The 142,803-nt window shown below is 51.5% G+C and overlaps 2 protein-coding genes across 2 annotated transcripts in view; one reads left to right on the forward strand and one right to left on the reverse strand.

Moving 5' to 3' along the window:
- Positions 1-24,554: 24,554 nt before the first annotated feature.
- Positions 24,555-95,056, reverse strand: EPHB1 (EPH receptor B1). Its single transcript, XM_058812239.1, has 16 exons — positions 94,831-95,056; positions 69,763-69,827; positions 65,693-66,374; positions 46,399-46,554; positions 42,093-42,428; positions 39,276-39,457; positions 37,477-37,639; positions 34,928-35,036; positions 34,656-34,720; positions 30,743-30,865; positions 29,419-29,666; positions 28,895-29,110; positions 26,642-26,791; positions 25,929-26,122; positions 25,304-25,459; positions 24,555-24,676 (listed from the first exon to the last, which is right to left on the reverse strand). Exons 1-16 carry the CDS (start codon positions 94,886-94,888, stop codon positions 24,568-24,570), a joined length of 3,012 nt encoding a protein of 1,003 aa, XP_058668222.1. The 5' UTR covers positions 94,889-95,056; the 3' UTR covers positions 24,555-24,567.
- Positions 95,057-126,330: 31,274 nt separating this feature from the next.
- The window catches only part of KY (kyphoscoliosis peptidase), an 18,582-nt gene continuing 2,109 nt past the window's right edge, over positions 126,331-142,803 (forward strand). Inside the window, exons 1-11 of the mRNA XM_058812324.1 lie at positions 126,331-126,472; positions 127,413-127,475; positions 129,382-129,444; positions 131,407-131,481; positions 131,613-131,645; positions 132,228-132,278; positions 133,405-133,487; positions 133,834-133,942; positions 136,542-136,659; positions 140,855-141,043; positions 141,956-142,146. Of these exons, the coding sequence (XP_058668307.1) occupies positions 126,340-126,472; positions 127,413-127,475; positions 129,382-129,444; positions 131,407-131,481; positions 131,613-131,645; positions 132,228-132,278; positions 133,405-133,487; positions 133,834-133,942; positions 136,542-136,659; positions 140,855-141,043; positions 141,956-142,146 (1,108 nt within the window). The 5' untranslated portion in view covers positions 126,331-126,339. The remainder of the gene's footprint in view (positions 126,473-127,412; positions 127,476-129,381; positions 129,445-131,406; positions 131,482-131,612; positions 131,646-132,227; positions 132,279-133,404; positions 133,488-133,833; positions 133,943-136,541; positions 136,660-140,854; positions 141,044-141,955; positions 142,147-142,803) is intronic.

Here is a 142,803-nt window from a genome sequence, read left to right on the forward strand (position 1 = left end):
GTGGGGGTGTTCACACAGAACTTCAACATATTTTAGCTAATCCTCTTTCCGAGTAAATTTCCCTTAAACTCTCTAAGTGTCCCATATTACAGTTTCTCCTGCAGGGGAGTTGCTGAGTTTTACCATTGAAAACTTCATCATCTTTGTCCTTGTTGTATTAGATTGGAAATAAGAGTCTTTCCAAAAGGCAGAAATTCCTCATTTCTCTTTTAGCAGGGCCTGGAGCCAAGGCAGTTCTCAGACCATTACAGAACTGGGAAAATTGTCCCAAGAGCAGGCAAAGCCCATCCTTAGTGCAAGACCTCCCTGCCCACGGCTCAGGGGCTGGAACTGGATGATCTCTCAGGTCCTTCCAACCCAAACCACCCTGTGATTCTTTGTGTGGACCCCTGACACCTCTCCAAACCCCACACATCTCCAGCGATGACCCTCGCGTGACACCGCGGGCATTGATGCCGCTCCCAAGTTTGCAAATACTGGATGAAAGGCGCCATGGAAATGGTGGGGGTTATTTTTTTCTTTCTTTTGATTTTTTTTTTTTTTTAATACAAAGCGTCGTTTGAGATGTTAATTGGGACGCAGTTTAATGAGAGGCTGTGCGGTGAATGGGCCGGGAGCCGCTCGCTCGGCGCGGTGAGGCGCGCTCGGAGCCGGCCGTGCGCTGCGCCGCGCTCATTATGCGCCGAGTCACACCGGGCAGCTCCCGGCAGAACGCCGAGACAGAGGTAAACCACTGTTTGGAAACAAAGGAGGGCTCTCTCCATCCTAATTAGCGGCAGGTTGCAGGGAGCAGCGGCGGAAGGCGAAGGTCACTTCCCACAAGGCTCGGCTCGGGATGCCAAAACACCCACTTAATTCAGGCGGCTCAGCGGGCACAGTCAGACCAGAGCAATTACACTGCCTGGATTTCCCCACGGAAGGGTTTAACAATGCAACTCTTGGAAAGAAAGGTGACTGCAGGAGCTCTTTATTCTGCCACCTCGGAGCAGGGGGAAGCGCAGCCCACCGCGCTGCCGCTCCGGCACCGGCACGGCTGTGGCTTTGTGCCGCTGCACCGGGAGCCGAGCTGGGAGGGCCGCCTTTCTCTCCGTTTGCTTTCTCTCTATTTTTAACTTGAGACATGAATAAGAACAGATTTTAACATTTAAAAACCAAAGCCAAAAAGAACCACAAACGTGAAGACCCTTTGGAGTGGGTTGAGTTCCCTCTGAGTACTCCCAGTTTTCTTCCAGATGCTGCCAGTGAGAATTAACCTTTAAAGGAACCATCTGAGCATGAGCCCTGGGAGCCTTTTTGGGAGCAGCAGCTCCTCTGCCGGGGTAGTCCTTGCGTGGCTCAGCCCAGGGATTCAGCTGCTCTGTTAAATGGCTCACTGCACCCCAGCCACCTCGCACAGACAGCTCTTCCAAAAGGTCAGAGTGCCTTTTTTGCCCTCAGCTGATAGTTCCTCCCTGCACACACCGCGGGTGATGTGTGACCACATCTGCACCTCTCACAGCTCCCTCACACAGCAGCTCCCTCTCAAAGCATCTGCACCGCCCTTGGCACCTTCTGCTGATGGCAGGAGCATCTCCCGGGGGCTGTGCAGGAACAAAACCACCTCCATCCCTTCCAAAGGCTCCAGAACAGGGAATTTTCAGTGGGAAAGGAAGATTGAGATTTTTCTAAAGTTTTTATTTTTAGCCTGATAAACAAGGGATGCAGACACCATCTGGAAACCCCCTCAAAGGCTTCAGATCCAACATGTTGTCCAGACCCCTGTTCCCTGTTCCAGCTAACCAGCACATACTGGATAGGATCCACCCCAATCTTGGGTGGGAAACAGCTCCAGCCAGCAGCTCAGCAGGAGGCAGAGCAGCCATGGGGTTCGTGCAGCTTTCTTTGACTCGTTTGTGAAATACATTTCAGATCACAACCTAGAATCCTAGCTCTTCTTTCCCTCCAACATGCTCCACGTTGTTCACAATCATCCCCCAGCATGGAGGAGTCCAGCAGACCTGCTTCCCACTGCTGAGCCACAGCTGCCTTGTGCTCCACAATCCCACCCCTGATGTTGGACCAGAGATGCCCAAAACATCTTTGAGAGCTGCAATTCCCCTTATTTCCTCTCCCAGCTGCATCAGCAGTAACTAATACTGAGCACTAGCATTACAGGGCTTTCCAGCTGTTTCCAAGCAGCCCATAAAACAGCTGGCAGTGCTTGAGAGAGCTCTGTGTCTGTGTGTCACAGCCATGCCCACTGTTCCCAGCACAAGGAGCAAGCTGGCACAGGGCTGGGGACACACTGGGTGGATCTCAACAATGTGCCAGTCCTGCTCGGTCACAGGCTGGCACTTTTCCTGGCACATCTCTTGGCATCAGGCTGACTTTGCAGATCTGGGTGGCTGGAGATGAAAGCTGGAGTTTTCTTGCTCAGGAGATGTTTCCAGGTTCTTTCAGAGAGTGCTGAGAGACTGTTTTAGGTGCAGGTCTGCCAGGAACAGAGATGCTTAGTGGGGAAGGGAGGTTTTCCAGCAGGGGTGTGTGGCTCTCCACCAAGCCGGAGATCCCATCGTGCCTCCCCCATTCCTGTTAAATGCTGTTTGTCCTCTGGCCGCACTCCCAGTGCCCCCTGGCCACAGCACTGGCCACTGCTCCCACAGGGATCCCATGGGGATGTCAGCAGCTGCCTCTATTTCTGGAGGTCAGGTTTTCTCCTCAAACCTCTCCCAAGTGATAAAACCCTCAGTCAGGTGAAAGCACATCAGTACCACCACCATCCCCACCCCCAGCACACAGGGAAAGACACACCTTTGCTTCCAGGTCTCCCTGAGTCCAGGTGAGATTTGGTTATGGCAAATCAACCAACACTCGCAACAACCAAACTGCAGCCAGGGCCCCCTGTTTGCCTCTTCTCCCTGTTAAAAGCTAACTCAAAAAGTCACCAAGTACCTCACAACCAGCAATTCACAAAATTGGCCCCCTGCAGCTTGGTTCCCCTTGACATTCATTGCCTGCAGAGCCTGATGAAGAGCTGTTTATCTCTCCTCCTCCGCCTCCTAAACACCTCCAGAGCCTCTGCTCCAAGAAGTTTGAGCTGCTCCCTTTTTCTGGGCAGCACTGGTGTTTCTTCACCCATGTTCTCCCCAGCCCCACACGTTGCTGGGAGATCATTCAGGAGACAAGAAGCTGCTCTGCTCACCAAACCTCCTCCAAGCACTGCACAGGGCATCTGCTGAGCACAGCAGTCCCTCCCAGCTCATGTCATGCTCATTTTTTAGTGCATTTCTTGCCCCTACCTGGCTTGAGAAGAGGGGACAATTGCAGCCCAGCTCCCTCCCTTTGCAGAGCACCAGAGCCAGGGAAGGCCCTGGTGGATTTTTCCAAGGACAGAGCTGGTAGGACACGAGCACCATCAAGGAGCATCCCACACTGGGCCAGCACTTCCAGGGATGTTCCTACACACCTGATCCACAGCTGCTGGAAACCACCTGGGACTTCCACCTGCTCTCCTTATGGAAAACACTCTGCCTGCTGTTTCCAGCCCTGCAGGTGGGAGGAGATGCCCATGCTCAGTGCTCTGCTGGCCAGCACAACCCTCCATGCTGAGGGACCTCAGAAACGCCCCTTCTCCACCACCCACTCCTGCTCCTGAGCACTTAAACCCTGTCTGCCAGGGCTGGGCAAGATAAATGGTGTTTATTGGGATGGCTTTCCTCTGTGCCAAACATAAAACAAAATGCCAATCAATAGAGCTGCCTCACCTGATGGTTTTATTTCTCTTCTCCTCCCGCCCCCACTTTTAACTTTGCTCTGGAGCTCTCGGCGGGGTTTGCACCGTGGTGATAAACCAACAGATCCTCATTAACCCGCGGGCAAGAGCAAGAATTTGCCTTTTCTCTCTCTTTCCCTTTTCCCTTTTTTTAATTTTTTTTTTTTTTAAACTCTCCCTCTATCAATATTTGATGAGGGTAATTTCAAAGACTTGTTTAGTATGATCTCCACATAAGGAGTCCTTGGGAGTGTTTATCACGTTCGAGGTATAATTACATTCAAATGCTGAGACACAGTTGCCAGGGTTACAGCTGCTGGTGGTTCCTCCAGCTTTTGTGTGTCTGGGGCTTCTCACCGCCCCCCATGCACTCCCACACCCCACGCGCTCCCCTCCTCTGGGGAAGCAGGGGAGGGGGATGGATGGAAGGATGGATGAATGGATGGGAAGCTCAAGGGGTGGCCAGAGCAGGTCACACCAGCACTCCCAGCCTGAAGGAAAGCCAGCATTCCCTTCAGGGTGTACCCAGTGCAGGGGTTTGGGGTCAGGGATGGGGTAGAGTTGAGCAGGGAGTTCAATGTTGCTGACAGAAATATTGCAGTAAATCCCTCCAGCCATTCCCTTGGGTCTTGTCAGTGAGGGAGGAGGGAGGTTTAGCTTGGATATCAGGAAAAAGTTCTTCTTCCACAGGGTGCTGGGGCACTGCCCAGGCTCCCCAGGGAATGGGCACAGCCCCAAGGCTGCCAGAGCTCCAGGACAGTTTGGACAATGCTCTCAGGGATGCCCAGAGTGGGATTGTTGGGGAGTCTGTGCAGGGCCAGGAGCTGGATTGATGAACCCTGTGGGTCCCTTCCAGCTCAGAATGTTCTATTGAACCTCAATGGCTGCAAAAGCTCAATGGAAGGGGAGGCAGCTATGCCTTTCCTTCATCCCTGGAATCCCCAGGTGAACTCAAAAGAGCCAAGGCATCAATTTCCAGTGGCAGAGGCCTGCAGAATCCCAAAGGAGAGGTCCAATGGTGCCAGCACTGGGACCTCCTTGCACTCTCAGCTTTCTCCACCCTGCCGCAAGCTCCTCTGCTCTCACCAGCCCAGGAGAATCTTCACAAGAGGTTCATGGTGCTCGAGGACACCAACTCTGTGTGTGCTAAAATGGGGACACAAACTCCAGCTAAGACAACATTGCAGGCATTAACCTGGCTTAAAGCAGGTACATACAGAGATAGGGATGGATGGAGAGAGGGATGGATGGATGGATGGATGGATAGAGGGATGATCTAGGCTGTCTGCTGGAGATCTGGTCTCACACTGCTGGCCATGCAGAGAGGGAAGGAGCTGCCAGCTCAAGCTCTTTGCTGTCACTTGACCAAAGGCCAGTGCTGTGTGTGTGACCTGACCACCAGAGCTGGGAGCAGCCCCTGCCCCAGTCCCTGCTGCCTGTGTGGACCTACTGGAGTGCCCCCAAGACTCTGTTGTACTGGGAAAAAAATAAAACCTGAGCATTTCCACCCCGACACCAGATCCCATCCCTGCTGCAGCAGCGGCTTGGAGATCTCCAGGCCAAGGGCAGTGCTCAAGGAGGCACTAACACCAACCTCAGGGAACGGGCACCCAAGGATGAGCCATTCCCTGCTCCTGGCCAGGCTCTGAGGCTGAACTCAGCCTGCCCAGACAGATTCACCTCCCTTCCCCAGCCTACACCCAGGCAGAGGCTCAGCTCCTACCTGGCACTTCCTGGACAGCGTCAGTAAATGGCAGCAAGGAACTGGGATTGAATTGCCTTTGTTCTAGTTCCAATTTTAAATAATATGAACCTTCTTACAATAGGCAGTGTTATCACTAATCCCCACAGCTGAGCCTGAAATAAGCTTACAAACCATGCAGTAGCACTGTGGGAAGAACAATTATTCCAACAAAGGATGGAGAGGGGAGGAAATAACCATGAGCTCCTTGGATTAGATGGAGGGTGAACACAATTGTTGTCAATTCACAATAAATAAATAATTATTTTTTTTAAAGCCACCAAAACACAAAACAAACAAACAAACACTAAGAACAAATGCAGCGTGAAGGCCCGGTAAAATATTCACAATTATTTCAATGGGAAAAAAAGGTACCTGCTACAGTCAATAGGTTGTAAAACAAATTCAGATGGAAGCTATTGCTTACCCCTAAATCAGCTCTAATGCACTGGCAAATGTGATTATCAGCATTCTGCAGGGAGCAGCAGCATCAGCATTCATTCCAGGTGTGCTCAGTGAAGGCTCTCTTGGCCACAGGTTCATTTGTAATTATTAAAATGCACCTTGTTAGCCATGCAGCAAGTCCCAAATTTCTGGGCAGCGGCACATGCAGTGTTTGCTTTAATTTATTCTGTGCAATTTCTGCATTATTTTACTGTGTCAATGCCACAGTGCAAATGAGAAACTCTATCTCAAAGGCTCCAAAGGGAAGAGAGCTGAGCACTCCCTGTTTCTGGTGACTTGGAGCTGGCACGTCCTTTGTTCCTGGGGAAAGCTTTTCATCAAGGACAAACAGCCAGAGAGCTGGCAGCCACCGTGGCTGTTCCCACTGCCACGGGTGGGAAAGGGACCAGCTCAGTGCCTGGGTGCACACCAGGGAGAAGGCAGTAATGTAGGGAAGGGAAAGACTGGGTATCACCCCAAGGACTCCCAGCAGTGTGCTGCTGGGCCACCCTGCTACCCAAAATTACAGCAGAAAAATGGGAAGAGAAGACTTAAGATACCTTGAAGCATGAGATGTGAGAGATAAAAAAATGGTTTGGGTCAGAAGGGACCTTAAAACTCACCCAGTTCCACCCCATGCCATGGGCAGGGACACCTTCCACTATCCCAGGTTGCTCCAAATCCACAGCCACAGCTGCTCTGGGCAGTCTGTACCAGGACCTCACCACCCTCACAGGGTAAAATATCTTCCTAATATCCCATCTAAACCTTCCTCTGGCAGTTTAAAGCCTTTCCCTCTTGTCCAGCAACACCCCTGAGCCCTTTTCCTCCGGGCTGCCCTCCATCCTGTCCCCACCCAGCCTGTGTTTGTGCCTGGGAGCGCCCCAGCCCAGGTGCAGGACCTTGCACTTGGCCTTGTTGAACTTCACCAGAGGAATGGAGGATGCCTCACCTCATTTGCCCAAGAGGAGAGCAATGGCAAATCCAGGTGAGAAACCCTGGAGCAGGTCTGCCTCAGCTGGAACCAGGAACTTTTGAGGAGAGAAGCACCTGGGCACAGCTGCAAGGGAAGATTGGCTCTTGTTAAAGGGTTCAGCATGGGGAGATAGAGTCAGGGGATTCCCTAACTCTCTAAAATCCCCCAAAATGCCCATTACCATTCCCAAAGAGAGGGCCAGGTGGAAATCTGATCCTAAGGGTTTTTAAATATGAGGTAGGAAGGATGAAGACATTGGCATGAGGGTCCAGAGTGGTGCAGAGAGCACTGCTTGGTGGCCTCGCCTCCCAAGGCTGTGGCACCAGGCATGCCACTTATCAGGGGAAGGGAAGGGGATTGAGGTGAGCACGGAGCATGTCTGAGCATTCAAATTACAAGCAGGGCTTGTAAGGGACAGGATCTGACATTTAATGCCTCTGTTTGCAAAGTGCTTGACATTCACGATAACAGGAGCGGCACAGGCAGGCAGGGAGGGCTCTGCATTCCCGGGAAAGGGAGTGAAAAACAGCCTGGCTTTCCCTCTCCACTGTCTGGGAACATCCCTGGGAGACAGACACAAAGGCAGGGAGATGTGTGCCTCACACAAACACCTGCAGCACCCCTGGGATGGGCTGCCTGCAGACTCCTGGAAAAGTCACCTCATCCCCTGGTGCCCAAGCTCCCCTCCCCAGCAGATGGATGATCCATCCCTCTGACCACATCCACAGGAGATGTGCCACGTGTGTGGAGCACACACCCAAAGCAGCCGGGCTTTGATCTTATCTGGGGCTCTGAGGAGCCATTAGAAGAGAAATAAAGTTCAACACTCAGTCTTCTCTTGGAAAGCTGCAGACTGGATGGAAATAATTTACTTTAAGGTGCCTCTCCTGACAGCAGTTCAGGGAGGGAAGAGGGGAAATCAGAGTTACAGCTAATGCTCGGCAGGAACTGGAGGCTTGGAACCAGTTTTAGTGCAGGGCTCAGCCTAGAGATGCCACCACTGGTGTGGGCAGCTGGGTCCTCAGCAAGAGGTGCCCAAGTCCTGGAGGTGCTCAGATTGTCTGGACAGGGCTTGGAGCAAGTCAGGGATAGTGGAAGGTGGGACTGGATGAGCTCTGAGACCCCTTCCAGCCCAAACCATTCCATGATTTCCTTCCCCAAGACAGCTCTTGTCCCACATTGGCCTCCAGAGGTTCTCCAGGCATGGCTGGAGAGTGGCCTGCAAGAGCAGATCAGTCTCAGGCTGTCCCCACCCCAGCAGTCCCAGGTTTTACAGAGCAGGGCCTGGCAAAGCTGGGCTCAGGAAGGCTGGTGACAAAACTACTCAGTATTGACACAAAACAGTGCTTTCACCATGTGTGAACACTTAATTCCAGTCTGGTGTTAATGGACTGTCCAGCACAGAGACAGGGCTTGTGTGGTGGCAGGGGAGGGGACAGAGCCCAAGGTCCCCAGGGCACAGCACAGATCCTGCTCTCTCAGCCATCCATCCAGCCATGTCTGCTCTTAATTACATTAAAATAACACTCTCCCACCTCATTTTTTATTATTAGAAATGAACAGATTTAAAGCATTTCCTCTCAAATTATGGTTCACCTGAGTAGATAATTAAAGGAGATACACTTTTATGTGTAATTACGCCTACTTCTGCTGCTGTATCAGGGCTTCAAAAATATTTGCAAAACAACTCAAAACTTTTATTTTGTCAGTGCAATAATTGCTGCTTGTCAGGGCTATCGGTGCCAGCATCTGCTCAAACAGGAGCAGCATCTCACAGGCAGCCTTGCTGGGAGAGGGAGGAGTGTGGAGCTGCAGAGCATCCCAGGAGATCTGTGGGCAAAACAGCTGTGCACACCCTGCCACGGAGCCAGCACTGAGCTCACCCAGGGAACAGCTCCTGGAAAGGAGAAGGATATTTGTTTGAGTTCTATGGGGAGCCAGGAGGCTGGAGGGAGGATGTTCAGGCTCCTGGCCTGAGCAGTGCAAGGTTTCCCACCTATCAGGTTGTAGAGACCCACAGGGACAAATCTCCACACACTGCTGGATGAATCTGGATTGGTTTGGCACACTGAAGGCTCAGCACAGAAACAGAAATCCAGGATGGTTTGGGTTGGAAGTGAGCTTAAAGCACATCCAGCCCCACCTCATACCACAAGCAGGGACACCTTCCACTATCCCAGGTTGCTCCAAGCCCTGTCCATCCTGGCCTTGGACACTTCCAGGGATCCAGCGGCAGCCACAGCTGCTCTGGGCACCCTGTGCCAGGGCCTCCCCACCCTCACAGCCAAGAATCTCTTCCCAAAATCTCACCTCAACCACTCCCTCTTGTCCAAAGTCCCTCTCCAGCTCTCTTGCCCAGCTCTCCCAACCCTATTTATTCCATCCCTGCATTTGGTGCTCCTGCAGAGGAGCTGCACCTGTGTGGAGTGACAGCACCCACACCCGGGTGCAGTAGCAGAGGTGTGTCCATTCCCCTGACAGGGACAGGGAATGGCTTTTTCTGCTCCTCATGAGGCTGACAGGGACAGGGAATGGCTGTTTCTGCTCCTCGGGAGGCTCCCTGTGTCCCAGGGATGGAGCAGTGGCCACCTCTGCCAGCTGCCAGGAGTCCCGGGCACTGATCTGGTGTGGGATTCACATTCTCTGAACCTGAGAGAAGCAGTGAGAGAAGCAGAGAAAAGAATTATCAAAACAATTATCTCATTCTCTGCTCCTGTGTTGTGCCAAAGTAGAATGCTACATGGAGATTGTTTACCCAAAGTGGTGGTGTTTTGTTTCTTTGGCCTGTCAGGACTAAGTGTGTGTGTGTGTGTGTGTGTGTGTGTGTGTGTGTGTGTGTGTGTCAGGACTGTTGGGTGACAGCCACGAGATTCAGTGCAGCGGAGTTGAGTTGGGTGCTTGTGCACATTCAGTTTAGATGTAGTGTAATACAGTATGGAATAATACAGTATAATAAAGTAATTTATTAGTCTTCTGATATCAATGGAATCCTCCTCATCATTTCTCCCTGCCAGGGGGGTCACACTGAATGCTATAGTCCAGGGAGAGCACCGGTCCCTCTGGGCACCCCAAGGGTGACACGGCACAGCCAGCCCGGCCGGGCTCATTAATTAAGGCTGGGGGGTAATTAGCACAGCTCAAGGAGCAGAGCAGTACTCGGCACTGCCAGCCCAACCCATCCCATCCCGGCTGTGCCTCACATCCCACCGAAATTACCTTACCGAGCCAATTCCCCCTGAGGGCAGAGCTGCCAATCCTCCCTGAAGGCAGAGCAGGCCCGACACCTCCCCTGCTGCCCCCACAGCCCCGGCAAGGCCGCCCGGGCTCGGCAGGGGAACAAACCTAAAGGAAAGGGGTCCAGAAGAGGCTGTGGGGACACGCAAAGGAAGGAAACGGGGACAGAACATGGAAAAAAGTTGCTGACTCAGCACAGTGAGGCCACCTGAAGAGCGAGGGATGGCTGGGCAGGTGGCAGGGAGCCTGGAGGTCCCAGGGACTCTGCAGGGCAGAGAGGTCCAAGAGAGCAGCAAGGAAATGCCTGGAGTCCCTGGTGCAACTGCAGGGGAGCAAAGCTTGTCAAAGAATGTCTGCAGCAGCAAATGGGAACGGGGATCAGGCGAGGACAGGGGGCTCCTGCACCTTGGGCAGCTCCTGGTGGGCCCACAGGTAATCCCAGGGATGCTGTTACAGCTACAGACACACCTGAGCTTCACACTGGGGACAGCAGGCTCCACAAAATCCACCAGTTTCTCCCTGACTTATAATCACAGAATCATGGAATAGGCTGAGTTGGAAAGGACCCACATGGATCAGAGTGCAACACCTGGTCCTGCACAGACACCCCAACAATCCCACCCTGGGCATCCCTGAGAGCATTGTCCAAACTCTACTGGAGCTCTGGCAGCCTTGGGGCTGTGCCCATTCCCTGGGGAGCCTGGGCAGTGCTAGCACCCTCTGGGGGAAGAACCTTTTCCTGATATCCAGCCTGAACATCCCCTGAGTTGTCCTGGGGGAAAGCCCCCAGTGGTGATGAAGCAGCTGAAGTGATTTTGTGCTGCCCTTGGTTACTCTTGTTTTAAGGCACTGCCTGGTGAGCCTCACTGATCGAACCAGGAGCCACATCAAGAACCAGCCCTGCACAATCTCCAGCTGGACTCCAATTTGGGGCCTGTTTGCCTTCCCAGAGCACACACACCGCAGTCTCCTGGAGGGCCACCCACCTGTGACATTGGACCCAGCCAGTGTTTGCAGAGCCAAGTGACCAAACAGACACTGAAGAGGGAAGGGAAGGTGGCTTCCCTGGGAGGATGGAGCTGCTGGGATGAAGGCTGAGCAGGGACCACCAGCATGGGGCCAGCACAAGGCTGGACATCCCCCCACCCTCCGTGCTGGGACACCCAGAGCCAGCTGATGCCCGTGGCCACTGCTGGGTGCTAAACACTCCTGGATGTGAACCCCCAGCTCTGCAGGGCTCCCCTGGCTGTGGAACCCCAGCTCTGCAGGCCTCCCAGGGCTCCCCTGGCTGTGCAACACCAGCTCTGCAGGCCTCCCAGGCTGCCAACATGCTTTGAAGTCCCCAAAGCCACACTTGAGCTCGCTTCTATAAAGAAGATAAAATACCCCATCTCCCTCATAAGGGCACGGAGAAATAAATTCATTAGTGTTTATAAGGAGCTAAGAAACTCTGATTAGAGAGCCAGGGAAAGGGCCCACGAGGGAAATGAATAATTTGGCGTGCAGGAAGAGGGTGGTAAATAATGCATGGGCTGCCGTGGCACCGGGGGAGGAAGGGCTGGGGAGCAGCTCCGGGTGTGGCAAAGGGCCAGGCAGGGAGCACATCCCTCGGCAGGGGTGGGGAATGCACTTCCCAGCCCTGCCTGAGACTTGAAGGGCATGTGGGCAGGGGTACACAACTGCTGAGCCTGCCTGGTCTTGAGCCTGGATATGTGGAGTTTTGGGGAGATTTCCACTTCCCCTGTTCCTTAGAGGGGCAGCAGCATCTCCAGCTGGGTCCACAAGCAGCAGAGATAGTCCCCAAAGCTGGGGTGACTTGAGAGTTTCTCCATGGCCTCCTCTGGACTCATTCCAACAGCTCCACATCCTTCTTATGCTGGAGGCCTCAGAGCAAAGGGGCAGAATCCCCTCCCTGGGTGCTGCTGCTGGCTTTGGGGCAGCAAAGGGGGCTGCTGTGCAGGTTGGATCAGGGTAGTACCTGAAATCCAGCTAAAAGGACTGCCTGGAGTAAATCCTGCTCTGTCCCCATCACCCTGGAGCAGAGGGAGAATGTGGTGTCACTTAGGAGGGGTATGTGGGGCGACCACAGAAACAGGAATGAGCCCCTTGGCTGGCAACAGGAGACAACTTGCTTGAGAGCATCCCGTAAAACCTCTCCCGAGGGCCTGGAGGAGATTTCAACACTGCAGCAGCCTCAGACCGGCTCCATCCGAGCCCTCCCGGCTCTCCAGCACTGCTGAGCCTCCCTGGCTTGTCCTCCAGGAAAATCCCAGCACTCTTAATAGGCCATGAGGCATCTCCAATAATTCCAGCAGATGCTGCCAGTTAATGTGGGTTGGCACAGAACTTTATCATCGGCCCATATTGCTCCAATTACAATTTAGCCTATGGTCCTCTTGGGCTCATCTTTTATTTGTCTTTCACTGCCAAGTGTGGGAGGGAGGGGAGATGGGAGAGGCCAGGGGATGTGTGTCTGACCTCTCCCTCCTTCCCTGCCACATCTCTGCACAGCCAATACATTCCCAGCCACTCTCTTCCCATGGGAAGGGCTGTCCTTGGGCCAGAGCTGGGCATTGGAATAAGAGCAAGAGTCTCTCACCAGAGTGCCCAGGGAAGCTCCTCATTGCACCCCATGGAGCTGAGCACAGTCCTGGCTCAGTTTTCTCCTTGCAGGGGGGTAAATAAGGATTTATTCCAGTGCAGGAGTTAGGCTGGCATCACTCTGCTGTGCTGGAGCGTCAGGTGCATTGGGATTTCTGGGAGCTGCCGCGGGGCAATCGGAGCCAACACGCTGCTCCCATTTTTCAAACCTGAGAGCCATGAAGGAAAGATTTTTCATTCTGAGGGTTAGGCTCTGTTCTGGCAGTGACAGTCGCCTGTGTCTGTATTGAAAGCTCAGGGAAAGTTTCTTTGGAGGCTGTGTGGCCCCATAAATGACATCTTGCTCCAGCTGGGACGCAGGCGGAGATGGTGACTGGTAATCCCCTGGGGGAAATCCAACACAGCTTCCAGAGCCTGCAGCTGCATAAACCTGAATCAGGGAGTGAGGGCATGTCAGGGACTGCCTGGCCATATCCAGGCTCTGCCAGGGGGCTTTCAGCTCCCCAGGGTCCTTCAGAGCCCCATTAACCACCACACTGACAGCAGGGCTCTCCCAGACCCTGTTAAAACGCTCTCCCAAGGCAAACTACTTCGGGAACATGAAGCACTGGCTGTAAACGTCTATTGGTTACTAAAGGGGAAAACCTCAGACTGACCTGTGTGAGGGATACATCCTCCCAGCATCACAAATCCCAGAGGAATCAACAAAACATGAACACTCATTTAAACCACACCAGAAGCCCATTAAATCAAGTGCCTACTCAATTAAGGACACAAACAACTTCACTCTACCCTCCATCAGCTGCCGCCTATTTGCATCTTGAATATCCAAAGATGGCAGAGAGTCTGCTTTCATTTGTCGGGATGGGCTTGGCAAAAAGACATGCAAAATACCCAAAACTACAGTTCTATCCCTGTGCAAAGTGTGAGGCAAACGTCACTGTGGTATGTGAGTCTGGGGCAGTGGAGTCCTGCCCACAGGGACCTGGAGTAATCCCCACCAGCACACAGAACTCACAAATCCCTGTAATAAAGACATCCCAGCTATAATGGCCTTGGAGAAGCAGAAAGGACTTGGAAATCTCCTGACAGGAGCCAGGAGAACACCTCATATCATCACCACTGGTGGGACAATTATAGGATGCCAGGGACCACAGGGCTCTGCCAGCCCCACCTACAGCTGAAGCATTGCTTGCCTCCCTCCCCAGGGTTCACCCCAAAACCCCAGCCATGGGAACCCCTAACCCCACCTCCAGAGCTCTCAGTGGCAGCTCCCATTTCTGAATCCCCAAATCCCAGCTCATTGGTGGCTGCATATTTCTAATTTACAAAACCTTTAGCCCCTGTTTCAGCCCCTGTTGTCAGCTGGAGGATGTTCCCAGTGCCAGCAGGACCAGCTGCTCTCAGCATCACCTGGATCAGAAAATCACAATATCCTGAGGTGGAAGAGACCCACAAGGATCATGGAGTCCAACTCCTGAGCCTGCACAGGACCACCCCAAGAGTGTGACAGAGCTGGCTGGGTTGTGTGATTGATCCCAGCAGGATAAAATGCCCAAGTGCAGCCATGCACGAGGAAGAATCCATTTTCCAGCCATCATTTACAATAATCCTTAAGGAAAGCAGGTTCAGGAGGAGGTGCACGGACAGGCTCCAGCAGGACTCGGGAAGCTCGGAGCCAGCAGGGACAGCACTTTGATCCCAGGCAGCGCTTCCAGCAGAGCTTCCCTGAGCCATGGCCCAGCAGGGCTCTGAAAGGCGCTCCCTCCGCACAAACAGCCGCGCCAGGAAAACTCCTTCTCCCGGCTTTTTTGCTTTGCGAGCAAGCTCCGATAGGGATCGCCGAGAATAAAGTCACTTCATTTACAAACCGGGGAGCCAAATCTGATAGACATCAACATTCGAGGTAAAGTCAAGGAGCGGTGGAGCGCTGCCAGCTCCCCAAATGAATATTCATGGCAACACTCCCCCAGCTCCGAGCTGAAGAGAAGCCGGCAGCACGAAGGCTGCCCCTGGGAAGGGGAAGGCGAGGGACCAGGCTTATTTCATCCTTTTTATTGAGTGCAATTTTCTCTTTAGTACAATATTCTCTGAAAGATACTGTTACAAACTCCGACAATTTCAACACAATCAACAAATTGGGGAAGAAGGGGAGGGGGACAGGGGAGCAAAAAAAAAAATTCCAAGGATTGAAATCTTTTACAGACATCTCACTGGTTATGTACAGGACAGGGTAGGGCTGGCCCGGGACACGCCGCGGCTCGGGGGGACGGGGACCGGGGCGCTGCGGGACCTCCCGGAGCATCCTGGGCTGGGAACAGCCCCTGGGACCCCCTCTCCGACGCTGCTGCCCCGCTGCAATGCTGCACTCGACGCCCTGCAAGGCAAGAGGAAGGAGGAGAGGGTGAGAATAGGCAGGTCCAGAGCTCAGAGAGCCACGCGTCCTTCCCCGCGCCCAGAGAAACCCAAAGGATTCTTACAGCACATCCAGCCTCTCAAAAAAAAAAAAAAAAAGAAAAAAAAAAAAAGAAAAAAGAAAAGAGCAGGGATTAATTAATATGCTGTCAGAAAAGTGATGATTTCACTGAAAGCTCTCCATTTCTCTTCAGGGGGAAAAGAGATGGAATTCTTTGTGAAGCTGAGTTGCTTTAGGGAGCGGAGGCTGGGACGCGATTTTGGGGGTGGGAGGGTATCTGTGTCCCCCCGCAGCCAAGATGCCTTTCCACCCCCTCCCACTGCAAAATGAGCCCCCACGGGTGTAGAGCAGGAGCAAACCACCAGGCACCATCAAATTGCTTTTTCCAATGTAACACAAAAAGAAAAAATTCCCATTTTCTCTGCTGCCAGGGGGAAACCAAAAGGTCTGGGAACCAGAGGAGCAGCCCTAGGAGCACCTTCTCCACACCCTATAACCAACAAGTACCACACAGCAGCAAAATCCCATTATTTAGCCACTTAGAGAGGCAAAGATGCTTTTAATATACAATTGCACCTTGGAAACATAAAGGCAGCACATTAAATAACAAAGCAATTGACTGCTGGGTCCCTTTGCTGGGTCACAAAAAAAGGGGGCTCACTGGCTAATTATTGCTGGGCATCTCTGTGCCTCTCCAAACATACCAATGCTTTCAGAAACCCACCCCAGCTGTGCCTGACATTTCACTCCTATTAAAATTCATCATTCTCCTGAATGGAAATAATTTTTTTCTTTAGCAAACCCAGGTAGTAATGAAAGTTTTATTTAGTAATGTAGTGTTTCGTGGGAAAAGGGGCAGAGAAAAGGGAAGAGAAATTGAGATTATCTTTTTAAAAAGGGAACTTGAGCTGGGGGAAAAGATATTGCTGGCTATTTCTTGGGCGCAGGGGGCCAACTTTTGGTGCCATGCTTGGAGGTTTGGTCTCACAGCTCTCATTAACGTTAGTGGGATTAGAACAGCAAAACACCTGGGAAAAAAGCTGTAAGAGAAACACGACTGATGTAAGGATACTAGAGCCGGGCGGGTCCGGGGGACGGGTGCGAGTCGCGGTGATTTCTATCGGCTCCGGATTCTGCCACATTAAAGCCGGACTCGAGCACGGCTCCGGCCCCGGGCGCTGCTCCCGGCCCCGTCACCGCCTTCCCCCGCGGCATTCCCGGCTCTCAGCCCTCCTTCCCGACCACCCGGCAGAGCAGGGCTGCCCAAGGCTTTGGGGGTTGTTTGCCCTGGGGAACCCGCGCCCTGCCGGGGGTGGTGGTGGCTGCAGGCTCGGCTCTCCCACAGCAGCTGCAGCCCTTCTCTTTGTCGGGCAAAAATGATCCAGGGACAACCAAGGATGATTTGGGCTGATCCCAAAGGATGGATCTCAAAAGACCCGAGGGACAGGCCATGAACAGCTGGATGAGGATTGGGGTGGGGGGGCTGGGGGCAGCACAGGTCATCCCCAGCTATGCAGCCACCTCCTCATCCTTCATCCCACCTCCTCCTCCTCCCGGCGTGGGAACCCCTGCGAGGCGGGCAGGGCTTTGATCTCAGCCTCCGAGAGCTGGCGTGACACAAATAGCAATGAAAGGGCCGCGTCTGTGCGGTGAGAAGGCGTTCCAAGAGGGAAGGAGCTGTCGAACAGAGTGGCTGGGATGCAGGCAGCGTGTCACCCCCCGGGCCTCTCCCTTTCCACACTCCTGGGAATGGGCAGAATTGCAAATATGCAAAATAATCAAGGATGGGTGGCTCTGCAAACGCAGCCGCTGTGCCCGTGTGATGCCATGGAAAATGGTGGGAATGGGGAAGGATGGAGGCAACTCTGGGAGTGACCCAAAGCTGTCCCTGAGCACCAGTCCATTTCCAGACCCTCTGCAAAAGGAGTCTCACCTCACCCCCTTTTCCCTGGGGCCTCCCAAAACCCCATCCCCATCAGGGACATGACATGGCACTGCCACCCAGGCACTAACCCCAGCCTGAGTGCCACAGCAGCCTCTGGCTGGCTCCCAGATATTTAGACTGTGGAATCTGAAGAGTTCAGCCAAAGCATGGTGGGGAAAAATAAGTAAACCAAGCAATATGTGCATGTTCCACATCTGCCTGTCCATGGAAGCCCCACAAGGATGTGATGTGAGGCTCACCTGGCTCCTCAGACAACACTTGCCATGGGCTGCACCTCCTGCTGTCAGTCCTGCTTGGCACTAATTAGCATTGATAATTGCACTGATGGTGACCATAATTTTCCTGTCCTCTCTCCCTACCTTCACACAAGGGTTCAATGGCCTAATGAGGCCCCTGAGGATAATCAGAGAGGAGCAGGTTCCCCCACCACAATGGCAGCTCCTGCGCAACTGAGGGGATGGGGGGGCAGAGAAGGGAAAGGCACAGCCCAGCTGCTGGATGGGGAAAGCTCTGAGTCTTGTTTACTTGGGGACACAGAGAAAAGTTCACTCCAATTAATTTTTTTAAGTGGAAGGGCGTTAATCTCCTTACACTTATCTAGAATTAACGCAGCCTTAAGGAGATTTTTGCCTAATCCACTTCCACGTGCGCCCCAAAAGGGCACTGTCTGCTTTGGGAAGGAGCAGAGTTCAGCTAATCCACTTAAAATTCACAGGGCTGGTTTGTTCAGATTAACCTCCTCCAGCACTAATCCTCCAGAGACAGGCCAGGAGACCTCAACACCATCCTGCCTCTGCCACTGACAGGGCCACCCCTCCACGGCTGTGTTACCTGCAATGCAGCTGATCACGTGTTGGGGTCCACAAGGACACGGAGATGTCCCAAAACAGCCACTACAGCAGAGAAATGCAGCAGGGTGAGACAGCCAGGGGCTTTGGGGCTGTTTGAATTCCAATGGCCAGAGGAACGAGAGCAGAAAATGCTCAGAGACAGATGGGGAGAAGGGGGCAGCTGTGCCCAGGCTGGAGGGGTGCTCAAAGTGCTGGTCCATGGAAGACAGCCAGCCAAAAGTGACAGTCTTGGGATGCCACCTAAGTGCCAGCAGCTCTGACAACCCCAAAAGACACAGGTGAAGGGTACCATGGTCACCAGGACCAGGTGCACTTCCCTCCCCAGCACCAATCTGCTGCTCTGACAGGAACCAAGACACCACACTGATTGCTACGGCTCCCACCTCACATCTCTTCCTGCCAGGCAAAGCAGAGGAGGTCCTCTCCTGACTGGAGCAGCTCCCCTTTCCATGTCAAACTCTGGGAAGGCAACACAGCCCATCAGGGCCCAGTGATGGACAGGAGCCAGCAGATCTCCCCTGAGACACAGAGCCAAACCCTGAGGACATCAAAAATGGGACAGCACAACCCAACAGCAGCTCTCACACCTCCCAGACAGGCTTTGGAGGAGATTGAGCTCAGCTGGGAGAGGCAGAGCCATTCCCCCATGGCAGGAGGGTTGATGAGCCAAGATGATCCCAAAGAACACCCCAAAAATATGAAAAAGCCAAAACAGGAGCAACAAAGAAATCACTGATGGTGTGAAACAACTTGCCACAGGATCCTGTCAGTGCGGAGCTGGCTTCTCCCCCATCATCAGTCAAGAAATTTCTGGAACTTCCAAAATTCTGAGGAGACTCACTGGGAATGATCCAAGTACTGGATCACTATCCACCCTGGCAGGATCCTTCACACAAGAGGCACCACAGCAGACAACAACCTGATCACTAAATCCCCCTGCAGCTCCTCATGCAGTGGGGACACTGGGGCAGCAAGGACAAGCAGCACCTGGATGAGTGTTGGAGCTGGATGTGACTCCTTGGGCCCCATCCTTTCCAGCAGGAAAGGAGGACAGGTGGCCTTGGAGCTACAGAACATTTCTGGGTCTGTAAATCCATTCCTCGTCTCAGAAGCTGATTGATCCTTTTTTTTTTTTAACTCAGATTCAATGTTTAAGAGTAATGATTTCCAAGTGAACACAGAGTGGCTCAGATATATCGGCAGTTTTTATGGATCAGAGGCAAAAGCCTTAATTCAGACCTTAACAAAGTGAAACGTGTCTGTCCTCATCTCAGAACAACAGCAGGGGCTGATGGCAGTGCAAAAAACCTTTCCTAAGTGATGCCCAACGATTTATCCCAGACCATGGGCCAACTGGGATGTTCCCACAGAGATGTCCTTGGGATGCAGGCAAACTTATTGCTGAGATTCTGCAACCCAACCCCAATCCCAACCCAGCCCTTCCTTCTCTCTGAATCTAACACCTGGAAAAGCAGAAAGCAGAAGAGATCCTATGGGACTCAGGCTAGGGGGAGGGATGGCCCTGTTTTCTCCTTGGCAAAGGAGCATTAGAGGCATCAAGAGCTGACAGGCTCAAAAATAATGGTTTGAGATCACTCTTATTTAAAAACCGGCTGCCTGCTGTTTTCATCGCAACCCCTGCTCTGACTTGCAGAAATATTTAAAATTAAATATACATAAGTGCTTTCAAAGAACTGTTAATTTGAAGGTCATTAAATGGCATAAAATACATTCCTTTTTTTTTATCTGGGAAGAGGCACATAATTATGCCATTAATACACGCTCTTCTTCCACATTCAAGCCTCAGAGATGCGAGGGGCTTGGGTTCACCTTCCCTGGCAGAGGCACCACATCTCCTTTTAATTACTGCTGTGGAGAAGCCTGCTGCTCCTCCATCACACCCAGGGATGGGCAGTGGAAAAAGCACGGAAAAGCCCCAGGGGAGAACAATGCAGCTGAATTGCAAATGGAGATTTTTGGGGGATGAGGGAAGTAACAGCAGGGCTGGGAATGTGGAGCAACTTGGCAACACCCAGTCCAGTTGTAAGGATCTTGCCCACTGCTTCTCACATGAGACCTTGAGCCAAGCTCAAAGCAGGGGTTTGGTAGCCAAAAGTCCCTTTTTTGATTTAACACTCTATGCAAAAAGGACAAAGCCAACCCAGACACACACACACAAAAAATCCCCTAAAAAGACACAAAAGGGTTGAGGTTTTTACAGTTGCCATAGAAATGGAGAGAAGGAGCTGATGACTGCAGAGCACAAAGTGAAAGGCCAGGATCAGGGGTGAGGGTGAGGTGGGCTCACCCGGGCACACAGCCACATCCATGCATGGATATTCAGATGTGGGATGCAGCAAAAGAGCAAGGCACTGTGACTGAGCTTCACTCAGGACCCTGTGTGATGGATGGAACCCAGCCCAGAGGAAAGGCCTGTGCAGTTGGGGTCCTCTTTGATCGAAAATTCCTTTTTCTTCCCTTTAAACCATAACTCTGCAGGCAGAAAAGAGCTTCTGAGCCATCCCTTCTCCTCTGCGATCAAAGAAAGGAAGTCCAACACCAACCAGTGTGAATCAAAAGATGTGAAACTGGAGTGTTCATCTTTACACTAAGGAAGAGGCTCTCGCCGGAGTAAGAGCAACTGAGCAGCATCAAAGAGGTGCCACCCAAGTCAAGGTGAGAGCCTCTTCCCTGGCATCTGACAAAGGAAAAGGAGGAGCAGGTCAAACACAACAGTGCTGCCATGGCCAGGCAGGGATAGCACAGTCACTTCCAGTCAGAAAGGCTTCAGTTTGGAAAACTGATTTTTGTGGAAGAAAGGCCTCTAAAGTAACAGAATGATCTGTCAGAAATCATCTGAAATTTTTATGCTGTTTTTTTTCAAGAAAAAGCAAAAACCAAACATAGCTATTTTGGACTTTGCTCTTTGTTTTCCACTAACGGACTGATGGCCTTTCATAAAATCTTCTGGTTGAGATAAAACAACTTTAATTGAGAGGCAAGAGAACAGGTGGCCTGTGGTGACCCTCCCTCAAGTATCACCTAGACAGCAACTCCCCTGACCCATGATGGCTCTTCACTGCAGGGATTTATTTGAGCCCACCTACATCCTCTTTGTTCACCCCAGAGCATCACCAGTCTGCTGCTGGGCTCTTGCATGACCCTGGAGGGGACACATACAGATCCCAGCACAAGGCCAAGATGTAGGGACAGCTGGTGAGGAGTGGTGGCATATGGGAATCATCTGCTCTGACACAGCTCAGGAGACATCAGATGTTGGACAACTGGGAAAGGGCAACAGAATGGAAGGGCCACCAGCCCTGGCAATGCCCAGGAGCACTGCTGGTGGCCCAGAACCAAGGAGCATCATCCCTGGGAAACTGAACCAAGAGGGTCTTGGCATCTCTGATAGCACCTGAGCACCCAGTTTGACCCCTCAAGGGTACTTGATCTGCTGAGTGGGATGGGCAGGACTGAATGATTCACATTTCATATTCACCACAAAATGGCCTCAAGCTGTGCCAGGGGAGGTTCGAGTTGGACACCAGGAAGAATTCTTTCACTGAAAGAGTGATTAAACACTGGAATGGGAAGTGGTGGAATGCCCATCCTTTGAGGTGTTGAAGGAACAGTGGATGTGAAGGAACAGAGAACTGTGGCACTCAGTTCTCAGGACTGGCTGACAGGGTGGGGATCAGTGACAGGCTGGACTCAATGGTCTAAGAGATCCATTCTCACCCTGTGGCACTGTGGTTCTGCATTAAAGGGTTTACATGAAAGCAGGGTTGCTGAGGCGTGCTGGGGCAGGGACAGCACCGAGCAGGCTGCAGCAGCTGCCTTGCAGGTGCTCACAGGGCAGGCAACAGCGGCAGGGGAGCCATAAAGGTGCAGTATTGATATTTATCCTATGTGGCTGTCACTCGTTCCTTTAAATGCCTTTAGCTTCCTTCTAATAAAAGAGAAATCATAAAAAAACCCACAAAGGACCCTTCAGTGCCAGCGAATACCAATGTGGCGGGGTGGTGCATTAGCATGCGTGGCACCCGCTCCATCTGCATGTTGTGTTCCGTGTGACAACATCCCAGAATACAGATTTGGGCCGCCAGCATCCCGAGAGGTATTAGCAATCGCCTATCAGACAGGAAGAGGAGCAGTCCCTGCTGTTGTAAACAAGGGGGCTTTTTCTCTGCCTCTTTCTCTGGGGGGAGTTCAGTGAATTCAAACAAGCTCATTCCTGCATCTTGTTAGTTCCCGTTCTTCAGCAGAGCACGGGTTACCTGCCTTGGGCAATGGCAGAAAAAAAACTGGAGGTGTAGAGAGCACCCCAAAGGGTCCTTCACCTGCTGGTGGTGATGAACCATGAGCACAAACGTGTTCCTCATGAATCACCATGAACTGAGCATGTGCTCCTCAGGGACACACAGGGGTCCACCCAGCCACAGAGAACCCTACAGCCCCAACACAGGAGGGAGTGTCCCCACTCAGGAGATGTGGACAGGTGCTGGCAGCAAACAGAGCACAGACTTCTCTCCTTGTGTTCAGAGGCAGCAAGCAAATCTGGTGAGGCATCTCCTGGCATAGATGGGAATACAATAGGGCAGATGGACATGGAGTAATCCCATGGTGTAGTTGGATATGGACAGCCCTATGGCAGAATGGGAAAAACCACAGCCCAGGTGGGTGTGAGTCATCCTCACAGCACTGATGGACACAGGACATCACCTCAGCACAGACAGACATGGGCTGAGAAGTAAAGCAGCCCCTATAACACAGCTGAACATGGGGCATCCCTGTGGCTCAGGAACACCTCCAGGACATGGATGGATGCAGGACATCCCCATGGCACAGGCAGATGTGGAGTACTGCCACGGTGGGGATGGAAGAGTGAGAGGGATGAGGGTGAGTGAAGAGGACAGAGGATCTCCATGTACATATGAGCCACCACACCACCAAATCCCAGCTGGGACCTGCAGCCCCTGAGGCACAGCCAGCCCTTGCCACTGCTCTGCCACCACGCGGCACAGCACCAGCGAGAGCACGGTGATGGATCATTGCAACTCGCACACAGCCCTCTAAGTAAAAGCCTTATTAAGAGTTCATTTGTTTTATAAACTCCTGGCGCGATCCGCAGGGGAAGTCAGATGGCCCAGCCTTACAATATTCTGGGTAAACACTAAACACGTGTTGGGCAATTTTAACCAGATCAATTTGCCTAGGAGACCAATGGAGGAACAAAAAAAAAAAAAAAAAAAAGAATAATAAAGGTTAAATTAAAATATGAGGAAACATCCACTGAAAGAGGCTATAAAGAAAGAGCAGAAAAATACAGAGCAGGACGGATGGATGGACAGAGATACACAAGATACTCGGACCTACCTCTGAAGCCATGAAACCTAAGTCCATAAATCAATATCAAAATCCTCAGGTCCACAAGATGGGGGAAAAAGTCCTCCATAGCCATCTTCCAGACATCACCGAGGCCCTGGAGGCCTGAGCAGTCCATTTCCCAGAGCATCTCTCCTCCTCCAGCAGCCACCAACCCAGTCACAGCCACGCGGTGGCTCCTCCAGTCCCGTCCCATCCCCACCATGCCGGCTGGCCCTTGGCATCCTCCTCCCCACGTGCAGGATGCTGAGCCCTTCCTCCATCACCAGGTGCTTCCAGGCTGCCTCCTGCCCCTGGGGGCTGTGGGTACAACCCCTGGCCCCGGGCCTGGCCGGCTGCTGGCTGCAGGGTCAGCGCTGGTCTTCGGTCATGGACGAGCAGCGAGTCCACGGAGGGTTGACAACATACACAGGCGCACGAGCGCGCACACACACACACGGGAACACCTCTTTCCATTTTCCAGGATGGAGAGTTTTTTTTTTTTTTTAATCCTTTTTTTCCTTTTTGCAAAAAAAATGCAAGCAAAAGAGAAAAAAAAAAACCAAAACCCAAGGTTTTCTATTGAAGGTACATCTCTTCTTCAATATGAAGACATTAACTGGATTGAGTCGGATCCCCCATGCAGTGGTCAGTGAAGTCCTTTGGTAGTTGCCGGAGCGGCACCCGGGTGGGATGGCAGGGAGCTGCAGAGACATCTGAGGACACTTCCACCCAGTCCGTGAGCAGAGAGGGGAGCGGGGTGAACCAGGAGGGCTGGGACAGGGAGGAAGGGCAAAAGAAGAAAAAGGAAGGTGGTTCCTCCGGATAGGATGCTCCATCTCGTGCCTCTCCCTTCCCCAACAGCCCCTTCCTCCTTCTCAGTTTTGACCACTGCTCACTGGTGGCAGGATTGGAGTCTGGTCTCTAGGGTTTGGGTTTGCTTCCCCAACGCACATTGGTTTGTCTTCATTGTTTTTTATGATTTTTTTGTGGTTTGCTTTGCTTTTTAAATATATGATTTGTACATATTTATACGTATTTATACGCTGTCCCCCATGACATTGGTAAGTGTGCTTCTGTTGGTGAGGAACGGAAGTCACCAGTCAGAGGTGAGTCCCAGGAACACCCTCGGGCTGCAGTGACAGTCCCCAGGCAGCAGTGGCTCCTCTGGCAGCGCTGCCCCATGTCAGTTCCTCCCCTCCCACCTCTGCCCTCCCCGGCCCCTCCCCGTGGGACAAGGGATGTCATGCCATCGAGGTCGGAGACTGGCTCATCTGTACTCGCATGGACTGCACGCTGTTCAGGATCTTCTTCTGGTGCCCAGCCAAAGTCACCCCTATTCTCAGGAGGTCTCTGGAAGACAAGCAGACAGATGAAAGTCAGAGGAAAGTCAATCCAAGGGTAGTGAACCTGGTTTGCTGTTGCTAAGGGACCTTATCACTCTCTACAACTTCCTGAAGGGTGGTTGTAGTCAGGGGGGGTTGGTCTCTTTCACCAGGCAGAACCAGAGGACACAGTCTCAAGCTGCGTCAAGGGAAATATAGCTTGGATATCGGGAAGAAGTTTTTTACAGAAAGGATGATGAAGTTCTGGTATTGTCTGCCCAGGGAGGTGGTGGAGTCACCATCCCTGGATGTGTTTAAGAAAAGATTTGTGGCACTCAGTGCCATGGTTTAGTTGAGGTGTTAGGATGTGGATTGGACTCAATGATCTTTAAGGTCTCTTCCAATCCAGTCATTCTGTGAATTCTATGGAGGTAAGTTCAGCTCAGTTCTACAGAGCCCAAGCATGGCCCCATGAGCATCACTGAGAGCAGGGAGACACCCACACATTGACCCCCAAATAGTGAATATGGCCACCTCCAGACTCTGGGTGACCAATGTAAGGGATGCTCACACCTGTCCTTTGCCCTGAACTGACCTCCCACCTCCCCAGCTGGGCAGCACCCTGCTTCGGGCAGCCCTGGCATGGCCAACTCACTCGGATGTCATCTGGGCCACCAGCTGCAGGGAGGTGAAGCCAGCAGTCAGGAAGCTGTCCCGGTACTGGCTCATCTTCACAGCGCTCAGCCAGTCGTCTACTGAGGTAAAGGCAGTGAAGTCGGGGATGGAGCGGTCGAGGAGGGGCTGAGAAGGCCTGAAACAGGACACACCACTGAGGACACGCCTGGCTGGCACCAAGGGGCTGCCCTGCCTAGCACAGGGATACACTCCCCATTCCACCCCTGCTACCCCTGTGCTCCCCCCAGCACACACACCCATGGAAGGCCATGAGGAAGGCCTGTCCCATGGGAACACTGTCATGCCAAGCAGTGCTTTGCAAGCTCACACGTTGTATTCCAGCTTATTCCCTGGGAGCCACAGGGATGAGGCGTCGGCAGAGCAGCCACCACACCCAAATGGTCACAGACCAAAAAGAATCAATAGCAAAGAACTATGGCTGTTGCTTGGCTGAAAACCGCATGTTCTTTGTCTGACTGTCAGGCAGAGTGAAGACAGAACTCCGCTGCCCCCATCTAAGGATTTATGGATTCTTGAGGTGCTCAGGGAGCCTTTCCCCACGGCGTGGGAGGGCGGCAGGGAGCAGCCCCACACCCAGCACTCACACAGCGGTGATGGTCGCCACAGTTTTGAGGCTTGCCGGGTTGCGGATCATTTTGTCGAGGGTGTTGACGATCTCGGTGAAGCGCGGGCGGGTGTTGCGGTCCTTCTGCCAGCAGTCCAGCATCAGCTGGTGCAGGGCGGCCGGGCAGTCCATGGGCGGCGGGAGCCGGTAGTCCTGCTCGATGGCGTTGATGACCTGAGCATGGATGAGGGAGGGGGAAAGCGGATGAAGGGATGATGGACTCGGGGGGCTCCCTGAGCTGCTCATGCAGGCAGAGGGGCTGCAGGCAGCCGGGAAGGGACGGCCAGCCTGGCTGATCAGCAGCCGAGGCAGCGGGAGGAGCTGGGTGCTCTCCGAGGTTAATCTGTGCTCTGATGCTCCGCGGCTGCAGTTCCTCCCAGCGGAGAGCTGCCACTCATTATCTCGGCAGATCTCGCCAGAGTGCAGCAGTCACACTTCCAAAGCTCCTTCCCCGCTTGTAAACCCTCTGAACATTTTCAAAGGCCCCGCAGCTTGCTGAAGTCCAATTACCAGCCCACTGGCTTTTCTTTCCAATTTCCCTCCTTGCATCCTCTCACTCACCAGCCTGTTTCATCTCCAAACCGAGTGCTGCTGAGGCTCCAGGAAGGAGCAGAGAGCCCTTCAGGCAGGGATTTCTTGGGAATGAGCCAGACCCCAGCCCCCAGAGCAGTGTGGATGACCCCCAGTGCTTACATCTTGGTTGGACATGTCCCAGTAGGGCCTCTCCCCGAACGACATCACCTCCCACATGACGATGCCGTAGCTCCAGACATCGCTGGCCGAGGTGAACTTGCGGTAGGCGATGGCCTCTGGTGCTGTCCACCTGACAGGGATCTTGCCCCCCTGCAGAAAAAGGAACTTCAGCTGAGAAATGTCTCCCTAGGCAGAGGAGGCTGGATGCCCATGAGTTGGGGCCATCCCACACACACCACAAACCGTGGGTTCCTGGGGACCCCACCAAGGAGTGGGCATGTGACACCTGATGGGATGAGGGGGCAGGAGCCAAAAACAACTGCATGAATGTATCTTGTACCTGCCTAAATAGCTTAGCTGAACAAAACAAATGGGTTTATCCAAGGATCTACCCCACTGACTGACACCACCCCACTCCAGCTGCCCTGCAGGACCCAGCACACCAGTGGCCCATTCCCAGGTCCATTCCCAGGGAGTCACCAGGTGACAAGACTAAGCACAACTGGGCTAGTGCTTGTCACAGGTGAGGAGCCACGGGCATCCCCATCCCTTGGCCTTCAACGGAAACAAGGCTGAACTAAAAGCATCCTCCACAGATTCATCTGGGCTCCCATAGCTGCTTGAAGGTCCTTCCAGCCCTACTTTTGGAGTGGAAGGCAAAAAGCAAAACACCTTTAAAAGCCAATGGAAAGTACCGTTGTAGGAAAGTGCCTTTGGCAGAGAGCTCTTCATGTCTCCCAAAGGCTCAAAATCAGGCTCAGCACCTCAAGCCACCTCACCAAGCCAGAGCAGGTCCCAGGGCCAAAGGCCATGCCAAGGGTGCAGGGATGTGAGGAGGGGCAGCACACACAGAGGGATTGCTCCCTGGGAAAGCTCCATAAAATAACCACAAAAAGAGCCAAGGGATAAGGAAAACCACAGACACACGGGAATTTTCTGGGGGCAGGACTGCACTGTGAATCGTTTAGCACAATCATTTTCCACAGCCTTTCCGAGGACGCATCAGCCGCTCTTGAAGGATGAATGGCAAAAAATTTGATTTGAATAACTACAAATGGAGAAATTAACTGCTAGGTTGTTTTTCCTGCCTTTTCCCCAGAGCAAAAAGCCTGCTGTGGGAGGCAGAGTGATGCAATCGCAGGCACAGCATCACTTCCCAGCTGCCGGGGAGATCTATTATGGCCCAAATTAAATAAAAACACAGATGAGATAATCTCTTTTTATCTCTGAAGGTGGGGGAAAGACTAATTCATGCCTCATCTCAGCAGCTACTACTGGGGTCTTTGAAGGAAAAATAAAAGCTGGGTGGTTGCTCAAAGGCTGCTGCCTGCAGGAAGGGTCTGGGCAGGGAGCGGGGCAGGTCTGGGGGGAACAGGAATATCCCATTGAGCAGGGCAGGGACAGTAAGGGGCTGTAACTAGGCCAAAACATTGAGTCAGCCTTAAAGGCATGTCCCTGGCTTTCCCATTTTGGCAGCTGGAGCCAGCTCTGGCACTTGGGCACAGCTCAGCAGCCCAAGGAACTGCTTTGGCAGGAGCTGGTGCAGCCTCGTGCCGGCACCCACCTCACACTCTTCTATTAATCCATTAGATGAGGCCAGCCTGCTGCTCATCTCTGTCCCCTCTGGTCATCCTTAACACCCCTCAGGGTCTCAAAAGCAGGACAATGGCCACGGTGGGGAGCTGGGGGTCCCCTGGGGTAGCCAGGAGCAGGGGGAGAAGAGAGCTGCTGTTACCTACAAATGAGTTAATTAAGGAGGAGAAGGATGCCTGGCAAATGGCAGAACTCCCGTTAGGCTTCGCTCTTTAATTTATGCTTGGAACAAGTTTCCAGCAGGAAAAAGCAGACCAGACCTGGAGCACTGGGGGAAGGGGTGTTAAAACACCATTGCTGTGCTGCCAGGAGTTGCTGTGATCTTCCTGCCTCCCCTTCCTGTCTCTCCAGGGACTCCTCTGTGCACCTTTCCTCCACAGAGGAGAGGGAAGAGGCTTATCTGCAAGCTGCAGAACACAGAACGGTGCTTAGGGAGGAGGGAGGTGGAAACTTCTAAAAAGAAGGAAGAGAAAGTAGCGAAAAGAGGATAATTTGTGGAAACTACAGCCAGGACCATGAGCCTATGTGGACCATGAGCCTCTGTGATGGGAACACTCATGAGTACTCCCACCTGTGGCAGACTGTACACTCAGCACTCTTCTCCTAGGTGCAGGCCACAGGGACTGCTGGGCAGGAGAACATCCTGCAGGAGGTACCTACCAGGGAGCTGGTGTAGGTGGGGTCAGACGTGTCGTCCTGCAGGTAGCGCGAAAGGCCAAAGTCGGACACTTTGCACACCAGGTTGCTGTTGACCAGGATGTTCCTGGCAGCCAGATCTCGATGCACATAATTCATCTCTGCCAGGTACTTCATCCCAGCAGCAATCCCTCTGAGCATTCCCACCAGCTGTATCACTGTGAACTGCCCATCGTTTTGCTGCAAGCAGAAAGAGCAGGAACTGGGATGAACATCAGACCCCACAGTGGGACCAGGGCCACTCACCCTGACCTCAGGAGGATGCTGCACCTCCCCAGAGGACTCCAGCTGCCCTGCCTGATTCCAGCAGAGGTAAGCACCCCAAAAGACACATTTTGGAGATGTATGGCACACTCCAGCCAGCTTCCAAACTAAGAAAACAGGCTGAGATTTACAAATGGGACACCAACATCTCATTCCCACATCCCATAGCCCACGTGGCCCCACCTCCCACAGCTTCCAGGGAGATCTACTGTGGCCTAAATTACCCGCAGGAAGGAGTCCAAGGCGCCGTTCTCCATGAACTCTGTGATGATCATGACTGGCCGGCTCTTGGTGACCACCCCCTCGAGGCGGATGATGTTGGGGTGGTCGAACTGGCCCATGATGCTGGCCTCGCTCAGGAAATCGCGGCGCTGCTTCTCCGAGTACCCAGCCTTGAGAGTCTTGATGGCCACGTAGATCTCCCGCTTGCCGGGCAGCTTCAGGCGCCCTTTGTACACCTCTCCAAACTCCCCTGAGAGCACAAGGTGGAAGTTTTTAGGTTGGAAATGACCTCCAAGATCACTGAGTCCAACCTTTGATCAATCAACCCCAGAGTACCACCTCCTCCTCCACACTAAACATTGCAAAGAGCAAGGAGTCTTTGCCCAGCTGAGAAATGGCAGCCAATTCACACTTCAACAACACTCTCCTCTACAAATCTGCCCGCCTGTCCTCTTTAAAAGGGCCCACGTCTGCTGCTGGGGACTTGTTTGGGTTTGCAACCTTCTTCAAGGTGGCAGAGCCCAACATCGACACAGGCATTCACTTGTACAAACCCCCACAAGGAGGATTTGCAGAGCAAGTGCCTCCACATTTAAGGACTACCTCAAATATCAGGTGTCAGTGTTGTTAATCTCAGCTGCCTTTCTGCACATCACTTATCTTGGGGTGGGAAATAATTGGGCTGTTTACATTGCTGCTCTCTGATTTAAAATACAGAGAACGCAGGAGGGCTTTCACTTCACCAAAGCACAATTTGCCTGTGGAGGGATTATATTTAAGCCATGTTTGCTGCCACTTTGCCTTGATGAGCAGCAAAGGCCAGGTGATACATTGCTGAACTTGATCCCAAACAGACTCATTGCTTCCTCATAGCTTCCCCTCCCTGGCTTCTCACTTTCTCCTCTAAGAGTATGACACAGTTATTTAAAAATGGCAATAAAACAGCACAGATCACACACACATACGCATGTGTGTGTATATATACATATGCAGGGGAGTATGGCACAGACTACAGTGAGGTCGAGCTTTTCTTGTTATCTCATGGAAAAGCCACATGGAAAATCCCAAGAGGCCCCACGGTTAACCAGTGAATACATTCCTGGAGCCTTTCCCACCTCAGAGGAACTTTGAAAGCATGACACAACCTCATATCCACCCTAACCCACCACAAATCCAGCAAAGCCTGATGTTTAAAGCATCATTGAGGCCCTCCAGGTGAAGGACCGTGTGTGCTTCCCCAAAAAGTTGCTCCAGGTGGGTGCACAGCCACACAGGAGCAGCAGAGAGGGCAGGGAAGGATGGGCAGCAGGACACAGAGAGACCCACCTGCCCCAATGACCTCTTCAATCTTCACAAAGGACACATCGATCTCCTTGGCGAACTCTCGGACGGCTTCGTTGGGGTCCTCGTAGGTGAAGGGGTCGATGTAGATCTTCATCCCTGGAGAGCCTTGTCACAAGGAAGACAGGAACAGCAGCAAAAGGGAGAGAATTACAGAAATGGAGTTAATAGAATTGTTTGGCTTGGAAGAAGCTCAAAGTTTACTCCATACCATCCCTCATGAGCAGGGACATCTTCCACTAAACCACTTTGCCCCAAGCCCCATCCAACCTGACCTTGAACAATACCAGGTTCAGTGGATCCCCACAGTCTCTGGGCAGCCTGGAAAACCAACAGCAGTTGTACCATGGCCAAGAACTGGAGACCCTTCTGTCCCCACACTCTCCACTAAGTGGCTGCTATCACTGTACTCACCTACCCAGACCCTTTATCATCCCCTCCAGGCCACCAATTCACCCAACTCTGCTCTCCACTCCTCTCCCATTATCCCTCCTCCTTCTCCTCCCGGCAACGGGAGCAGTTACAGACCTGAACTACAGCACGCTGGCTTTACAGTGAAGGCTTTACGAGGCTCCACGTGTTAGGGAAGAAATATTTATTTACCCAAAAAGGCCTCTGATGGCTTTGTGGCTGCTACTAAATTGACAGAGTGCAGCAATTATGACCAACAAGCGGTGTGGATCCGTGAAATACGGCTTGGCTGGACGCTGGGACACGCGTGTCCTGAGCCCAGGGCAATGTGTGGTCACAGGATCTGGGCATGCTGCAGGGACATGCACAGAGTGGGATCTTGCCCCTTTCCAAGGGGGAAAAAACAAAACCAGGTCCCCATATTTCCCATATGGGTTTGCAGATGTCACATTTGGATGGCAGGGGCTTACGGAGCTGCCAAGGGCACAGTGAGGACACAGGGCTCAGCTGGACACCAGTGTTGTGGTGCCATCCAAAAGGGACCTGCAATGGGCTGTGGCGTCCCCCTGGGGAGGTCAGCTTCCTGTGCCATTTCTCACCCAAAAAGGGGACTGGGGATGGCATAGCAGCCCCTCAAGGTCATCTCTGGAGGAGACCAGGAGGGACATCACTGCCCGGTCCCCTCCCCAAGGTATTTCACCCTTATAGGGATTAACAGCCCTCAGTTACACTGCTCAGGACCTTTCCAAGGCCATGATCCCATCACACCACTGCTTTCCAGAATCCCTCCAGAGCTGGCATACAGATGGATGCATGGACCACAGCATCACCTCTTCACCAGGAATCTAAATCAGCTCCCAGCTGTGAAATAATTCAGGAGGAAGCATGAAAGCCTCACAGTGGGCACTGCTGGTGCCAAACAGTCACCAGGGGAGAGCTGTGGGGCATCAAGAACTCAGGAAGGACCAGGCAGGAGCATCCTCACCCCCAAGAGGGCCCTTTGGGGCAGAAGTTCTGCACCTCAGAGGCAGGGGAGGCTGCAATGAAGCCATCTGTGCATCTCCCACTTCATAAATCCCTTTATGGCTCTGTCTCATACACTTTAACTGCCCCATAAATTTTTTTACAAGAGCAGCTGATGCTCCAGCCAGGATTACAAAGGGATTTACAGGATCGTAATGGAGACTAGCTCACAGATCAAAATATTGAAAGAACAGAGGGGAAAACAATGCCCAAGTTTCCTCTTCCCTGTCAACACAGGCTGGTTTTCAAATACCTTTTGATGTGTCCATAGGCTCAGTAATCACCAGGAAGAGCTCGCCCCTCATCCTCATCCCATCCAAAATGAGGGATTGGGCACCTAAACCCACTCCTCATCTCTGCCAACATCAGCCCCCCAGCTCATCATTCCCACACCAGCAAAAGCTGGGTGACATTTCAGGTACTGGAGCACATCACCAAAAGCAACCATGGTGAGCCCACCTGCAAAGACCTTTGCGCTCTTAAAATCATCCCAAGAATCCTGAAAACTGGATTAGATAATTTTTCACTACTGCAGACAAGGGCAAATTTTTTATCACTCTTTAAAAGTTGAAGTGCTCTGCACCACAACCCTGACTCCAGCAGCCAATTCCTTCTGGCATCACACTTCCTTGGCAATAAATATCATGGTGACAGAGAAAATCCCTTCCTGTTGAACTGCTGGTGCTTCAACAGGGAGTTTTTTCCTCCTTCCCCAGTCTCAAAGCTCCCAGTGAAGCAATGGAAAGGATAAAACACAAAAAATTATACCCTGAGAGACCCTATCTCACCCCAAAATCCACTTGGAGCACTCTGCCAGCAGCAGGTGATCCCAGGGGGCTGCTGGAGGGATGGCAGAGCTGTGCTGGGAGGCTGTAATTGCTGTGCCACTGAACACATGGTGATTTGTTCCAGAGGATGCTCTCATTACTCCATTAGTTGCTCACCACAAATTTCCCACCTGTTTTGCTCTGCACTGACAGAGTGCCCAGAGGCTCACTAACCTTGACAGGGTACTGCTGGCACCCTGGATTTCTGACATCAGCCATCACAGCCCCCAGGTTTAGAAACACAGGACAGGCACATGCTGCAATCGCTTTCCTACCCAGGTTGAGCATCCTGGATTTTGGGGTGCTTGGAGCCAGCTAGGGATGCATGTGTAGTAGGGAATGCTTCAAAACAGGGGAAAAATGTGAAAAATCAGTCTGTCTGCAGCCTAATGGGAGTTTATCCATCAGGCATCAAATTGACCTTGCCCTGCCCCCCACAGTGCAGCAATGTGCAGAAAAGAGGGAGGAAAAGCACAGGTCTGTCATCACCCAGTGATGTTTGGAACACAGTTTATTGTTTCCCAGGAGGTTCAGGGCCCCCCAAAGTGCTGCCACCTTGTTGGGAGGGTTCAGTGTGATGCCAAGAGGGTCTAAAGAGATCCAGAGTGCTTTGCTCTCTTGGCTGGGCTCTCCTGCTTGTCTCCACTCCCTCTTTAGCTCTCTCCAGTCCTCCTGTTCTTCTCAGCCAGGCCAATTGCTCCATCCCCATTCCTCCCCTTTGCTCACCCATACTGCTCCCTGCTTTCCCACCCACCCTTCCTCCATCCCTGCATCTCACTCCTCTTTCTCCCAAGGAGGCACCTAGGACCAAGATGGTTCTTCCCACAAGCAAACTGCACCTGGGAAGCAACTCTAGGAGAGCAAAAATGGGATTTACATCCCACAGGGATGGGGCATGGAACCAGCAGACACCAGGAAAATCCTGGCCCCCAAAGCTGCTGCTCTGCTGTTTTATTTTCATGTGCAGTGCTGGCTGCTGGAGGGGCACCAGAGCAGACATTACACACAAATACATCAGGAATTAATTCTGCTGCACAGCTCCACCAGCCACAGAGGTCTCCTAGGAAAAGCTCAGGCTCTCCTAATTGTTTGCCAAGGGAATCAGCAGCCCAAAGCCAGTTAAACATTCCCAGTCACTGGCTGCACATCCTTCCCAGAGCAAGGAATAGAGCAAGCACCAGCCACACAGCCAGGACAGCAGCAATGCCAGCAACCTCATGCTCCCAAAATCCAGAATCCCTCTAAACGCTCAGCATCAATCTAGACCCAGGCAGAACCCGTGGCAGGAGATCAGGGGCTCACCTTCCCTCTGAACACCACCTTTCTCCTTTCTTTTCTCCTCTGGGAGTCTTCACAGCATCATCTCCCCATCCCTTGTCCCCTGACATACCCCAAATCCATCACCATTCCCCAGATCCCTCCTGGTACTCTTCCACCCACAGTGCTGCACCACTGCAGCCCACTCTCCTCACACCCTGACAGACACGTGGACATCTCCACTCCCACCCTAAGGTCCTGTCCATCTGCCATGGGGCTCCCACCACTCCACAGTCCCCCTTGGAAGGGGAGGAGTGGGGCAATGCTGGGAGCATGTTTGGGAGCATCTCCAATCTGCGTTTCCCACTTTCCCTGCTCACCTCTGCCGGTGCTGTAGTGCTGCAGTTTATCACTGTACACGGCCTCCTTGCTGTAGGCACGCTTCCTGGGAGAACAGGGGAGACAACAGCCAGGATTCAGGCAGCAGCAGCTGCTGGTGGCCCCAAACCACTCCCCTGCCACCAACACTCCATGAGCAGTGGTATTGTGCTGCTCCCCCTGGTCACACATCCACCCCTCCCACCCCTAATCTGCACCTTAGCACCTCCCCTTGCAGGGACACTGATCCCACACTGATCCCACAGGGACCCACCTGCTGCAGACAATGGAAATGGCCACCAGGGAGACGATGAAGACCACCCCAGCCGCTGCAGAGCCCGCGATCAGGGGCAGCTGCTCTCTCAGCTCTGACTTGTAATCGTCTGTGAGGGAAGAGGGACAGGGTCAGTCCTCCCTGGCACCTCACAGAGTGAGAGCAGCCCTTGGGAAGGGATCCCCTCTGTTCCCAAGGGTGCTGCTCCCAAGGCAGTGGGACCAGGGGGACCCAGGCAGGGGATGAGTCAGTGCCATGTTGCACTGGTGTATGCTCGGTTCATACACCTTTGGCTTAAAGACAGGGGAGAGAACATTCTGGAAATAACATCAGACCAATGTGCACGGGCCCAGTTTCCCAACGGTGGCTTTGTCCTTGGCTTTGGCGTTTCTCTTTTCTCAATAAATTCATTTATTGAGCAACCTGATTTACCAGAAGGTGCCTCTGCACAAGGCAGGGGGCTGGAACAAGATGAGCTTTAGGGTCCCTTCCAACCCAAACATTTCTGAGACTCTATGATTTAAACCTGTTGGCCACTTAGACCAATTTTAACATGGGGTCTCACAGACACAAAATTCCTACAAGTTGTAGGAAAGGAGGAGCACACCATTAATAACCAAGCCAGCCAGAGAATGCTGTGCCAGGACTTCACTCAGATCAGACCTCAGAGAGTTCACATAAATTATATCTAAACTCATACAATGGTGAACTTTGGGAGTGAGGCTCAGGGGAACCTGGGAACCCTTACCACCTACCCTGCTTGTAGGTTTTAATATATCAAAATTTGCAGAGCCATGGCACCCTCAGCCTCCCTGCCCCATCAAGCATCCCTTGGAACTTCCTTTGTCTGCTCAGCCACCCCTGCATCCTTCAGCAGCAGGTTGGGGTGAAAGCCAAGGTGGCACAAGGAGGACAGGATATGCCTGGGGGAACCCCCAAAAAGCTACAGGCACCCTCCATGTGTCTCCTCCATTTTTCCCTGCCCCATCACTGGTATGGGTATTCTCAACAGGCAGTATCCAGCAGATCCCACATTCCTTGGGCTTCTGTAGCATTCTAGAAATACCCCTCTCTCCAATGCCCCATCAAGGTCTACCAGGCTGTGCCACCAGCCACATGCAAGGGTTAAAATAAAACTCATCCAAAAGAAAGCATTTAGCACCCTTTTATCTGTATTTTCTACTCTGCAGTTAATTACTGGCAACTAGATTTATCTCTTGCATGCTGCTGCTTAAATCCTGAGAAATTCTCATCTAACAATCAATTATTATTTAATAAGCTACACAATCCATTCTTATTAAATTTCAATTAATTGCTTATTTGAGGCAGGATTTTTCTTCTCGCTTCTCCAATCCTGAATATTTGAGGCATTGGAGGGGGGTTTATTACCATTTCCTTCCCTTTGGTCACCCAGCATGGTTTTCCTCTTCCCACCCCAGCTGGCACTCGACACGAATGCATGCTTGGGGTGACCCATTTTAGGGAAGAAGAAAATCTTGAGGGAAGACAGGCAGTGAGGCTGGGAGCCATGGATGTCACCTAAGCAGAGAAGGAACCACACCAGCAGCTACAGGGAACAGGCTCTCAGCTGCCCTAGGGGTAGGAGAATGTAGTTGTTTTGGTTCACCAATTCAAGATCTCCCCAATTTTAAAATTTCCCTAAATTCACTAATTTCACCTCCCTAAATTTCCTCCTATTCCAAACCATGATACAGGACTTGCTTCACTCACCAACTTCTGGATAAGCCCTGAAGCTGGGATTAATGGAAAACACTCCCATGAGTTGTTAGTTTCTAAAGGAAGCCAGTGTTTGTGGGTGCAGGGAAAGGCTGGGGCCAGAACAAGCCATGAAGGTCATGAGCAGGCCCAGCACACCCCTTTGGTATGGGAAATCAGCTTTCAGATGGGTCTGACCATCCCAGCTTTGCCCTGATGGCTCAGATGGACTCCAAGTATCCCAGACCCTCCAAGGGTCTACAACTGTCCTCCCACCCCATCACACCGTGCCAGACTCACAGCTGGTGTGATGGGGCTTCTGTCCCCACAGCTCAAGGCAGCAGAGACAGAAATAAATAGTGGTGGAAAATCTGGAGCTGGGAGATTGAGAGCGGATCCCTCCTTCCGCCGGCGGTTAATGAGACGCCGCCGTAAATCACCCGGCTCCTGCCCTCTGCCTGCTGGGACAGAGCTCGGTGCAACAAGCTCCTTGAATCCCACCAGAGCACATGGAGACACTGCCATGCTGCTGGGACAGAGCTTTGTGCACACAAGCTCCTTGAATCCCACCAGAGCACATGGAGACACTGCCATGCTGCTGGGACAGAGCTTTGTGCACACAAGCTCCTTGAATCCCAACAGAGCACAAGGCTGGAGCACTGCCACGGCTCTGGGACCGAGCTGTGTGCACACAAGTTCCTTGAGTCCCATCAGAGCATGAGGCTGGAGACACCATCACGACACTGAGACCGAGCTGTGTGCACACAAGCTCCCTGAATCCCACCAGAGCACAATGCTGGAGCACCCCACCCCACCAGCCGAGCCGCACTCACCGTCGGTGAGGGTCTGGAAGCACATCTTGCCGCTGTACTTGCCGTAGCCGGCCACGGTGCGGGCGCGCACCTGCACCACGTAGACCATGCCGGGCCGCAGCCCCTCCAGGCGCGCCGTGTTGGTCTGGCTGCGCGCCATGGACGAGTTGTACTCGTTGTGGTCCTGCGGGCACCCAGAGAGAGCCACCCTCAGTGGGACAGGGATAGCGGGAGGGCAGCCCAGCTGTCCCTGTTGAGGGCAGGGATGGGGTTCTGCTGCAGGGGATAAGGAAGAGGTTCTGGTTCTGTGTCAGAAGAGTCCCTGACCCAGAGGATCCCACAGGAAAGGCTGGGAGAATTGGGATTGTTCAGCCTGGAGAAGGCTTTGGGGTGACCTAATTGTGGCCTTCCAGTACCTGAAGGGAGCTGCATGAAGGATAGGGATGGACTATTTATAAGAACCTGGAGTGACAGGACAAGGGGGAATGGCTTCCCACTGACAGAGGGTACATTTAGGTCGGATATTTAGAAGAGATTCTCCCTGTGAGGGCAGTGAGGCCCTGGCACAGGCTGCCCAGAGAAGCTGTGGCTGCCCCACCCCTGGGAGTGTCCAAGGCCAGGTTGGATTGGGCTTGGAGCAACCTGGGCTAGTGGAAAGTGTTCCTGCCTGTGTCAGAGGGTGGAACAAGATGAGGTTCAAAGACCCTTCAACCCAGGACATTCTATGATTTTATGAAACAGGACCCATGAGGAGCTGGGGAGGCCCCTGCAACACGTGCCTCCCAGGCAGGCCCCGGCCCCACCAGAGCAGGGAGAATGGAATAGCAGAGGGAAACAATAAGATCATCCAGAGCAAAAATAATTTATGAACAACAGATTCCTCCTCCTCAAATGTCTGACGTCCTTGTGCATTTCAGAAACATCCCACAGTTATGGAAACCTCATGTCCCTGCCCACAGCACGGGGGATGGAACTGAAGGATCTTTAAGGTCTCTTCCAATCCAAACCATTCTCTGATTCCACTAAACACTCTAATGTGCCCTATGACACCCTGCTCAAGCAGGTTCAAGGGCAACTCTCTGCTGGGATCCCCAGCCCCTGCAGTCCTGCTCTGCTGGCACAGGTCCTTGGCCTAAACCTTGCTGGAAACCTCATGCAATGACAGTCTCCACTGTCATTTTTTACCACATTCCCCAGTGCTTTGCTGGTAAGAGGCTGCTGGTGATATCATCTAATTATTCATACTTAGAGGAATTCATTAGAGCTGGCGAGACACAGGAGAGATGGAACAGCTTGGGCCGGGCACGGTTCATCACAGGGCTTGGAAGCATGTCCCCTGCAGGACAGGACAGCTGCCAGGGACAGGACCAGTGGCAGGCAGTGACCCAGGGCAGGGACAACCTCATAACCTTCCCTGGTCATCTCCAACCCCCTCCTCTCCTCCTGATGCCATCCCCATGATTCAGGTTCATCCTAGCAAACACCAGAGCCAAGGCAGCCACGGGCACTGATGTGCTGGACAAATGCTGCCACAGGGAAGGAATGGCTCAGGTTGGACAGGGCTCTGAGCAACCCAACCTAGTGAGAGGTGTCCTACGGCAGGGGGGTGGAACTAGATGAGCTTTAAGGTCCCTTCCAACTCAAGCTGCTCTGTGATTTATCATCTACGGTCACAACTCACTCCCACCTTCTGCAGGCAGCTCGGGTGACCTGGTGCGTGTCCTGCCTGCCCATTCCCAGCAGAGCCAGTCTCAGAGCCCATTGCTGCTGCCCCTGCCCCCATGCCCCAGCCCAGCCCCCAGCAGGGCTCCCCAGCTCACCGGGGCCGGCCTGGAGCCCACGGTGCTGCCCACGTCGGGCGTGCAGATGCGGCTCAGCTTCTCGTAGTAGCGGATCTCGTAGTCCAGGATGATCCCGTTGGGCTGCTCAGGCTGGGGCCACGACAGAGTGATGCTCCTCATGGTGGCACTCACCTGGTGCATGATGGGCACGGTGGAGGGGGCTGCCAAGGAAGAGGAGAGTGGGAAAATTAATGGAAAAGAGTAGGAAAAATGGCCTTGAGAGGGGGGAAATCCCCACGGCAACCCAGATCTCCCATGTCTCTGGCTGGCTTCCCCATGGGACCAGCTCACTCATTAGCAGTGGGAAGACTGCATCTCAGCAGCTTTACATGGAAGCAGAGCAGCAAATCACTGAGGGAATTCTGCTATTTAAACCAACTGCTCCTTTTAATTAGGGGCTTGGAAATCCTTGGTGTTCCTTCTCCCTGGGACTGCTTGCTCCAAGGATGTCTCCCAAGGTGGGAGAGACACAGCAAAGCTCTCCCCAGTGGGGCAAACAAAGGTTTGGTGACAGGGTCCAGCTGTGTGTGACATCTTTTGCTGTAACAGCCTATCTGGGGAGCCAGCACTCAGCACCCAGGGAGCTGTGCCACAACTGCCACCCCACACACTCTCAGAAATGGGATGGGGGAGCAAAAATCTGCCCACCCTGAGGACAGTGACAGGGAACCGGGACAGGGACACCCCAGCCCAGCTCTGGCTCCAGAGAAGCTGCTGGGGCTGCTGTTAGGGGCTCTCAGGGGATGCTCATCCTCAGCACCCAAATTTGCCTCTCCTGGGAAAACAGCAACACTGTCCTTCCACCATTAGGGACAATGAGCCACTAAATCAGTCAGGAGACCCTTTTCCAAATGCTTTGTGCCCTGCAAGCTATACTTATAAGGGGCAGAGTCAGCCAATACAGCCCTAATCCTGCACTTAATCCTATCAAAAGAAAAGTATCCAAATCTGTCCATACCCACAGGGGCACTGGCATGTCCTGTCCACAGAGTCAGCTTCCAGTCCAGACATCTCTGCCCTCCTGCTCCCCCTCACCATGCCTACAGTGCTGGGCAGGGAAAATGTCTCCCCTCCATGAATCCCAGGAATACCTGAACCCAGCACAACCAGCCTGGGGCACAGGATCATGCCATGGAGGGAATCTGGGGCTGGCAGGAGCCCTGCTTCTCATGGTGCCAATGGATGATGTGGATAGTTCAGCACTGCCTTTGTTTACCCAGAATACTTAATAATCCTATATTATTTTTTTAATCTCTCCACATCTGCTCCAGGAATATGCTCATGGGATGAAATTAGGCACTCTGATTGATTGCTGTTTTATTAACTCCTATTACTTTGGATGGGGCTGGGGAAATGGTTGGAAAAACCCTCTGCAAAGCCAAATTGATTTTAGAGGAAGAGCACCAATGCCGTGGATATCCCTGGTGAATTTCCATCAGGTTACCCCACAGCCCAGCATTTTAATGTTTGCAATCAGCCTTTGCAAGACAAACAGGGACCACTGGGGTACAGACAGACAGATGAGGGTGACCTGGCTGTTCCCAGCTCCCCATGGTGGGAGAAGGGCTAAGAAACACCCCAAAAATCCACCTCAGGAAAAAAAAGGCCTGGAAACAAGAGGCAGGTTTGGCTGCACGTGGTTCAACAGATAGCGATGCCAGCCAGGCACAAGTGTAGATTTGTATTCCCTGGAGCCAGGAGACTGAAATATTTACACTGGTTTACACTGAAATATTTACACCAGGTTTCTCCATTGTGCTATCCAGAGGGAGCAGGATGGTGAAGGCTGCCTGCCCTGGCACAAAGCAGGAATTCTCATTCCCTTTTTAAACCCAGAGCACATGGGTTTCCATCCCCTCTGATCCTCAGGGCAGCCCAGGACCAGTTGCCCCCTTGCCATCTGCACACCTACTCCCCCAGCATCCCTGTTTGAGCCAGAGCTGCTCATTCAGCTCCTGATGCCTGACTGGAGACAGGAAAGGGAGCAGGGGAGCCTAGAAAAGGAGACAAGGGGAAAATGATGGGAGAGGGATGTGCCAGAGGAGACAGAGCCTGGACTCAGCCCCAGGATGCTGCTCCCTCTGTGCTGTAACACAGTCAGACAGCATTTCAAGGCTGGATTCACCCCATCTCCCTTCTCCCAGCTGGAAAAACGGTGATGCCATTTCATCCCCAAGCCATCTAGAGGGAGATAAAAGCAGATATCAGATAACCCTCCCACCCAGCCCAGGGCACAGGCAACCCTTCCCTATCCCCATTCCTCTTCCTCCCTCTTCTCCTGGCCATTCTCCCCACTGGGGGCTGGGGTTACCACAGCCATCACACACCCTCACGCCCAGGAGCTTTTCCTTTTGGACACAGAGCTGGCAGCCAGCACAGGGACAGCCAAACTCCCTGGTGTGACTGTGTTCAAGGGGTCTTAGGATGAGGGAAGAGACGAGGATCTGATGCTATGTTTTAGAAGGCTTCATTTATTATTTTATGATATATATTATATTAAAACTATACTAAAAGAATAGAAGAAAGGATTTCATCAGAAAGCTAGCTAAGAATAGAAAAAGAAGGAATAATAACAAAGGCTTGTGGCTCAGACTCTCTGAGCCAGCTCACTTTGACTGGCCATTAATTAGAAACAACTAACGAGGGCCAATCAAAGATCTACTTGTTGCATTCTACAGCACCAGATAACCATGGCTTACATTTTGTTCTTGAAGCCTCTCAGCTTTTCAAAAGGAAAAATCCTAAAGAAAAGATTTTTCATAATGTCTGTGACACCCCGGCAGCAGCGGGACTCACCGGCCTGGTTGGTGGTGATGTTGACAGAGACGTGCTGCTGGGGGAAGGGGCTCTTGCTGGACACGCCGTTGACAGCCTGGATCTCGAAGGTGTAGGGGGTGTGAGCCCAGAGGTTGCTGATGAAGACGCGGGTGTCGGTGAGGCCCAGCTGGCGCGGCACGAAGTCCACGTTGTCGTCGCAGCGGGAGCAGGCGCGCCGGTCCGAGCGGCACTTCTTGCACACGATGTTGTAGGTGACGTCGTCCCGGCCGCCCGTCTCCCGCGGCGGGTGCCACTCCAGGATGATGGACGTCTCGTTGACAATGGAGATGACGTTGCGGGGGCCGGATGGGACACCTGTGGGGAAGGAGAGGCACTGAGACAGGTCCTTGGACTCCCACAGAGGCTCCAGCACAGGAAGGACACCCCAAGGCTCTGCAGGATCCACACCTCCTCCCTCAGGAGGAATTTGTGTCCACAGCTTGGCTTAGCTCGGGATCAACTTCCCACACTGGCAACGCCAACCACCTGCACTGCAAACAAGTTTCCCAGATGGAGATGACAACTCCTCTGGTATTTTCGGGGTCCCTCATCATGGGGAGGAAAGATGAATCTGACTCCATGTTCTTAGAAGGCTAATTTATTATTATATTATATTATATTATATTATATTATATTATATTATATTATATTATGTTATATTATGTTATGCTATACTAAAACTACACTAAAGAATAGAGAAAGGATACTTCCACAAGAAGTTAAGAAGGCTTAACAAGAGACTAATGAAAAACTCGTGACTCTCTCCAGAGCCCCGACACAGCCTGACCATGATTGGTCATTAAGTCAAAACAATTCACATGAAACCAATAAACCAACTCCCTATTAAATGATAAACAATGTCCAAACACATTCCAAAGCAGCAAAACACAGGAGAAGCAAATCAGATAATTATTGTTTTCATTTCTCTCTGAGGCTTCTCAGTTTCCCAGGAGAAGAAATCCTGGCAAAGGGATTTTTCAGAAAATATGATGGCAACAAACTCCAGTGCCACAAACCCACTTAAGCGTCCAAAAAAACTCCATGTGGAATGCACACAGATCCATCCATGAAGTTGGATCCATTTTAATCCCACCAGGAGATGCTGAGATAACTGCAGTGCTCACATGGAGAAGCACCTCGAGCAGATTATCCCAGCAAGAGAAAAATCACTTAGCCAGCACCATGGAGAACCAGAGAAGCAGCAGGAGAAGAGAGAGTCAAAAATGGAAAGTGGTTATTAAGGGTTCAATATCTCAAGTTGGAAACATAGGAATGTCCCAGCATGGAGGAAAGCCAGCACCACTCCATGGTTTGCAAGCAGCTCCCATGTTGGACAAAATAAGAAAATTGCATTGATCAAAGCTGCCAGGAGCCATTATAAATGCTCCAGAGGATGGGAATTGAATGTGGCTCTGATTGCAAGCACTGCTGGATGGGGGCTGCAGTCCCTTCAGGAGGAGCCCAGGAGAGCAGCACTGAGGTACAAACACACAACTGCACAGACCCAGGGAAGGATCTGGGGTCAGCCAGGATGGCTCCGCAGCCAAAACCACAAAACTCAGCTGCTTGGTTATATTAAATAAGGGAAGCAAGGAATTCCTGGTGCTGGCTGGGCTGGGGGCTGCACTTCCAAGAAAGAAAAAAGACTTTGCCATGATACAGGGAGCAATAAAAATGATGGAGGACTTGACCTGCAAGGAAGGGTTAAGAGAGAGAAGCACACTCTGTCTTGGGGAAACCCATCCCATGGGAGCCCTCCTTGTGTGTGTGTGTGCCAGGGAACATCGTTAGGGCTGTGGATAAATCAGCCCTGTTGAGTGGCCAGGGATGGGCAGGACAGGGACAGATTCATCAGCACCATGGTGACATGGCTGGTGGGATGGAGAGGTCATTCTGCATGGAGACACTCTGGGAGCCCCTCTAAGCCACTCCCGTGGATAATACAGATGAAAGATTTTGTTCCGTCCAGAGAAATGACAGCTTTAAAAATAATTAAGATAATAATATTCCATTCCCTTTAACCCATTTCCTCTTTAGGAGTTAAAGTGTCTGTCATGGAGCAGCCAGCAGTGCAGCATCCTCATTGGAAAAGGTTTTCCTGTACTTGAGGCACCACAGCACTGCCAGGCTGCCCCACGGTGGAGATGTCACAGAGAGTTACAGGAGGGTTGTAGGGGCCACAGCAGGGGCAGAGCAGAGAAAAGGACCTTGATTCCCCAGGGGAACAAGACTGCAGGACTCACAAAGGCTCAACGGGATCAATATGAGTGATTTACCCACAGAAATCTGCAACCTGCCTCAGGAGCCTTAATCCAAATCCTCTCTCCATACCTTAAGCTGTTAATATCTTTTCAAGAAAAAGGAAAAAAAGCCGTATTTCTTCCCCTTCCCAGCAGCAAACTGCTGGTTCCCCAGATTCCTCCCACTTTAATTGCAGCCCCTTCCCTCCTCTGCAGGGGCCCAGGAACTGCAGGGATCACCCTTGGAAGGGTTCCAGTCCAGGGCACAGCCAGCAGCTCCACAATGTTATGCACTCCTCTGACACAGAGAAACTTTGTGGGTGAACAGATGGCACCTCAGATCGGAGCACTACAAAATCAAGCACTGACGAGAAGAAATAAAAATCAGCAAAGAGACTTTTTTTCCTGTATTCCTATAGCACAGCACTGTTGTAAATCAGTTATGCAATGAGGCATAATAAAGATCTGTACATTATCTGTAGTTGTGCAACCTGCTGAATACCTGTAGGAAAGCTCAGGTGATCCAGCAAAACACACAAATCCTTCCCTTGTTTCCTTGATGTGTGCTCTGAGCACTTCCCAGCATGGAGGGTCTGGAGCATCCATGTGCTCAAGCTCCACAATAGGCTGGTTCTAGGGCCTGGAGTGTATCTGGGGGGGATTGAGGCCTGAGTTTCCAGCAGGCTGAAGAGCACAGCAGCTCCTTCCTCTCTCCTGGGCTTTTTTCCCACCAAAAAACAGGCCTGAGGACACTGCTGCTGTGCCAGGCAGCTCGGGCAGGCAGCCGAGCAGCCATGCATCGCTGAATACCAATGCTTAATGCAGCCTTCCCCCTATTAAAAAATACTCCATCTGCAAGACTATGAACAAGACAGCCAGAGCAGAAAACTTTAAATCCTCATTTATCCTGGGGACTATCTCCCTGCCATCACCACCGCTGCCTGGCTGATGTATAAATCCCAGAGGCTGCCTGTAAGGTGGGATGTGGAGCCACCCCATCCCTCCGCCTTGCCCACCCAGCTGTGCTCTTCATCCCATCCACAGCGGGACAGGGGGGAGAAAATAAAACAAACTCTACATGGATTGAGATTTGATCCCTGCTGCTGCCCCAGGAGGAAGGGGAGTGTTGGGAAGGATGAAAGTTTGACAAGAAAGTCTCACAGATATGTATGCTTAGCAGAAAGATCTTTAAAGGTAGAGTCTGATGAAAGAATAGAGATGGAAGCAAGTTTTGATATATAAGAAAAGAATTGCTGAGCCAGTCTTACTGGCTAACCAAGGAGGCAAAGGGTGTGTTAGTTAGAAGGGGTTTTTATGACTTAGAGCAAAGGATAAACCCATCTCAAACAAGATGTTTTTACCAAGCAGAAAGAGAGCACAGGCAAAACAAGTCAGCAAAGTCACAAGTACAAAAAAGTTCTCAGAATTTTCCACTGCAAGAAAACTGAAACACAACTTCTACCTTAAACTGTAATGCACTAACTTTTAGTGATTATGGTAACATGAATATGGTAATTATAATAGTTATGATAGGCTATAGATAATAGTTAAGGTATAGATTGGTTCTACTGTATTAAGATGCTAAGCAAAGAAAAGTATATAATGCATTGTAACCAAAAGAAAAGTATATAATGCAATGTAACCAAAACCAAAGGGTCTCCAGACCTGCCTGCAGCTGGAGCTGACAGCTGTGGGCACAGGCTCTGTCCACCCTGGGCTGCTGTAACATTTTGTATACAATAAACTGCATTTTGAAGAGCTGCCTGGAGTCCCACCTCTCTCATTTAGGCTCTTACAGTGGCGCCCAACATGGGGGCACCATTAGTAAGAGCCTGATTTAGGAATTTGGGACTCCAGGCTTGCCTGCAGCTGGAGCTGACAGCAGTGGGCACAGCTCCGTCACCCATGACCCTGGACTGCTGTAACCTCTTGGATGGAATAAACTGCATTTTGTATGCAATACACTGCATTTTGGAGAGCCCCTGGAGTCCCACATGCCCCGTTCGTGCTCTCCCAGGGAGCCCCTGCAGCCCGGCCATACTCACTGGTGCAGGCGGCGGCGGGCGGGTCCCAGTCTGCCCGGTAGTAGCCGTTGCGGCAGGCGCAGAGCGGCGAGGCCTCGGCGCTGGAGCGGCTGTTCAGGGGGCACGGCACGCACAGCCCCGCGCCCTGGCTGGCCTTGAACGTCCCTGCGGGGCAGGCTGCAAGAGAGAGCACAGCAGCTGAGTCTGAGCTGTTCCTGGACACAGGGGAGAGCAGGTCCCGTCCTTGGAATGGGGTGGAAGGGAAGGAGAGGAGACACAGAAAAGCTTCACACTTGTAAATGGGATAGAACCTACCATGGATCTAGGATGGCCAGAATTTTCCATGTTGGCTGTGGATTATTCCTGAAGCCACTAGCACCACATGGCAATAATCTTTAGCCAAGCAGAGCAAGGGGGCTGCAGTAGCTGCTTTGCTCCCGGCTGCTTGCACCCAGGCAGGGATATGGCAGGGGGCTGTGGGACCCTCACCCCCAGCAGCACCCATGGGGACATGGACAAGAAGAGGCAGTACAGCTCCTCTTCTCCTGATCATTCCCTTACATCATCCCCAAACAGTCTGGCTCAGGACCCACAGCTCTTTTTCCACACAAAATTTAAATATTTAATTAAAAAGTCGGTGTGACACCCATGACAGTGTGTTATGGGTCCATCCTGTTCATCCCTTGCAGCATGGAGCTGGAGCTTCCCAGCCTCTGAGTTCATTCAAGCAGGAAATGGCATCTAATTCATAACAGAAAAGATGTTCCAGTTACAGTGAGGGTTTAATCAGCCACAGGGGAGGTTTCATTAATCAACCATCTCGCTGTTCTGTGGAGAGAGGGTGAGGATGGAGTGACAGGGATGGGGTCCCTCATCTCCACCCCACCCCACCCATCCACAGCGATGGGCACTGATGAATGATGCTCATCCATCCCTGACATCCAACAAAATCTGACGGAACCAACGGCTGCAGAAGGGAATGAATATCTGTATTTTGGCACACGTACCCAAGGGGTCAGACTTCCATCCAGCCCAGGAGAGACTGTTCCTGGCCTCACAGCAGGGTGGTGCCAGCCCTGCCCCTGTGATGCCGTCCCCCAGGGCACAGCTCTGCAGAGAAACACCCGACGTGTCTCATAAACACGGCGATGATTGAGATAATGGAAAGTGCCTCTTAGCCCCTGTCTGCTGCATCAGGATATGAGGCATCTCCTAGCAGCCATGAAGAGGAAATTAATAGGAGCAAGCAGGAGTAACCACTTTGATGCAATTTCCTTGGGAGATAGTGGACCATCTAATCTTTATTGGAGCCCTTTAACCTGTCATTCAAAACTCATGAAGGCCTCCTGCTCACACAGCCTTCCCAGATATTAACAGATGATAGAAAAGAATAAATCAAAACAATATTTTACAATTTTATTATTCAGAAGATTCCTCCCCCCAGCCTGAGGCACACAACTGGCTGCAATGAACTGTCTCTTTGCAGTGGCCCTGACAGCTTGGTGGGGATGTGACATTCCAGAGGAGCCAGCCACCATCTCCTACTGCCCTTGCTCTTCTCCATGCTGAGTCCTCCACATCCCACCACAGCCACCCCACGCATGTGGCACCTTAAGGAAGCACTCAGGGCCGTAACCCACCACCTCATGCAGTGGGCAGTGAGACACACAGGGCCATCATGCAGCCCAGAGGGTCTGAGGGGACCTTCAGGATGCTCCACAGCAGAAAGCAAAGCGATTCAGACCCTTCCCCAATACACACACAGAGCCCTATTCCCATAACAGCACAAGGAGGCACAGAGTTACACAGACAGACAGGGCAGGAGACAAAACCACAAGTGCACACCAAGGCTTTGAGTGTATCTCCTTCCTCACCACATCCCAGCAGCCTTGTGCTCCCACAGGAAGAGGAAGCACCCATGAGACAGGGAAAGGGGGACCTGTGGGCTCTGGAGCTGGATGATGTGTCAGAGCACACCTGAAACAGGCCAAATTCTCTGGAGGAGCAGGAAAGGGAGGGCAGTGGAACCAGGGAAGAGCCACCTGAGTTTTAATGGAAGAGGATGGAGGAAGGAAGGAGGATGATGAGAGGATTGCAGTGCTATGAACAAGCCTCAGTTTAAAGCTTGAGGGCATGGTGGTGGGTTGGCTGGAGAGGTTTGTTAACGTTTAATTACAATTAATCCTCGTGATGCTTTGTCAAAACACCTGAACATGGCACCCTGCACCCCAGTGTCCACAGGTTTCAGTTATCACTTCCCTTATCCACAAATTCCTGTAATCTGCAGGCACGTGGCTCTTAATTGCTATTATTACCAATTAGCTTTTCTCTCCTATAATTACACTGTGCTTGCCTAAAGCCTCCCACAGTTTCAGGGAGGTGGATGCCTTCTCCTCCCTCCCAAATACACCGTGGGTGCAGCACTCCCCTCTGGCTGCTGTCCCTGTGTCCTCTCTTTCTGGGGGAGCTGAACCATGAACCCAATACCAAAAACACAGCACAAACCCCCAGGGCCCTGCAATGCCATGGTGGGATCCATGATCCCTCACATGGCAAACTCACAGTCCAAGTGCAAGGCTCAGATGGAGCACTCGAGCCCAGGAGGGAGCAATAAATCACCCCACTAATGGCCAGTGCAACATCTGCCATAATTTAAGGGCTGCTCCAAGAGCTTCCCAGAGCTGGCAAGGTCTGCATCCATGACAGTGTCACACAAGGGCAGGATGAGGCTCTGCCTCAGCTTTCCCTGTGGGAACAGGCTTCTTCTGCCAGTGCCCAGGCTGTGGCACAACCTGCATCTCTTCAGCCCAGAGGAGAATTAATTGATTGTTGATTATGGGGGCTGGATAAGATTAATGATGTGCTTAACTATCCATTTCCTCACATTTAGGCACCAGGGGTGTGTTTGTAAATGCTGAGGCACAGAACTCCTCCGTGCTGCTCAGCAGGGAGGATGCTCAGCACTTAACCCCCCCACAATCCAGAGCTGCCCACGGATCCATCATCCTGCCTGCACACCAGGAATGCTGCACATCCCAGGTGTCAGTTTGCCAGCAGGACTCCTTTTCCAGGGCTGACATGTCTGGGGGTGGCAGAGAACATCACTGAAACTCAGGCTTCTTGCAGTGAAATGTCATCAGTGGAAGTTTGGGGGGAAAATAGCTGCAGGTTGCTGTCACATCCAAGGGGTGATTGTAAGGACATGGCCACAGGGCTGGATACAAATGGGGACTCCCAGCCAGAGCTGAACCTCTCCTATTCCCCCTCAAAGGCTCGGAGGAGAGATGTGTCACATCCCTCATACAAGCAAACACCCAGTGAAGGCACCACAAAGCTGTGTCCCCACTGCCACCTCCCTCTGCAGCTCCGGGAATCACAGAATGTGGGAATGACGGAACCTCAGAATCTGAGAATAACCAAATCACAGAATCTGGAATGACAGAACCTCAGAATCTGAGAATAACAATCACAGAACTACAGAATCTGAGAATAACAATCCCAGAACCAGAGAATGACAGAACCACAGACTAGGAATCACAGAATCTCAGAATAACAGAATCACAGAACCTCAGAATCTGAGAATAACAGAATCACAGAACCTCAGAATCTGAGAATAACAGAATCACAGAACCACCGACTCTAGGAATCACAGAACTTCAGAATCTGAGGATAACAGAATCAGGGAATCAGAGAGTTATGGAATCACAGAACTGGGGAATCTAAGAATGCCAAAACCACAGAATCACAGAACCACAAATATGCTGAGTTGGAAGGGATCCCCAAGGATCATCAATCCAGCTCCTGACCCTGCACAGACAGCCCAACAATCCCACCCTGGGCATCCCTGAGAGCATTGTCCAAAGGCTCCTGGAGCTCTGGCAGCCCTGGGGCTGTGCCCATTCCCTGGGGAGCCTGGGCAGTGCCCAGCAGCAGGATGGATTATGGAAGCACTCATGGCACACGGCAGCACTCTGAGGGCTTTTCACTGCTCACACTCTCCTGTATCCTGCATCATTGTATTCCAGGTGCCAGGAGTCCTAAAAAGAGCCAGAGATAAGCAGGATCTCTGGCTTATCCATCCCTGTTCCTGCCAGAGGCAAGCCACCATCACAGCCTCTGTGGAAAGGGTGCAAATGTGGGGATATTCAAGCATGGGGGTATCCAAGCGTTTCACTCTCAAACTAAATCCTCTCAGTTAGCACCTGGAACTTGCACTTTTTAATTACTCTCTCAGGGAAGCTTAAGTCAAAAGAGGAAAAAAAAGAAGAAAGGAAGAAAGAAAGGAGACATTGCCTCTACATTAACTTGCTCTAAAGCTCCCTGGGGAGGCAGACTGGCATTTTTCCTTCTCAGATTTTAAAACAGGAGCTTCCTCAAGGAATTACAGATCCAGCAGCGATTCAGAGCCCTGACCTGCCCCAACCCTCACCAGCACCCAGCAAACCAAGTCAGCAGTGCCTCATCCATCCCATGCCCCTCTGTCCCTGCTGTGGCAGAGCTAACCCCATTTTCCAGGCATCCCAAAATCCACATTTGTTTTGGGTTCCCTTTTGGGTCCAGGGCAATCCCAGTGTCTCTCAGCACACCTGTGGCACTCTGGCACAGCAGGTGATGAAAAGCTGTGTTAGAAGCAGCAGCACTGCACGAGATGATGCCCTCAAGCAAGCTGGAGGTGTGGAGAGCACTGTCAGGTGCCAAGGCACTGAAGAGCCTGGATGATCCAGCCTTGCTCCAAAAAGACCTGTGGAAGCACCAGCAGCACCCCTGGGAGATGGGCAGCAGGGTTTGAGGACAGCACAGGCCAGGAAAAAAGGAGAAACTGTGGCTCATTGCATTTGCAGCCTGCCAGAAAGAGATTCAAGGCCCCACTTTCTGCAAACAATAATTTATCTTTAAGAAAAAACAGTGGCATCTCAACCCAACACCTTGTGCACAAGGCTAATAATTTTTTGATGAAACTCCCCAAAAAAAGGGAGGAGATGCTTGCTAGAAACCCCTTGTGCATTTTGTAGACACCACCAATACAGAATTTATCTTTAAATACATTAAAAAATAAAATAAGGAAAAACAAAAATCAATTTTTTAGCCTTCAAACTGGTTAGCCCCAGAGAAGGGTGCTTTAAAATGCTCTCCTTGCCACCCTGCTGTCACCCTGAGTGGCCGAGGTGGCAGCTAGGACACCCTCCCAGCTGAGAGACACCATCCAGGCAAATAAGCACCCACAGGAAATTGTGTGCTGCAGCAAAGTGTCGCTGAGAGGGTGCTGTGACTGCAGGGCAGGCACTTGGCACAGCTCCCCAGGGCTCCTGCTTGCCCCCAGGGCAGTGCCAGGGGCTCTGCTGACACCCTGTTCCCTGGGGGGACACACAGACCCCAGGCTGCCACCCAGTCCTGCATTAGGGCTTCAGTGCTTTGATATGAGGCTGACACAGGCAGCAAGCTGGGGGGAAAAGCAGCAGAATTGGGCAGGTTGTCAGCCACAGGCAGAAGCTGTCAGCTCCCACCTTCAAAGGGTGACAAGGGCACTGCTCTCCCACCCTGCTTTCATCTCCCTCGTTATCCCCCTGCACACATCCCTGGTGCCAGAGGTCTGACTGCATCCCTGCATGGTGCTCTCCTATCGTCATCCCTTCCCTCCTGCCTCTCTGCTGGGGAGGGGGCTGGCAGGTTGTTTTGTGAGGATTTTGCCCCCATCCCTGCTTTTTAATGATCTGATTGCCTTTTCTATTAAGCCAAGTGTTTCTCCAGGAACATCCCAGTCTGGCACGGGGAGCCCAGCAGGCAGCCAGCAGTGCTAGGGGTGCTCTGCCATGCCACCCTCCACCAGGCACCCACAAATTCACCCTGAGAGCTTTCCATACTGGGAGCAATGCCAAGGCAGGAGAGCTGGGAGGGCACCTGCATCCTGACCATGCCAAGAGACTCAGCCCTTAAACACCCCATCAGCCACCAAATCCCAGCATCCACCCTCAGTGCAGAGAAAAGAGTGTGACCCAGGTGGAGGAACAGGGAACTCCAAGCATTCCAGCCCTGAAGTATCCTGCTGCTCCCAAGGAGGGAGCTCAGCACAGGACACCAAGCCATGCCAGAAACCACAGCACAAGGGGACAGGATGTCACTGCCATATTTTCTGAAAAATCCCTTCACCAGGATTTCTTCTCCTGGGAAGCTGAGAAGCCTCAGAGAAAAGTTAAAACATAATTATCTGACTTGCTTCTCCTGTGTTTTGCTGCTTTGGAATGTGGTTGGAGATTGTTTATCCAATATGTGAATTGTTTTAACTTAATGACCAATCTTGGTCCAGCCCTTGGTGTCAGGACTCTGGAAGGAGTCACAGGTTTTTCATTAGTATCTTGTTAAGCCTTCTGTGTGTATCCTTTCTCTATTCTTTAGTATAGTTTTGGTATAGCATTCTTTAATATAATATAATACCATAAAACAATAAATTAGCCTTCTAAGAACATGGAGTTAGATTCATCATTTCCTTCCTGCCACAGGGGACCCCAAAAAATACCACAGACAGGACAGCCCAGCAGAGCCTTGTCCCCAGATCCTTGTCCCAAAACCTCATTTTGGTGCAAACTTCACCATTTTGTAGCCGAACACACCAAATTTTGGATTCCCCAGAGATGCTCCTGCCTTGGGGCCATCTGAATCACAAACAGCACCTGCCCCATTGTGTTCCCTTCTTTCAGCGCTGTCTAGGCAGAAACTCATGAGATAAACTCATGAGATAAACTCATGAGATAAACATGAGCTTCCCAGCACCGGGGCTGGCATCCTGCAGGCACGGGCTCCATCTCTCCCTGCTCCACATGATGCAGCTGCTTAATTAAACCAGCCCTCCACCTCAGGAGGAATAGGCTTAGATCCGCCTTGGGACACATGTAAATTAAAGTCAGAGCCAGCCTGCCATGGTTTATTCATGGAGGGAAGTAAAATTCAATGTGGTTTTACCTTTCTCTGGGTTTTTTTTCTCTGCTTTTCTTCTCACAGATGGAAATGAATTGGAGCAGGGCAGAATTTCAAAGGTGCTTGCAGGGTAGGGAGCTGTGCAAGGCATATTAGAGGCAACAGGAGTGGATGCATCCCTGTTCACCTCTCCCAAAAACCCACCCCTCTCCCCAGAGGAGCAAATACCTGGCTGATAGAGCAAGGTGCTCACAGACTGAAATGCTCAGCAGAGTGAGCCCCACGTGCCTTGCTGGAAGCAAAACACAGTCCACGCTCTCTCAGAAGCAGTTTTCCCCCAGAAAGGCTTACTTGGAAAATTTAGGGGTCTCTGGATGCAAGGGAGCTCCAACACCAAGTGTTCAGGTGACACCATGGCCCTAAAGAAGGAGCTGAAGCCTCGAGCAGGGCAGGGAAGCAGCTGGTGCAGGCTCCCACGTGCCTGGCTGCTCACTGCCTGCAGCAGCCCAACAGGTCCATGCTCACCGATTTAATCACCACTCTGGGCTCCACTCTCTCTGTTTTTCACGGCTGGGAGGATTGTGAAGGTCTGAAGGGAAAATCTGTCCCAGATGGATGGGAAGAGAAGAGAAGAGCAGGCACGCCCTGGGCAGACGGTGCCCCAGGGCTGCCAGCTTGCCACGGAGCAGGGAACTCACTCTGCTCTCCAGAACAGCCAGAGGGGGGAAAAAACCCAACACTTGTCACGGCCACTTCTCCAAATCACTGTTCTCCAACTCAGGTTTTGCTCTGTTTTAGTTTCCACTTGGCTCCAGGCTCAGTGCCCAGTCCCATGCCACAGTTCCCTGACCACAGTTCCATTTCCTTGCCATGAACCAGCCACTCTGAGTGATCAAAGTGAATAAATTAATCAAACTCCAGGCAATTCACACACATACACAGGGAGGGTCACGGCAGAGAGAGCAGCAGACACGTGGCCATGGCAGTACCAGGCACAGGCAGCTCCTCACCATCCTCACTGCCCCAGCTCATTAGTCTGAGTCAACAAATGAAAGGTGATGAAGCTGTCATCGAGGATTTGATGCTATTTAACCTGCTCATATCCTTCTTTAAAAGCAGATTTAGCAGCTGCAGCCTGGCACAGGCTCTTCCCTCTGCCATCCCTGCAAGCAGGAGCTTCCAGTGCCTAAAGGGGCTCCAAGGGCCTGGAGTGACAGGACAAGAGGGAAAGGCTTTACATGGACAGAGGGCAAGGTTACACTGGATATTGGAAAGAAATTCTTGGGTGGGGAGGCCCTGGCACAGGGTGCCCAGAGAAGCTGTGGCTGCCCCGGATCCCTGGAAGTGCCCAAGGCCAGTGCCTCACCACCATCGGTCATCCACAATGAACCTCACAACGAGTTTGGAGTAAAAATATGGGGGACTGAGATTCAGGTAGGACTTCTGTCCCAAAATCACAACCCCCAGAGATGCTCTACCCAGGCATCAGGCTCCATGGAGAAATATTTTTTTTCCTCACGAACCACAGCAATGTGAAACTCCAGAGTTGCTAGACACAGACTGGAAGAGCCAATACTTCCATGTGCCACCTAACCCAGGACATCGTGTTCACCCCTCAATGCCTGCATGAGCCATTGAGCCACCTCATCAACAGGGAAGTGAAAGGGCACAAAAATTCCTGGAGGATCCCCAGAAGAAGCTCCTCCCTAGGTCCAGAGCTGCTGTGGTTAGAAGCCCCCTGAAAAAAGATTCAACTTTCCTTTGCAGCTAGGGATCTTGGAAACCACCAATGTCACTCCAAAATTCCAGCCCCTCTTCTGACTGGGAAATTGGGGTGGCATTGCCACTGGGCCCCCAAAGCACAGTCCCCTCCTGGCTGGGAAGCAAACATCTCCCATCCCTAACAGAAACCAATTAAGCACCTCTTCCTCCTTCTCCAGCTCATGCCACACAGTGTCCCCTCGATCTAGAGAGCATCAAGTGCTCATTAATTACATCTGAAGTAGTTCCTCATTAGTGCTGACACGTTAGTGAAGGAAAAGCCACCCCAGGATGGGGGCTGGGGAGAGTTTCAGCCACAGGGCCAGGCTGGCACAGGCAGGGACATGGAGACACACAGCTTCCCTGTGTCCCTGCCACAGCACTGCAGGACACCCTGTCGGGTCACACTGGGGTGGGCAGATGTCCCAGCATGGAGCAGGACATTGCCATTGCCATCCTGCTGGAGGTGAGCCCTGGGGACTCTGGTTTGGCTGACTGCTCAAGGATTACATCCAGGAATAGATCTGCCTTGGGAGGACATCCCAACCAAGGAATTAATTAGAAAAACAATTAAGAGAGCTTTCCAATGAATATTTATAGCAGAGCAAGCCATAAATAATTACTATTCCTGGGAGGAAAGGCGCCCTCCCACCCAGCTGCAGAGAGGACACACAGCACCAACAAGGGTGGCACCTTTGAAAAGCTCTTCCAGCCAAACCATTCCCACATTGGGTCACGCCTATGGCACAGTGGGGAGGGCAGACAACCTGCTCTAGAGCTCCTGGGCAGGAAAGGACCTCCTGCAGCAGTGTGAACACGCTGGCACTGCCCATTTTGGTGCCACCACTGGGGACAGGACAGATGTTCAGAGCTGCAGGGTGGAAGAACACTCACTGACCCCACGTCTGAGCCCAGACAGCTTCTCCCTGCCTAAATTTCCAGCTGTGTCTACGCTGATGATAGCAACAAGCAGGCACAAAGGAGTGGTCTCCTCCATCCTCAACATCTGCTGCACATAAGTCAAAACCACCTGAGATTGCAGGGATTTACTGTACATAGGCAGCTCTGGAAGATTTTCTTAGCTGTGAAACATAATTTGCACCTTGGGCTCTCTAAGAATAAGTTGTCTTCAATAATAACACACGATTAAGAGCTCAGGAGCAGATCCTATGTGAAGCAGGAGATCTGTGATAATCCCAGGTCTCTCCTGTCACCCCCCTGCAGCACTGCCACCCTCGCTTGCCTGGCGGGCTGAAACAGAAGGCCATGGCAGAGCCAGGAGATTTGGGTTTAGCCAGAGAATGACCAGAGAGAACCTTTCTGCCATACCCAGAACCATTTCAAATTCATGGTTTTTATCAGTGCAAAAACCATAAATATCAAAGTAATCCCTGCTTGTGAGGAGGGTGACCAGGTCCCTCTGCACCATGGACAGGACAAATGCCAGTGAGCACCAACCCTTACCAAAGCTATGTCCAGGGCCAGGGCAGATCTGTTGAGCCTGGATACAATATGTACTATAATAAAGTACAAAATAAAAAATAAAAGCGTAAGTCAATATCGTGTCTCTCCTCAAGGGCAATTTCCTCTCTGGGCTGCAGACCCAGGAGAGAAATTCAACTCATAATTCCCCCTGTATATCATTTTCCAGGATGCCCCTGCTTTTACAGACAAGTTTTAGGCAACGAAGTCCAGAGACCAGAGCTGAGGCTGGAGCTCTCCACCCTCAGCTTGGCACACAGCTCTGTGCCCCACAACTGTCCCCCAGCACAGCAAGGAGATGGCCACAACACACAGAATATCACCATACCATTCCAGAAGGCACCATACCATTCCAGAAGGCTTCAACCCATACAGAGTAACACCACACCACTTCAGAAGGCTGCAAGAGTCTGCTCCTCTTGTTCTTTAGCCCAACCTTTTATCCCCTCCTGTTGATGCCCTGCACCTGTGTGCCCTCTGTTCCCTTTGGTGGTTGGTCAGTGCCCCTGGGCACTCCCTGGCTCATTGCTGTCAGTGCTGCTCACCTGCTGCTCAAAGATGTAGCCCATTAGGGGTCAGACTGAGTCCAGCCCCATCCCAATCACCACAAACTCTGTGCCTACATCCCCTGCCAGAGCATCATCCCTGAGAGGCCCCAGGGAGGGAAGGGATGAGACAAGACAAGGACAGCATTGTCACAGGAATTGCTCCCTGCTCACAGGGGTGGTGCTGCTGGGAGCCCAGCCATGCCCAGGCAGGATGCAGCCACACTGAGAGCACCAAGGTGACCAGCCCCCACCCCAGCTCACAGCTCTCCTGCCTCAAATCCATTTCATACCACAAATGTGACACAAGCAGATGATCCTGGTCTGAACACAAAATGAAGCTCCTTCCAATGCCATTAATGAAATTTTTGTGGCTGGAGCCTGCGGTGGGAGAACAGCAATTCCCCCCTGGGGTGGGTGCAGGACTGAATTTGGGTTATCCACAGCTCTGGTTTGATGCTCCCACACGAAGGCAGGGCGGCTCCTTGGCCATGAGTGCAGCTCTGGCTGAAGATGGATGGGTTTTCCCATGGCTCCTCCAAGGAAGGGCCTGTTGGAGAGCATGAGCCACGCTGTGATTTAATCTCCCCGCTCCCCTCTGCACACATCCCCTGCCATCCGAGGCACCAGGCGTGACAAATGGCCCCTTGTGCCGCACTCCGGGCTGACACCACGGCACCGCTCCATTTGTCACCATCCGAGCGCGCGGCGGGGCTCGAGAGGGGAGCAAATTAAACCCTCCCATTCTGCACCGATTACTTCTCCCTCATCCTAGCGGGCCCCATCCTTCCTCAGCAGGGTCCCAGCTGGCACATCCAGCCCACACAAACCTCCTTAGACAGCCAGGGGAAAGCAGGGCAGCTCCTTCCACTGGGCCATGGAGTTTTCACCACTCTGGGTCTCTCACTTACTAAAACATCATCAGTGAAGGGCTGTTTCCCCAAGCAGGAGTTGCAGGAGACCCACAAAGCCCAACTGCTGCCCAAATGAGCCCAAATACAGTCCAACTGCTGCCCAACTCAGCTTCCAAATGATGCCTTGCGCAGAGGAGTGGTGATGAGTTATCTCACGGCTTGAGGGGGGAAAATCCATTTTATTATTATTATTATTACAGAATCACGGAATCATTAGGCTGGAAAAGCCCTCCAAAGTCATTGACTCCAAACATTAACCCAGCACTGCCATGGCCAATGCTGAACCGTGTCCCCAAGTGCCACATCCACACAGCTTTCAAACACTTCCAGGGATAGTTTTCCATCACTTCCCTGGGCAGCCTGTTTCAGGGCTTGGCAGCCCTTTTGGTGAAGAAATTTTCCCTAATTTAGAATCTAAACCTCTTGAAGCCACCTCCCTTGTCCTGTCCCTGTACCTTGCAAGCAGACCCTGACCCCCCTGGCTGTCCCCTCGTGTCAGGAGCTGTGCAGAGCCACAAGGTTCCCCCTGAGCCTCCTCTGAGCCTCCTTTTCTCCAGGCTGAGCCCCTTTCCCATCTCCCTCAGCCTCTCCTGGTGCTCCAGCCCCTTCCCCAGCCAGGGTAAAAAACTCCTTTTTTTAATGTTTTAAATTATTATTGTTACTGTGCTGGGAGAGACACTGGCCCCATGGGCTGTAGGGTGCAGCACAGCCCCAAACACGGGCGAGATCCCCACCCCTTGGCAAGCAACCCGCAGCAAGAAGAAAGAGCCATTCCCAAAGGAGCTCTCTCGTGACTGAAAAAAAAACAAACCAACCAACAACCCAAAAAAAAAAAAAAAAAAAAAAAAAAAAAAAAGGAAAAAGTTATAGAAAGGCTTTAAAAGTGCCTGGCTGAGTCACAGGGTTTGCCAGGTGCTGGCTATTTGCAAACAAGGGTGAAACAATGCGGGTGCCGGACATGGGCCGGATCCGGCGCTTCCTTGCGGCTCTCCCATTGTCCAGGAGAACAATCCCTGCTCCTGCTGGACAGCGAAGGCAGCAGGGTGAGAGACAGGGCTCCTGGGCTGGCCCACTGGAGAAGGCTGGCCAAGATGGGTGGGTTTCACAGCCCACTGCTGCAGGGATGTTCATGCAGCAACCATGGAGCTCTGCACCCCAAAATTCCCCAAAAAGTTAATTTCCCCAGGGTCTTCAGCTACTATAGGAAATTTCCTAACTGGATCATTAACAGAACAAGGGTTTGGAAGCAGTTTTATGCCTCCATTTGCAAATAGTCACAAGGAAAGACCCTTGGGTGAATGGGAAAATCAAAGGAGGATTTTTCTTCCTGTTTTAAGGCTGGAATCAATGTTATTAACATTCAGAATTCTCATGTAGGGAAGAAAAATACATAAATGGCCCATGGAACAATTTAAGGAGGAAAAAATTGATAAGCAAGAAACAAAGCCATACATGGAAGCTAATCCCTAATCCCTCTGAGGTCACTGCCACAGCTTGGGAGTCCCAATCCTGCAATGCTCACTTGGCCCCCACTCACACCTTGCCTGGGCTATTTTCTGTGTTTCTCCCTTTTTTCTCCTTCAGACGGGTCTGGATCACAGGGATGGTTTGGGGACAGGGACCAGGAGTGGTGGCAGTGGTGCCCAAGCCTCCTCCCCAACAGCAGCCAGGCCCCATGGACCCTCCCCATCCCTGTGCTGGGGGAAGGAAAGGGGCCTGAATCCATCAGAGACACATTTGGGCTAATAATGTCTAATTAAGAGTTTCATTAAAACCCATCACACTCATTAGAAAAAAAAGTTAACGAGGTTTTCTGGACATTTTCCTTGCAAAATTATTACGGAGGTTAATGGATGCCTTCACTAAGGCATAATTTAGGAAAAAAAAAAATCACACTTTTTTTCTTTTTCTCTCTCTTTTTTTTTTTTTTTTTTTTTTGTCTTTGTGATTCCACTGTTTCTCCTCCTCAGTGTGGCCGTGGTAAAACTGGGCTGCCTGTTCCACCCAGTGGTGGAAGGCGGGAGATCGCTTCCAGGCAAAGGCAAAGCCCCTCCAACAAAGGGGAGCATCCCTCCCTCCGTCCATCCCTCCCTCCCTCCCCCGGCAGGATTCAGCAGGATCTGCCAGAGCTGCCACTTCCCAGCACAGCCCGAGCAGGGAGAGCGGCTTGGGCTGATGCAGGATGGGAGAGGGGCAGGAAACTTGATATTGTGCCAAAAATCAAAAACAAAAGGGAAAAGAAAAAAAAAAAAAAGGCAGAAATTAAAAAGAAAAAAAAAAGGCCCATTGTGAGCAGTCAGAGGTTTGTGGCTCAGTTAAGCCTGAAATAAAACACTCCCAGGACGTGTTTGCTGCCGTTCTAAAAGCAGCTTTTGGGATGGTTAGTGGGGTAGTGTGTCACAGGTGCCCAAGCCCCAGGGAGCAGAGGCACAGCAGTGCACAGGGAGGAGATCCACAGCCCCAGCGTGCTGACTGTGCCCAGCCGTGGGATGCTGGGCAGGAGGAAAGCTTGGAATCCCAATTCCAACCCTCAGGGAAACATTTTCCTAGAAAAACACTAAAATCATCCTGAGCATCACTCCTTTCTATCCAGCTGCCAGGCAGAGACCACAGTGTGCATCAGCTGTTTGTCCACAGGTTTGGAAAGGTTTGGAAACAAACTGGGTGACCTAAACCTGGTCCCCAGTAAAGAGCTTCAGGAAGTGCTGATGGGTTTTAAGCCCAAATATTTATTTTTTTGTCCCCAGCCCTTGTTCTACCTGGCCCACTCTGGGATGCTGCTGGCCCCATCCCGTGCCCTGCTAAACCAAATCCAAGGGGAGGTGGAAGGAAACAAGGGCAGGGGAAGCAATTTCTTTTTACCTCTTTGTTTTTCCCCTCCTGCTTTAGAGGATAAAATCTCAAAAAAATGATCACTTAGAGGCCTGGAAGGAGCTGGAATGAGATGCTGGAGTGGTGGGGAGGAGAGAGGTCAGCACAGAGGCTGGAAAGATGATTTCCAGCCACGGGCAATTGCACGGACCAGCAGATTGGAGGAAAAAATAAAAAATTAAGCCATCCTTAAAAGCAAAAAAATCGGCTTTTCTTCAGCCCCTCCCAATGCCTGGTGTGCTTCACCCTGCCCCAGGCATCCAGGCAGCTGGGCATGGAGCTGCAGCACACTGGGATGGGATAGATACAGATAAAGGCACGGGGAGCAGGGTCCTGTGTCCCCATGACCTCCCTTGCTGCCATTCACCCATGGGACAAAACCAACATCACCTTCATCACCAAGGAAAACCTCTCCTGGGTGCCCCAAAATGGTGCAGGAGCACCAGGCTGGACCACGGAGCAGGGAAAAGGCAGGCAAGGGCACAGCCAGAGCCCAAAAATTCCCAGTTCTCAATACAAAAACAGTTGCATTGGGAAAATCTGACAATTCCCTTGTTTTAAGCGATAGCAAATTGTTCTACTAATAATTGCAAAGTGTTTGCAGTTATTTAAAAATCACTTTATAAATCACATTGTTTCCAATCTTCTGTGATGGATAAGGAGAGGGAATCAATAATTATCACCAGGGCTGCTCGGCAGGAGGGGAGGATAACAGGGGAACCAGCGTGGAGCTGCTCACCCTCAACATTCAAGGTCGGAGCTGCCCCTCCCGCTGCTCCTTTCCCCATCCATTCCTCCACACAAAAGGACAAACAGGGAAAGGAGACAGAGCACTCAAAGGGATGAAGGAGATGAGGACAAACCCACACAGAGCTTTGGCAGAGGCTGGGCAGAGCCCAGCACATCAGCCAGCAGGTGAGGAAGGATGGGGGACCTGGCTGGAGACGGGATAAGGGAGCGGCTGCTGTGTGGAGAGCCAGGGGTGCCTGGAAGCAAGGCTGCTGGATGAGCAGCCTTTGCATTGCAGGCAGTGCAGCCCAGCTTTGCTCTTGTTTTGTGGGGTTTATTTTGATTTTTCCCCCCTGCCAGGTGAGATTTGCAGCTGCTGGAGCAGACAGGCAGCAGCGGCAGATTGGAGGCTCCCGAACCCGCCAGCACAGGAATTCGCCAGGAGGGCAAAACTGAAAGTGAGACAAGGCTGGGAAGCAGCAGGACTGCTCTCTCACCCCTTCTTCCTGAGTTTATAAATACAACATAGAAATTCAGCACAAAGGTAGTTCAGTCCCAGACTTTTTCATTCTTTGTGCACCCGAGTTAGTGCCCGGCACTGGGAAGGTCAGGGAGAAACCCAGCGTGATTCCAGCAGACAGAAACAGTGCCCAGTCCTCAAACTCAAAAGGGATAAAACCAAGAGACACAGCCAACATTCTAGTGAGTGATTCCTTCGCCATCATCAGGTTTCAAACACCAGGAGAGAAAAGGTTTAACAATCTTCCTTGGGGAGAAAAAGTGAAATCCACCCAGCCTGCTCATCCAAGGTTTCCCCCGCCTCCCAATGATCCCTGCTGCCACCTTCCCTCCCACGTCCTCCCCAGCTCCATGATGCATTGCCCCTTGACCACACAAGGAAGCCATAAAGCAGGGCTGAGGGACGGGGCAGAGCAAGACAAATGGATTTAATATCAGCCCAAGGAGAGCGTGGGCTCTCTCGCACACCAAATGAATTATTCATCTGGGATTGAGGCAGAGCCTGCATCTCACACTGACCCACCCCCCCACGGGCACAGGGTGTCCAACAGGATGGGCTGGGCAGTGCACTGGGAATTGGCACACAGCTGAGAGCTGTGCCAGGGAGCCTGTGCCAAACCAGCCCGGGATGGGAACAAACAACGGGGCTGATCCATACAGAGAATTCCCCTCTCTCCCACGCCCACCCTGGCACCGTGGTGGGAGCAGCCCCCCATCCCTCTGACCCCAAAACACGAGGATCATCTATCTCCTCAGGGCTCTGAGTACCCCCAATGAAGATGACGTTGTGCCTATGCCTCCCCCAAGCCCTAAGCGCCACTAAAAGCCAGGATTAATGAATCCCTGAGTGCCCAAGCTCCACTGTCAGCACGAACCCATTCCAGTCTAATGGCCCCTTGATGGGCACAGCTCCTTCCCAGGGGAGCGAGGATGAGACAGAGCTGGGGGAGCCAAACAATCCAACCCTATCTTTTTCCCCACCACGCAGAAATTAAGCCTATTTTTTCAGCCTTCAGATACTGAGGGATTTTCTTTTTTTGGTTTTTTTTTTTCCTTGGTGACAATTCCCACGGGCTTGCTAAGTGTCTCATCCCAGGCTGATGAAGGCTTGGAGCAGATGTCAGGAGTATGTGCTTCCAGGAGCCAGGGTGCAATCCTGGCATCTTCCCTGCCAGGCACACCAGGCAGAGGACTAAAACCCCTGCCTAGGAAACAAAGTCAAACAGAAAACCAAGGCATTTTTATTTCAAAACTTTGCCATGTAACACCTCCTGCCCACCAACCTTCATGAAGGGCAGCAGTGGGCTTAGGTCTTCCCTTGCCAGCTCCAAGGCCCATGGGGATACAAGGAGGAGCGTAATGGCCAATGAACTACCACAGAGCCAGAGTCCAGCCCAAGGTCAGATTTTTATTCAAATGTAGTTAATTTTCCCAAATTCAAGATGTTAACCCTAGATCAAGTTTTTAGGAGGGGTTTTAGTGAACTTCCAGGGGATGAGAGATATATAGGGCTGGGGTTCCTCAGCAGCATTGAGCAGGGCTTTCAGACACACAGCTCTCATTCAATCCCAGCCTCTTCTCTGTCCTGCTGACATGGGAACTGGAAAATACTTGGAGCTCTCCTCCACAGACAGCATCTTACCAGCACCCATGGAATCATCAAACAGCACATTCCTGTCATCACAGACGTGCTTGGTGCCATTGAACACCTGCTTGCCCTCCACCCACAGCGTACTCTGGTGCCTTTCAGGATCCTACAGGCTGCCAGTCAATCTATAAAGGATATTCCTACTCCTTGGAGCTGCGAGGATCCCTTAATCTCCCCCTCAAGGAGTCTGAATACAAAGCACACTCCCCATGCAAAGGCAGAATGCTCACCAGGAGCTCAGCAGTTTCTCCTTGGGGATCAGTGCTGAGGAGTGGGAGCACAGCTGGAGACAGGCACCAGGGCACAGAAAACCCAACAAATCCCCAATTTCCTGGGGTCTGTTTGGTGGAGCTTTGATGGCATGAACACTTGACAACCCTGCTGGAGTTTGCACAAGGAAAGGAAATTAAAAAAGCCATGGAGATGTGTCTAACACCCACTCTCAGCAGGTTTGCTCCCACACTTTTCATCCTGCTGTTGTCAATCCTCTGCCCGTCCCCAAGCACTGAGAAGGTGCATCACAGTCCTCCCAGGGGTCAGGAGCACTCAAGACCCCACTTTCCTCCAGCTGGCAGAAAGGTCAACGCCACCAAAACCCACGGTTTTACATTGTCACTGTTTTCCTACATTTCTGGCAGAGTGACATTACTTCCCAATTCCAGTGTTTAGCTAAAATTAGTATTTGTTTTCCCATGATGAGAAATGTCATTTTGCCATACAACCATGTGTGCTTTCTGTGTGTTGGTTCAATAGCAGAGGAACGTCTCGCCAGAAACGCTCCGTTTGCAGAGAGCCCTCCCTCTGACTGAGAGCTTCAGCTCCTCACAGGAATCTCCTGGTGGGAACAAAACCACCCTAAAGCTCAGCCACAGAACTCACAGGAATCCCCCAGCCATGCTGTTTGAGAAAGGATTCTCAGGGTTTCCTGGTTGTCAGAGATCTGGCACAGGAAGGTGTCACCACCCCCACCTTCGCCAGGTGGAAATGAGGCTTTGCGTGGTGAAAACCTACACAAGTTCCCAGTTCAGAGCAAACCATCAAACAAGCTTCTCCACAGCCAGAATCCCAGCTTTGCTATTTCTACATATCCACAGTTACAGGTGGAGAGGAAACACCTTGAGGGACTCCCCAGGGAGCATCACAGCCAAGCCTGGTGGCACACACATTCCCCCAGCTGCATCAAAAGAGATCCAAGCTGGACCTCTTCCCATCACAACCTGCCAAACCAGCCCTTAAGCACTTCAACCTTCTTCTTCCCAACCCTTCCTTGTCAGGATGGTGTTAACCTTCTAGAAGCTATTCTAGAGCCCTCTTGTCTCCCCTCCTTCCAAGCAGCATGCAAAACCAACACCTGAATTAGGGAGAGAAGAAGGAAAGAGGAGCCTACAGAAAAAAGAACCCAACACTCCAATGGTATTTGGGAAGTATTCACCACAAGGGCAAAAGGAGACGAAAAGCAGCAAGCACTGTTTCCATTTGCATCATCTCACACTGAAGGACTCCAGCGGGCAGCAGCACACGTGGTGGGGAACCCAAAAACCAGCAAACAATTCCAATTAACACAGAGAATCAGAGCACCCCCATGGCAGCCAGGCCTGATGGCAGCTGTCCGGCTCTGCCAGGGAAATAATCAGGCAGATGACAGAGCCTGCCGGGTGAGTGCAGCACTTTGAAGGCACCACACCACAGAGGTGACTTCCAGCAGGGTGGCAGTGGCACCAGCACTGCCACACTGCTCACCAGCGCTGGCCACTGACCAAAGCACACCAAGAAACCACAGGCTGACCACTGCTCCCAAATTCCTACTGTAATTTCCTCCCAAATTCCTGCCTGCTCCCTGGAGCAAAACCACCTCAGGGGAAGTACTGCCCACCACACTAAACGGTTTGCTTGGGGACAAGCACAAAGGGCCTGCTGCCCAAAGCCACCCTTACCTTTGCAAGCCACGTTGTTCTCGGGCTCGTAGCCGGCCTTGCAGGTGCAGCGGCCGATGGGCACCATCCACTCGCCGTCGCCGTTGCAGTACAGCTTGATGGGCACGTCCACCTCCTCGGCATTGGGGATGCAGGTGCCGCGCGCCGTCACCAGGGACGTGCTCTCCGCACCCGTCATCGTCTCTGGGAAGATGGCGAAGTTCTGCACCACGCTGGGGCACTTCTTGAAGAAGACCCTGACAGACAGCAGAGACATGCAAGCCCCATAGTCCTGGAAAGCCAGGTAAAAGCCATTGCGGGTCAGGGGCCCGAAACTTCTCACTTCCGTGTTCACCTTCATCAGCCGGCCCCCAAAGTCCACCTGGGAGAAGCTCTCGTCAGCAGCGATGGTGTCCACTTTGAGGTAGGGTGCCTCCGTCCAGAAGGCTGACTTCTTGGTGGCAATGACAGAGTCTGTCTCGTAGTAGTAGAGGTTGAAGGTCTCCTTGCAGGAGCCGGGGACGTTGGGGAGGCTGCTGCAGTCGCGCACAGTGAAGCGCATCTCGGTGTAGATGCGGTGAGCCCCGCGCCGGTTGATGAAGGTGGTGAGGAGCCAGTTGTTCTGGTTGGGCTCGAAGACGTTGCACACCTGGTACGTACGGATGGTGTTGAGGTTCTCGTCGTAGCCACTGACTTCTTCCCACTGCAGAAAGGAACGGGGAGAGGTGGTGAGGAGGAGGAAGAGGGACCAGCGATGGCCACTCACCCTGCACAGGGTCGGGCTGGGAGGACAATCCCAAAGCTCCAGAGGGGATGAGGAATGTGGTTATGGACACACAATGCGATGCACATGCAGAAACACCAACCAGGCCAGGACCAGAAGAAATCCCCACCCTCTTACCCCTCCATGCCTCTCCCCATTGCTCCCAGTTGATGTTAAAATATCTTTCCCACATCAGCAACTGCCTTATCTGCAGGAGGATGTGAAAGATGGCCCGGGCATCTGGAGGCAGGAGGGAAGGCAGCCCATGAGGCTACAGCTTCATTAAAGGCCGAGCCAGCACATGGGCTGGAGAGTGAGCCTGACCCCAAGCTCCCGGCACAACGGGATCATTTCCCCCGGCAAAGAAAACCAACTAAATAAAACATTACTGCTTGGAGAGAGGGAATATAGATTTGCAATTCGATTTATAGAAGGGCATTAATATAATCCAGGCTACGATTTCAATTAAGGGACAGCGGCAAACTGTGAACAGTCTATGATGGCATTAGAGTCCTACAGACAGATTTATAACCTCATAATCCATTCATTTTAACTAATCCATGTTTACAGTCTCCTCATAACAGCATTATTCATATGGCAATCTTTAAGCAGCTCCCTCAGTATCAGGGATAATTTCCAGGAGCAATGCTGCAGCAGCGCTCACGCGTGTGTTTACACAGGGCACAACGGGTGATGCCACCCTGCCCTGTCACACTGAGTCCTGACAAGCTGATGCACCACAACCAACCCTGAAACCTCACAGATTTTTCCCTTCTTCCCTTTTCCATTGAACAGTCACATCTCTCAACTCATCCTTAAGCTTCCCTCCTGTGAACCACAGCCTTGATGTAACAAAACACAGATTTTTGTTTTGTTTTCAAAGCAGGGCCCTCCTCACGCTGCCAACAAATGCAGCAGAACATTCACTCCCAGGCCCACCTACTCAGTCCTGCTACACTTAAGCCAAGATCAGAACTCAAGGTTGTGCATTGTTGTTAATCCATGGTTACCAAACCAGCAATAAAGCCTCCCTCATCCAGCCCAGTGTTCTTCCTTCTCATCCCATGCCAGGAAAGCACTGCAAAACCCCCTCTCTCCCCTGTGCACAAGGCATGGGGATTCAGTGCCCCTTCATTACCAGACACCTTTTCAGAGCAGAGCTGTACAATCCTCCCTGACCAAGGGGGTTGCCATTGTTTGCTGTTCCCACCCGGGCTTTGCATCACAGCCCTGCCTCCAATTAAGGCCAGACAAGGAGCTCTCCTCCAGCATTAGCACCAGCCCCGTGGCTCCACTGTCCTCACTGCAGGAATCCTCCTCTTCATCCTCAAAAGCCTCAGAGCCTCAAAACTCAGAGCCTAAACCTGCCAACAAAGGTTTCCTGCATTTAGCAATAACATGAAATGCCCTTGGAAAACCCTCAGCAAAGTCCAGGGCCAGATCCTGGCACTGCTTTGTGCATCCCTTGGGTTGACCACTCCAGGTACTGGGAGCAGCGGGTCCCTGTGGCTGGAAGGATCCACAGTGCCAGCAGCTGCTGCCACCAATGCTCTAACAGCAACAAAAGCATCATTTTGATGAGATACTACTAAATAACTCACAGGGAGCTGGGGATTAAGTCAGTGTTGTTCTCTGTCTCCACTATGATTTAAAGCACGTCCATCAGGAAGAGCAGAAGGAGAGTCCACATCCTGCCACAGCCCATCCTGGGACACCACAGCTTTTTACCCTGGCTGGGGAAGGGTCTGGAGCCCCAGAAGTGGCCGAGGGAGCTGGAGAAAAGGAGTCTCAGCCTGGAGAAAAGGAGGCTCAGGAGGAACTTTCTGGCTCTGCACAACTCCTGACAGGAGGGGACTCAGGGACCAAAAGACAGAACAAGGCCTCAAGCTGTGCCAGGGAGGTTTAGATTTGATATTAGGGAAAATTCCTTCCCAGAAAAGGGCTGTCCAGCTCTGTCACAGCTGCCCAGAGCAGTGGTGGAGTCCCCATTTCTAGAGGGATGTAAAAGCTGTCCCTACAGCTTTTGTGGCACTTGGAAATATGAGTCAGTGGTCGCCTTGGCAGTGCTGGGTTAATGGTTGGACTTGATGGTGTGACAGGGTTTTGCCAATCTAGAGGATTCTGTGATTCGATGATTTTAGATAAAAGACTTGGCATTTTAAATACTTTGTGGAAGATTTAATACACACTCCTGCAAAGCAGAAGCCTCCCCAGAACTCTCAGAGGAGCGAGAATTGGGTGGCTGCAGGGAGGCACGGAGGGATGGAGGGATGCACACAGTGGGATGCAGGGATGGTGCTGGGGAGGGGCTTTACAGAGCAGCTCTGCAGAGGGTGAGACCACCCTGCCTTACAACACAAGCTCCCTGCCTGCCTCACACAGGCTTTCAGTGACAGCAGCTGCAGGCAGCTATTTATATCCTGTCTCCATTACCTGCACGTGCCCCTCCTGCATTTTTCCGGCAATTTATCTGGGCCCAGAATTTTTCCAAGGCAATTCAGCAGCAAAATACCCCAATTCAAGGGGCTCTGAGATGTCTGGAGTGGATTTCATGCCTGCTGCAGGTGTGGCCCAGCTTTGGTGATGGTGTCCAAAATTTCTTTTGGAGACTTGGCCAAGCCAGTGACACCCAATCAAAGATGCAGCCTGGCATCCTCTCCCCTCTGGTGCCACCACATCCTGGAGTCCCCAGGGATGGGCCCTGCTGCTGCTCCCAGCCTGCCTGTCCCACCGTGGTGCCCATCCATCAGCTCACATCCCCTCCCACCCGCAGCTCCATCTCTCACTTTTCCTGCCAGGAGAATGTGAGTCAGGTTATTTTATGCTTCCATTCCTCAAAGGCTCGTATTATATAAAAAAGATGTTTTAAGTGCCTCAGGGTGTTTGGTTCCTCATTACTTCATAAAAGTGACATTAATCGCCAAGGAAGAGCACTGCCGAGTGCAATTATGGATGATGTTCCAGGTATGAAAGCTGTTTGGAGCCTGCTAATGTTTCCTAATTATAATCCTTTTGGCACAGGGAGAGGGAAGGCACGAGCAGGGGGATGGAGAGCAGTGATGGGGCTGAACCCTTCACGAGGAAGGAGGACAGGAAGGGAAAGAGAAAGCATGGAGATGGAGACAAGCTCCATCTTCACCAAGCCCCAGGACTGGCTCGGGGAAGGAGGCTCAGCCTGGCTCAGCCATGCCCTGGCACTCCACACCAGCCCTATGGGGCACTGCTGTTCCCACTGACTCCTCTGGCTTCCCACCAGCATTTTACCCCTCTAAATAGTGAAGTTAAAAACGTGGATCCCCCTAGATCACATAAGGACAATGGAACTTACCCCTGAAGGTGGGTTGGCAGTCCAGCCCAGCTCGGCCGTTGCCGTCCGCGTATCCATCAAAGTTTCTGAGGAAACAAAAGAAAAGGAAAGTAGTTATTCCATAAGTTTTCCACTATTTTATAGCACAGAGATGTAGGAAGACACTCAGTTGCTTTCCCAGAGCATGCACCTGACCCTTGGAGAGCTCAGGAATCATCAGAAGGTGCCCTAATGGATTCAAGGCAGTTTTGCTCTGGGGCAAACGGTGCAGGACAAGACTCTTGGCAAGGAGTCATGGACTGAACCCAGCTCACACTGCCAGATCTGACCCTTCCCTGCCCAGGAAAGGAAAATACTATCACCAACACAAAGAAAAACCCTAAAAACCAAAATGTGCTGTATTTCACAGAGTAACATCATTCCCTACTTTTAGATGGAAAACAAAAAACCAAAACAACAAAACACAACAAGAATAATAGCGAGAACAACACCATAAAGAAACAGATGGGGAAAACCCTCCAGGTTTTATTTATTTGTTTGCAGCAAGCAGACATGCAGATTAATTGCCTCAATTCCTGCATCCCAACCAAACAGGAGGAGATGTGCCGCTGGCAACTGGCAGAGCTGAGCATCTCCAATCCCTCCCCTTTCCTGCCTGGTCCCAGGTACTCACAGCAGTGCCAGGAAAAGAGGTGCAACCAGAGAAATAAAGGTCAGGAAATAAAAATCAGCCCAGGAATCTGTGCTGCCGCCGGGCTGCTGCTTTTTAATCTCTCCTGGGCCGCTGCAGCAATCACAAGTGGGAAACAAGGCTCCGATTAATCTTCCAACCCCTCCCTTTGCCGGCCGCTCCAGGATGCGAGGCTGGAGAAGCGTGACCAGGATCTCCCCGCCCTGACACGAGTGATAAACGCTCCCAAAACCCCTCCCAGGGTGAGCGTGGCCCTGGGGCAGGGAGAGCAAGGCAGTCCCCAGGCATGGAGTGAAAGGCTGGAAGCTGGCAAAGCATCTGCACCTCAAACAGGTCCCAGGATGCTGCAGTGGCACTGCCAGGGGTGCTCAAAGCCCACAGCCTCCCTGCTCTGCACAGAGCCAGGCTGCTCCTGCTCACAGTGCCCTCAGAGGGGACAAGTTTCATTCCTGCTCCACTTGGGAAACAGAAAAGCATGGTGACCTTCACGCTGTCACATGTCACTTCATAGTTTTGGTCATTTTCCATTTGGCAGAAGGCAGCTAAAAATGAAGTATCCAGCTGCAATTCCTCTCCAGCCTTGAATTATGGAATCCAGGAATGGTTTGGGTTGGAAAGAACCTTAAAAGCCCATCCAGTTCCACCCCCTGCCGTGGGCAGGGACACCATCCACTATCCCAGGTTGCTCCAATCCCCATCCAACCTGGCCTTGGACACTTCCAGGGATCCAGGGACAGCCACAGCTCCTCTGGGAAGCTGTGCCAGGGCCTCATCACCCTCACAAAGAAGGGTTTCTTCCCAACATCCCATCTAACTTCTGGCAGTGGGAAGCCATTCCCCCTTGTCCTGGCACTCCATGCCTTATCAAAATGGGGCCAGGGGCTTGTGCTCCAGACCTCCAGCAAGTTTCTACTCTCATCACCCTTCACCTTCCCACCACCACCACACCTTCCTTCCCTTCCAAACAGCCCAGGCCCTAATTAAACAGCCATTAATCCTTGCAACAGCCCTTCAAATGAACAGGAAGACATCTACAGGCATAAATGGGTGTGGAGGTGGAAGCCACAGGCCATGCAAACATGTCCCTGCCAGTGGGCTGCATGGCAAGGGATGATCTGAGAGCCCCTAAAACACTTGGTGTTCTCCCCCAAAGCAAACAGGATGTCCTTGTGCCACACAGGAGAAACTGAGGCAGCACAGAACAGGGAGACACGGGGACCATGGCCAGGCTGTGACCCAAGCTGGCTCATCCACCCTCTGTGATAAATAAGGACAGGCTCATTACAGGAAGGGCACTTCTTCCAAAGGTCTATTCAGAAAGGCTTTTCACTCCATCATCTCCCTTCCTGTCCCACACACTCAGAGCTTCCTTCCCAGCTCTGACAGAGGAATGTGCTCTTGATAAAGCACAGCCGCCCTGCAGGACAGCAGCACGCGAGGACCAGCCCTGCCCTGAGATGATTCTCACCAGGACTCTCCCAAAGCCTCACCCCTTCCCTCCTCCTCCTGAGGTCCTTCCCAGACACTCCACATTCTGCAAGGAAAGCAGGAAGGCACAGCAGCAATGCTGAGGAAGACCTCAAAATAACTAAGATAATAGAGAAATTAATTAACAATAAATGAATAAATGGAAAGAAACCGCAGGGAAGCTTTCACTTTGGATGTTTATGGAGTCTCTGGGTGATTCTGTGGCCTGTGACCAGGGAGCTCACATCCAAGAAGTTTCCACCACAGATGCAGAGCAGTGATGCAAAATGTGGAATATGTAAAATTTTCTTAAGAAAGGATGTTCATTAATGTTTGATTTGTAAGTTTCAAGCCTAATCAACAAGAAAGGAGATTTCACTCATGAAACAGCAGCTCACAAGCTCTAAGTGATGTCCAGGTATTGGAAAGAGAAATTCTTTTTAAGGTAGAATTACCTTGCTAAGATCTAGGGCTCTGCATGTTTCAGTGACCTCAGTCCTAGGGGGAACACTGACAATGCTCGGGAAGAAGGATGTGTGTGATGTGCCACTGAGAGTGGGCACACAGAAAGCAGAACTTAGAGGCCATAAGGACATTTGGCAGGACCCCAAAATAAGGGAAAAACTGGTAAAGCCAACCCAGCAACTGTGCTGAAATCAGCCCCACCTGGGTGAAAGGTAATTCTGGCAGGGGCAGGTCATGACCAATGAGTCACAGACCACTGACCCAAGAAACCACCAACCCAAAAGAAGAGAAAGACTGATCATATGGACTAATTAGCATGAGAAACAAGATAGTCTTTAACCAACAGAAGATAGAATATTAATTAATAAGAGAATATTGTAGCCAATAAATGCTAGTTCTTTTGATTGCTAAAATGTATAAATAGTAAAAAGGTTTGATAGTTGGAGTGCTTGAACAGCATCAAGCACCCAGGCTTGGGCAACTCTGAAATAAATAATCAATGTCTCTCTCAAGTGTATAATTATTGGCTTGCTGCATACTGGAATCCATTTTTGTGAACAACATTTGCACTTCCATGGCTCCATGTTTCCAAAGCAATTTGCAAAGCAAAGGAAAAAGCGGGCTGAGAGCCTGGCCCCCTATAGACCATCTCCGGCACAGATCCTGTCCCATCTCCCAAGGGCACTGCCATAGGCAAGAAGATCCATAAACTGGAAAAATTATGAACTTGGGAGTTTTTTGTTAAGTACAATAAGATGGTTAAATCCCCCTTCGAGTTCAAATTCCTGCTGAGTTCACCCAACCCTGTGACTGCAGAGGCACTGGCATCAGAAGGACATGGCTCAGCAACTTCCTATTGACCTCTCCTATTTCCTCTTGGAGGAAACCTTGGCTTTTACTTCATTTTCTGAAATGAAAAAGTGACACTGTGACCTTGGTGGGGCACTAATGGCCAGGCTGCTCAGGGCTATGGCTGCTGAGCACCCTCCTTCAACAGATCCCAAATTCTTGTAGAAAAATAGGGAAGAGACAGAGATCCCAGCACCCACATCTGCAAAATATCCCTACAGGCTGGAGGACACAAGATCCACCCCCCACCCATCCATCACTTGGGATTGGGCAAGGAGGACAGGCAGGGAATGCTGCTAATGAGGGGATTAGTGCAGATCAGTGCCTGAGCAGCCCTAATGAGTAGAGAAGCCACATGGACACCTTGCACCTCCCATCCCACCTGCCTCGCCCTTCCGTGAGGACCAGGCCTCGTTAATTGGCACGGGGTATTAATTAAACCCCCAGGGGAAGAGCCTTTCCCTGCACCTCTGACATCCAGCACAGCATCACTGCCCAGGTCGAGTGAACCCTGTCACCTGGATCCAGCAGTCCCACCATGCCAGCTCCGTGCCCAAGGCAGTGCCACCCCCTCCCCTGCCCCAGGCTCGCTCCTCCAGCACCTCCCTCCACCCCTGCCCACCTGGGCACAGCGGGTACCTGGGGTGCTCTGCCATCAGGAGGGAGCTCAGTAAGTTCACTGGGAGAAGTCTCTGGGATCAGAGGCTCTGCTGGCCAGGCTGTGACAGCCCAACCCCTCATTAGGGAGAGAGGAGCTCTGCTACCGAGAGCTGAGCTCTCTTGGAGTGAAGAATCTTCAGCTGTATACAGTAGATTTTCTTTAATGGACACATTACTTTAAACTAAGCCTTCACCATCTGTTCCAGTCCCTAATTATCAATACAAAAACAAACGTCTACTCACAATTACACTCGTAACAAGTAAAGATGCCAGCAATTAGAATGCACCAGCTTCCCTGCACGGAGCAGCACATCCATCTGGGATGGCACTCTGAGATCCAGGCAGGCAGGGCTCGCTGCTGTCCCGGGCTCCCCACACCCTCCCAGGCAAACCTGGGCAGGGATGATGCCTGCGGCAGGATAAGCTGTGCCTCAGAGGAGTGAAGGATGGGCTGGCATCCTTCCAACAGCAGGGAAAAAATAAGTTTATTTGGGCGAGAATAGCCTTCATCTCACACCAGCTGATGCCGCCTTGCCAACCACTCTTCCCGCAGGATTGAAGCCTCTTCCAGAAAAACCTTCCTGAACTGGCCAAAATGAAGCAGAACTTATTGCCCAAAACTCCCAGCCTCAAACCCGTATTTCAGAGCTCTCAAGGGCAGGTTCTTGCCCATCATGCTGGGACAAGGTGTCACTGTTCCCTGGAAGGGGCGGGATCCGGCTGCAGGCAGACACACAAAGGGAGAGGGCCAACCCGTACTAACCCAACCTGACCGCGTTTTGACGCTGTTATCTGGACAGAAAGAGATACAACGACAAATTTTCTGCTCAGGGAGGCCACAAAGACACTTCTACAAGTGCATCACTCCTCAATAATTGCCTGGGGTCCCTCTCCCGAAGCAAGGAACAGCAGCTCTCTCCCTCCTGCACGAAGATAACGGCAGGAACCAGCCTAAGGCGCTCGAAAGCAAATGCTTGGGCATATGTAGAGAGACACAGGCTTGTCTAAGACAACCAAGAGGAAAAAGATAGAAATTAAGCAAAATAAGGAGAGAGGAGGCTTGATAACAACAGATGGGGAGAGGGAGATTTGGAAAGTATGCCAGCTGCTGGAAATAAGCCCCCCATGATACGTGGGGAGCAGGGAGGTGGGTGCTGATAGCTGAGCCTTTGGAGGGAGGGGAGATGGGAGGGCAGGGCACACAGGGCTCGGGTATGGGGGGGATAAAGGGTGCTCTCCACGGGTGGGAACCTCAGAGACCCATCCTGAGGTGCCTCAGTAAGTGTCAATGGGATCAGCACAAAATCCAGCGCCAGAGCACATCCCTGGGCACGCACAGCGTGGTTTTCTGAAGGGGAACAATAGCAAGACTTCTTTTCCATAAGGAAAGCACTATATTTTCCCCTCTATTTCATGCTCATAAATGCCAAGCTTGCTTCCTACCTCTTCCTACCCTTCCGAGAGCTTCAGCAGAATCAGCCCAAGGCGAACGCACAGCTTGGGAAGCTTCTGTCCAAGTTTGGTGACATTACCAGGGGAAGGGAATGACAGGGAAACAGCGCCAAGACGCTTTATTCTCGAGCCTGGTGCTAAATAACATTAACTGCTATGGTATCACAAGCTCTGCCTTCCCAGGGCTGCTGTGACTTCAAGCCATGTCCACGTGCAGGTGGCACTATGGCTTCCATCATCACCACCACTCCAGACACTCGTGGTGTGCATCACACCTCTCGATGCCAATGGAAGGAAAGTCCCACAGGTGCCAGCAGAATAATCAGAATTTAATTCTCACTGTTCCCATAGGTTAATTTATCCTCCACTCCACTCTGGTGAGATCTCACCTGCAGCACTGTGTCCAGCTCTGGAAGGACATGGGGCTGCTGGAGGGAATCCAGAGGAGGCCAAGAAGATACCTAGAGGGATGGAGCAGCTCTGCTACGAGTTAAGGCTGAGAGAATTGGGATTGCTCAGCCTGGAGAAGAGAAGGCTCTCATAGATAAAGAGGCTTCAAGAGAGCTGAAGAGAAACTGTGGAAAAGGACATGCAGTTACAGGACAATGAGGAATGGCTTTCCACTGACACAGAGTACATTTATGTTGCCTATTGGGAAGAAATCCTTCCCTGTGAGGGAGATGAGGCCCTTGCACATGTTGCCAAGAGCTGCTGTGGCTACCCCTGGACCCTGGAAGTGTCCAAGGCCAGGTTGGATGGGGCTTGGAGCAACCTGGGATAATGGAAGGTGTCCCTGGCCACAACAGCAGTCATGAACAATAGGAGCTTTAATGGTCCTACCCAAACCATTCTGGGATTCTGTGATTCCATGAAAGCATTCAAGCATACACTAGGAAGTTGCCTGAGCAATTCCAGGTTCCTCTCTATGACCACACTTCTAACCACAAGTCCAGGATTACCTGTGCAAGTTTTTAATATATCCTTAAATTTAGACTAAACTGGGAAAAAGCAGGAATACAGAATCCATACAGCTCTGCCACAAGGATTTAGGCAGTGAGCTGCTGGAGGCACATCCCACCCCAAATATCTCTTCTGCTGGGGGACTCCCCATTTGGTTCCTGCTTGTAACTGTGAGGGGAGCGCTGCCGTGCCGGAGCCAGCACAGCTCCTGCACATCAGGAATGCTGTGGCATCTCCCAGATGGTTTAATTACAGCACTGGAGCGGCAGCAAAGGTACGAGCAGGATCAGCCTCTCCCCTCCAACAAGAGCTGCTGCTCTTCACAGCTTCCTGAAAGCGCTGCCTTCCCCAAGCCACTTCCAGCATCTCTGCGCTTTCAATCAAAAATATTACAGCAACAACTAATTACGTCCCATCATTCCCAGGGCTCTCTGCCTTTAATGGTGCATTTTGCTGCTACACAGTGACGGTGGAACGGCTCTGGAAGTGCATAACGAGCTCTCCCCATCAATCTCCCGCGGGTTCGTTATGAAGGATTACCCACCGAGTAACAAACCCCGCCACGGAGGGGGAGGATGCACTAAACAACAACAAGTCAACACAAAATATTGCCTTCCTGCATTCTAAGGGTCTGTGCAAACCTCTCAGGAGAGAGGAGCAGCTGAGCCTGCTCTGCAAAGACATCCCAGCCATTGCCAGCATGAGGAGATCTGCGGTGGCCAAAAAGCCCCTCACTTCCAGCTGGAAAGGGAAGGAATTTCTGTCTATCAGGCGAGAAGGAGTGTGCTGTGTCAATTTGTGATGGGCTGCATTACGCTGTGGCTGCACAGCACAGTCCCAGCCTCCTCCGGGATCCCCCGTCAATGCCATGGATTTCAGCGAGCAATGAAGATGCATCGCAGCAGGGCAGGCGATAACTTAATGAAGCTCAGATTTGGGGGTGTTTGCTCAGCAACTACAGAACAACTTTATCAATAAAGCGCTGCCTGCTGCGCTGTGGGATGAAATGCTCTAATTGCAAGTGGCAAACGCTCCCCACATCGGGATACGCTAAATTGAAATGTGCTGCTTGATGTGCCTGAAAGCACCCAATCAAATACCTGCTTACATTTTTGCAAGAGTCCATGCATTCATACACATGCACGGCAAGAGAAAAACCCAAAGCAAAACCCCAGCCAAAAAAAGTTCAGGAGGTGATGCAAAGTCAGGACCATATGGACCAAGCCCCGTTTACAACTCTCACTCCACCTCCAGCCCCAGCATCTCCCCTCGGTTTCCAGGCTCCAAAGGGACTTGACCCAGCGTGGGTACGTGATGTTGGACAAGCTCAGATGAAGCCATACAATCCATTTATCATAATCCTACCGAGGAGAGAGACAGTAAATCAAAGAGACAACCAGCCTGCAAATAAATTACTGAGGGGAGGGAGAGGGGGAGAGGGATAGAGAGGAAGAGAGAGAGAACTGCAGAGGGAGAGATAAGGGAAAGGGAAGGAAATGACAGAGAATTACCAAAAAATGCATACATCACAGGAAAAAAACAAACAAAGGGGACCAAATCAAATGGAAAGATAAGAGAAAAAAGATAGGGCTTTCAATACCTTTTGTTTTCTAAATTGCAAACCTATTTTAGAAAATTTGGAAACAAGTTTTCAACTATCAGGAACTCATTTGCTCCTGTCATGACAGAATCAGTTGCTGATATCATACTTTTTATAATTGCACACAGGCCCTGGATACCCAAAATCCACACACACCATACACACAGGTCACTGTCCATACATCATCATTTACAGTTTGGCAACTCAAAGTCAAGCAGCACCCAGGGCTGAGACAGCACTTTAACAAACACCCTGTCCCCTCTCCCAACACAGACCCAGCCATGCCAAGGGCCCATTCAGGGCAGGCAGATGACGCAGCTGTCTTTCAGGAGAACATTTTCCAGAACAATGTCACTATGCATCTAAATCCCCATCCCTGTTTTCTCGAGGCTGGGCTGCCAGCAAACCTCTCAGAACGCCGCAGCCTGCCCCAGAAATCACCATATGTCAGGCTTGGCATGCAGCTCACTTCATCCTCCACAAGATGTGGAAGAGGAACTCAGCCAACCAGGGATGGGCAGAGGCTCTCCCAGAAACCTTAACCTCCAAAAATCTTTGTGCCTCAGAGAAGGTCCAGCTAAGTGGTGGAGGAGGTCTGGTTTGAAGGAAAGATCACTTAGGTTGGACAGAGCACTCATCTGCTCTTCAGCATCCGTGAGGTCAGCCCTCAGCAGCACAGGGCAAAGCAGATGAAGGCTGAAGGTCAGGTGCCTGAGGACACTCTGTCCCTCATCCAGGTAGTCAGATGGTTCCAGCACAGGCAGGGCACACCAGCCTCACATCACTGGACTCTCTGGGTGGAGACCAGCTGGCTTGGACACCCATTTCACTAGCTGAGAGAACAAGGAGGATCCAAAACCCCACCCATCATACGTCCTGGGGGAGCACCGAGTCTTGAGAATAATCCAAACATTGTTGGGTAATAACACCAACAACTTCCTGTTTTGAACTACTTTTCCATAGCTCACATCTTGCTCAACATCCAGTTACCCACATGGGCTGAATGTGGTGTGCTCCAGCCAGGTGAAATGGAAGCAAGGAGGTCACCCATAAGGACATTCTGCCAGGAGCTCCCCTCTTGGGTGTAGGGAACTTCATCACACTATCAGAAAGCAAGGAACTCCAAAAAGAGATAAAAAAATAATAAATACAAGCAGCCTTGAGATTTTGCAGACAAGGGCCATTTGAAGCCTAATGAGTTCTGTGGAAGTGGGCTCCTTATCAGCTGGGATTCCCCTGGAAATGAGAGCCTCTAAATACAGAATTAGTCATCTGAGAAGATAGAGCTGCCATAAACATCAATAGTATCTGCAATTACACGTGCTAGGATGAATTACAAGGACACACAGTCTTCATGCCTGGATCCACGGCACCAATGGGACTGCAGGGGATCTCCCAAGCAGCAGGCTCACATACGTCTTACAGGGGCACATGCTTGACTCCAAAGCCAACTTCCAGCGCTGGAGTACAGTGGGTGCACTGAGCTTTGGTGAATTCCTGTGCCAGACCTGTCCATGCCTTTATCCACAGCTCTCCTTCCCCGCTGGATTTATTTTGCCTTACTCGAGGGTAGCACCGCCTGTGAGGAAAACTCTAAAAATCAAAACATTTATCCTGCGTTTCCCTACACGCCTTTATCACATCTTTAGAGATTCAGGATGAGTCACTGTCTTGGACCACATTCTCCAGAAAAGCTTCACGTTTGCTACAAAACCAGGCATCTCATGGAGCCCTAAATGTGAAATGCCAGCCCAGCTGTCGGAGAGCCCTCGCACCCAGAGCCGCACCTGGCACCGTCCAGCTCCTATTTACTAGATCTTATTTTAAAATGTCACAGGGATTCTGCGTGAGCCACAAACATGACAGACTGCTCAGAGCAAGCACTGCCAGGGGATTTAAGCTTAGCACAGGCACAACTGTTCCCAGTGCATCCGAGGGCTTGGTGCTTCCCCAGTCACCAACACTTTTCACCCCAGCACAGCCCAGCTGCAGCCACACTGATCCTCTATTTTTTTAATGCAGCTTCGGACGTGTACTAAAGCCTTCTGGGGGGCTAGCCAAAAATTTCACTAGTAAGTAAGAACTAAAAAACAGCGTTTCTGGTCCACCCACGCACAGGGGATCTCAGGGGGAGAAGAGGGAAAGCAGCAGGGTGAGTGTGGAATCGCACCGGGATGCTCTGGCTGCGCTGGGGATGACGAGCGATCTGCAGCTGCGGGAGCAGAGCCCTCAAGGAGAGGAGGTGGAAATATTGAACCTCAAACGGAGCAAGCTGCAAAAGCGCCGCCCCCCAGCCCGGCGCCGGCCGTGCCAAGCGTCATCTCCCCGGCTTCTGCACCATATGGAGTCAGCTCCGAGTGCAAACGAGGCAAAGAGCAATAAATCTGCACCACCACAGCAGCACGCGGCTGCCGGCAGCGCAGGGAAGCTCCGTCAGGACACGGATGGGATGGGGGAAGGCTCTGCCTGCAGCCCTGAGAATGCCTTGGTGGGGAAGCCCATCACCCACTCAATCCCCACCAACAAAAAGGGACGTGGCAAAGCCAATCGGTCCATTGGAAAGGGCAGAGCACCCATCAGCAGACCCTGCTGGGTTCTTTGCTCTGGCTCCACATACAAATGTCCTGGAATTCTCAAAATGCGCTGGAAACTCATCCTGGGCTCTCCCAGCTTTGCCTTTTTTTCTTCTTCTTCTTCTCCACTTTTAGATTTAGACAAAACAAGCATCAGCCAGGATCTGTAACCATCCTGCAACCTATCCAAAAATCTTTCCTATCAGTCTGAGCCGCCTTTAGCTATGTACACACACAGCTGGTCTGGTGAGTGTTTTTTGCTGAGATTTCCAAACACCCATTCACACAAGGTGACAGCTCCACAGGCCAGTGGGGCTGGGTTAAATCCTTGACTAAATTCACCAACAACAATGAGCAACTGTAATCACCTTGGAAGACTCTATTCATCAACAAGGGTTCAGGACCCTTTGCTGTAAGCTCATGGTGCATCATCCAAATGGTGCCAGAAGCAGTGGGCAAACAGCTGCCTGCCCCCCAGCTCGTGCCAGCACAGAGACAGCACCAGGGATCCCTCCATGCCAGGAGCCTCTTCTGTGAGAAGGGAAGAAACACAAGCACTACTCTAAGTCAAGCTTAAATCACAAGATTTTGCTCAGCGCCATTCTTAGGCCGAGCTTATCCTGCAAGCTGCAGTGCCCAGCTGAGCTGCACAGGCACAGGTCCCACAGGCCCTGGGGGTGAGGAAGGGGAGGAGGAAGAGGAGGATGCTGGCAGGAGGTGCCACTTGGCAGGCAGCCTGCCTGGCACACCCCTGCCTCCAGCCCCAGCGCCTGCGCAAGCTGGGAAAAGGCTCCAGCATGAGGACGGCCATCTGCGTGCCGGGAGCCGCGCCAAAGCCGGTTCAGGGATTAGTTCTCCCCCTCCTCCTCAGGACAGCCTCCTGCCCAAATGCTGACTTTACAGACGGGTGACACCTCACCAAAAAACTTCAGCACAACTGCAGGAGGTAACCAAGGAGAAGTCCCCCAGTCACTGACCAGAGCCCAGGAGGTGCCTGCGACCTGCTGCAGGTGAGGGATGGTCCTGGCACAGCCAGAACAGCTCCATTTCATGCAACACCAGCTCTGCTCATTTTTAAAGCATTGCTGGTTGATTATAAAGTTCCCCTGAAGCTCATCTCCATACCCACCTCTTCTCCTGATGACGGTGACCCATCCTCCCTGATTGTGGTTTCCTTGCTGAAATAAATCACTTTAAGTGCACATTGTGCTCAGGGTCTCATTACTGTTCATCATCTTCTGCGCAACAGAGCTGTCACATCCTCGCAAACTCTGTCACCTGGGCGACACAGGAGCCATTTGGGAGGGCAGGCAGGTGGGAAGAAAGCACCCTGGGCTTGACAGGGTACCAGCTTCCCATTCCCCTCATCTGCAGTGTTTGAATAGTGGGCTTGCAGCCCTCATGGTACAAAAGCTCAGGAGGACAAAAGCAAGAAGGAGCAACACGTGTCCAAGATGGGATCAGTGCGCCAAGGCCCCAGATGGATGGCAGCAGGAGTGGCACAAGCACCTTGATGGCCAAGAGGGCTTTCCTTCAGCAAGTTATGTCCCTGCTAGAAAACCTCCTCCAAAAGAAGTGGACTCTCCTTCCCTAGTTTAGAGGAGAAACATCCAAAGAAGGGAAGGAGGAAGAGCCAGGCACAGGGGCAGCAAGACAGTCACCAATCCTTCTCCAGGTGGATTTTAGGCAGCACCATGCTCACCTGTGATGAGCTGCCTCATCACAAATGGGTGCTTACAACTCCACAAGGTTGCTCCAGATCAATCCAGAACAGAAGACTGGGTCATGCTGCACACAGTAAATTAAAAGTTCTTTGCCAAAACCCCACAAGGACCCACCAGACAACAGCAACACAAAGGCACTGTTTGCCCATCACATCATTTTTGAAAGGCAAACACTCAGAAGGAGAGAAAGGGAGTGATTAAGGCTGCTGCTAATCTTGGGAGTGTCCACAAAGATGGGTCTGCGGGGTTTTTATCAAGGACAGAGTATAAGGGTCTCAGCCCTCACAGAACCACCCAGATGGGCAGTGGTCCTGTGAGGGCTGAGACCAGGAATGAAAGGCCAACTCACACAGCCAGGAAGAAGCTGCTCACGCATAGCCATGTGGCCAACTCCTGCATCCCTGTGCATCAGCACAGCTCCCTGGGGAAAGAGGCTGTTTCACAGCCTGATGTCTGGGAGTCTGCAAAGGTTTGGGTTTCCCACCACGTACTCAACACCTACAAATATCCTGGAGTGCAGCTGTGGAGAAGACACACTGCTCTCACACTTCCCTCAAGTTCAACATTTGTACTTCTCTAAAATTCTTCATCTCACTCATCCCATCACACCTTCACAGGAAAACACCTCTCACTGCTCTGGTGACCAGGGCAGGAGAAGATCCCCAGAAATGTAAGCAGGAGAAAAACCCCACAGATGCGGCAGGAGAAGACCCCCAGACACGTCATCCATCAGTGCCAGGAAGGGTTCCCCAGGTGGTCCCTGGGGCTCTGCTCAGCTCTCCCAGCAGCCCAGGCATCCTGCTGCAGGCTGGGGACCCCTGTGCCCCCTGCTCGCCCAGGGCACTCGCACACATGTTCGCACACGCCGGCACGGAGCGGGAGGGGAAGCCGGGCTGCAGGAATAACACAGGCACACAAACAAAAGAGCACAAGCCATTAATCTGGGTGAACCAGAGGAAATGAAATCATTATGTCTGCAGCTACAACATCCCGAGGAACAAATTTCCTGCCTGGATAATAAATGGATTCTTTTGTTTCACATTGGCCCCAACCACGTGACTCTCTTGGCCTATTCCTCATCCAAAACATCTTGCTGTATAAATACCCAGACGGGTTTGAATTTCAGCTGCTAAAAATATGTTTTAATTATAATAATATATAATAATAATAATAACAAAAAAAATCTGGATCTACAGGCTCCCCTCGCCTCCTAAACAACCTCTGAAGACTTTCCAGCAGGCAGGCAAGCAAACAAAAAGTCCCAAATTGCCAAAAAAAGCTGAACAGTACAAATGCAGTCTTTAAAAAATGACTGAGGCACCTGAAAGCAGCTCCAGGTTAATGCTTGCAATAAATAATCCCTGCCAGAAAGAAAAATGACGGGTGCATGAAGATTTGAAGCACGATGGCCCAGAAGTATCTGCTAAGCACCTCCCAGCAGCGGGAGGGGACCAAAGCCACAAGGCACATCAATGACAGCTCCAACTTTGGGGCCGTGCAGCTTTTCTTCTGAGCCAGGTTTTCTTCTGGTGGCTCACTAGGGCTTGGGATTTATCCATTGCATGGATGGGGGGAATGCAAGATCTGGCCTCCTCTGGCTTGGCAAGGTGCTCCTCAGCTGCAGGAGTCTCCAGGGATGCAGACCTTGAAGAGAGCTGTGTGAATGACTGGTTCCAACTGTTCCTTTAATCTGCAACTCCATCACATCATTCACTTAAAACCACTTTTGCATCTAATTGCATATTTTGCTTCTGCTTTCAGCTTCTTTTTGCTCGCCTTCCCAGCTTCACCAACACATTGCAAGCACTGCAACAAGTTTCAGAACAAGAAGCGGTTTTGAAGCCAAACATCAAAGCGCCTTGGTCTTGCACAAAGTCTAAATTGTTTGGATGTCAAAGAGAGACCTCCACACAGGGAAACAAGCTCAAAAATTCCCTCCAGCTAGCAGGCAGCCATGGGAAGAAAATCCAATCAAGCCCACCATGCTCACCCACTGCTCCTACTCGGGGTTGAACTTGTTCTCCATCATCCCAAACATCCCAGCACCCAATGACTTCTCTTCAATTCCACACACACACAGAGGAAACCTCTGGTGCATCACACCAGCAGAACCTCAATTTTGTTTTCCTTTTAGGATCATCTTTAATTCCAATTATATTTTGGATGCTAGGGAAAGCATACAAGAACAGTTGCTGCCTCATTTCTATTGCTTATCGCCGCTGTTACTTCAAGGAAGGGGAGGAGGAGAAAAAAAGAAAGGGGAAAAAAACCCCCAGTCCTTGGAAACTAAATATTTACACACCCACATAAGCTAATCCCAGCAGATCCAAGGGTGGGAAGCCTATTTAAAAAACATCCCTAATTACTTTCCCATTTTAAAGGGAATAATCTGGCCATTAGCTCGAATGCTTTACTTAAGTAATCACTTATTTTTCAAGAGGAATAATCTGCTGGTGTTTGCACAGACAGGACAGGGGACTGAGAAACCATTTTTATACCCTTTCCTCAGGTACAGCTGCTAAGAGCCAAGTGACACGGAGGGGCTGATGGAACCGAGGGGAGTCAGGAACTCAACATATGCCACCCTTGGGAGGCCACCCCTGGAACACGGACAGAGCCACCTCATGCCCTGACACCTTGCTGGTCCCTGCATTGCACCACAAGGAATCTGTTGGGAAAAGGGGGGATTCTCAGGGCAAAATGGGAAAGAAAAATGGGAACAGACACCAAACACCTCAAAAAGCCACCAGTCCCCTCACAGAGATGCTCTGGCAAATGCCCCCATCCCTCCCAGCAGTGCCAGGAGCAGGGAAACATAGCAGGTTGATACTGCAAAACACTGATCTATCAAGAGCATCTTTCTGTCCCTTTTTGCTGATGTATTAACAAAACATTCTCTTATCAGAAGATAAAGTGGTTTCTGCTGGAAAAAAAATGTCAGTAATCCAGACATAGGGATATATTGAAGGATTCCTAACAGCAAAGCAAAGAGCAGCAATTTGCTAATTGGCTGCTGAAGGAAAGGGCTGGAACCCTGAGGATGGGCAGAGGTTTGATTATAAGACACGCACGGTGGATCATTTAGAAAGATAAAACCGCGCTCGCTCTGCCACAGCCAGCTATTAAAAGTGGAGAATGTTATTTCAGGTAATAAAGAGCAGGACCTGAGGACCAGCCTGGGAATTCAAATTTACAACTTGTATCAAATTCATCTGCTGTAAAACTCCACCTAGTTTATAAGTTTTTCACCAACTTCATAAAACATGTTTTATTATTATTGTTTTCTGACTCTCCTGCCTTAATAAAATTCCTCTCCCAGCCTGTGTGGGTGTTGCATTATAAACATTTGCACTTTGATTCATTCAAGACTGCAGAAAGCTTTCAAGGTAACCTATTAGGAATACTTTAAATGGTTCAAAGACATCCCAGTTTCCCCTGAATGCTGCAAAGCTTTAAAGAACAAAATAAAAACGTGCCTTGCTGCAAACCACCCCCAAAAATCTACTGGGCTGGTGGCTCAGGGGATGGGAGTGACCACATAGGTCAGTGAGGAGGGGTCCAGAGTGGGAAAACACACGAGTTATCAGGGCACAGGCTAAGGTAGGCACCCACCCATCACTCCCAAAGCCCTCTCACCAGGGAGCTGGAGGGACTTACTAACAAAAGATTCTCCTGGGGATGATGTGAGTGCATCCCACTGGCAGGAGGCAGGCAGACCACTTTTGGGGATGCTGCTGAGTGGTTCCCACTGGTGGGAGGCAGCTGGACTGTTTTTAGGGATGCTGCCAAGTGGTTCCCACTGGTGGGAGGCAGCCAGACCATCTTCCCACAAGTTAAGGAGCCAACCATACAAAAGCAGGGATTTCCTCAGCCCTGGCAAGCAGAGCCCAGCGCTGGCACACAAAGCAGGGCTGGAAGGAGCATCCTTCTCCAAGCAGCCCTTTTCTCCTGCCTCAGCCACAGCCCAGTGAAGCTAAGGAGCAGCTTTCCATGGCTTTGAGCAGCTCTGAGCAGCCTCCCTGCCGTGGGCACGCAGCAGTGCCGCCAGCGCGGCAATAACCCACGCGCGGCAATAACCCACGCGCGGCACGAGAATAAAAGCTGAGTTTTAGAGGGATGCTGAACACAATGAGCTCGTGCCCTGAGAGCTCCCAGCAGCCACCTCCTCCCCTCCACTGAGTTAGCTGCAGCATCCAGGGGTCAGGGGGCACTGCCAGCCCATGGACAGAGCATGGGAGGGCTCAGCCTGAGCTGGGTGCAAAGAAAAAGGCACTGATGCCTTTAATTCCTGCACAGCTGCTGCTTTTCTCTGCTTGACTGAGCAAGAGAGAGGTTACCTGGCACCATGCCCATGGCTCAAGGAGCCACACACCCCTCCCCAGGAAACACAGTACAGAACTGATCCCCCTTTATTTCATTGCACCAGAAATTACCACCGTACAGTCCATCTCTGGTCACAATAACCTCATTGTATGTGACTTCCCAGTGCCTCTGTTTAGAGTCTGATGGCCTCAAACATCTTAGACCCCCACCAGCAATTTCAGGTCAAAAAGCAAAGCACAGGCAGTAAAGGCCAGGAGATTCACCCACTTGTGTGGAGCTTCAGCCAAACTCCACAGGCTGGGGAAGAGCTCTGTGCTCCAGGTTCACTTGCAGCCAGGTCATGCCTATAATTTCCAGGACTAAATAAAAATTGCTTTAAAAATAATCACAGCAGAAGAGCAGGGATGGAGTGGCCACGTGGTGAGGGCACACACCTATGGAGCAGCCTCTCCAGCTCCATGGGCACATCATGGGAGGGAAAGGTCCTGGACTAGTCAAAACCATTACAAGAAGCACTTCTGACAGTACAATTGTGACAATTTTGTTACTTCCAAACACATTTGTTTCAAATGAAAAGCAAAGCCAGCATCAAACGGAGCACTGCAAGAGCATCCCACTCGTGCTCTCCCCCTACACGTCCATCCTGTCCCTTGGGCATTTGGAAATAAGAAACTACAGATTTCTGGTGAAAATACCAAGGTCAGCCCCAGAGTGCCTCCAGCACATCAGGCTGTCTCCCTCTCAGTTTCCCCCATTCAGAGGGCAGGAATGCCCAGAGCAGCCCCCCACAGCCAGCCCCATTCTCCTCCTGCCCCCTGAGGACAGTGTTTCCCTTTTAACTCTTCTGCTGAGTTCCCAGTTTTCCTGGGGAAGATGTAATTCACATCCCTCTGCCTGTTCCACAGTGATTTAATGTCTTTTGAGCAAAATGCAATTATCCTCATATCAACAGGGCCCTAGTGAGGATGATAATGAGGCAGCTCCAACCCCGCAGCTACGGAAGTGGCTGAAGCCAGCGGAGGCCTCCAGTAATCAAAGGCCCATCCCTGGCCTCTGATTGCTGAAAAAGAAATGAAAAACCTCCATAAAACTTCAAACACGGCCCTTCCCTGCTCCATCCCTCCACCCTTGGCGTGGTTTTAGCAGCAGGAGACAAGTGACAAACAGCAGCTCTGGGTACCCCCAAGTTCATCACAGCCTCCTGCATCTTGGGTGTCACCTGCCAGGTCACCTATGGCAGAGAGGGAGCACAGGGGGGCATCAACCTACTGCTCAAAGCAGCCCTGTCTGCCCAGGTTTTGGGGCTCAAGAAGCACCCTCCACCCTGACTTGAAGGTGACTTGACCAGGACACACAAATAAAGGTGTCCCCCTGCTCTGTGGTACTCACATGCCCTCTGGATGGAGAGAAGCAGAGAAAAGAATGAGCAAAACAATTCTTATTTGCTGCTCCTGTGTTTTTGAACATGTGGAATTTATTGGAAGATTATTTACCAGAAGGGATTGCTTGATTGAATTCTGGTGGACATTGTTTATGTTAATTAGCCTGTCAGGTCCAAGCTGTGTCAACTTTCTTCAGTTTAATATAGTTCTTATTAGTGTCATACAGTGTAAAATAGCTATAGTATAATATAGTATAATAAAGTAATTAATTAGCCTTCTGATATCATGGATTTCTGCACATCATTCTTCCCAGACATTGGGTTTGCCCTGTTGTAAATACAATTCTGCTGAGGAAAGATGTGGGTGTGCAACAGGTCTTGGGCTTTGCAGGACTTCAGAGGCTTCCTGAGAGACAGCAGAGCCAGGAGCAGGGAGCATCCAGTGGGCTGAGCTGCTCATCCTCTCATAAAAATAATATATAGGCAGGCAAAGACACCAAAACCTGGCTGTGCTTGGAGCAATCCAAGGAAAATGCTGGTTGGGTTTGAATTATCCAAAGCTTGGTTCCCAGTTGCTGTTGGGAATGTGGCACAATGGGTACCAGTGCATTGGAAAAGCAGGTGGGATGAGAGAAGGGTTTTTGAGGAGAGAGTATCATAAAACAATCCTTTGAAGTAGTGATGAAACCCCCATCAAGGATGGCAGGAAACAGCCTGGAAGTGAGGATTTCCACAGCCCCTTGCCTATTCCCACCCTCCACTTTTACTCATTGCATAACAAAATAAAGCTTCATCAGCTCCAACCACCAGTAACCCTGACTGGATGCATCCCCAGATAATAAACATTTCCTTCACCAACTAATGAGCACATACCTGAGGCTCCACTGATGCCTAATTACTTGGCCTGGATATTTCAAAATTTTAAATAAACAAATAAATAAATGAAATCCTAGAATCCCAGAATGGTTTGTGTTGGGAGAAACCTTAAAGATCATCTCGTTCCAACCCCTTGCTATGGGCAGGGACAACTTCCACTAGATCTTAGTAATAACCTAAATAACCTTAATACTGTTAAAAATTGCCAAGATTAATTTAATACCATTTTTTTTTCTCTCCCCATGCAGAAAGGCCTAGGAAGGACTCAGTCTGCTTATTAAGGGGAATGACTGAGAAGAGGAAAAAAAGGAAATAAACACTCATCAATTAACTAGAACCAATTTTAACCCTCACCTCCTCTAACTGCTTTCCATGACCATCCATTGTGACCTAAGTGCACAATATGGAGATGTCCACCAAGGGATGCTCCAGGACTCCTTTCCTCCCAAACCAAGAGCATCCCTGGTTTAAGTTGGAAGAAGTGAGGCTGAAGGACATTCATCTTCCTTGTCCAGGGCTCAGCACAAGCCCCTTCCCCTTTGAACTGTTGCCTCTGTGATTTTTCACTGCGGGGCTCCCAGCAGGAACTTATTAAAGCCAGACCAAAGCACGTCTTGCTTTAATAGTAATTAGGTCACCCTGGGTTGTGGGCTTAGCAGGCAAAACTATAATTATTTAGAAACATCAAGTTTAAATGCCAAAGAATCTTAATGGAGCTGAGCTAATTAACCAATTTCAACTAAGTAACTGATTAGCTTAAAAAGAAAAAAAAGATAAATCAATGATCATAGACAACAACATTTTCCTTTAACAGCCTTTCTTGCAGCAATTCTCAATTGCACAAACTGAGCCCAACAACCCCTGCTAACCAAATATTATTGTAATTAAATATTCAGCAGAAAGCCTCTTCAATTATTCAGAAGACTGATAACACTTGGGTTATAATTGGGGTGGTGGGAGAGGTTTCCAGAAGCAGGGATTGCGCGCACCACCCAGCTCCGGTGGCTGACGCAAACCCAGGGCTCGTGGCATCAGCACAGGGCACCCCTCCCGTGCCTGGAACCAACCTGGGGGCAGAAACGTGAGCAAACAGACCAGATGGTGCACAGGCTCTCTGCATTCCTGCTATTAGAGCAGAAATTTAGGGGACTAATGGCCAGTTTCCAGGTTTCACACCGTTTTCCAGCGGTAGCGTTATTCCCCTGACAGAGGGCTGGGATGAAAAGCAGGCCCTGGTGTATCATTATAATTCACTAAGCAGCATTACCATAGGAAATTACAAATTAGCTTTTCAGCAAAGGATACGGACGTATTTAGATTAGCCATAGAGAAACTACAGAACCTTCCAGCCCATTCATCAAAGCTCTTGTAGCTCCAACTTTCAGGGAAATGAAACAATAATAAATATTGAGCAGGGAAAGTTAATCTCCCCTGAATGCACTTCAATAATTCAAAAGTTGTGAGAAATAAATAAATAGAGCACAGATCCTTTCGTGCCTACAAAACACGTGTCCTGTTTTTCTCACTATTTCTCATGATGTGACTTGATGGGAAAATGGATGGTGACCAAAATAAAAGAGCTCCAAAAACTCAGCTGTGGCTGTGAGCAACATTTACAGGGAAGGAGGGAGCCCATCCACGCTTGCCATTTATCTGGAAAGCCATGGAGGTGATTTGGGCAAGAGTTTGCTCCCATTATCCCTAAGGAAAAGGCTGTGCTGCCTCTACCTGCTGTGTGTCTGTTCCCTTCCCTGCACACTCCAGGCAGCCTCTCAAGCTGCTCATTTTTGGAATGTCTGTGGGTTTACCCCTAAAAGCTGAACAATGCAATAACCAGCTCAGGGTCCATAACCACCCAAGGTCCCAGCTCTTTCCTGACACTACTCTGCCATCACTCCATCCTTTTCCACACCCTTCTGCTCTCACACCAACCTGGGACCTCTGTAAGCAACATTCACTCCAACCTTCTACCATTCCAGAAGGAGATTCCTTCCCAAATTGCCACCCAGCCAACATCCAACCTTAACATTTGCCTTGCCCAGGTATTGTGTGCATCAACCCTTAATAGCTCTGTTTGCAGCAGAACAAGGTCAAATTGAAATGCGCTTTCAAATCTTAGGGAATATTTGGGGAAAGCATTCCATCACACAACCCCAAGTATTTACCCAGCCTTGCTGTGCTGTTAAATGGCTCCTCACACCAACACTGTCTGTTTGGAGGGAACAAAGCACCACAGTTTGGGGTTCCTGCAGGAAGCTCTTTCCATGTGTGCTGATCTTGGGGTACCCCCAGCTGGGAGAGATAAAAAAGCCCCCTGGAGCTGGCTGGACGCAGCCAGTGCAGGGCACACACACCAGAGGAGCCTCAGCCTTGCTCTGAGCATCACCTCATCAGCCTCATCCCACAGCACTCCCACTGCACCAGCACTGGGTCTCTGAGACTTTGCTGACCAGATCAGCATTAAGTTACCCACTGCCCAAGGTACCACTTCCCCCTTTTCATCAAATCTGAGCATTTCTTTAGCTCACAGAACCCACCTCTGCTAGAAACATCTATTACTCAGCACCACAGCCTGGATCCAGACAAACGTATTTGGCCTCTTTCATCATCCAATATCTGTATTTTCTTCTGATTTCTAAGACCAATGGAAGGGTTTTATCCTATCCTGTTGTGTCAGGAGCTGCACCCAAGATGGGTTAGAGGAGACCTAGCAAACCTGGCAGTTCACGGCACAGCAGTCAGGGATGCTTAACACACAGGAGAACATGCAGCACTCCAATATCCAAAAGAACAGGAAAACACAATCCCCACCTTGTCCATGAGCAGAGATACTGGAAGTTAGTCAAAAAAAAAAAAAAATTAAAAAGGAAAAAAAGGCAACATAAGCACCTGCAGCATCAAGCCCCTTTTCCATGACTTGACAAAACACCTTCTCTTCAGGCTCACAAGATCTGGGCATCATCATGCCAGGAATAAGGGTTCCCCCTTAGGACTTTCTTTTTCCCCTCAATTAGTTTGAGCAAAGAAAGCAAGAGTACCCAGACAGCTGAACAGTAGCACTCGCAAATTCCCATGAAGGTGACCACCTGCACTTGCAAATTCCCTCCTGAAGACTTATTTCTGGCTTCTCCTTGAGAAGGGCTCCGCGCGGGGTGGAGCAGCTGGGCAGAGGTGGGAGCCCACAGGGTGCTCAGGGAAGCTCCTGCTCGGCACAGGCCCCGCTCGGGCGCCTGGCAGAAGCACAGGAAGCCCAAAGGATGCCTGCAACAGATGTGTGCATGCTGAGCCAACAGGGAGGAGAGCAGAGCACGGCAGGCAGGGAGCATGGAGCACAGAGCACGAACCAGGGACGTCGCTCTCCAGCCAGACCCCATCCCTGTTCCTCTCCCAGGCAGCAGCTCTGAAGCTGGTGGATAAGCAGGGCAAGAAAACTAAGCTGGATTCACCAGCCCCAAGCAGAGCTTTTCACCTCCCTCCTGTGCTCTGCTTACCGTGATGCTGCAAGCACAGAGAGAAAAACCTGGGTTTTAAAAGAGCAGGCGCGAGGCAGGGAGATCCTGGAGAGGCGAGCAGGCCAGGCAGGTGAAACAGAGCAGGTGGAGGAGCTGCACCGAAATGGTCACCAGCCCCATCTGACCTACAGACAGCTCCAAGCCGAGTTAAAACATGTAATGTCAGCCCATTACCACCCTCTCTATATGCTAAATGGATTATATTTGGTTCAGCTAACACGAGAGAGAGAGCACGAGAGCGGCTCTTGAGTGATTGCAGGCTGTGGGAGAGACAGGGTATTTGGTGCTGTCATCCTCTCACATCCTTCTTCCTCTTTGCAAGGCACAAAAAAAAATTTTAATTACTACAAATGTCCAGGTGTCCAGCAGAAAAGGGTCAGCTAAGCCACAGGATTTAGTAAAAAATCAAGGAACCATAAAAAAAGTCAGGTAATGACTCTATAACATCCAGGTTCGCACGCCACAGGCAATGAGTTAGCAAGGTTTTATGGAGAACAACGAGGGTGGCTTGGAGGCAGCCCGTGCCCTGACTCCAGCTGCATCCTCCTCCTCCTCCAGCCGGGTCCAGACCCCCACATGCCTCCCCCACCATCACAGGAAAAAGACTTTTTGTCTGGTTGGCTGATTTGGGATGCAGGGAGCCATGCCTGGCTCGGCTGCCTCTGCAGCCCCGGGCAGAGCAGGGCACCAGCCGTGGCTGTCAGAGAGGGCTCCTGGCTAATCCAGCCTCGCCGATGCACCAGGGGAAAGCCAGACCCCAGGGCAGGGCAGGTCCTACGACACACTTCAGATCCATTAGAGAAAACCATGTTTCAATCTAGCAAATTCAACCTCTGAATCAAGAGATCCAGTAAGATTTCAATAAACCCCATAAAAAGGCATTTTCTTTATACAAGCACATCATTAGACTCTCGCCTGAACTCCAAACCGGATTCGATTGCTCTACCTCAGAAATCCCCCATACAAAATTTTCCCTGAAATCTGAGATCTCTCCTAGGATACTACTTTACTATCCAAGCAACTTCCTGAGCAGAGCAGAAATATCACCACTCCTCGACACCTTGGGTCCTGGGCAGGGACACTGACTGTGCCAGTGCTGCCGGGGAGAGCCGGGCAAGCTGGGGAACACCCTGGGTGACACCCACGAGTGTCCCCAAAGCAGGAGGGAGCCCAAGTCTCCCGTGCAGCCGCAATTCCAGCAGTGCCTCAAGCCGCTGTCGCTGCCAGCCAGGCTCTGCTAACAGGTCTCGCCTCTTCACGTGCGGCGAGCAAACCGCGCTCGCTGCATCACGCTCCAGCATGGCACCAGCACTCCCACCGCCAGCTATTCCCGCAGAGATGCCATGAAGCACGAAAGGAAAACACGTGTGCCAGCCAAAAGCCAGCGGGAAGGGGATGCTGCATGGAGCGGGCCTGCCCGCCGCGATCCGGCAGCCGTGCTTGCGAGCGGAGAGGAGCTGCGGCCGAGCCCCAGCGGAGCAGCATTCCAGCTCCCGAACCAGCTCCTCGCTGCCGGAGCTGAGCCGGACTCTCCTGCCACCAGCTTCCAGCCATACTCACATTAAACCCCCCCAGGAGGGCCCAGCCCCGGCAGATTTGAGACCCCGAGCATCATCTCCCGCACCCCGCCTCTCGCTGCTCACAACCCCGGGGCTGCACCACGTCCCCTGCCCGCAGCCACCGCTCCGCCGCTGGGCAGCCCCTGCCGCGAGCTGCTGCTGTACCAGCAAAAAAGGTGGCAGCGGCAAAATAAAGAGAAAAAAAAAAATCGAAGCGATACTTCAAGAGCCGTGCTGGACACGGAGCAGCGACACGGCACCAAGGCTGGGACGGGCTGGGCTGGCTGTCCCACCAGGCCGACCGCCCGCAGCCTGGCTCTGGGCTGCAGGCACCTTCCTGCTGCCCAGCAAACCCCACGACCAAGCGGGAGATGGGGAAAAGATCCCAGCGCAGTGCCACGGACCGTGCTGAGAGAACGAGCACGCACCTGCTCCGTGGCTCCATGGCCGGGGAAAGCGTCCCCGGGCTCAGTTCATCCCCAGAAACGGAGACCACCTGCCCACGGCTCCCGGCGCATCCATCCCCCGCCGGGGCTGCGAGCAGGAGGCGGGTGGGCAGAGGCGGCTCCGCGCACCGCCACAGCCCCCGGAGGCAGCCCCACGAAGCCGGGGAGACCCAGACGGGACTCCGAAGACGGCCCCACCGCGGCCCCGGGGACCAGAAGGGACCTCGGAGGTGACCCCAGCGCGGCGCCGGGCAGGGCTCCGCAGGGAAGGGGAGCCGAGCCGGAGCTCCCCCGACGCGGATGCGGGCGGGTTTTCTCCTCCATCCCCGGCCCCCCTCCCGAGGGCACGGGCTGCCAGTGCCGCCCGCGGGCCGGGGAACTCGGGCTGGCACAAGAGGCCGGGGCCACGGGGCCAGGATCCAGCCCGGTACCCGTGCCTTACGGCGGGGGAGTCGCTCCCTGCCTGCTCCCCAGCCGCAGACGTCGTGGGCGGCGCAGAGACCCTCGGCTCAGCATCCCACTCGCTCCCGGTAGTCCCGGTCGCCGCTCACCTTCCACGGCGGCCGCGGCGGCGGCCAGGCAGAGCAGCACCACCAGATCCGCAGCCATCGCCTCCTCGGGCCCCGCAGGCGTCAGCCGCTACCGGCGGGCGGCCGTGAGCGGGCATGGGGGGTGCGTCCGCGGGCCGGGTGGCTCCGGGGCAGGGCGGGCCGGGGCCGCGGACGGGACGGGCCGGTGGCGGTGCCGGTGCCGCTGCCCGCCCGCCCGGGTCACATCGCCGCCGCGAGTGGCGCGCGCGGCCACGCCGCCGCCGGCCCCCGCCGCCGCCCGGTCCCGCCCCCGCCGCCGCCCCGCCAATCCCCGCGCCCGCTCGGCCACGCCCCCGCCACAGCCCCGCCAATCCCCGCGCCGCTCCCCGCCTCGGCCACGCCCCCATGCTCCGCGAGCGCCCGTGCGAAGGGGGACGGCGCCCCCTGGCGGCCATGGCCGCCCCTCACGCCGTGCCTCCCCTCAGCGGCACCCGCGACGGGGCGGACCCGGACCCCGCGGAGCCGGGACGGGCGGCGACAGCAGCGGGGACGCATCGGAGAGATCACAGCGCCGCAATCCCGCTCCCCTCTCTCACCCCCAAAAGGAATCTGGAGCGAACTCACGGCCCCACAGAGACAGAGCCCCTGTTCCCAGCCGCCCCCAACGTGGCCGCTCCCTTCAGGCTCAGACACCGCAGGCGCAGGGGTCGGGCACAACGCGGGGTCCCCTCAGCCTCCTGCCTTCTCCTGCGCCGCGCTCCCCCTTCTCTGGGCATCGCTCCGGCCGCCGCGGCCACATGGGCACCCGGCAGCAGCGGCCTGGCTCGGGGGACGCCGGGATGCTCAGCCCCTCAGCCGCAGCCCCGTCACTGCCAGCCCAGGGCCGTGCCCTGTACGCACCAGCCCAGCCAGGAGTCGTCTACACCCGCAGCCTCCACAAGGAACCACCCAGGAGGATGCTCGCCCTGTCCCGCTCACCGCACGCCCCGCCCCGGTCAGCCTTGGAGGGCTCAGCATCCCCCGCTGCTCCGCCGCCCACCCGACAGCAAAGCTGAGCCTGTCCCGCCCCGTCAGGGATCCCAGCACATCGGGGTTAGGGACAGCAGCACACGCGGGTTCGGGAAAGCCGTACGGGCTCATTCTGGTCACGGCCGCACGCCACGCTGGGACCAGAAACCCTGCAGAGACACCGAACGCTGGAAAATCATCAGCTTTTCAGGGAAAGAGCGTGCAAAAAAGAGTCAGAGGTGCCACGGGAACAAGAGTTTTCCTTTTGCGGTTGTGCAAAATATATTCGCAAGCAGCTCCTATTCAGCTGAGCAAATAACTGAAAAAATTGCCAAGAAGCTTCTGGCTAAGTTTTAAGGAAATTTGCTTTCATCTTGACAACCCTTCTTCATTTCCTTCCCATGAATATCTCAGCAATCCAGTTTACTCACTCAGAGGATCACAGAAAGAAAACTGTGAAGTAAATGTCAGTATTATTTGCATCTTTATCCAGTCTGCCATAAAAGCAACACCATGTTATTTATCTGATCTAGCACAACTCAGTAACAGCTCAAGTATAGAATATTCATGATGTGCAAAGCAAAAAAATGTTAATCGTTTGAAAATACAAGAGACGAAGAGCTGAGCCGGTGAATTATCCAGAGAAGTGCCTCATTTTTTGGGGGGGGGGGGGGTTCCTCCCAAATAATAGTTGTCAACTGAAAACCTTGCATTCAGAAACTAACATTTGACCAAAAAAAGCCTGACAATTTCTGTAGGGTAAAAAAAAAGCATAATACATCAATATTCTTCTGATTTCTTTTCAGCTGGCCAAAGAGTTGGCTGCGCTGGGTGAAAGCCAGCTGTGTTTGTTCAAAACGTTTTCTGTTCCGTCAGCCCTGCTCCGAGTCTCCCAACAGCGAGGCTTTGCTTCTCCTGGAGGACACATCTCCAAAAAAGCCGTGTACCATCTGGGGGTGGGAGTGAGAAGGTGGCAGTATCCTGTCACAGGGCTTCCCTGCACACCCAGTGGGATTGCCACCGCCTGCCCCAGAGACAATGCCCACCAGCGTCCCCTTGGAGGGCACATCAAGGGCATTAAACCCTGATGGGGTTTTGGGCACATTTTGCTCTACTTTGCTCTCTGAGCCAGCTCTGTGAGGGAGGCAAACACCCCACAGAAGGCAAAACCACCCTCTGGGCTACCAGCAAGCTCCAGTTGTGCCCAGCAGGCCCCTGTGAGGGAAGGACACGAGGCCAGACCTGCTCAGAGCACGAGCAGCCCGCAGAGGGAGGGCTCTGGGTGGTGCTGTGCCCGGGGGCACTGCCGGGCCCTCGGTGCTCACAGCCCGCAGCAGCACATGGAGACGGCGGCAGTCGGCTGCCAGAATTAGCTCTGTCTTAATTAACAGCTTTGCCTTTGTTCTCAGATGCTGCTTCAGGAGATGCCAAAGCCTTTGTGGAGGATGAAGATCTGGGATCCCAGTGAAAGGAAGCATCAAGATTTATCATATGGCACAGCACAGATTTCCTTCACAAAAACCCTTGTAACCACCTTTGAGAGCAGAGGGGTCACAGCCTGTGCCAGTCCCGGTTCATCCCCCCCACAACGGCTGTGACAGGAGCAGCTGAAGCACAAACATGAATCCCACCAGGCCATCCTTGTGCTCTGGTAGCAGCAACCATGCTACAAGGGAGGCTCTAGAGGGGTCACTCCAAATTCTTAGGGCTGGGAAGCAGCAAGCCCACACTCTGGGAGCCTGACATCTCCGGTGACAGTAGGTGGGAGGTGACCAAGGCTCCTGCCCTGCACCAGAGCCACCACCCAGCTCAGACCGAGAGCTCACTGGGACGGTGCCCTTGGTGGCAGGAGAACCCTGTGAGCCACACACTCATGTAGGAGCAGCTCAGAGCAGGATAAAGGTCAAACAAACCTCCCCTGCATCAGCCTCCCAGAGCAGCAGAGCTGGCAGAGCACACAGGAGCCTCCCCAGCCAGGACAAGCACAGAGCTAAAGCAGCCATGACACTCCCAGGTTATTTTCCAAGCCGAGGCCAGGCCTGCAGGGAGGGCAGGAATCTTTTCACACAGCGCAGGAGCGCTGCTCCTGCATCCCTAATCCTGCCAAGGCAGCACAGGCTGCTCCCAGCAGCTTGCCTGTGCATTAATTGTAGAGGAAAAGCCTGCACCTACAGCATCCTCTCAAGAGTCAAAGCCTGGTAAATCCTCTCCCTGATAAGAGAGGCAGGTCCCTTCAATATTCCAGCATTCCAGACTTGTCTGTTGTACACCACATAACAAGAGCTAGGTGAGACAGGTAACAAGGGCAATGCTGGCAAGCAGCATCCAGCCCCTGCAGCACCTTCTGCACAGCTGAACCCCTTCCTGTGAGTCTAAATAAATGTAATATGATGTAATAACATTAATTAGCAGCATTAAACGTTCAGTGTATTCAAGGCACAACTCAGCCACTTGGCACAGTGCAACCGAAATTGCTTACTGTTCTCCCAGGGGAAATAACCTCAGGGAGACTTCTGGGCTTGAATAACCATCGGGAAGCTGAAGGGAGAGAGGGAGGGAGAGAAGTTATTGTCCTCTCCAGGCATTCACAGAAAATTCAGGCGTCTTATCAGAGCAGAAGAAGCTGTAGGAAGGACAACTCTTTTGTCATGTGAACAATTTGAGGACTAAATTGAAGTGAGACGTGAAGAAAAAGTAGGTGAGATGAAGGTTAATTTGGAAACCAGAGTGAGAACAGAGGGAGCTGGGCTATGGAAGAGTCTATTAATTCCCTGGGCAAGAGATGCAGCCTGAGCCAGGCCACAGAGTAACTCCTAGCACAGTACAGAAAGATAAATTGCAGGTTCTGCTGGTGGAATATTCTGTTTATTAAGTTCCAAAATGGGAGACAGTCAAGTGCCAAGTGCCTCGAGCCTCTCAGTGCCTGAGAACATATTAATCACTGGTGGGAGCAGTGTTCAGGCAGCTCAGTGTCACACCAGGCACCATGTAACAGGATGGACACAGCACATGCTCCCCTCCACACTGCCACTGAGATGGGGAACAAGGCAGGGGAAGGCACCTGCTCCTCTAGCAATGGACAGCAAAGACAGATAAAGATCAACAAGTTCCTTTAGGAGCAAAATAATCCACTTTGATTCATAGGTGCTGCAATTTCTGCTACCTGACTGTTCCTCTTAACTGGGTTTTTCTGGGCAGTTGCAAGTCCCAGCAGACCTGCCAGCTGTGGGACAGCACAAGCACAGATCAGCCATGCCACTTGCTCCTCGTTTTCCCTTTCTCCCTAGGATCTCCAGGTGGAAGGATCTCTTTGTTCCCTTTGAAGGCAGAGGATTAACAAAGGCAAATGCAAAAGAGAAAAACAAAAACTCCTTTGTCTGAGGATGGATGACATCTTTTTATCTGTTTCTAATCTAGCTTCAACTTCCATTTCTTTAGGAGGGGAAAAAAAATCCAAAGATTAAATTTTATGCCAAGGCAAGCTATAATAAGTGACAGAAACACTCCATCTCCGGGTCCCTGCTAGCTCTGTGAAGTCAGAACATTCACAAGGAAGACAGCAAAATATAGACAGACAAACACTTTCAATGGAGATTTAAAATAAAAACTCTCCTCATGTTCCAAATGCAAAAGCTACAGAAAAATATGTCGCTTCTCCAAGGAAATTTCATTATCTTGAAGCGAAATGCAATTTATCTTTGGAAGCTTTAAAAAAAAAATAGCAGGGAGGGGAACCTGACACAAGAGTTTCACTTTATCTCAGCGTTTGGTTTGTTGCAGTCTGAGCCGTGTTCCCACATCTGGAAGCACACAAAGGGTGGGAAGTTTTAAGGTGCAAGTCCATCCAAAGAAGGAGGGAAGAGGGAGAATGGTCCAGCCCACTCCATATCTGCTGCTTCAGGGTCCCATTCAGATGTTTTCCTACTGAAATCACACATCAGAGTGTGAAAAGCTGCCTTGGATCAGGTGCTCACCTCATGCACAGGAAACTTGCCATTTTTTCCTGCTTTATCGTGATGAATTTGCAATTGTCACCTTGATCAATTGTCCCATGAACACTATCATAAGGATAATATGATTTTTCCCCCCTATCCTATCACTCACAGGGTAATTACATGGCTGATTGCACTCAAGGGCAAGAGCATGTGTCCTGCACCCTTGCACAGAGCACACAGGTGCCTGGTACTGCTGGCATCAGGGCACTAACAGCAGTTTTTCCCAGGTAAAAGGAGCAAAACCAAGAATATTCAAGGCTCAAAACCCACTAGTCACACACACAAGGCAGTGAATGTCTCAGCAGGCATTGCAGCCTCCTTCCTGTACTGATCATCAGTCTCACAGACACAGGAGGTGAAGGCCAGAAGGACCTGCTGCATCCCCCTGGCCTCCCTGCACACCCCAAACCTCACACAGGAGTTCTGCCCTGATCATTTCACTGCTTGCAAGAGAAACCTGCCTCCCAGCCAGGTCTTTACCAAACCACTGCTTTGATAGCCCAGGGACAATGTGAACTGTCCCAGCAGTGCCCCTGGGCCCCTCTGGACAGGGATCACAGGTACCACAGGGCAGTTGGCAATATCCAGGCAGCCCTGCCCACAGCCACTCCCAAGGGATCAGCTGCCAAGAGCATGAGATGCCATGTCCTGGCTCCCATCATGCACACCCTCCTGCTCAGGCAGGGGCTCACAGTCATATGAGGAGCAGCTGAGGAGGCTCAGCTTGGAAAAAAAAGGAGGCTCAGGGGGCACCTTCTCAGACTCTACAATTCAGCAGGGTGGAACCAGGCTCTGCTCCCAGGGAACAAGGGACAGGACAAGAGGAAACAGCCTCAAGCTGTATCAGGGAAGGCTCAAGCGCGACATCAGGAGGAATTTCTTCCCTGTAAGGGTGGTCAGGCATCAGAAAGGGCTATGCAGGGAGGTGGTGGAGTTCCCATGCCTGGAGGTGTCCAGGGAACTCCTGGATGTGGCTCTCAGAGCTCTGGGCTGGGTGACATCACAATTTGGACTCTGATCCTGGAGGTGTTTTCCAACCTCAGCGATTCTGTGATAAGCCTGCTAGTAACCTGCACATTGCTAGCTCTGTTCCATGAATCTCCATCCAGGGAGGGGAGGAAGGAGGACAGATAACTTCCAGGGACAGGATAAGTGCCCCAGCCTCAGCTCCCAGCCCTCCACAGCACAGCTCAGGGTGTCCAGGCACTCCCAGAGCCACACACAAGTGCAATTCTTAAAGCAGGCTGCTGCAAGAGGAATAAAGGGAGTCCTCGCCAGGCTTGATTGGCAGGAGACATCGAGAACCCTTCAAGAGGGGATTTGAGGGAGTTTTGCATTTCAAACAGGGCAGGCAGGCAGAGGTTTACCCAGAGTGAAGAGGGAAGCAGCCAGGCTGCTGTTTCATCGGTTAACATCTGGCAGCTGCAAAGCTCAGAGATAATTCTGCCTCCATCCTCCAGAGAGTTCGGATCTGGGAGGGATGCCAGAGATGTGGCAACTGGGAGGGGATGAAATTCCTTCACAGAATCCAAAACAGGCAGGGAAACATCACAATATTCTTCCTCCCTTTAAGTAAGTGACTCTTTGATGCTGACTGAGCCTGTGGAAATGTGCTTTGTTTTTTTTTTTTTTGTCTAAGTGGAAGCAGGAGGAGAACAGAGGGGGTGATACAGGTGGGGGAAGAAGAAACACAGCAACAGCTTTTTTTTTACCAAAATCAGACCTTTTTGATCAAAGCCTGCAAAGACTTTTGATCAGGGTCTGCAAAAAAAGCTTTTAATTGTTACCTGTGTTTCTATTTTTATAAACACAATAAGGACATCAAATTATTTCCATTTAGAAATACCAGTTTACAGAAAACCAACAGGAAAATACAGATTTGGATTTAAAAAGAAAGCTAAAAGAGATCTTTCAGCCAAAACTTGAAACTTATTCAGAGGTAATTCTGAAAATTAACTGTCATGTGTTATAACAGTTTGTGTAAGACCATAATTTGTGACCAGATTGTTTCATTGTGATCACAAGGACAATCCCCACCTGAGCAGCATCCTGTGCTCTCCATCTCTCTGCCAGCTTTGCACTTGGGGTGGCTGCAGCCAGCTGGGGACAGTGACAGCCCCCACCAGGAATGGGCAATACAGCAGCAAGGCAGCTCTTCAATTACAGAGGAAATTGTCCTAATGAAGCCTGAACACATATGCTTCTCTGCAGGCATTTCTCTCGTGAATGCCACAGCTCATCCCAGTCCCTTTGCACATCCCTGGCTCAGGGCATGGACAGAGGAAGGAGCAGCTCAGCAGGGCCATCTCACAGAGCGGCATTAGAGGTGACTGTCCAGCTCCACACCCAAGCACAGGTTACTGGGACAGTCTGTCCCCACTCCCACAGTCTCAGCACACCCTGAGATCCCCAAGCCTGAGCAACAGCGGCCAGATTTGGCCATGGATCTGCATGAATCCCTCAGACTGGGGAATGGGCTCCTGGCTGGCACAAATCTGGGGAGAAACCGAGCAAGGAGAGCTGCTCAAGGCTTCACCCAGACCAGCCATCTCCTCCCTCCACTTACTCATCAACCAGGGCTGGGGACCAGCACCCCGTGTCCCCTCGGGCCACACAGGTGGCTGAGGTTTTCCCCCACCAACCTCTGGAGGTCAGCAGCCGGCAGCACTGGGGCTCCGCACTGGCTGCCGCGGGAGAGAAATAAAACCCGGCCCAGGAAAGCAATGGAACTCGGGAAAGACGCGGTGGCTTGGACACAAGATGCTCTCCACACACCATGGATGACCCCAAACATTTGCAGGGGCTGGCACACATCCTCCCTTCACTGCTCTCCTTCCCTGCAGGCATGCAGGAGTGCAGGACCTTCCTCATTAATAGGAAATTATTAATTTCCAAAGCCTGCTTTGCCCATTTAATATCCTCAGGTCTCGTGCCAATTTGTCCACAAGTGAACCCCATTCTGGGAATAGGAAAGAATCCCCATTTCACTTTGCCAGCCTCCAATGTCATTTGCTCATTTCATGTCTGAAGGACGCTACAGCAAACCCTCTACAGCTAAATCATTACTGATTTTACAGGGGTTACAAGTTGCTGGTGATGTAAAAAAAACTCTTGGTGAATTTATTACACAGAATCTGACATTGTCCTGCATAAATCTCCATGTTCATGGTAAATAACAAAGTTTTCTAGACAATGTGAGACACCAACAAGAACTAAGAAAAGTGAACTGGAGGTATGGAAGGAAGCACATCCAGACCCCCTTGTGCAGAGCAGAAAAGGGAGTCCTTACCTTCACCTGGTCCAAAAAAGTAAAAACCAAAAGAGGAAAGCAGCAGAAACCCTGCTTTTTCCAGCCAGGCAGGGAAAGGCAGCAGGTCTGTCAGGACAAGGTAGACACCTCCTCCCAGGGACATGCTTCCTTGAGCATCACCATGATATCATGGGCCAGTATCCCCCCACACTGCTTTGCTGTGTGCCAGAAGCTGAATATTGACCAAAAAGGTGGATTTGCCCCACAAACAAGGCTGTGGCAAGCTGACTTCTGGCTGGGTTACAGCTCATTCTTGGTTAGCTAGAAACAAGAATTCCTGCCCACTGGAAAAAAGTTCCCATTGCTGTTTCCATGCTGCTCTCTAGGAAAGCTAAAGTCTGACTTTCAGTGAGGATCATTAATCTCATTATTTTTAGATGACATTTCTAGGTGTGTTCTCAGAGCTCCAGGCTCACAGCACAAGCACAGACAAGTGGATGGGTCCATTGCGCACCAATATAAGATCACTCCCCAAAATGGATGGAAGCAGAGAACAGGTAACAAATCTGCAATTGTGGTGGTCAAAGAGGACAAACGCTCACCTGGCAGAGGACATCTCCCATCAGAGGTAGGCTATGACATCCCAAGAGCTCACTGACAGCTCAGCCACATCACTCAGGCTCAGGACAGTGGAACCAATTCCAGCCACTGCTCTGGTGGAAGGAACAAAAGGCCCCTACTTTGCCAGAGCGGATGAGAAGCATCATTTCAGCTACTCAGAACCTCATGCAGCACACCTGGGCCCCTCTTTATCCCACAGCCATGTGGCAGCTGAGACTCATTTCCTCCTAGCAGGGCTCCTCTGTAGCTGGAGAGCCCTGCTGGGGAACACCCACAGGCAGTGGGGAACACCTCTCCCCATTGTCCCATGTCCAGCTCTTCCTCACCAGGGGACAGCTCTCAGACACCAGGTGAAAGCTCTCCTGCTGCATCAGGAGGAGCTCCTGGGCTTTCTAAGCTGAGAAAGGTCCTTCAAAGTGAGGAGGAGGGAAGGCTATGGCTGCGCTATCCCTGGAAGTGTTGAAGGCCAGGTTGGACAGTGCTTGGAGCAACCTGATGTAGTGGAAGGTGTCTCTGCCCATGGCAAGGAGGTCTGAGATGATTTTCATGGTCCTTCCCAATCCAAACCATCCTGTGAATCTCTGACTGGGTTGGGTTGATGTATCATAACATGCTCCCAACTCAAACTGCTCCACACTGTGGCTAGGCAGCCACAGGACTGTCACCAGCACCTTCACTGTCCCCATCCATCAGCATCTCCTTCAAACCAGCAACTTTCCCACAGTATTGCTCCCACATTCCCCACAGTATTGCTCCCACATTCCCCCCAGGAGCTTCAAGCATATCCTGGTGACATCATGCTACACCCCCTTCCCTTCCCTTTAATTTCTTTCATCAAAGTTTCTCTTCATCTCCCACCTCCTTGCTCTGGGGTGTTTTGCTCACCTCTTGCTGCCTGCAGAGCTGAGCCACTGTGCTGGGAAGGGCTCTACACCCAGTGTGGAGGTGGGAGCCCTCCCAGGAGGAGCAAACACAGTGTCAAAGCCCCCCTGGGCCTCACAAGCTCCCTACAAAACCCACAGAGCTACAACAGAGCTCTGTGGGATGAGCTGCACACCTTTGTCTATCAGACAAGCACATCCCCAGAAAATGGAGACTTATACTGAAGTGTGTTTAACATGGGCTCAAAACACAGTGTTTAATTTGTGGGAGTCTCCACACCCCCAGGCATGCTTGGGTCATGCCAGCAGTGATCCTGAATGCCAAAGGAAGAAACGGGGAAGAAATCCCCCGGGCTGGATGGGCAGACACAGCTGGAGGCACAAAGGTTATCTCCAGATTGCAGGTGAGATGCTCCCGCCGGCAGGGTGTGGAAACAGTGCCACACCAGAGCAAGACCTGGGAGAGGAAGAAGAGATAAACCTGAGCAAAGCAACACTTTTCAGCCTCTTTGGCAACAACAAAATCAAGCCTTCATTTCAGATTAGCTGATTTTCATGCGAGTTTGGGTTTTTGAAGGTTAGTACAACCATACAAGTTTACATGTGTATGTTTGAAGCAGAATACTGACCCCTTTTGAGACTATTCAGTGTTACATTTAGCTCATTCTCTTAATTTCTCTCAAAATAATTGGGAAAAATCTTGCAAAGTGTGGCCAAGCCTCTTCAGAGGGATAAAACACAGGGTTTGCTTCAGCTTTACTGCTCCAGACCATGTGGCTGGTGGCTGGAGGCTGCAGCACACAGGCCAGACTGAACTGGGGGTGCTGGGACAAAAATGCACTTTTTCCTCATTTGCACTGAATGTTGTCATTTTGCAGAATCCAAGCCCCTGCAGCTGGTTGCAAATCGTCCATCAAAGAAAGAAAAAATCCTTTTCTCCCCCTCAGCATCAGTGAGCCAGGACAACACATGCCAGAGCCTGAGAATGGGGATAACGCCACTATCTCAAGGCCAGGCAGCACCTCGAGGCTGACACACTCCACCCCTACCTGTACCTGCAATTTTACAAACTTCATAAATGTACATATTAAATAATCTATTTACCTTTTTTTTTCTAAGAAAATAACCAAAAGTTGAGAGGCACAGCACAACAGACAACCTTAGCTGTGAGCCGCTGATTTTTCTATGATACATTACATCCGAATCCGCCGATGCCATGAGCAGAACGTACCAATTTGGGTAATTGGTGAGGGCCTGAGAGCATGCACACACTGCTGATCTGCCCTAAATGTATATTTACAGTGCAGGTTGTTTGCATTTCTGATGATCTCCGACACCAGAAGTTAATCAGCTCCTCCAGTGCACGCAATCAGCTCTGCAGCATTCTCCTCTCTGGTGTGGGGGAAGCCGCTCAAACTGTGATTTCAGAGCTGCCAAACACCATTAAATGTTCAGTGGAGCAGGGGGAGGATGCTGCCAGGACCAGGCACTGGCCAGGTGCTCCCTTGGGCCAGAGGACACCTGGGCAACAGAGGGAAACATGAGAACAACACTGGAACTCAGTGCTGACCAACACTCCTGATGGGGCAACCTTGAGGCTGGTTTCAATTTAAACCTGAGTGCTGGCATAACTCTTCCCACTGGATGTTAGCATTCCCATTTCCCACCTAAAATCCACTTGAGTAATCAACTGTATAGCTAATGACTGGGGCACCAAATCAGCAAAGTACTTGAGCACATGCTGAAGTCCCATTGAGAGAAATTAGACCTAAGCAGACACTCTGCTCCAAGGTGAGGGGGCTTTGTGTAAAAAGTCACAAGAAGCCTGTTCAAAACAGGTGTAACAGCGCATGGAAGCAAGCCATTCCCACTCGAGTGGCTTCCAAGCATCCTGCTCAGCACCCACAAGGACCTGTCAGAAGCATGGGAAACCCAGAGCTTTAGACCTGACTTTATTTTTCTGGCAGCCAAACCTGAGTAGGCTTTAGAGGACAGTCCTGGAATATTCAGGTGGCTCCCAGGTCCTAAATGCAGGAGAGCACCTCCTGGGATGCCCTGAGGAGGCAGCTGGGGCATGGGTGAAGGGCACAGCACGCACAGGCACCCCAGGTAGGACCAACACAACCAGTATCCCCACACTGGGATCCCCCAGCCAGCCACAGGCAGGCCCTGCCCAGCCCTGTCCCTGCAATGAGATCCAGCACTGCTGAGCAGCAGGTGGGCAGGGTTACAGCCCAGGGACCCCAAAAGGAGCCCCCCTGGCAGCAGCACTGCCCCAGCTTTTCCAAGGAAGGACTGAGTCTGCACATTCCCTCCATGGCCACGCTCCCACCCTGGCTACCCCCTCACGCCTGCTCCCCAGCGGGTTCGCAGAAATCCCACATCTCACCCCCCAGGCACCTCCCAGTCACGCTCCAAGTGACGGGAAGAGCAAAGATCAAGTTTCCCTGAGCACCAGAGAACAGCAATGACGTTTGGTCCTGCCAAGGACAACACCTCTCTCTGGCAGGTTGTGCAGGTAACCACCTGGCATGGTGAAATTGAGCTGTAATTTATCTTAAGTGTGGGATTTTAGAGCCCCACGCAGTGTTAATGTGTGTGTATCAATATGTATATACATCAATAACCAATGTGTTCCAAGGAGACAGTTTCCCTGGAAGTTTTCCAGCATTTGGATATCTTTATTACTGTGAGTTAGGTCAAAGCCCTAACTTGCATTAACTGGCACAGCTCTGCTGAAATCAATACCCCTACGCCAGCTCCTGCTATTTGATGAGGTGGCCCAGAATCTCTGTACTGGTTTTACTGTCTTCCTTCATCATCTGCCCAGTTCCCCCTGTCCAGCTGTACTTTTTCAGCTGATTTTAATTTTACTTGTGAAGTCCTGGGCAAAGGCTGCAAGCAAAAAGCAACCAACCACAAGTGCTACACTTGTAAGTGAGCAGTCCAGTTGTGTTCACCATCTCAGGGAGGATTTGCTTTCTTTGGTCTCCCAGCACTTGGAGATTACTCCTTGATTTCCTGAAGATCCCCATGTCTGACATTTCCCCTAATCCCTCTTGGTGTCCAGCTTAAGGGTCGAGCACAAGACCAAGCTGAGACAGGGAGTACCACGAGGCATTCACGCTCTCCCACGTTCACCCAGGGTGCAGACACACCTATAACAACCAGCAAGAAGCCTTTTCTTACAACAGCCTCTTGCAGAAAGTCAAAAGCAAAGTCACAGACATCTTTCACTGCAGCAGGAGGGTAAGAGAGAAGGCCCTGCTCAGCCTCCACAGGGGGAGTGAAGCAGTTTACGTGCTAATCCCAGTGTGAGCAACCAGAGCTGGCACCAGCCGGGGCCACTTGTCTGACTTCAGCACTTGGCAGGGAGGCACGGATGAACACAAATATGTAGCACAGACCCTGGCTGCCCAAAGCCACGGGTCGTTTGCTGTAAGCAAATGGAGCCAGACAGAAAAATAAATACAGAGAACATCTTGAATTTGGACAGTGGTTCCTGCATGGCTGCAAGGCTCAGCAATGCCCCTGCCCAGGCTCTTCAGTGCCCACAGCTCATCTAACGGTATGGCCAAAGGGAGGGACAAAGCTATCCCTCCTCCAGCTCACATGTGTCCATACAATGCTTCCAAGCTCAGGGATTTGTTATTTCTGGGGGAAAAAACCATAATCCTGAAGCCAGAGCAGAGAAGGAATGAGGGCAAAGAAGGGATTTTGGCAGGAGAGTGCTGGAGGATGATGCTGTGAAAGGGTTCTATTCCAGGGAAGGCAGCCTGATGCTCCCATGGGACACACAGTGCTGTCCATGTTGACAGCCTGGATCCAAGTGTCTGTCCCCACAGATGCCTTTGGAAGCACCACCTGTACATGTGCAACCTCCTGACACTCCATGCCAGTGTGACAGGGCTGGCACAGGGAGGGAGCAAGGACGGGATGCAAGGCAGCAGACACATCTAAATAAGGCCACAGAGGTAAGGGCAGGATCACTTTAAACAGTTAAAGTTTCATTTTAGTAGATACCACAAGGGGGAAAACATTCCCGATGGTAAAGAGCAAAACGGGTACCTTCTTTTTGCAAGGAAGTTTGTGCAGCCTGCCTCCCTGAGGAAATTAGGCATGTTTTTACCCAGCCAAGTCTGGACTCCTGTTTCAAATTCTCCAATTAGGCTTGTCCAGCTCAAATAACATGGATCTACAAGTTTTTAGCAGGGGTTTACCCCAACTTCCCTCCCAAAAAATCATTATAATTAGCATTTCTGTGATTGGATCACACAGCTATCTGCTGGAAAAATCAAGGCAGAAGATGACAGTGCCTTGATGCAGTGGACACCTCATGCAGCTCCATCTTTATGAGTCTGGACCTTGCATGGGGGTACACTCAGTACCACTTAAGCAAATTGGCTCAAGGACAACAAATTAAACAAAGCCAAGCAAATCAGCTCTGAAGAGCCTCACATCCTCATGTCCTTCCAAAATTATTGTAAGCCAGGCCATTTTCTCATGTGCTCATGAGGGGAAATGTAATATATCATTTTGCACACCATGACCTATCCCCAACCCTCCCAAGCATTTGCTGGCAAACCATGGCACTGGGTGCATCTGATCCAAAACCATCAGGGAGAACTTTCCTGTTTCCAAAAGGACAGTTCAGAGGATGGAAGGGTTTCTTACTCCTGCTGGGGTCAGTGGGAGTTTGGTATCACCCACAGATTCCAGCATTTTGCATTCCTGGAGTGAGGAAGGTGCATGTGCCCAAGGGAAAACAATGCTGGGTGAAACCCCTGTGGGTCACTAAATAGAACCACTGCAGAAAGGATTTGGGTTTTCCTGGTCTGTTCTGAATCCCAGTCAGATTTGGGCTGGAGGGGCAGCAGCCTAGGCCAGCTCCTGTAGCAGTCCCCCAGCACAGGAGAATTAATAATTAAACACAGGCCAAGTGAGGAATACTGGGTCTTGAAGGCAGCTGCAATATTTCCATTTTAAAAGGCAGGAGGGCAGGTGCTGGAAGTTAAGTGCAAATTCACCTCCCTTCTGCACAACAGCATTCCAAATAAAATTATTAGGGATGGACTAGTCATTGCCATTTACATTTCCCATGGTCAATGGCACATTCTGACTGCCCTAGGAATGGGGGAAACAGCACAGGAAAACTCCAAGAACACACACCATTCCACCAGCAGTGAGTGAGTGGAAGGGATTCTTCCAACAGAGCTGGATGGAGCTGCTCCCCCACCAAAGCACCTCTTCAGAGCCTTCAGCTGAAACCAGCTCTGAGCCTCTGAGCTCCCTCCACTGTGGCAGTGGATTTACTCCAGCCTGAACAAGGCAGCCCCAGGGCTGGTTCCCTGCAAGCTGGGCTGGCCCTGGGAGCCCTCAGTATTAATAAACCTGGTGGCTCAGCCCACCACCCTGGCACAGGGAACCTTTTACTCCAGTGTAAGGCTGCTCTTGCCTGTCTGTACTCAAACATCAGGTGTCCAGAATCCCACCTGGAGCCACCATAAAGCCAATGGCTCTGAGCCCCAGCCCTGCCCTCCGCGTGTTTTCCAGCCCAGCCTGTCTGTGGTGCCCATGCACAAAGACAGGCAATGTCACCCTCCCGTGCTCCCTTAACTGCTTATCGATCCCAAAGAGCCTCCAAATGGAATTCTCTGGCCATCTATCATCCTCCATAGCCCGGGAGATCCCCTCTATGTTATAGAGCAGACATCTCAGTTAGAGCTTTATTTACTGCCAAGCAGCAATTAAACCATCCCAGTTCGATTTATGGCTGGCACAGATAACCCCACTCAACACTAGTGCCAAGGCCAGTTTAACTTTCAGATACTCATCTCTTGCCAGCTTAACCTGTGCATTTTCTATACCTCTAGCCCAAATTCAGACTTCATCTCTTCAACTCTTTCCAGTACAAGCTGGGAAATTATTCCCTTGCAGGGTGTCTAATAGATTTCCATTGTGTTCACTGCAGTCCTGAAATCAGAGCTCAACTCATCGGGCTTTGTTTTCTGAAAGCCTCATCCTGAAGCTGGTATTTGGGATGTTGGGGATTTAAATGTCCAGCTTCACGCTCAGGACAAGATATAAGGAATGACAGAGCAAGGCACACCCATGATGTCATTCCACTTTACTGGCACAAGAGCAGGGACACCCTGGCTGGCTATGGGGGATCCAGCTGAACATCCTGCCAGCTTTGGCAAAGGGGCTGGAAGCAAGGACATCCTCCCAGCCCCTTCCCAGCAGGCTCCAGAGATGCAGAAACCCAGCAAACAAAACCTCTCACTGGTCTGAGCCTGGGCTGCTATTCCAGCAGTTTGCCATGGATAATGTTCATACTTTACAGCTTTACAGAAAGTCACCGAGATTGATACAGATCTTCACTTTATTAATTTCTGCAGCTACTAGCAGTGAATTAATCCAGCTGGAGACAGGTTTAACTTCTCAATAATGCCCAGATTTTCCACACTGTCAAAGTGATTTCCCATTACCCACAGTGGTGTTTGGGTAGCCAGGTGGAGCAACCCAACATCCCTGCATTGCTCCTTCCAGACAGTAGAGCTGCCAAGAGACACTGAGAACACACCTGGCTGACAGGTGTCCTCTCCAGCTAACAGTCTGTGGGGTTTAAAGAAAACCTCTTTTTAACTAATTCTATGTCTTGGCAGGACAGAACACTAACACTGGGGAGAGGAGAAAGTGCTACTTAAGGACTTACAGAGCTGCAGCATGACACCAGTTTTAAAGCACATCATACAAATGGCTGCTTTTGCTCTCAGAGCTCGGTTTAGGTCAGTAACAGTCTTAATTTCACATTTTCCTAATTGAGTTCTTCTGCCTTTGGACTAACAACACATGTGCCCAGTGCCCTGGAATGTGACCTGTCCTCCCCTGCAGCACTGCCTGCACCACCTGGAGCTGTGGATGCAGCAGCTCCTGCTAAAGACTAGCTGTACCCTGCCAGCTCTCCCTTCCTGCTGATTAGCTGGAAGTCTCTGTTCTTGGCCTCGTTGTCCCTGGCATTGAGATGCTTCCCTGGCTGATGGCCTGAGACCACTTTTGATGGCCTTACAAAGACAATGCCAGCACCTCCTCAGCTCCTCACACACTGTCCAGCACCCAGCACCAATCAGAGCCACACTGCAACCCAGCAAGAGAGGTAAATGTCTCAGGATGCTGGTTCTGATTAATCATATGCTTAGAAAGGTTCTAAATAATACATAAAGAAAGAAAAATACCAACAATGATAGGCTGGCTATTTCTGAGCTAATCCTTGCAGACAGAGGTGGGCAGCACCCTGCATGCCAGCCCTGCTAAACCGATGTCGCCTCCCAACTCCGAGGTCTAATTTAAGTGAGATTAATTTGGTGTTTAATCTAATCACTGTTCCTGGAGTCCACAGAGCACCTCGGTGATAACCCAAGAGATCTTTCCAGGCAGCCACAGCCCATGCCAGTAAACACCTCCTCCTTCCCAGGTGCCACCACCCAGCACTCTGCTTCCCAATCCCGCTCTGCCTTTTGCTTTCACTTCCTGCCCCAGCTCATTTCCCTGCTGTCCCTCTGTGCTCCATGGCACCTGCACATTTGAGCATTTCTTGGTGCATTCACACATGGACATTCCATCAAAACCACCACACCTGGCACAGTAGAAGGACCTTCTCCTTTATGAGCTTCTATAAATGATAATGACACTCACTTGGGCTGACAGGTGCAAAGATCAGCCCTGTCAGGACTACGTATTTCATCTCATTTCCTCCTTTTCCCATAACTCATCCTAGCTACTCCACAGAAAGCAAAGCTGCAACAACTTTGACAGAGTACCAGAAGATCTTGCTTGCATCCTCACCAGCATGGGAAACTTCCACAGCTTCTGCATCACCTGGGCAAAGAGGTAATGACAAACCCAGCAGGGACTGAAGGTGTCTTGGCAGCCACTGTATTTTAGAAATATTGCAGTATCCATAGGTGAGATGGGAGCACTGGGATGGGAGGTGTGCTGGAGGCTGGAAGCACCGGGACATCCCTGATACTGCAGACTTGCCCACTTATTTGCTCTCAGATAGTGAAAACTAGAGGGGGCAAAATGAAGTTCCTTTCTAGCCCTTCAGACAATGTCTGCATGTTATTTTAGCATCTTCCAGGCAGGACAGCATTTTTGTCCCTGCCTGTGGAAGCGGGGTTGGAACTGGATGATCTTTAAGGTCCCTTCAAATCCAAACCCTTCTGTGATTCATTCTATGATTTATTGTACAGTGGCAAATTAATTTAGGAGGAAAATAAAACCATTCAGCATCTGAAATAGAGCATTATTTCCTGCAGCATTAATCGGTGGCATCACTACCACGTAATTTGTTACCGGTGGCACATTTCTGTATGGCTTCATTTCCTTAAAAGCATGGGAATTAATGAGGTGTTTGTGTTGGGAAGGGCCTGGCAGGCACTGAGCAGAGTGTGGGCAATCACCAGAGAGGCTTCCTGGCATGGAGGACGTGGTGGGTTTGTAAAGCACGGGGTAAATACCAGAGCTCTGCTGCCCTACGGGGATTCACCTGCTCTGAGCAGACGTGGCTCCAGCAGCTGAGTACCTGCCCTGCTGTATTTAAGTGCAGAACAAGAATTCACCTCACTTAAGGTATGTACAGCAATACTGAATCACCACTGCTTGTTTCTCAGAAGCTGAGTTACTGGGGATGTCTTTTCCCAGAAGGAAGTCAATCAGGGACCATCCAGCCCAAGGGTGTCACAGGCCCAGGGATGTCACTGGTGCTGTGAATCACAGCCCTTTTGCTCATGCCATAATTGTATTTCAGCTCCTTATCTTGTGTAGACTGAGGAACTCCAGGAGGGAAAACCCCCATCCACAGGCAGGGATCCAGCCCAGGGGAAGAGCTGCTGAGGGGACACTCTGCTGGTGGGGGTTGGTGACTGACTGGTGCATACTGGAGCCATTCCCAGGAAAGGGAGAGATGGGGGAGAGCTTGAAGATAAGGTTGAGGAGGGCGATTCTGCCACTCTATTCTACCCAGGTGAGACCCCACCTGCAGTGCTGTGTCCAGCTGTGGTGTCCACAACATGAAAAGGACATGGAGAGGGTCCAGTGGAAGCTGGAGCCTCTGTGCTTTGGAGCCAGGCTGGGAGAGCTGGGGGTGTTCACCTGGAGAAGAGAAAGCTTCAGGGACACCTTAGAGTCCCTTCCAGTGCCTAAAAGGGGCTCCAGAAAAGTTGGAGAGGGACTTTGGACAAGGGATGGAGTGACAGGACACAGGGAATGGCTTCCTACTGCCAGAGAGCAGGGTTAGATGGGGTATTGGGAAAGAATTCTTCCCAATGAGGGTGGTGAGGTCCAGACTTCCCCCAGTTTAGTATTAACATGGGTTACCCTAAAAAACCTTCCCATGTTTTACAGGGGTTCCAAATGTATTATCTATTTTATACACATGCATTATAGATTTGGTTAAGTTTGACCTTTTAAGAGCTGCCCTATACACTTGCTGAGCGTTACATATAAACTGAGCATGAAATATTTCAGCCAACAGCTTGCAGATGATGTGTGGGTAAAATTCAGGGCTAGGGAAAGGAGAGGCAGCCTCAGAAAGTCATATGCTACAGAGAAATGTGTCTCTAACCTCAGCTCTGCACCCTCTGACCTCAGTCCTCACTCTCCAAGACTTGGGCAGGGGCTCAGGTGACCTTATTAGGTGTGCTGAGATCCCTGAGGACAAAAAAAAAAATGGTGCAATGGTGACTTCAGCTGCCAAAGTCCTAAGTAACTAAACACTTTTGGGGCTGGTCAGAAAACGGCAGGAAAGTTATAGGAATTAGGGAAAAAAATCCTCTGTTTGATATTATCTCATGGGCATGGTATAAAAGACCTTTCCTACAGGTAACCTGGTAACTCCACCATCAAACCCCCACTAAAGCAGGGCAGAAGCTGCTCAGATCCCTGGGTCAGAGCTGGTGACTGTGGCAGTGAATCTCCCACCGCAGGCATTGCAGTATTAACATTTAAAAAATCACGAGACCTCAAATATCCCAACGCTAACTCTCATGACCTTTAAGTCAACTAGATTCAGGTTTCTTTTTCTTTGACTCTTGCTGCGCTTTTGGGATGGAAATAAAAGACCTTTTTAGATTTAGGGAACGTTACAGGGAGCCTCCACCACCCGTTTCTTCCAACATTTACATTCCTGGTCTCCTAAATTCAGTTTTCATAAGTGCTGGTTTATTTTCAAGCAGTTCTTTTTCATGATACCTAATTTTGATACTCCTTGCATTTAAGGCAATTCTTGACACATTTTTAGGCTCACATTAAATGAGTCTCCCTTTGAGGTTCGCTCTGAGCTAAACCAGCATTAAGGAGTCCGGAGGTTTGTCCAGGTTGGCTCAAAAGGAGTTAGGAGTGGCCTTATGCATTTTATGGGTTACAAGGAAAGCCAAGGACTGCAATTCAAAGACAATATTAGAAAATTCCCCAATTCTGAGGTCCTAAAGCACAGCCCCATGCTGTGCCATGTCCGTGGGCACACAATACCCCAGCAGTCCTCATTCAATCCTCTTAACACATTTCTGCCTTTGATAACACACTCCCCTGAAAAACCAAACCCCAGCTCAGAGAAAGCCATGCCTTGGGCTGCATTCGTTTGGTTGGCTCAAATGAAAAATGTAGAGTCAGGTGTTTGTCAGCTGCTCTATAGTGCTGAAAAAAGCCCTCTCCTGCTTTTCCTCTGCGTTGCCAAGGTGTGTACCTGAGATAAAAGTCCCGTTTCTGACCGAGGCACTCGCTCCTGCTCTCCCCCATCCATACCATCATCCCAAGGCACCTCATTGCTCCTGGCCTTTGGCATCACCTGCTGCCACGAGCAGGCAGAGACCCCCAACCCCGCCTGTCTGGGCTGCAAAGAGGCACAGAGCGCCCCCAAATCCGCTGCCCACGTTCAGCAGCCCCCACTCCCCTCCTCGCTGCCCTGCCGGCCGCTCCGCACAGCCCCGGGGCCGATGGAGCCGCGGGCACGGGGACAAGGGACATGGGCTCAGCTCAGCGGGCGGCTCTGTTTGCACGTACAGATAAATATACACGAGGCAGAGCCGAAAAGCCGCAGTCAGCTCCCCTGCGAACCCTGCGGCTCCGGTTACGGCGCTGCCCGCGCCCCGTGGCACGGCCGCTCCCGGCTCAGCCGCCAGCCTGGCACGGCACGGCACGGAGCAGATGGTCAGAGGCGCTTGGCCCGCGGCCGCCGCCAGCCCCCGGCTCCTCACCGCCTCACGTGGTGCTCACCGAGGCCACCTGGGCCTCTCGCGGGCCGGGCAGGACACCGGCCACCGGGGCAAAGCCGGAGCAGCTGCTGGAGTGGCAGGGGTCAGCACGGAACGGCCGCCAAAATCACAGCGCCCCTCCCAGCACCACCATCTGCTGTGGAGCATCCTGATCCCGCTCCGGTGTGAGCGGCAGACTCGGGTAGCCGCGGGCGGAATTTGGCGAGCGAAACACCCTTAAGTAAAGCTGGATGGCAGAGGGACCGCCGCAATTCAGGCAAATCCTCAAAAGCCACGATCACCCAGTAATGGCCTACCTGCAGTGGCTGTCGTTGTGCAGGTTCCTCCTGCTGCCCCAGAGCTCCCAGGAAGGATCTGCTGCCCCGTTTGCTCCTCGGACAAGGGCACAAGGAGCAGAAGGGGCGCAGCAGGACCCGTGTCCTGGGCTGCAGGGAGAGCAGGGAAGGGGTGGCAATGGCAGGAAGCAGGTCCTGTGCCTGGCCACCACCCCACAGGCTGGGGACAGGGGGCTGGAGTCAGATGCTGCAGCCGGGCTGCAGGGAGAGAAGCCATGTGCAGGTATTGGCTGCATGCATCACTTGGTGCTTCCCTGCCCTCCCCATCGGGGGCTTTGCACCCTCACCAGCAAACTGGGAGGGTTCTGGCCAAGAGCAGGGGTCACTCTGGGCAATGGCATGAGAGCCCCCATGGCAGGGCAGAGAGGGGGCTCAGGGGTGCATCGGGGTGCCCCAGGGAGTTACTGCAGCACCAACATGGCCCTGAGCACGTGAGAGCCAAACAGCTCCAAACTCTGCTCCAGGAGCCCCGAGCAGAGCACGGCCATAAAGAGCAGAGGCAGCCGCGCTCCAACTTCCTGGCACTCGGGGAATCTTCCTGGATCATGTTTCGTTCATGTGTCCTTGGCTCATCTCTGTACAGTTGAAAAACACTGTTAGGGGAGCCAGATAATTAGGACAGCTGAGGTCAAGAAGCAAAACCCAGGGAGCCAATTCCTGCTAAATTGGAGACCTGCTGCTTTTACCAAACCTGTGTGTACAGCTCTGCTTTGCCGAGAGGCCCCTGCAGTCAGGGACAGCAGGACCATGGTGCCACCAGAGCTCCATGTTGCTCCACAACACGGTCCCAAGGAACTGCCAGTTCCACTGTCGTGGGATGGTGGTGGAGTCACCATCCCTGGAGGTGTTTGAGGGATGACCGAAGGTGGCACTCAGTGCTCTGGTCTGGTTGGCAAGGTGGGGATGAGGCAGAGGTTGGACTAGATGATCCTGAAGGTCTCTTCCAACCTAAAGGATTCTGTGATTCTGCCATTTTGGGTCACCAAACCAACCAGAAGGCAGGCAGGGTGCTGGCTGTGTGCTGCCTCCATGCTGGCACGGCTGAGGACAGGGTGTCACTGCAGTGACACTCAGCATTTACTGCTTTGGCTCTGCATGTCCTGACCTGCACTAGCGGGAAAGGCTCCCTGCCCCGGGGATGTTCCCAGGCACTGCCACGACACAAATAAATAACAACAACAATGCTCCGAGGGTGGCGGTGGGAGGGGCTGTCATCTGACCCAGCGGCACCGATGGAAAGAGCGAAGAGCTGGGGCCTGGGTTTGCCCCCAGCACTGTGAATGCTCTGGCATTTGATCACCGAAGGGAAGGGCTGCAGGGTTCTTTGGAGACGAGCTGGGCTGGCACCAGCATCCACACAACTCCAGGCTCTGCTGGGTGTCCAAACACACCAAGCACAACCCCCACACCTAACTTCCAGGAGCTCTTCTCTTACCTTTATTATGGTTGCTTAGAGTGGTAAAGATGCTTTGCCTCTCCAGGATATTTCCTCACTGAATGAAGACTGCTCCTCACTTCCTTGGCTCTTTGGGGTTGGGTCTTGAATAAGCCTAGAGCAGAAAAGGACATAGATCAGGGGAGCAAGACATGCCCTCAGCCCAAAGGCACCAGCTCCAAACACAACCCTGACCATGGGCAGGGAGGAGGAAGAAGCAGCTGCCATGTTCATGTCACCAAGGGATGTTCCCTTGCCCCCCTTGTGTTATCCAGTGGAGGAAGCAAAACACAGGTTTGAGGGAGCACCACTCCCTTGCAGGTCTGCAGCTCGGTCTCTCAAGCCCTGAGAAGTGACAGCCATGTTTTCCTTGCAGGCTCTGCCCAGGCTGTGCCAGTGAGGATGACGACAAAGCCAGCGACCTCAGTAAGTCAGTGGTGAGACCAGCACTGGAGTGACACACCAGGTGACACTGGTACTTAAAAATGTGACCTTAAGTACAGCACCTTAGGGTTCATGGAGGACATGGCCTTACCTCTTCTGCTTTTCCACTTTTGGGGGATCTTGGGAAAAACAAAAAGAGCTTTCTCCAATTCTACCAATCAGGAAGAATAAACTCCAAGTGGTGCTGTATGGTGGATGCAATACCAGATTGCCACTGGCACCAGCCCAGCTCCCCAGCTTCCAGGGAACTAATGAATGTTCACAGAATCAGGGCAAGGCTTGTGGTCCTGTGGGCAGGGACACCTTCCACCAGACTACTGTCCAACCTGGCTTTGGACACTTCCAGGGGTGGGACAGCCACAGTCTCTCTGGGCAACCAGTTCCATGAAGTTATAAAATATTTCTGGAAAGACAGAAAAGAACCAAATGCCAGGCTGTGCTGGGCACTGTGGCAAACCTGGGACTTCTGTGGGCAATCTGAAGGGGCCAGGGAGAGGGAGGCAAAGCAGAGCATCACTCCTGGAGTGACAGCCAAGGCACACTCCTGCCCTGAGGCTGAGCCCATCATGTTTCCAAGAGGAATGCTGAGGGAACAGCACTGTCCTTGCAGCCGCCTCAATGACAGGAATAATGTGCTGCAGAGCTGAGGGGAACAATGGGATGATGATAATGGAAGTACAGGAGTAAAACTCATTACTGGAGATGCTCAGGAGGCATCCTGAGGGATCCCCTTAGGCTTCCTGGGCTGCTTTAACCCTTTGGGCGTGGCTCTGGTACTCAGGCCATTGTGCTGTGCTGCTGACTGTGCTTTCCTCCTCTTTTCCTCCCATTTCTTTATGAAAACAACTTTCCCTTTCTCCACACAGAGCACAGTGCACATCACAGCACAGACCTGCTGTGCCCTTCAGCACTCAGCTTCAGAGCAAAAAGCATAATGGGGTTTCTGGGCAGCTGGTCCAGAAAAGAGTCCAATAATATTTTCTCCTCTTCCAACAGTTCACATGGAGATGGGAGCAGTGACTGGAGAAGACAGGCAGCCCAGCTCCCCAGGTGAGCTCATTCCCTCCCAAGGGGAGAAGCCTTCCCTGACTGCTTTTGGGCCTCCTGGAGCAGAAGGAATGTATTTCAGCATTGTTGATGTTGCTTAGGATGCCCTGGCATCCTGTCAGGTTCCTGAAAAGTTAGAGATGCCCATCAGGCATCTCCATGGCAACTCTGGGATGCTGATCCCAGCTGGGTGCAATGTCCATGTTGGAACAGCAAGCTGCCAGGTTCATCTTCCCTGCACTTTTGGAAGGGCAGAGGGAACTGAGAGGGGCTCTGATTCCTCTTGATGCACTCCCAGACTGCTGGAGGAGCAGCACATCACACACCCAGGGCCTCTGACCTGTGGAAGGAGCCAAATGATTCTGCCCAGCTGGTGGCAAAATTCCTGGCAAAGGTATTTTTGGCAGGTTTTTTGGAAGGTACCTGGTAAAAGAATTTTTGGAAGGTTTGGTTGGTACAAAATGATTTGGTGTTTTGGGCTTCTCCCACAATCTGGTGGGTGTTTCATACTCCAGCTCATATCAAACACCCCAGCATCCCCATGGCAGGGCAGCAGGAGTACAGGACACCACTGTGGTGTTGGGATTTTGGGTGGGAATGGCAGCAACTGCCAACCTGAGAGAAGGTGTGGCCCTCAAGGAAGGCAGGAGATGCAGAAAATGAGGATTTCATCCATACCTGCAGGGCCTTAGCCAAAAGAAATGAGTTTATGTGCAGAAGAAATAGTCCAGCCTCCCCTGGGGACACCTTCTTCCTGCCAGCCAGCTTCACATGTTTTGAGGGACACAACAGACTCCTTCATGTCACTCCAGTCCTGAGGACACACAGAATCAGCAGGGTTCCAGGTCCAAGGATGCCTAAAGGCAGCAAAACCCAGCTTGATTCACCGTGAATTAAATATGTGTCTCCTTTTGGCATTGTCACCCCTCATCCCACCCAGACAAGCACCAGTCTCCACTCAAGAGCACCTGAGATGGTGTTTTGGTAGCCATAGCTCAGAGGGCTGCCCAAAGAAACACCAGGGGTACTTCTTCCAACAGAAGCCTTGCAGTAAATTCCAACTGTTCAACTCCTACTCCTGACAGTGCAGCAAATCTGGATAGAGCTTCTCAAAAACAAGAGCCAGTTACCTCTACACTTCTCCAAGGCAGTGGTGAACTTGTTTCTGTTGCCAGCATTGTGTCCTCAGCTTATCCAACAGCTCAGGTGTCCAAGACGACCATGAGAGCATCCAGCTCCCTCCACAGCATCCTGGCACCTTGGGTTGTTAATAACCCCAGTGAGGGCTGTTCCATGACCTTGCCCCAAATGACCACTCAGATCCTTCAGCTTTAGCCCCGGTAAACCCAACAGGAAGCCTGTCCTCCCAAGGAACAGCAGCCCCACTCACAGGGTGTCTCAGGAGGGAAGGTTTGCAGGTTCAGCAGGCTCCCTGTCACTCCAGAAGAGTTGATTCCGACTGTGTCCACTTCCCTTCCAACACCATGACTCACACTGAGCTCCAGGTATTTCTTCCAAACTTGCCTTCCATTTACCTTTGCCATTGTATTACAGAACACCAGGCTGGCTGGACAGTTGAGATAACTCCTCTGTCCACTGGGTCACCAAGAAGGGCTCTGCTCATCCCTGCAGCAGAGAGATGTTGATAAAATGCAGGAAAAGTATTTTCTGCATCTCCCAGGATATGCCATGCTGCTTGTTTAATTAGAAGGGGCAAAACTCCCTCCTGAATAAACCAGAAATAGCCTTCTAGGGAAAAAAAAAAAACCCTGCTTGGGTATTCTGGGGGATTCTTTGAAAGAACAGCTATACAATCTCCCCCAGTCTTGCACAGTATAAGAGCCAGAATTTTGGAGGAAGAATCTGCTCTGGGGGAGAAACCTCCTTCACCTTTAATGCTGGTAAAAGGAAACAGAGTGTATTTTCCTCTCCCCCTTCATTTCTTTTCCTATGTGTTTTCCTCTGCCCATCTTGATGCATTTGGTGTCAGGGGGCAACTTTGTGGGGAGTGTTTAACAATAAAGAACATCCCCAAGGGCACTGCTAATGAATAATGCAAATTATCAGGACACCTTAACAAAAGAACCCCAAACCCTCTGCAGGGTCCCACAGGCCCCCACTGCCTTCAAAGGATTAATTTTTTGAAGATTATACAAGGATTAATGTCTAATGACTGCATGCAGCCTGGCCAGGACCACTCTCCTCGTGCAGAAATGCCAGCAGCAAACCCAGGCCAAGCAGCAGCTTAGGTCAATGATCCATGCTCAGACAGGCAGGGCAGGAGAGCTCTGGAGAGCCTGGCAGCCTCTGGTGCCCAAAGCAGCCAGGGCAGGAGCAGTTCCCCTCTGCCAGTGCCACCCGGGGGCACCCGGCCCCTTCTGCAGTCTCTGCCCCAGGACATCCTTGTGGCATTTTTTGGTTTTTAAGAAGCCGTAGCAAAACACCTGCTGAATCCCCAGCTGCTTCCACAGCTTGTTCTTGGAGGAACAAAGCAGCAGTGGTCACAGCAATGTCTTTTGTCACTGAAGGAAGGGAGAGTGGAAATTACCAGCGGAAATATCTGCAGCTCTCCCTTAGAGCACTGAGCTGCGACACACCCCGAGCACACCCCGCTGCTCACACAGCTGTTCCCACAGCTCTCTGCAGGCTGGGTGTCCCCAGGCTCCTCATGGAAGGAGTGCTGTGAGCCAGGGAGCAGCCAGGCTTGTCTTTTATCCCCAGCAATCCCTCTCAGAATGCAGACCGTCTGCCAGAGGCTCGCCCACCTGCGGGCAGGTATTTCCCCACAGGAGGCAGAATTCCCCTCCAAAGCATCACCTCTGCTGAGCCTCCCAGCGCTCACAGCATCCACTCCAGCCCTCATTGTCTCCCTGACATCTAAACACGTCCTTGACCTCCCTGGCAGGGCTGCCCCTGCCATCAGCTAGCTTGTGTGGATACCGGGAAACTGAATACACGGGCTTACAGCTCAGTGGAAAGTTCTGCTGCCGTCTTAAATCATAAAGCACAGCTGCTGACACAGCAGAACTGCAGAATGAGGCATCTGAGCAGCCTGGCTTGGAAAACACCAGCAGGAGAGTAAGGGCAGGGAGGGAGAAAGGACAGGGAGGCCAGGAGAGCAGATTAAAACTCACCAGACTGCAGCTGTAATGTGTTATCCTCCATGGATGTGCCCAGCCTTCCAGAGTGCATTTGCAGTTGGGAAAGGAAACAGGAGCTGAGATTCAATGTCTGCAAATGCAAACTAATGGCTGGTTAAAAAAAAAAAAAACAACAAACCCCAGACTTCAAATATATCTGCAAACACACACATGATAATGAGCTCAGAATGAGACATTCTGAGGAGGAGAGGGATCTTGGGAGTCTGGGTGGAAAGTGCAGTGAAAGCAGCCAGCTCCTGGGTGGTGAACAAAGCCAGCCTGAGGCTGGGATGGCTTGGGCAGAGACCAGGACAGGAACCACAGACACACCTGCACGTGGACCATGGCTGACCTTGGTCTCCCATCTCAAATGGGACACAGCAGAGCTTGCAGGGCTCAGAGAAGGAGGAGCAGCAACAGGGAACAACTCCTGCAGAAAGGCTCAGAGGTAGCTCTGGAGCTGCTTCATGGACAGCACAGCTGGCAAAAGCAGGGACACTTTGCTGTGACACAAGGAATGCCAAATGAAAGGCAAAAGTTTCAAATAATGGGTATCAGCCATCAATCAAAGGGGTCATCAGGATGTGTTAGTTCCAAATCACATGAAGGGGAGTTCACCTTTAGATGACTTTGGTGTTGCCTCCAATGGGGTTACAGGCCCAGGCTTTCTCTCCAGACAGTGGAAAAGGCCCTGAAACACCAGGCCCTGTAACATGTGCCCCAAGGTGGACAGCCAGAGCAGGTCACCTACCAAGGAGAAGGGCAGCCCCAGCACTTACTCCAATGCAGGCATCTACAACACTTGGAAAAACATTTGGACAGCCTCACCCATGGCCCTGGCAGGACCAAGATTCCCAGCAATCTCCCTTTGACAAGCAGAGGTGGAATATCTTCCCAACACACCTTCTGCTAGAGCCTTTACAGGCCTTTGTGAAATCAAAACACCTGCACAAGAGTCACAACCCTTTCCCAGGAACACAGCCTGCAATTTCCTTTTCCACCCAATGGGATTCAAATAACCTAATTCTTGCTCTACATTCATGCATTTCCTCTCTCCTCCAGATCCCCCCCCAGAGAAACACCAGCCATGAGGTAAACACTGTAATCATGGCACTCTGAGAGCAGCTTTTGCTTTCTGGCCATTAATTCTTCTCCCTGGGACCTCGGTGAGCGTTTGAAATCCTGCAGCAAATCCAATGAGCTGCCTTTGTTTGAAAATGAACATGGCGTAAAAGGTTTTCTCCTTTCCCTTCTCAAAATGTAGATATTTTTAGCTTCAAAAATATCCTGGCCCATGGACAGATGTTGCTGGTCATGTTTTTATCTCAGGCCAATGAGGAGGTTACTGTTTTCCTTGGAAAACTTATGGAGCAGGAGGGCTCACTGCTGCATGGGAGGCAGCAGCACCCACCTCAGGCACAGCCTCTGCCTTCCTCATGGTACATGCCACAATCACCATCAGAAACCTTCCCTTTCTCCTCTCCAGGAAAAAAGAGAGGATAAAACAGGAGAAAGGAAAATGCTAAAGAGCCTTTCAAACCCAACCACCCTGTAGACTGGCATTTCTAGGAAAGCAGGAGCTCCCTGGAGATGCTTTCAGTGTGCTGGAAACACCCTGTGGCAGGACATGGGCATGCAGGAGGGAAGCAGGGTGTGCTCAGGCCCTGGGCACCTCGTCACTGAGAGAGAGAAAATGAGGCTGGAGTGGTTTGTACAGCCTGGCAGGAAGGGCAGAGCCAGCAGCCCCCAAAGCAGCAACCACCACCACATGTTCAGCTGTGGAGGCTCCAGCTCAGAGCTGCCAGGGAAGGAGCATCTGAGCTCCTCAGCTGGTACCACCAGAGAGTCCACAGCAAGGTCAGCTCAGGTCCCAGCGTGGCCTGGGAACTGGAGCTGGCTCTTGCCAACATCCCGAGATGTGAGCCATCACATCACCAGGCTGGAGAGGAATGAGAAGAGCAGACCTGGAGGAGCAGCAAGGCCAGGACACCCAGGGAAATCCCTGCAGATGGGAGGCAGGAGCAGAGTGAAGAGGGTTGGAGCAGATTTTGGTGCAGGACCTGGGTGACACCAGGTTTATCATTCAGCTGTGCCAATGAGTAGCTCAGGAGAGCAGACTATCCCAGCTGGGATGTGAGGGAGAAGGGCCACAGGAACAGGATTCAGCTGTGACAATGAATAGCTCAGGAGAGCAGACTATCCCAGCTGGGATGTGAGGGAGAAGGGCCACCAGGAACACCCCAGGTGAGCAGCCGGGGAGGAAAGGGTGCTCCAGCCCAGGCAGGAGCTGTGGGGCTCAGTGACAGGTGACAGGGGGGTGCTAAAGGCCAACAGGCAGATGGTGAAACTGTGATTAGAAAGTCACTCCAGCCATAAATCTCAGGGACCTGAAATGGAGATGGGCAAGCCCCAGATGGCTTGGAAATCTGCTTGGCAGAGTCCAGCATGGCTCAGCGTGCATCTGGCCCTCCTTCCTCCTCATCCTCCTCCTTCTCACCAGGTTTAACCACCTCCAGCCAGCTCCTCACAGCCAGAGCTAACACTGAAACAAAATTTAGGGCACCCCTGAAACAAAAATTCCTCTAATGCATGAGATAAAGAGCAAATCCTGGGCCCCAACAACATTGTCATCCATCCTGGCACAGGACCCTGGCCACATTGCTGGGGTTGGAGGCACATCCCATCCCTGGTGCCCCTGTCTTGGCAAGAAAGCTGTGGCACCATCCAGAGGGCACAGGGGGCTCAGCACTGTACCACGGGGCACCAGCAGAGCTGGATGGATGCAGGTTCCCTGCGGCCACAAGCTATTTCTGGACATGCTGAGGAGCTGCTTAGGGCTGGATTTGCAGGCGAGCACAGGGGCATATCAGCTGTCTGTGCTCTGGAAGGGGCTCAGGAACAGAAAAGGGGCAGGAGATTGGGAGGGGACAGGTTTTATATAGAGATCCACGGGAAAACCCGCGTCTCCAAACACAGTAACCTAACACCAGGTAGTAGTACCAGCTCCTGCCCGTGGATCCAGGACAACAAATTTCCCCACCTGCAGGAAGGAGAGCCCACTGCTCTCACACTCCTGCCCGGAAAGCACCAGCAACACCCACAAAAAGCCCCCCTGCCCATGCCAAGCTCCTGAACTCCCCTCTCTGCCCGCGGGTGCCTCCCACAACCTTTCCCCAGGCTGCCGGAGAGCCCTGCAGCCCACAGGTGCTGCCGCTCCCCCGGGACCCCCGGCCAAGGCAGGGGCTGCCAGCACGGCCGGGACAGGGGCCAGGGGTAAAATTAGAACTCGTGTCCCTGCCAGCCCCTTGTGCGAGCTGCAGGGACCAGCTGAGCCCGGCTCACCCGCACTGTAACCCTTCATGTCCCCCGCTTGGTGGGCTGGGACAGTTACTAGAAAGCCAGGGATTTGCAGGGCTTTGCTTTGTGATCAGCCGTGCCCAGCTACCCCGGCCAGCCGGGCTCGCAGGCCGATGGGGCACAGAGGTGGGGTTTTTGGATCCTTTGGAACAGTCAGAATTGAAGCCTGCAATTCCCTTCCCTACTGTCCCTTTCCACAACAGGCAGTCAGTCCTGCAGAAACCGATCCTCCCCACTTCAAAGGTTCGTGTCTCCTTTCCAGCCCCTTCTCCCCACGGCTGCCCTCCTCCTGCAGCAATTATTGTTATTATTTACGCTCCTAAGCATCCTCTGAGTTCTGCCGGGGGACAGGATCCAAAGAGAAAGCCTTTTAAGGATTTGTGCCAGCGCCGGGAAGCGAATCCCCCCCAGCGAACAGTGGTGCTGGGGGATTTGAGTGTAGACAAGTGCTTAAAGCTGAAAAGGGCAGAGAGAGGGGAGGGAGCCGGGGGCACGCTCTGAAACCAGACCCCCCTCCCGCCCGAAACGCAGCTCCTTCCTCTGCTTTAGGAAACGGATCCCTCCTGCGATTTCCTTTCAAAGGTGACTTGTAACCTCTTCATTAGGGTCGGCTTTGGCAGCGCCCGATGGTGCAGCTGGCAGGGCCGGGGCCGCGCGGGGCGGGAGCGCGCTCGCCGTGCCAGGGCTGGGCAGCACTCGCGGCTGCTCCGCTCGCAGCGGCACCGGCGCCCCGGCCATGCGCTGATGGGTACCATGGACTTTAAGACAGATGCCAGTGCAGTCACCATCAATCTGCTGCTTATTGTGCGCCCCGAGGAGGCGGCGAGCAAGGAGAAAGGGCAGCGAGAGGGGCAGACGGAAGGCGGCCGAGGCGCAGGTAACATCGCGCCTGCGGCGGGCGAGGGAGGGCAGGGCAGGGCAGGGCTGCACGCGGAGAGCAGAAGCAGCAGCTCTGGAGCAGGATTTGGTCTTTCTTCTGCTCTTTGCACGCACGATGCCAAACTCCAAAACGCCAACTTTTTTGCAGAAGCCCAGCTCGTCTTTGCTGGTACAGCAGAGCCTGGAGCTGCAGCCTGTCCGGCTGCAGGGCGTGCAGCCCCGGGTGGGGACACACGGGGACACCAACCCAGGGCTGCCTTTGCACCTTGCTGTGTCCTGCCCCAGCGCCGAGATGCCCCACGGGCTCTCTGTGTGCAAAGGAAGCAGTGGGAGGGCTCGGCAGTTTGCAGCACTCACTGCCCTGGAATACAGGAGCAGAAGTGTTTTGCTTGCAGCGTGCCCGGGCTTTGTCTCCGAGGCTCACTGTCCTGAGCCATTTATAGCTCCAGTTTGGGACAGTGTCCCTGGCCCAACTCCCTGTCCTGCAGAGGGTCTTCCAAAAAGCTGCAGCTGTGCTCTGCAATTGCAATGGGAGCCTCCCTGCAGAAGTGAAGGGAGGAGAACAAATATTCCTGCTCTAAAACCTGGGGGAGAAGCTGAATTTTCAGACAAGCAGTCCCAGCCTAACAGTCATAGGCAGAGCTATCACAAAGTTGTGTCCATGCTCCATCAAGCACAGCATTCAGCATCTGCTCAAATCAGAGCAAATCCCACCAAAGCAGCTTAGGCCTGGACTATTGCACTTTCTGCCCCCTGGTATTTCATACTTTAGTGACAAGAACTGCAAACCAAGGCTGCAGATGAGACAGAAGGTGGATCTTGATGACACCTGGCACCAGCTGGGGTTGCATGGAAGGGTTTGGGGTGTTTGGCCTTCAGGCAGCACCAACACTCCAGTCCAGGAGGACCCTTTCCAATCTCCCATTTCTATCTTACAGGTTCCAAGGGTGATGGCAATGGAAACAGCAGATCACAGGCACCTCAGGGCACAGGCCTGAACGGTAGGTCACCCTCTCCCTCTGTGAGAAACCAGCCCCAGCACACAACCCAAGGCTCCAAGCTGTGCCTCTCCAGCAGAAATGTGCTTCACACAGCCCATCCCTCTCAGTGCTTTCAGGGGAGGCACAAGGAGGCCTGGCAAGCATCCCCTCCCTGCCTGCTCCCCGTGCCCCATGGACAGGATGCAGGGGAGGCACTGCCGAGCCCCCACACCTCCATCCCTCTGCAGGGGTTCTCCTGCCACAGAGCTCAGTCAGATTACAAGTGCACAGAGCTCTTACAGTTCACAGCCAGCTGATGGCAGGGGAAATTCAGTGCCCCCAATTGCTCAGGTTGCAGCTAGAGCTTCCAGAGACTTCCCAGTACTCACACAGCTTAAAGGAGGGTCTGGGGGATGCAAAGAACCTTTTCAACCTTCTCTCCACCAGTCCTTTCTTCATCTCTCCCCTCAGAGACCGAGCACAAGGCAGGTGGGATTGCTGACCAGGAATGATGTGGATTCTAGTTCTCAATGTTCCACTGCCAATTCCCAGGGTTCTGCCCTAAAATAGATGAGGAGAAACATCTGAGGAGGTGACCCCAGAACTATGGAGCAGCTCCCAGGGAAGAGACTCAGATCATCCCTCTTGTTTTTCTGGCAGTCTAAGCCTGCCATGGCTTAGCAGAGAAAGGCAAGGGCAAAGGTAGAGCAAGACACAGGTAATTCTCATGGTACCAGACAGAGGATTTCAGTTACACCAAGGAGGAACTTTGCCTCCACAGGTCAAGCAAAAGCCATGGCTGCTCCCAGCAGGATGCCTGGCAGGAGCCCTGATCCAAGTCCCTCACAGTGGTGGCTGGAGGCTGCACACCGTCTGGGAGCAAACAATATTTCATGGCAAGGCACTACTTTGGGGCTTTTTTACAAAGCAGATAACAAAAGCCTCCACTCCAGGAAGCAGATAAATATCCTGCTTTCTCTCCCTCTGTCATGCTCAAGAGGTTCTGCAATCAGAGCTGCAGAGTCAGCTTCCTCTACGGGGGAGTAAGAGGCTGGTATTGATCATTTCCCACCCTGAATTACTGGCAGGGGTATTTAGCATGCACATGGTAATCCTTCCCTTGCAGGTCTACCTTCAGCACAGTTTCAGCCCCTGGGAGGGAGAATTCAGGTTCCAGAGGAGCAGGCAGAGCTTTGGCTCCTCTGGCACCCCAAGGGTTAATGAATTGCCCTTTCACCAGCTATGTCAGTGTCCCTATGAGGCCTCTGACACCTCTGCTGCTGCCACAATATTTGCAAGCTTATATAATGCCCAGCCCCACTGAGTCAAAGAGGCTGTGGCCCCTCTCCCCTTGCTCTGGGGACTGATCCTTGTCATGGCCACATGGCACAAATGGCCTCGGACAAGCTGTGAGATCCAGGCTGCCCCCTGGCTCCTGGTGGGATGGGGATCCCAGGGCACTTTGAAAAAGGGTGAGAGATCCTGGAGTGAGGGCTCTGTGTCCCCTGGCATTGTTCCCTCCCGGGGCACAGCCTTTGCTGCCTCCCCCTGTGTGAGCCCTGGGCACACCAAGGGCTGCCCACACCTCGCTCTGCCCCAGCACTGCAGCTCCAACACAGCCAGGCTCTCCCAGCAGGGAGAGGTGAGGATGAGCTGCTGACAGCCACACCAAGTCCCCACTTTTCCTCCAAGCCCCCAGCACTGTCCTTGTGTCCCACCCACCTCTCCAAACTGCCCTGGTCCAGCCTGCTGCCCTGAGCTGGGCTGGAGCATCCCTCCCTCTGCTGAGGGTCAGGCACCAGCACCAGGAGCTATTGAGCTTCCTGAGTGTTCCTACCTAACTGCTGAGCAGGGCAGATTTAACCCCATCCTTGCTGGCTGTTTGTCTCTCTCCAAGGCACTGAGCTGTTCCCCTTTGTGCCCCCAGGCCGGCATGGCCCCACAGATCCCTGTGAGCAGACACCACCCATCACTGCAGGCCCTGACAAAGGTAAGTGAGGAGACAAGAGGCAGAGCAGGGCTCCACTGAGCTCCCAACAAGCTTCTTCTGCAATAAAATAACCTCAGAATGTCCCAAAAGAGAGAAAATATCCCACTCTGGGACAGCTGCCCCTCAAAGCACTTGCTGGCCACAAACCACTAGGAGAGCAGCAAGTGCTTCTCTGAGCTTGGAGCAAACTGCTCTAGTGGCAGGGAGTTGGAGCAAGAGGATCTTTAAGGTCCCTTCCAACCCAAACCATTCTATGATTCTTTATGAAGGATATCTCAATCAGGAATAATTACATAAAAGATCATAACAGCACCAGCAACCATTTCATACCACCAGTTTCTAAAGCAATGATATAGCACATTGAAAAATTCCTGTGGAATTACATTTTTTGTTTGTTAAATGCCTTTGAAACTCATCAGCAGAAGGCATTTATCACCAGTAAGTTTGTTTCTTGAAAATAAAGATTTTTAATTTATGGGGGGAAACTTAGTAAGTGAAAGCTGGGGACAAAAACCCACAAAAAAGCAAAATAAAAATAATTTTGAGCAATAAAAAGAACCTGAAAATATGAAAAATTTAAGGAAATTAAAGCATTTGCATAAAGCCTTCTCTTTGAGAAACAACTTCATTTTATCTTTGAATTAACTGACAGAATAGACCAGCCAGCTCTGTTGTGACACCCTGATATCTGCAGCCACCCTAGAACTGGAGTCAAAGTCTAAGATTGAGGTTTTTACAGCTGATACAGTTTTTCTTGCTTTCTGGTTTTGGGCCTTAAAGGACATCAAATCTGTCTGCATAATCACAGGAGAAACTTCACTTTTCTAAAGGTAAAGCCGGCAGACAAACTTATTCTTTGATGAAAATGCAGATTCCCACCTAATTAGCCAGTTCCAAGAGCTGCCTTTAAGAGAAAAGCCCAAATGTCATCAGGTGTGGCAGGCATGGCTGGATGGCAGCCCCGAGGTGCTTTAACATCTTGACCTTCAGTCTCCTGAGTAACTCCTGCCTGATCCAAAAGAGAAGCCCAGGAGCACATGGAGCTCCTCCAGGGAACCTCAAGAGCTGCAAAGCCTTCTGAAATACCTGCCAAAAAATGCAGCCTCTGTCAAAAAGTTCAGGTGGTTTTTGTAAGAGATTCCCTCACTCTTTTTCTGGTATTTGCCTCTCTGAAACTTTAAAGACCGGAGCCCAGGTTTCCAGGGGAGGTTTTTCTGGAGCATCAGGGCATGCCTGGACCACAGCTGCCTCCTCCAGGATGCTGCCTCTTACAGGCAATGGCCTTTGCCAGACATTTTAGTATCACAAGTCCAACCATTTTCATCACTTCAAGCCTTTCTCTGTTTAATTCCAAGAAAAATCAATGCAAGGCATTGATTCTCTGCTTGCTGTAGCTCCATCAAGAGCTCTTTATTATGGTGATAAACCCTGGCTATCACCAGAGCTAATGCTTTGTCTAAAGTTAAGATCTGCCTCGGCAGGCACTCCTGCCCTCCCCTCCATACCTGTGGCATTCCCATTCTCTGAAAAAATCCCTTCTCCCAGGATTTTTCTCCTGGGAAGCTGAGAAACCTCAGAGAAAAGGAAAACAATTCTCATCTCATTTGCTTCTCCTCTGTTTTTGCTCATGTGGAATGTGTTTGGAGATTGTTTCATTGGATTCTGGTGTGAGTTGTTTTCACTCATTGGCCAATCAGGGCCAATATGTGTTGGGACTCTGGAAAGGGTCACGAGTTTTCATTATCATCTTATTAGCATTGTGTAAGTATCCTTTCTGTATTCTTTAGTATAGTTAGTATAGTATTTTTTAATATAACATGGTATTATAAAATAATAAATTAGCCTTCTGAGAACATGGAATCAGATGCATCATTCCTGCCTTTGTCAGGGCATTCTCAGCAAATACAATACATATCCTGGTTAGTTATCCCTTTTTAGAGGGTTTATCACTGTTTCTTGCAGGAACCCAAGTGACAGTAGAGATTCACCATGAGGACACCACCCCCCAGCTCATCAAGAGACTCTCCCTGGGAAAAGGTACAGCCCAGATTTGAACCCTGGCAGAGGCTCAGCCCTTCCTCCCTTCCCTGGAGCCAGGGAGCTCCAGGGGATGCTGCAGCCTGGGCAGGGCTGAGGGGATCCCACTAACCCTGCCTGGCTTGTTGCAGGTTCCCAGAGGCTGAGAGGACACGACAACAAAGGTGAGGCTCTGCTCTATCCAGCTCTGCCCTATCAAGTGTCTCCAAGCTCTTCCTCCTCTGGGAAGCTGCTCCCAGGAGGACACAGGCTCACCCCTGCCATGGGGAGGCTGCTAAAGGGCACCCGCTGCTGGACTCTGCCCATGAGTGGGGCTTGAGGACCAAAATCCTTCTGCTCTTGGGCAATGGGTGTCTCCTCCTCCTCTGGCTCTGGGATAAGGCAGGTGGTGACACTCCAGGGTCCCTCAGCAATGCCCCAGCTGCTGCAGAGCTCCCACTGGGGTTATCCAACAGCTCTGGAGCCCAGCACTCCCTTCTTCCACACCTGGAGAGGTTTGGCCATGGTGGGCTGGGGTTTGATGTCCCCAACCCTGGGGCTAGAACAGGAGATGCCTGGCTGCTGGGGAATGTGGGCTCTGCAGGAGCACACTCCATGGGGTGATCACATCCATGTCCAAACAGAGGGGAACGGGCTAAGAAGAGCCTCAGTTCCAGTTCTTACCACCCAATCCTGCTCCCCCACAATAATTTCTTTCTTTTCTGTGGGCAACAACCTCCTCCCTCCTCTCCTTCTCTGCTTTGCAGGTTTCCAGAAGACTGAGGCCCCACGGCCACCAGGAGCAAAGGACCTCCATGGTAACCACCCATCAGCACCAGCAGGGCTCAGCTTCCCAAGCCCCTGATCTTGGGGCTGGCACAGGGAAGGGGCTTTGGGAACCCCACTTGTGCAGGGCTCAGCTTCCCAAGCCCCTGATCTTTGGGGTGGCACAGGGAAGGGGCTTTGGGAACACCACACATGCCCAAGCCCTGCCCAAGGGAAGGCAAACAGGCACAGGAATGTCAGATGTGGATCCCCCTCCTGCACAGAGCCTCTGCAGACAGAGCCTGGCAAAGACAAAACCTGATAACCACATTTTTATAAAAAGACCATCCCCTAACCAAAAAGACAAGAAGTAATTTTCAGAGCTGTGGAGAGTGGGCACCTTTGTGTGTAAATCTGCTTTCTCTCTCTTTAGGTCACTGTTACACCTCTTTTCAAGGAAAATACAGATAAACAAACCAGCCTGTTAAGAAATAGGTGCCTACATGCTGATTTTGGCAGACAGGAGCTTGCCCAGCACAGGGATCTGTCCATCCATTCCCCATGGCCCACTGATGGGAGACAGCAGTGTCAGCTCATTCCAAGACTGTTAAAATCAGTTATCTGGTTAATTAGGGCAAGTTATTAACCCTTTGTTCACACTGAGTAGAACCAGGAGCTCAGAACCTGCCAAGATGCAGAGGGTAGGCACAGTGGTTTCAATCCAACTGCCCCCAGTGTTACATTCCTCATGTGCCTGAATTCCTGCAGAATTGTGGTCCTTGACCACACAAAACTCCTAGAGAAAGCCTTCTTTATTGCTGGGGTTTTTTTAAGAAGTCATATTTTCTAAGGCTTGCACAGTACAGATTTTCCCTGATACTTGTGCATTGTTCTCCTGCCCCTCCATGCAATATCCCAGGATTTTCCATGCTGTTAAGCAGTGCCAAATTTGCAGGGGCAGCTCATGCTCAAATCCTAGCAGTCTAGACAGGATGGCTCCTGCTTTCCATGCAGCTGGCAGGGCCCTCCTGCGGGTGCCCTCGTGTCCTCTGCTCCCTAAGAGCCTGCCGATGGACGTGTCCATGGGCCAAGGCAGGAGCTCTGTCCCCTTGTTCCACCATACTGCCAGGAAAAACACTCCCTCCCTTCCCAAAACAATGACAACTCGTTTCTTCCCAGCATATCCATGGGACAAATCCTCTTTGAAATCCATGCCAGTAGATCTGCAGCAATTAGAGAAGCTGGATGCCTACGCATTAAAAGTAAGTCTTGCTTTTGCCTCTGTCCTCCTCCCAGCTCCCCTGCAGCAACATTCCACAAACCTGGCTCCCAGCACCAGCACCAGCTTAGGCTGAGCTGTGGGGCAATGGCATTAGAATCTCCCAAACAAGTGAAAAACCTTTTCCCTTTGAACGTTAGCAAAGAAATCCCACTCTGGGACCTATAACCCAAAATACCTGGACCTACAGCACTGTAGCTGTATTTTTAAGGAAGCTGAAGGCAGAGCAGCCTCACTGGCTTCAGAAGAACAAGAGATGGGGAGGACAGGAGATGCACCACAGAGTAGATTTCCACCCTGACCTTGCAATGCTTGCTCCCCACACACAGGTGAACGTCACAAACAGTGTGGAGGAACTGGTCAAAGCCCTGCTGAAGCAAGCCAGGACTGACCTGGAGAAGGTTCGAGCCATATGGATGTGGATTTGCCATCACATAGGTAGGCTGAGGTCCCCAACTGAGGATAAGACCGTCACTGTCACCCCTGTCCCACTGCCATAGCATTTTACTCAGTACTTGTGGGTTATTTCCATGTGGGGAGTGGAATGAAGGTTTTCTGGAGGTTTTTATCCAGAAATGCATCCAGAGGGTCTCTCAGCACCTCTGTTTCCAGTCTCTTTCCTCACACTGCCAGGCTCCACCAGGTTTGTGTGCCCATGATTAACCTGTAACTCCATCTGAGGTGTGACCAGACAAGTCCCTACCATCCAAGAGCCATCCAAAAGCCAGGCTGCCCAACACCAGGGGCCTGTTTGTCACCTTCAGAGCCACCCCACACCACCAGAGCTCAGTTTTGAGGGGGTGAACAGCGAGCAGGTGATGATCCAGATTTCAGAAGGAACCTGTTCTAGTGGAAGGTGTCCCTGCCCATGGCAGGCAGTTTGGAATGAGATGATCTTTAAGGTCCCTTCCCACTCAGACCATTCAAAGTTTGATCTCCATCCCTGTGCCAAGTCCCCACAGCCCCATACAGCCCCTCCAGCACAGTCTGATGCTGGTGCCTTTGCTCTGGGAGGGTCCCAGTGTCACACAGGTACCACCAGGAACTATCCAGCTGCCTTGCCCAGCTCCACGTCCCACACTGGCACCTGTATGATTGCAGTTCCTGCACCTTTTCAACCCTCCAGAGAGCTGCACCCTCTCAGGCTCCCCTGCCCTTTCCTACTCACTCCAAAGTTGGAGTTACACAATAACCAGGAGATGGGAGGAGGAGGAGGGAGCACTTGTAGCCTCTCCCATCTGGCACATCAAAAGGGGCTTCTTGCCACCCCAGTGCTTTGATGGGGGAAAACTGGATATGCAACATGATGGCATTTTGCATAACATAAGCAAAAATGTTTATTTCCCATTAAGTCTTGGGGGCAGAGAGGCAGAGCTGTCCTTTCCCTCACCTCCTACACATCCTGATGGGGCACTGCTGCAGTGAAGGCCAAGTGATGAAGGGGAAAGGAGCAGTTTGGGCAGCACTGGCCTCATCTCATACCCACTGAGATCAGCAGCTGCAGGGTTAGCATGGTTAGATCAGTCCCAAACTGCTTTAGTCTTGCCCTGAAATATGGAGAGTGCTGAAGCCAGGCTTTGGCTCCCCCAGCACTGGTTATTCTCTTTCCACTGTTAACCCGTTTCTGCCCACACTACCTGGGCCAGGCCTGGTTGGAGCCAGCCCATACTCCTCAACATTCAGGGGATGTCTCTGGCCCTGACAGCTATGCTGGGATCTCCTCACAAGATCTTTTACACCACCTTGGCCCTGGTTCTCATTCTTTCCTGTGAGACTGACCCCTATTTACACACACAGAAAAGAACAGACTTGGAAATTTAAATCTGCTAGCAAAAATGCAATGTATCTATCCTGAAATTGCACTGATGACAAACTCCTTCCTTGGATGGATTTTAAGTGAAAACACTGCTCTCTGGGCATTTCTTCTCACTCTGCTCAATTCCTGCCTGTGATGGGCTGCTATGCACATGCAGCATCAGCATGTGCATAGCAGCCCATGGAGAAAACTAAAGAGAACAATTATTTCAGCTGTCATTTGCAGCACAAATAGAAAGCCCAATGGAGCCAACACCCCTCCAAGTGCGCTGGAGCTTTGCTGGTGGTCAGTGAGCAGGCAGGGTGGAGCAGGCAGGGTGGAGCTGCCAGCCTTTCCCAGTGCCTGGAGCAGCACTGAGGGGACATTGGCAGAGCCCCTGGGATGAGTGACAAGCATGGCAGCATTTAATCAAAGCACACACACAGCCTGCTGCTGCTTTTCTTCCTCTGCCCCAGCACTCAGGGCAGGGGGAACCAGCTGATGCAGCATTCCTGAGAGCTTTGTCAGAAAAATACATCTGTATTTTAAGGAAGAGGTTATGGACAGGGCCAAGGTTGTTGGTATTGAATTAACCTCCCCAGACCAGCTCTGCAAGCTCTGTCTGAAGGAGTCCTGCTGTTGAGTACTCATTCCAGCAAATCAAGATTTCCTGAGCTTCCAGGTATTGATATGACCAGACTGGACAGGGCTTGGAACAACCTGGTCTAATGGAAGTTGTCCCTGCCCCTGGGAGGAGATTGGAATGAGATTGGTTTTAGTGCCCCTTCCAACACAAACCATTCTATAATTCTGTGACTCACTCGCAGCAAACCAAATGTTTGTCAACAAGCTGCTTTTCAAGTATTTTTAATATAAATTGCTTGTAAAGAGTGCAAAATCTCAGCAGTTTCTTTTGAGGTAACACAAATCTGTCTCCTCCAAATGCAGCATGCTCCGGTTTATACTGGGAACTCTTCAGACTGTAGATCCTCCACTTGAGGACACCCATTGTGTCCCACTTGGATTCAAGTGCTGACTCCCAGCCCAAGCTTAGAGCAAAGGCTGATGAGGGACAGAGCTGGCCATCTGCCCAGCAGTGTCCAGGCCACCCTCCCCAGCACAGCCACTGCCTGTTCCCCTCTGCTCACAGAGATGAAAAGCAACCTGAGCATTGCTCCTGCTGCCCATCAGCCCCTTGCCTCAGGCTGTTGGATGAACTCTTGTCTGTGTTCCTTCCCCCAGAATACGACGTCGTGGGCTACCACAACAAAAGCCAGCTGTCCAGCAAGCCCAGAGACGTGCTTCAGATGGGCAAGAGCATTTGTGAGGGCTATGCTGAGCTCTTTGAACATATGTGCAGGTAAATGAAGTTCAGAAACATTCAATGCCAGGCAGAGTTAACATTCCCTGTCATCTCCATGCCTATCCCATCTCCCTTTGCATTGGCTGATATGACTTTAAGCAGGACGTGGAACTTTAGCTTTCCAACCATGCTGTGGAAAAACATCAAGTCCTAGAAAGGTCAATTTTGCTCTCTCCTCCACTCCCTCCACCCCCCTCCCCAGCATAATTTACTTGGTGCCATCTGCTGAGCTTCGCATTGCATTAACATAATGGCAGATGAAAACATGGAGATAATTTGATTAGAAGAAGTAGGATTTTCCTTGGGGTATCTGGATGTGAAGGTTAAAAGCATTGCAAGACTTGAACAAGGAGTGCTGTCTCCAACATGGTCCCTTGCAAGAGGCAGGCAGAGTCTCAGGAGGATCATTGCCTAAACCCTCTGGAATGCCCTGTCCCCTCCAGGAGCACCCCAGGGACACTGCCTCGCACTTTCCACTCTGTTCTGTGCCCAATCTCAAGGTGCAGCACTATGGAGGCCAACACTGCAATTCCCATTTTGTACCTACCACTGGCATTTAATGACTAAATTCCTTTCTTCCCCCAACAAAATCTCCTGGACTTCACTGGGGCTGAGTCACCTAAACTTCCCACAGAGCAGGGCTTTGCAGTCACAAAGCCATTTTAAGACGCAGCCCCTTCCTTGGCAGGGAGACAGGGATGCAGCCCCAATCCCTAAGGAAAGGAGAACCCCCAAAATCCACAGCAAGGAAAGCAGTGAAGGTGCTTGGAGGTTTGGGGATCAGCCTTAGGCAGAAGAGTTGCCCTAAAGGAGAAAACTGGACTTGACAACTCAGGGAGAGGAAATTGGAAGGGACTTCCTAAAGTAATCCTTAGAGGGAGGACTTGCAAGGTAGCCCTCCCAGGAAGGGGCTGCCATTCTCTTGGAAAAATCCAGACTAGTTATTAACAGCACATGTAAGTAACAATTGGTTTTCCACATTATCCAAAGGGATTTGAGAAAGTTTTTACCATGGAACAGGCAAAATCTACAGGGAAAAGGAGACATTAAAAAAAAAAAACAAAAAACAGCATACTGTGCCAGATGCTGAAGTGGTGAATTCTTCCAGCCAACAACATATCGCACAATATATATTTGGTCCATTCCAACCCAAACCATTCTATGACATTGGATCTTGTTTTCTAAAGAGTAAAGAAATAGGATGGTGGAGTATGCATTTATAGCTACAACCTATGGAACAGTTATTAGCAGTTGGAAGGGGGGAATTTGCATCTGTTCATTAAAAAGCATATGCTTGGTTCATTAAAAGCATTAATCTTTCCAAGGATATCTCTGACTATTTAAAGGCTCTGTTGATTTACTCTCGATTCCTCAGTTCCAGGCTGATTAGTCACTATGTGATTCAGGAAACCTCCAGTCATCAGGACTATTATATTGTCAAATATTAGCAAAATGTTTAGCTCCTGTCGTGAAAAACTGTACTTAAAGACAGCACCCCTTTCTTGCACAGAGATCCCCTCACCCCTTCTCCCTGTGCTCTGCTGCTCTTACACTGAGTCTAAGCAGAAAGGCAGGAGGCAAAGAGCACTCATCTTACAGAAAAGCTTTTCAGAGCCAGGTTTTGGGGGGAAAAAGGTGTTTTAACCTGCCTTTTTTTCCTAGCTCCTGTAAGGGAACTTGAACAAACAAACCAATTTGCCAGTCACCCCAAAAGTCCTGCTGAAGGCAACGGCTGACATTGATTGAGTCCTACTTGTCCCAGTGCCAGAGGGAACAATTCCTGTTGCAGACACAACACTGTCACCTCTGAGCACAGCTTTGGCAGCCACACTTCCTCCCATTAGCTGAGACTCCTGTCACAGAGGCAAGGTGGGCACGGAGAGTGGGAAGCTGGCCATAAGGCATCACTTCCCAAACATCAGGTGTGATAGCAAGGAATGCAAACACAGGCTCCTGACCAGTGTTTCAGCAGCACTTATCAAGAACTGGCTTCTCAGCTGACAGGCAGACTTGAGGAGTCTGGCTAAGTGAGGCACTGCAAATTCATGAATCCAATTTAGGGCAAACCTCACAGCCTGGAATTAGGGAGACACTCGCTCACCAGGGTTAGTGATGAAGGCACAACAAATATTTTCCCAGGAGAGATTTCAGCAGCTCTGGGAGCAAAGCTGGCCTCACTGCCTACAGGGGATCTGATCAGTTAGCTAGCTGCTCCTTCTTCCCAACCAGTCTGTAAATATCCCAGATTTCACATCCTCTTCCTTCTCCCACTTCCTGCTTTAGGCAGTAGCTTTCCCTCTTTTCAGGCACAGAGGCGTACACCTACCTACCACAAGCATAAACCATTCTGTTCCCTTCTGGAGAAGCCAGATTTGCTCCTTTTTTAGATGAAATTATCAAAGTCAACCTAAAATCAAAAGGAAAAAGATGTTATTGAATTCCAGTGACACCTGTAGTAAGAGCCAGACTATTTCCTACGGTTTTTGAGGCAGAAAAGCAATTCTGTGTTTAATCTCTTTGCTACACCAAGCAAATGTTGCCAACTGTTCCTTAATTCAGTTCTTCCAGTCCATTTTGTATCTAGGTCATCTTCAGCCTCACACTGCCACTTCAACCAGTCCTGGAGACCTTCCCAATCTTCCCTCTGCCTGCTTAATTTATCTCTGTGAAGTCACTGACATGAGAGACATGAGCACCCTTTTCACCAATACAGAATTGCTCCTTTAGAGGATGTTTTAGCTTGGATTTTTGTCTGCCCATTACTAGAGAGACCAGTTTAAATGCTCTGGTCTTTATTTTGAGAGCTTCGAGCACATCCAAGCACGAACTCTTCTTGCTGCTTTGCCAACCTTCACTGTAATTGAGAGCACCCTGAGAGCAGAACTTGTCCCTTAATGTTCCCTCTGAATATCCCAGCTAACAAGAATGTCTAGAGAAGTCTGGAAGGATTAGATCCAATCCCCATGAAATTAGTGGGAATTTGGTACTTAGCTCCTTGAAACTCCTAGGATCAAATCTTCACTAAAGCTCCCAAGGCCAGCTCCTGGTCTCAGTTACATCATGCAAATCCAAGCTCTCACCAGTCTTGTCAGTGGAGTTGTTCCAGATTTACTGCCCGGCTCCATGTCAGAACTTCACTCAGAGGTGCCTGCAGGCTGGCAAGGGCTTTCCAAAGCACCTGCAGCACTAGGTTTCTCCATGGCATTCCTTCCAGCCTGGCCTGTTTGTTCTGGATACTCATGGAAGAGGCAGTGCCTGCCATCACTGCCCCATCCTCTCCTTTGCTGAGGTGCCCACCTCCCCTGGAAACCAGCATCCTCTCCCTAGGAAAAGCAGCCCTCCCTTCAAGCTCCACTGCACTGCCAGTCACCAGCCAGTATCTGTTATCAGGCCTCAACTTCTTAACAGCCATGCTAATTGTCTTCCCCATAAATACCACTTTTCTCCTGAGCTAAACCCACGTTATGCAGACAATCTCACTCTGGAAGCCTGCACACTTTATTACTTAAGGTAGTCGTTCCATTTAACACACTTCTCTATGAAGAAGAAAAATGTCAATGCTGTCCTACACAAAAGACAACGCTCCAAGTGAAGCAATTTTAGATTAATTAATAAGATGCCAGTGTTAGAATCCATCAGCAGAGAGCTTATTAACACAATGCTTATTTAAATCTTATTTACACATCCACGCAGGTATTCATCATGCTTTTAGAAAGAGACTCTTTAATCATTTCTACCCTGGGCAGGCACAAGCTCATTCTGTCAGGAAACTAAATCAGCATCCACAATCCCGTGAGGTCTGAGATTCCTGAGCTGGTGTCAAACACCAGGCCCACTGTCAGGGGGAGAGAACAGCCTGTGCTTTTAATTTATAATTACATGGGCTAATTGTGGACAGCAGCAAAGGGATTCCACTGAGTAACAAGATAGAGAGCAATTAAGCACACTTTATCTTGTCATCCTCTAACAGTGCTGAATGGATGGTGCATCAGGCAAAAAGACAGGGAATATGCAAAACTGGGAGAGAAAAGGCCCTTCCTCCACAGGATGCTCTCTGCATCTCTGTGCAAAGACTACAAAAACAAACAGCCCCACCCAACACCTCAGGCATCATCACCTTTTCTCCTTCCCCATAAGTAACTGACAGGCTTAACACAGAACTCTCCTGCTGCAGCTTGTCATCTCCTTCCAGTCTTGCAGGGATTCAGTGCAAGAAGCTCTCAGGACATGCCAAGGGACACGGGTACAAGACAGGGCAGACCTTCACAGGGGACTCTGACCATGCCTGGAATGCTGTCTACCTTGAGGGAAGGTGGCATTTACTGGACAGCACCTGGGGGAGCGGCTCTGTGGATGATTCCTTCACCAAGTTCACCTACAGGTAAAGGCCCTCCTCTATCTGAGTACACAAACCCTCCACAAAGGCAGAAGGAAGGCCCATTTGGGGCCACAGGAAGACCCAAAGCTGTCACAGCAGATGTCACAGTACCTGCCACAGTCAAAAGGGCCACAATACAGAATGTAACCACATAATTTCAGAAAGCTTTAAGCATTCCCCCATACAGAGTAACGCCTTACCTCACCAGAAGGCTTCAGGCATCTGCCCATGAACAGTACCATCATGGCGCTTCAGAAGGCTGCAAGAGTCTGCTCCTCTTGTTCTTGAGCCCAACCCTTTATCCCCTCCTGTTGCTGCCCTGCACCTGTGTGCCCTCTGTTCCCTTTGGTGGTTGGTCAGTGCCCCTGGGCACTCCATGGCTCATTGCTGTCAGTGCTGCTCACCTGCTGCTCACAGATGTAGCCCATTAGGGAAAATGCTTGGCCACAGCCCCACTCCCAATTACCACAAACTGTGTGCCTACACAAAGCCATGAGCAAGGTACCCAGGCCATCTGTACAAGGCATGGAGAATAGAGAGGGCAGCAAGTCACAAACTGCTAGAAGCCAGCTGGGTTTGCTTGTCACATCTTCAATAGTCTGTGGCACTCGAGTCACAGCTTTTGTGAATTGATTGCACTCAACACCCAGTGACTCCCTCTTTTTCCAGGAGCCTGTGGGTGCAAGGTAATAGTGCAAATACCCAGGGTTTATCCTAAAACCCAGCATTTGCCCTGGAAATAGAAGACCAAAGCTCAGGTTTCTTCTCTGCCTGAGGAATTTCAAACCCATGGATCTCAGTTTATCAGCAGCTCAAACCACTCCAACATCCTCCGGCTGAAACCACCACCACTGCGCGGGGGAAGAATTCCCTGTTTGTAATTACTCATTTTCCCTAATTTCTCCTTTCTCCCAGGTACAATGAGTTTTACTTTCTGACTCACCCAGCCCTGTTCATTAACAATCACTTCCCAGATAACAGTAACTGGCAGCTCCTTAAGCCCACTCTGACGCTGAAGGAGTTTGAGAACAACATGCTGCACAACAGCAACTTCTACACGCTGGGGCTGCTGGCCGCGCGCCCGGACACCCCGATCATCCGAACAGGTAACGGAGAGGCCATGGAGCATCTGCCCTCATGTGCATCTTCCCACACCCAACACACACCACTGTGCACCTCTACAGGCAATACCGAGCCAGTCCAGCAGCTCTTTTAACATAAAATCCCTCAGGTGCCACAACTGAACAAGGTGCACATTTAAACCTCCCTCCCTTGGATTTTTCAAGAGCCACAGGAGTTTAACTGGATGGCTAATTTGTGAATGCTAAAAACAGAGTTAAAACTTATGGACATCAACATTTTAGGATGTAATGAAGACTTCAAGCTGTTTGGGAACAGGCTCACAGGGAGGTAGATTAATCTCATATCTACATACTGGAGAGTTCCTGCAATTTGAAGCTCCTGGGAGCAGCTACTGGGCTGGTAATCAGATCTAATCACCTCTAATTCAGCCCTTCATGATCACAGAATTCCATAATGGTTTGAGTTGGAAGGAACCTTAAAGCTCATTTCATCCCAATCCCCCACCATGGACAGGGACACCTTCTACTAGACCAGGTTGCCCCAAACCCCATCCAATCTGGCCTGATGGTACTTTCATTTATATTTCACACAGGCTTTCATATTCTAGCAGACCACAGCTCCATGTCAGAGTGTATCAGAACAGGATAAATGCACATCTCTCAAACAAAGGCCACTCTCAT

Source organism: Ammospiza caudacuta, chromosome 11 (genome assembly GCF_027887145.1).
Source record: "Ammospiza caudacuta isolate bAmmCau1 chromosome 11, bAmmCau1.pri, whole genome shotgun sequence".
Classification (NCBI taxonomy): Eukaryota; Metazoa; Chordata; class Aves; order Passeriformes; family Passerellidae; genus Ammospiza; species Ammospiza caudacuta.

Bases quoted from the DNA above. Each gene is read 5' to 3' on its own strand.
- EPHB1 (XM_058812239.1), bottom strand. From the start codon at position 94,888: ATGGCTGCGGATCTGGTGGTGCTGCTCTGCCTGGCCGCCGCCGCGGCC. The intron at 37,640-39,275 runs GTGAGCTGGGGA...GGGTGCCCGCAG, and splicing joins TGGGCTCCAGGCCGGCCCCG to GACCACAACGAGTACAACTC. The intron at 26,123-26,641 runs GTAAGCACTGGG...ATCCATGCTCAG, and splicing joins GGGACATGTCCAACCAAGAT to GTCATCAACGCCATCGAGCA.